This window comes from Crocodylus siamensis, chromosome 11, assembly GCF_052110815.1.
Source record: "Crocodylus siamensis isolate JL-2025a chromosome 11, ASM5211081v1, whole genome shotgun sequence".
NCBI lineage: Eukaryota > Metazoa > Chordata > Crocodylia > Crocodylidae > Crocodylus > Crocodylus siamensis.
Window position 1 is genome coordinate 2580199 of NC_143405.1, and position 121896 is coordinate 2702094.

The 121896-nt window shown below is 44.1% G+C and overlaps 1 protein-coding gene and 1 long non-coding RNA gene across 5 annotated transcripts; one reads left to right on the plus strand and one right to left on the minus strand.

Moving 5' to 3' along the window:
* The first annotated feature begins 33637 nt into the window (after nt 1-33637).
* On the plus strand, nt 33638-102865 carry STRBP (spermatid perinuclear RNA binding protein). 4 transcript variants are annotated; one of them, XM_090023051.1, is made up of 18 exons: nt 33638-33753; nt 66161-66340; nt 69287-69504; nt 74960-75125; nt 78234-78378; nt 84119-84213; nt 84636-84731; nt 85286-85397; nt 85865-85962; nt 86350-86461; nt 88531-88623; nt 89419-89618; nt 91336-91494; nt 93645-93782; nt 94756-94896; nt 97328-97451; nt 99600-99644; nt 102426-102865. In XM_090023051.1, the coding sequence occupies exons 2-18, from the start codon at nt 66338-66340 to the stop codon at nt 102500-102502; spliced, it is 2022 nt and encodes a 673-aa protein (XP_089879177.1). In that variant the 5' UTR covers nt 33638-33753; nt 66161-66337; the 3' UTR covers nt 102503-102865. The 4 variants fall into 4 exon arrangements, with proteins under 4 accessions (XP_089879177.1, XP_089879178.1, XP_089879179.1 ...); XM_090023052.1 differs by having other exon boundaries at nt 93648-93782; XM_090023053.1 differs by having other exon boundaries at nt 84122-84213.
* Nucleotides 102866-102958: 93 nt separating this feature from the next.
* Nucleotides 102959-116835, minus strand: LOC149855249 (uncharacterized). Its single transcript, XR_016438593.1, has 2 exons — nt 105356-116835; nt 102959-103236 (listed from the first exon to the last, which is right to left on the minus strand). It is a non-coding gene; the product is annotated as an uncharacterized LOC149855249 (long non-coding RNA).
* Nucleotides 116836-121896: the final 5061 nt, after the last annotated feature.

Sequence of the window (121896 nt, forward strand, 5' to 3'; positions counted from 1 at the left end):
CAAAGCTGGAAGCAGGAAATTACTTCTTTAAAGTCTGTGTGAGCAGGCTTTTGCTCAGGGTAACAGCTGTTCTGTGCTGAAGAAACTTCTTTCTGAAGAGAATCCTTCTACATTCATCCTTTCCTGGGTGCAGTCACCTTCTTTCCCTGACACCATGGCATTGTCTGTCTCCTGATTAATGCTGCAGACTTCTTCAGGCAGGGGCCAAGCTGATGGGCAATGATATCAAACTGCCACTTGGTGGCAGAGGTTAGATACCATAATTACATTCTGATTCCCAAGCATGCATCATGCATGGTTATTTTCTGCTCAAGGTGACTCTCAAGAACATCTCCTTCCTCCTTGTTAATTACTAAACATATTTATAGGCAAATTAAAGATTCAGACTTAAACATTTATTCAATTAACTCACTTTGAGTTCTAGCAGAATAAACAGTATCAAATCAATTCATTATCTCCAAGGTTCATGATAATTTAACACGCTTGTTTTCTGTTTGCTTTTCTCTGGTATAATCTGTCTCACACAGGGGTTAAATCATTGTACACCCCTGGGTGTCTTTTCAACAGGAAAAGCACAATAAGAACCTTTGAACCATCAAAAACAGATTGCTTCAGCTCACAGTCCACTAGGAATAGTCCCATTGCAATTACAAATTAGATGTTATTTTTAAGCCCCCAGTCTACACACAGTGGGTCAAGTCCTGAGGTCTCTCCTGGGTCGTTCAAATTACCATTCACTTTAGTGTGTGCAAGTATAGATGCAGTAAGTATCACAGGATTTGGCTCATTGTAAATGAACAATGCTCTGCTCACTGAAGCTTCAGTACGTCTATTTCAGCAGGGTCCAATTCATTTCAGATCACTCCACACTTTGAGAAGCAGCACTTTCGGTCCTTAGCAGAGGTGCAATAGCTCTGCTCCTATGGCCAAATCCTATTGTTTTGTCACAAACAAAACCCCCACTGACTTCAACAGCTTTGCCTGAGCAAAGGTTGCAGTGTCTGGCCAAAGGTAAAGCTGTCCAACATGCACCCAAGGATATATTTGTCCCTTTCTCCTGTCTATCTTGTTTCAGCTCCTTTTTAAAACCTTAAAGGCACAGGGAAGAGTGTACATTCATATAAAAGGCCATTGTTTTACCCAGAAAATAATGCATAGGCACTGATAAGTCTTTACATCTTCAGGACTTCCATAGACTGAACTAATTAAACTTAGCAAGCTTGTTTTTATCCCAAATCCTGAGGTCACAACATCAACTTGTGGAAGAAGACAGTTGCTCTGCTTGGAGACAAACAGAACTCATCAGATCAGGCAGAAAGCAGTGAGGAAGGCAGTGAAGCAGTATGTAGAGGAAGACCACACACACACACACACACACACACACACACACACACACACACACACACACACACACACACACACACACACCACCCCCCCCGCTTCAGAAAAGAATCTCCGGTCAGGTTGCATGCAGTGCAATTCAGGGCAGCATATATAAACAATAGGCATGTTGCACCCCAGGAACCATCAATTTAACCCCTGAATCATAAGAATTCCCCCCAACAATTAATGTTTTATTTACTCCATGCTCTGGGTCAGTAAAAATCCTAATCTAGCAATGCTGACATAAGACATATATCCAAAAGTATTCTTAGCATCCTTTCCATAAAACTTAAATTAAGAACATAAAAATGTAAGAAGCACAAGACTGTGTCAGACCAATGATCCATCCAGACCAGTATCCTGTCTCTGCCAGTGGCAGGAGTGGATGCTTGAGAGAGACAGCATTGAACTGGATATATCTGGAGTGATCTGTCCCCTATTCATTACCTGCCCTGGCATCCACCATTATGGGTTTAGAGATGCCAGAGGAAACTTCGCCAATCATTCTGTTCAACAGCTATTAATAGATCTGTCATCCATGAATCTGTCTAGTCCCTTTCTGAACCTAGCTATGCTACCTGCCTCTATCACCTCCTGTGGCAATGAATTGCATAAAAAAGTACTTTCTTTTGTTAGTTTTAGACCCGTCTCCTACTGATTTCAGTCAGTACTCCTTCAGTCTAGTGTTCTGGGGCTTGGTGATTAACAATTCCCTGTTCACTTTATCCACACCGTACATGATTATTATATAGACCTCTATCATAACTCCCATCCCCCCCGCCTTCTATTCTCCAGTAAAAAGAGTCTGAGCCTCTTTAGTCTCTCCTAGTAAGGGAACTGCTCCATACCCCAGATCACATTTGCCCTTCTCCACACTTTTTCCAAGTCTACTACATGCATATTGAGATGTGAAGACAAGACCCGTGGACAATATTCCAGGTGTGGGAGCATTGTAAGTTCCTCATGCCAGCCTTCCAGGATGCCCAGGCTCACTCACTGTGTACCAGCTGTATTTCTCAGATAGAATTACCCTGTTTACAGAAAGCCTACTGGTATTTTTCAAGATAGTTTGGGCCTTTTCAGGCACACACATTTAACAACAAATCAAGAGAGGCAGATAGAGGATATATTGTAATGGAGCTGCCTTTCTCTCCTATTAAGGATAAGTGCTGGTACCTATGACCAGAGGACCACTCACTGTGACTCTCCTGACCAGCACTGTTGCCAGGAGGCAGGCTGATTATCAGCATAAACAGCTGGCCCTAGGCTAGCAGTCAAGTGCTCCCTTCTGATGCTGGACAGCTCCCATCAGGCAGAAGGCCAGAGAGGTTAGATGAGGGTAGACCAGAGACTACCTGAGGGACTGTGGAGCAGTAGGCCGAAGTGGTGAGCCCAGACTGCTGAAACACTGAAATGGAGGGATCAAAGCCAGGATGGAATGGAGAGCCAGGAAGGTGTTCTGTCACAACGGTGACAACATCTCCAAGACAAAGCAGGAGGTACCAATGCTGAAGAGAGGCAGCTGTGGAAATTACTTGGGGAACTTGTATTAACTTGTAGCAAAGCAAACTTGAGCAGAAGAATTGTATGGCCAGCCTGGGTGCTGGGTCCAGGGTGGGTGGGTCTGAAGAGTGAAGAAGCAAAGCAGCCATAGAGCAAGAGTAGATAACCCACCCTTGGTGAAATTTCCATTCACATCTGTTTGACCAAGGCAGAGGGACACCACAACTGGTTTAGTGATGCTTTTAACACCCAGCCCCCTCACATTCCAAATTCCTATTCCAAACTATTCCCCTCCATTGCAATAAAATGTTACAATTGTAGATCTACAATTGTAGATCAGAAGATAAATACACAGGCCTCTAGAAATGCTTTGTAGATGGGAAGGAAACAGCAACTCTCTTTCCCTTAGCAAGAAGTAAACTAGTATTTTAAAAATGTGCATCTTAGCTCCTGCCAAGACATGCAGGACACACCATACAAAACCTATTCTGAAATGTAATCCAAATCCTTACCTTGGAGCAATGTAGGCAAAGCGAACAGAGTTGCACCGAGTTTGACTGGGAAGAAATCATCTATCAGAAATTCTGATATTTCCAGTCTCCATGGGCACGTCTACATGTGTGCTTTAATATGTAGTAGCTTATTCTATTGTGCACTAAATTGACACATAAAAAGTGCTAATATGCTAATGCGCAGTACAATAGGCTACTGCACATTAAGCACCACCTAAAAAGTATGCACTTGCACTACTCCACATTAGCACAGCCAAATGTGCAATTATTTAGTGCCTCTTATTGAAGGTACTAAATGTAATGCGCATCAGGAAAAGTGCATTAATGAACAGGAGAGGCACATTAATTTACACCTGGGAATTTTAGGGCAGGAATGGACTATGACAGATCTTCATGCCCATTCCCCAGGGATTAAATCACTTTCAGATTTCAGCTCCCAACACAGACACTCAACAGCATGAAGCTTGTGGAGAAGAAAGCTATGGTAGTTGTAAACCCCTTCTTGGTTCTAAAATCCTCAGACCATCACAGAAAAAAGAAACTACAGAGAAGCCCGGCTTCTATGACCTTCTCTTTCAGGATGGTGATCTGCTCCAAGGAGACCCAGGGGTAGGGAGGTGGCAGTTTCTTTCCTCCCATCTTCTGAATTCCCTGCCCACAGGGTCTTTGAGAGCCAGTACTTGACTAAGGCCTGGCATCTTCTTCCTGAAAGCTCTCTGGGAAATCCAGCTGCTACAACTTGCTTCATACCATTGACTGATTTATCAATATTTTGGGTGGAAAGGAGCAAACAGTGGCACCTCTGACTCTTACTCTGCTTGAGTTTTGCCATGCCATTCTCTCTGCATTCCCCCTACCCCAACATCTTGGGTTTGGATGGGTAGGTATCTGGAAGTTGTTCCCCACCCCAGCCCTCCCTGCATCCCCCTCCCAAAGCTGCAGCAAACCTGTTACCTAGAGATCTTAACTGGCATCAGAGTATTTATTGGGGAATGTTACTTTAGTAGCTTAGGTTTATTCATTAAATGTTCTCTTTAAGCCTTCAAGATCGTAATGCCAAGAAATAAACATGGTGATTTAAAAGCAGTAATTCTCTTCCTAGAAGCTAATTACTGGTCAAATACGGTAAGCATGAGAGCTCATTTGTCACGTTCCTTTCACCTCTGCACTAAGCACAGAATGCTTTTGAAGTGCAAACTTGCATAAAAAGGCAATATTGTCACTTTAGGCTGCGTACATTTATGGGCAGAAGGGTGTGCATGACTGCCAGCAGTGTGTGGTAGGGATTTTTTTCCCTCCTTCTTCAAATGAAAAAAGGAAACTAATGTTGGAATTTGCAGAAGGGAAGGTATTACCTAAATCCCACGTGCTGTACATCTCACCTAAAGAATGTGTGTGCAGTGACTTGTGAGGCAGCTCTGAGAAGCTGGCAGAACCCAGCTCATGGTTAGGTAATGTGCAAGTCTGCATCTGTGAAGAAAATTATATGGTCTGGAACAGGTTGAAGACCCTCCCTCGCTGTGAGGAATGGATTCTTAACAGTTTAGTGATTTTATTTTTTATATGGCAGGCTGTAGTACAGCCTCTGATCTTAGTGATTTCCTCTTTGGTTCCTCCTCAAATCCTACAGGTACCCCCCATGTATAAAGTTATACCAAATGGTGATCACATGAGAAGTCAACTTGCAATCTTCTGCTTTAGCTGCAAGCTTCCCCTGCAGGTTTTCCGCAGGCTGAAATGGCTTGCTTTAATGAGCTCAGTGTAGACAGAACACAGAGCTTGGGAACAGCATTTCATTCCTCCCTCCCCCATATCTCCTTAGTGGCCCCTCATTTGTGCTGCACCTTGTACAACTTCTGCAAAGGGTGCAGCTGCTACTGAAAAGCTATTCTCATGAGCTCCCCAAGCTACATTTGCCTAATGTAATTTAGTTTTTTAAGTTCAAAGCACATGTGCCCTTTCTATAACTGTAGCTAGAAACAAACCAGAATTACAAAACTAATCCCCAGGCTGTATAAACCATAGGTGAAGATTCCAGTGGGAATGAACTGCCCAGAAGAAAGTGGACGGGGAGGGATTGCTAATTCTGTAGATAATAAGTGGACTGAAATCAGACATGGTATGTGGCAAACTGACATTAGTTAGCCTGCTGCTTGCACTCAAGGTAAATGCCTGGAGACGCCCATGAGGCGAGGATGCTCTATGTTCTCACACAAGTGTTGTTAAGTTTCTTAGGTTATGAAACTTGTTGGATGATATGCACTTTATGTGGTTTTCCTTTTCCTTGGCAAGTTAATTGTTTTTATTTTCCAGTATTCAGGATATGGCCTAGTAAGATATCCCTGGAAATTCAATGAGTGGGAGCAGATGGACTTCAGAATATGTAACTCAGTAGTGTTCAAGTGAGCGGGGTCTAGGGGCTAGCCCAAACAACTGGAATGGGACTGCTGGATCCTGTTCCTGGTGACTGCCTGTAGGCAAGCTGGCAAACCTCCCTGTTCCCTGTGTACTCAACAATACCACCTCTCTGCCCCAGATAATGCCAGGTGTAACTCAATAACAGTAAGGGCTTTGAGAACATGAAAGTCTAGTAAGCAATACAGGATCCCAGCCATATCACGCCTAGATAGCCCTTCTGCTTTCTGTCTTAATATGCACACTCTCAGAGTCCATAAGCATTTCTACTGGTCCATCTACTACATGCTGTTGCCCCTTCAACTTGAATACATTGTCCTGGGGCAGCAATAGGAGAGAAATGAGCCAATCTTTTCATCACTCATCTCTGCCCTTCCTCCAATCCCCCTCCTGGTCTCCTCTCTCCCACACTAATCAATAGTACAAATTCTCTTACAGTATTTCTTCTGCGTTTCCACACTCCCTAACTGTTAGTACAAACTGACCGAGTAGTCATGTGGTAGCTTCAATGTCTGAGACTGGTAGAAGCCTGAAAAAAACTGGAGAGGAACAAGAAACCTCCATCTGCTGACCAGCCCTCCTCCTCAAAGTCAGACAGATTTTGGTAGCCTCCAAATACATGTTGGATTGATTTCCAAAATATTTTTGTAAAGTCAAAGGACGACACTTCAACGCCTGTGTTTTCCAACATCATGTAACCAGGTTAAAATGTTGCTCTGTTGCAATTGTTTACAACCAATCCAACTGACCAACAGTCAAAAAAGTGACTGTAGATTCACAGCACAGCACCTTAAATCTAAATCAAAGCATAGCAAATCTCTCTCAGACTGGTCTTGCTAAAACTACTCAACATTAACTAGTATAGTGCTAGTTCCTTATCTGAAAGGCACTTTAGACCGTAATGATCTGAACATCATGCTCCTTGTAGTGAGTTGGACAAATACAAAAAAAAGATCCCAATAAATATCTATCCTAATTATTAAACAAAGTTTTTCTACATTCTTTCTCCCCTTCTATAATCACTCCCCATAGCTATTCTAATGAAGTTTACAGGTCAGAATGGTCCCAGAAACATTGTATGCTAAGCAAACATTCTAGGATAGTCACATAAAACAATCTGACATTAACAAGTGGCTATGACATGTGATTGCATTCCCTTTTTGGGAATTCACCCCGTGTAATCTGTATGTCAAATTAAAATGTCTTGAGTTGTTAGTACTGATTTCTTGCAATGAGCTGCTCATGAAGAAATTACAGGCCAAGAATTATTCATAGAAATATCTATAAATTCAAATACAAAAACATAAACACCACTCTAGTATACTCCCAGACAATTTGTGAACACAAAGAAATAATATTAGTTGAGAAAGCCAGGTATTTGTACCACTATTACTTTGACAGGGATACACTTAAAAGCTCTAACTGCAGTGTGTCCCTGCACCAAAATGCAGCACTGGGACCACATGTAGATCAGCACCATATACAGGCATCTTGTTTTTCCTCTTAAAAAAGCAAAGGAACACAATATGTGCAAATTTCCTAATCCTCACAGATCTCCCTAGGATTCGCCCACTCTCAAACCACAGGGGAGAGACTAGAGCTGTTGGCTTTTAATCCTAGCCAGTACACAGACAGGATGCAGAAGAAACTTCCTCCATTCCCCCACCTAAGAAGGCTCCTTAACAGGGTCCTAAAATCCCCTTAGCCTTTCTATTTATATTCAAAGGGATTTTTGCCTCCTGAAAACCTGTAAATATTTATGTATTGCTTTAATGAACAGTTCCAGTTTACTGGATTGTCCATGTTATTCTTAGGATGAAAATCAATACAATCAACTTCCCTATAAAAAAACCCAAACAAGCTCCTTTCAAATACAGCAGTCATTTGTCTAAAAAACAGTTTTCCTTAACAATAAAATGACCCATCAGGAGAAGATACCATTAGCCACCCAAGTCTGGATAACATCTTTGCTTCCAGCCTTCTTTAAATAAAAAAAATATATATATATAGATCAACTGCCTGGATTCGCTCAAGCCTGGTATCATGCATGGAATTAAGGATCAAAGCAGACCTGCCTTCTGCCAGCACCTGATATCCTAACGTGTTTGTCATCCTGATCTTTGGTGATCACTCTCCACAAGGAGTACAACATTCGGATCTTTGAAAACTCCTGGCGCTCTGGTGTAGTGCCCGAAGACTGGAAGAAGGCCAATGTGGTGCCGATCTTCAAGAAAGGGAGGAGAGTAGATCCGGCTAACTACAGGCCCATTAGCCTGACTTCTATCCTGGGGAAGATCTTAGAAAAGTTTATTAAGGAGGCCATCCTTGAGGGACTGGCCCAGGCTAACATCCTAAGGGACAGCCAGCATGGGTTTGTTGCGGGTAGGTCTTGTTTGACCAATCTCATTTCCTTCTATGACCAGGTGACCTATTACCTGGACGAGGGAGAAGAGATTGATGTCATATATCTTGACTTCAAAAAAGCTTTTGATCTGGTATCCCACGATCACCTCTTGGCCAAACTGGCCAGTTGTGGCCTTGGCTCCACCACGATCCGCTGGCTGGGAAATTGGCTTCGTGGTCGGACCCAGAGGGTTGTGATTGATGGCAGTCACTCATCGTGGTGCCCTGTGACCAGTGGGGTCCCTCAAGGCTCTGTCCTGGGACCCATACTGTTCAACATATTCATTAACGATGTGGACATTGGAGTCAGGAGTGGACTGGCCAAGTTCGCCGATGACACCAAACTTTGGGGCAAAGCATCCACGCCAGAAGATAGGCGGGTGATCCAGGCTGACCTGGACAAGCTCAGCAAATGGGCAGACGAGAACCTGATGGTGTTTAACACTGAAAAATGCAAGGTTTTCCACCTTGGGAGGAAAAACCTGCAGCACCCTTATAGGCTCGGCAGTGCTACGTTGGTTAGCACTACAGAAGAAAAAGACTTGGGGGTCATCATTGACCACAAGATGAACATGAGCCTCCAATGCGATGCTGTGGCTAGTAAAGCGACGAAAATGCTGGCGTGCATCCATAGATGCTTCTCGAGCAAATCCCGGGACGTCATTCTCCCCTTGTACTCGGCCTTAGTGAGGCCGCAGCTGGAGTACTGCGTCCAGTTTTGGGCTCCACAATTCAAAAAGGATGTGGAGAAGCTTGAGAGAGTCCAGAGGAGAGCCACGCGCATGATCAGAGGTCAGGAAAACAGATCTTACGATGACAGGCTGAGAGCCATGGGACTCTTTAGCCTGGAAAAGCGCAGGCTCAGGGGTGATCTGATGGCCACCTACAAGTTTATCAGGGGTGACCACCAGGATCTGGGGGAACATCTGTTCACCAGAGCGCCCCATGGGATGACGAGGTCGAACGGTCACAAACTCCTGCAAGAGCATTTCAGGCTGGACATAAGGAAGAATTTCTTTACTGTCCGAGCCCCCAAGGTCTGGAACAGTCTGCCAGCGGAGGTGGTTCAAGCGCCTACATTGAACACCTTCAAGAGTAAATTGGATGCTTATCTTGCTGGGATCCTATGACCCCAGCTGACTTCCTGCCCTTTGGGCAGGGGGCTGGACTCAATGATCTCCCGAGGTCCCTTCCAGCCCTAATGTCTATGAAATCTATGAAATCTGAGGTTCATTCACCTGCAGTGCTACCGTTATATACGCCACCACCTACTTCCAATGGCCATCTGCTGTCTATTCTGGACCGACAGGACAATCTCTATGTGCAAGAACAAATGAACACCAAGCTGACATCAACTGAAGAAAGACACAAAGGCCTGTGTCAGAACACTTTAACCTCTCTGGACACTCCACTGATGATCTCAGACAACAGCATTTCAAAAAACAGTTTGAACAGGAAATTGCAGAACAAAAAATCATCCACAGACTAGATTGTGGTAAGTATGGTTTAAATAGGAATTACGGATTCTTATCCTATTACCTGGATTAGTTCTTGTGACCCCTGTGTTCATATGGGTTCTTTGCTTGTTTGCTTATCTCAGCACTGTTCCTCTCCCCCTCTTCTCCCCTTCCACCACCTGAAAGTCACTCGAGTTCACAAAAGCTTACCCTCTCTATATATTTATTTAGTTGGTTTATAAAGTACATATCTACTTCACCTTCTGCCTGAATTCAGACTAACACAGCTGCCTACCTCTCCCTGATCACTCCCCAGTCACTTCTCTTGATACAAATTCCTTCAAGTGGTGTCCAAGTTGCTAGAAATTTTCATGCATTCCCTACAACATATTTAGATTCTGCATACTCTGATTTTCATTTAAGAAAATAGTTTTAAGCTTCCTAGTTTTAAACATAACCAAGAGTAAACTGCTGTAGCAGTCTCTGCCTGAATCTGCAGACGGCCTGAAGAATAGCAAGGGTGTAAATAATTCTCCTACTTTTTATGCATCTTATTGGGATGTTAAGTTTCAAATCTAATCTTGATGCTTTACAGTGTCAGCATTAACCACTACAGCCATGATCATTTCACATGTAATAGAGAAAAGGCTGGAAGTGAAGGTCCCAGGAAGGGAATGTTGCAGGGTTTGACATATGGAAAGATTACAGGAGATGCTCAAAGGCAGAGGGAATGAAACTAAGAAGGAAGGATAGAAAAGGCAACAAAAATTCACCTGAAAAAGCAGAGAGACTGGGCCTATAGGATAAAACTTGGATTCTACCAAAGGCCATGCAAGTTTTGTCACTGGCTTCAAGTGGGCTAGAATTTCATCTAGTGTTCTGCTGCATCCTGGCCCCTCTTCTGCCACTCTTAAAGGGTTCTGGGAAATCTCTCCTATTGCAAAGGAGAGAGACTTTCTGGAGTCTCTCACCAATTCAGAACTCCAGACTTAAGCAACTCCAGGACGTAGGTCTTTAGACCACAACTTTTGAGCACTAAATGTAGATTGTGAAAGTGGCCTATTTCTTTGGTTTAACCATTTCATCACTTGACAGACCCAGCTATGCTTTAAAGCAATCACACAAATGTAAGGGATCATTTTATCTCATTTATCAGTTGTACACAGCCTTATCAAACACCACAGTCTCTGGCTCATCCCCTGTGCGTGCCTGTCCTGTCCACAGCAACACTTAACACATGCTCGTTCCCTCTGTATGCTCTGCAGGTCCTGCATGTTTGACTAACTACTGAGCTGACGGTCCATGGGAACACAAGTTGGCAGGAGACCTCCTGCTGCCGCTGCAGAAATACCATGGCTAAGCCAAGGCATTTATTGGAACTAAACACTGCTGTAAAGTGGGAGGCAGTAATTTGGTGACAACATTCCAGCCCAGTGACTTTATTTTCCTGATAGGACATGACATGGCAGTAATCAGTGTTTTGCCTGACAGACTTTGGGCACCACAGAGACGCTTGCCTTGGACCTCCATCAGATTGCTGTGGTCTCTTTATTATTTATCCGAGGCTTCAGCCAATAATAGAAAAACCTATTCAGAGAAGTACTGAAGCAATGCTATTGTCACGGTAGTCTAGGGACATGTGTGAGGGGCAAGAATTCTGCTGAGTGTTCTCTCTTCTTGGACCAACTGCTTGGATGGGATAGACAAAGATACCATGCAGCTGGTCCAATAAGAGATATAACCCAGAATACCCAGATATAACCCAAGAACCTTTGCCTCTTGCATATTCAGAAAAGTACTCTTTTAGCCTACTCCTCGGATCAGGCTAGGATCAGATAAATCACTCAGAGCACCTCAGAACTTACTTATACCATCCCCTGCTATTCCAATCCTAGACCCCTTACATGGTTCTTGCAGTGCAGCTTAAATTGACTCTCTCCTTACACAGCTTGCTCAGCTTACTCCATTCATGACCTATGTTACTTTCTTATTTTCAAGCCCTTGGTGTCCAGTATAGCTCTGTCAATGAACCTCATTCCTGCAGTTCTCTCCTATTATTCCAGACTGGGCAGATGCAGCATGCTAATGCCACTCAGACACCCTATGCAAAAAGACACAGTTTCTTCCTTTGAGAAATTAACAATTTAAGATAATAAATTATACACATAAGGTGGCAGAGAGGGGGTAATACAATCCAATATCTATTATTATAAAAATAAATATTTAAAAAATATATAAATAGATTGAATGTCTACTAAACCCACAAGACATAATTAACATGTTGATTTATTCTAGGCATCAGAGCACAGGTGGATTTTGAAGGGAAGTTTAAAGAAGGCAAGAAACAGTAGCCAATATTTGTTAATATTTTAATGAGTTCACAGCAGCTGCATTTAAACACCTTCTGTGTTAATTTTTTAGAAACAGCTGACTGATGGAATTTTATAGACACAAATATGCAGAAAGCAAATATCTAAGTCACATATGTAAGAATCCACAGAACGCAAATCTTTAATTGGCAGTGGAAGTACCTGTATGCTCATTCAATCACAGATCAGAAACTATACCATACAATTCATCCAAGTGATCATCACTTGGCAAACAATCCACTTCCACTTTTAGTACTCACATTTTTTTTATAGAAAAAGTCAAGATCTAATCATGGATAAGGATGTTCTTCATATAGAAAATGAAACTAGACTCATTAAGCTATTACTCATTTTGACAGTACCAAATATTTACAGCAGGCTTGAAGTGCAGGATGTTAACTAAATTAAAACCCACCAACTTATTTTTATCTGTACCTGTTCCCAGGAGGGGAAGATCTTGAGATGTGAAAGCACAGCACATTCACCCAGTATGCTGTCTTATCCCTTTTAATGTTTATACCAGTTAACAGTAGCATAACTAAGAGGAGAGAGGCTGGAGCAACAGTCTTGATAACCACCTCTGTGCAGGGGGGCACAAAAATAGCTGTGACTGCAATGGCAGCTAATCTCACTGCTGCATTGGCACCGTGGCAGCCAGCACTGCCCTGGGCATCTCACCGCTGCCTGGGGCACAGAGGTGCCCAGCTACGTCTCTGCCAGTTCAGGGGTTTTTTTAGAGTTCTGTACCCCTATTTGCCAATAACACATGCACTTTTTTCAGTGATGACTCCTAGATTGCTCAGAAGCAAGGTGCAAGATCTCTGGGAGTTCAAGCACTCATTATAAAGCCAGATTCCACCCCTCTGGGGATCCTCAAAGTGACAGCCAAAGACAAAACATGCTCTGATGTTTGATAAGGAAGAGACCAGCAGTATGCAATTAATGGGGTCATATAAATTACCATAACACCACCTCAGGGTGACCTCACATGCCAAGAGAACCAGTGCAGGTCAAGGAAGAATACCTGAAGTACCAGAAACACAGGCTTTGCCCTTCTTGAAGTTCAGATGCTTCCCAGAGGAAATGCTGGTATCAGCAGTTTGGCCTGAATAGCCCCAGGCAGGAAGGGCAATGCTATGCTAATTGTCACAGCTGTTCATTTACTGTATGGGAAAAGGATTTTACTTTTAACAGGCAACTATAAGCATTTCTTTAGATTCCTTAAGACAGACATTGCATATGTACAAGCACAAAAGAACATATGCAGGTATGTGTAAGAAGGCATAGCAGTTGCTGCTGTGTAGAAAATGATGCATGTTCATGAAAGGCATCTAGGAAATCAAGGTAAAGTTTGCTCCTGAATTTAAGCTCTGGGTGAAGTGATCCCACTTTCTGGAACCTACAAAGCCTTTTGCAATAAAAAGTGTAGAGGAGTATCAGGAATCATTATCAATCACAGTATCTTTCACCTGGCACTGAACACTTAGCTATAACTAGTATTCACATCACATTTAAAATGGCTAAGCGCATTTATGTAGCACTCTCTCTTTATCAAGGAAAAAGCTAATATCTTGCCTCCATATTTAAGGCATGCCCTGTTTAGACTATCATCTTGTGCACATAGCAAGCAATCCCTAATACTTTACTTGTGACATTGAAAGTTGTACCATCATCTGTGTTCTGTATGGTTGATTCCTCAATTTCATTCTAATTCTTTTAGGACACATGAGGACCAAGAACTGTTATGCAGTTGTCTAAGAATACTATAATGTAATAATGATCAGTGAGGTAAAGTGACTGTATATCTGTGGAGGGTTATTAGAATTTCCTGTACAAACATATTGATCTAACTTAATAGGAAGAACAGCAGGAAAGAAACAAAACAGTTATAAACAAGCCAACCTTCCAGCATGGAGATGTGGGGGTGGATGACTTCTATACAATGATGTGTTTGCAGGAGAAAAAGGTAGTTAGCTGTATTAGTCTGAAGTCAGGCAGAAGGTAGGGTAGACTGGCACCTTATAGACTGATGATATCAGACATGTATATGCTTTCATAAGCAGCTGCTTACTTCATCCGATCCTAATCCTTTCAGGATCCAGGATGAAGTGAAACAGCTGTTTGCTCAGCTGGGAAATAGCAGATCAAAGGGTGATAACAATTAGAAATCCCTTCTCAAGAAAGGCAAAGGGAACAAGCTGACAGAGAGGCTGCTGGAATTGGGCCTTTGCAAATCCAAGGACTGGTGAGCCTTAGTGAAAGGCAGGCATGCTCATAGACTAGTTTACTGCTTTCAGATTTATCTTTGCTGAAACATTTTGGTCCTAATGCAGTCCTTCCCTTTAAGAAAGCCAGTTGGTCACTGGCTATTACTTTTGTAGCTCCTGAAGGGAATTCAAATGCAGGCCCTTAGCCAAACTAAGGCCTGCTGAATCACAGGGGACCACAAGGCTTATACTCAAAAGGGGATAATCATATCAGTACACCCCAAGATAGATGATAGCTAGAAGCTTGAAACCTGGCAGAAGGTGTGCTGCAAGAGACCAGGAAACAGTAAGAGGTACAGTGAGCCCAACAACTGGGACAGATATGTTTCTAATTATACGCTTTACAACAGTATCAGTTCATGGGTAATGATGGGCATAGTTCCTGAAGATGATAACTACAGGAGAAAATTAATTAAAACTGCATTTGCATGCATTAGAAACTTTAAAAATATATTTACATCACTTAACATGACCACCTCTCCAAACAGCTTTCAAAAAATAGAAAAATGTTGTTTTCCCTGTATGAGATACACGCTGGGCATTTGAGACTTTCTAGGCTTCGACTAACTATAAAGCTGAAAGACCACCATGGGCTCTTGCTCTTCATCTATATCAAATGTTATTGTGAAGAGTAAGGGAAATAACTGTATTGTTTTGTATTATTGTATATACTTCAGTTTATCTGCTTGATATTAATCTGTCTGACTGCACAGAATTAAATCAAAAGAAGCTGGCAAGAAAAGCCAAACAAAAAAACAAAACAATGACAACGATAGATCTCTCTAGGGAAAACAGCAAGGGGTCCTAAGGGAACAATGGGGGACCTGTTAATTGGCAGATGCCCACCTGCTTTGCTCCAGCCAGGCTAACAGGTTTATTTTCCCATACCAGAGCCTAAGATGAAAAGAAGACGAAGCTGTTCAAAACCCCTGGCTAGGGAGTAAGGGGAGCATGAGTGGGCAGCAGCTGCTCAGGAGAGACACTGAGAGACAGGAAGAGAGTACTTCACAGCTGTCTCCCCCCTGCCCAGAAGTAGGGATGTTTGAGCTGCATGGAGCTTACAGGAAGTTGCAGGGAAAGGATAGAGTTTAGGGAGGTCCCTGCATATACTATTCTGCATGCCAGAAACTGAAAGAACCGTGTGGCTCCACCCAGGCAGGGGTAAAGGAAGGGAAATGCATCAATGCAGAGGTGCACAAGGGGGTTGCCCTGTAAATTTGACTGCCATGAACAGGCTGTGATAAGAGAGTCCACACATGTTCCACATTGCAACCCAGCTATCAATGGTAAGCTGCCCAGAGCATCCACACAACTGAAGTCTCTAAAATTACCTCTACCGGAGAAGGGGAACTTCTTTCCTTGGAGACTGTCCAGTTCCCCACAGTAGACATGGAGTTCAAACAATGGATTTGCATTATTTACCAAGGGATCATAGAGTAAACTATGCACCCCCCTTCCAGGAGATTAAGTTAAAGGCTTGGATTTTGTTAATAAGCAAACCCACCTGTGTACTGGGATGGCTCTATTCAAACCCACAGCAGGACATCCCATTGGCAGCTAGGCCTGGTATTCAAGTCTGCCAGTTTGCCCACAAAGAGTAACACAGTTTTGGTCTAGATTAGTTCTACAGTACCCTGGTCACCCTCATTCAAAAAACAGAATGCGTTTATACCAACGCACTGAGAATCGTTCCATATAAAGTCACTCTTTAGCCTTTGAAGTGATAACAACTAATTTCAGGATTTTCATAAAATCCTCGTGATTAGTACATTCAGAGTGGAACCTATGGTGAGGGGGCTTAGGACTGAGTACCTGTGAGTGGGAGAGAGCAGTGCAGAAGGACTTAGGGAGCAGTGACTTGGGTGTGACAAGACCTCAGGTTTCGCCTTTGTTAACTAGAAGGAATTTATAGGAGGAAAAATCTAGTGCTTCCTGGGTAGAGCAGCCAGAAGGGAGGTTAGATTGCCATTGTGGTGGGGGGACATCACCTGAGAAATATTTATCTATGCTTCAGTGCCAAAATGGAAGGCCACAATGGAAGGCAACCTGACATCCCACCTCACTCCTTCCTCCTGATATCCTCTTCAGGCATTTTCCATATGCTCTTAATGCCAAACCTAGTGATGAATACCTCCCACAACCCTGACCTGATCTACATCAGAGCCCCCGAATCCATCTGCTAGCTGTTGCTGCAATACTGAATCCTTCTGTAGCTCACCTATTCAGCATCTTCATTGCCCCTCCCTCCTACCATTTCCACCCCAGAAGCATTAGATCCTTCTTCAGCCTCAGAACTCTGTGCTAAATGAAGCACATGTTGCCTAGAAAGTGTGGAGATGGCTCCCTTATGAAATCTGAGCATACAGCTTTTTCTTCTTGTTCATAAAAAATTAAAGCCAGCATCCTATGCTGCTCCAGGGGAAAGACTTTTAGCTTTTCTTATATTCACTGTAGTAGGATTGCTGCTCTAGTAACAGCCTCCATTTCATAGGTCTAGTCCTGAAAGTGCAAGGCTGAAGATACCTATCAGAGGAGCATGCAGTCCTTCATGCTTAGCAGTCCTTACACAAGACAGATTCCTCTCAGCTCAAGATGAAGACGTCGCCTCCACCTACCACTGCATTTCTAAGGAACAAATGTCCCTCCAACCTCGTATCCCATGAAGGTTCCCATTCTCTGTTCCTGACAGGATGAATCCTGTCCAAGTTTGTGATGGCTCAGCAGAGCAGAGAGGACTTTGGTTTTCTAAGATTTCAGCTGAGAGCTCCCCAACCAAAGAGGGGAGTTTTCACAAGTGGGAACTGGGTGCATAAATATTAGCTGTGCTTCTCGAAATATCCCTTCAACTTGCATGTTACTCGGGTACCCAAGAGCATTTCAGATCTGAAGGTTAGACTGCTAATGCCATCCCCCGATCTTCCACACTGAAAATAATTAATACCTAGCAAAAACATATAAATATCCTTATAATGACTAAGTCTGGCATCACGATAATACATGGAGCTGGAATACAGTCCACTTTTGTTGCCTTCCTACCACCTGGGTTCTATTGTCAGGCTTCAGAGTCTTAAAAAAGGGGCTGTTGTTATAACAGTAGCAAAGACAGTGAGCACTATTTGCATACTGCTTAATAAGTGACATATTTGCAATATTTCTTGTAATATAGGCTGTGGCATTTGGAGATTGACAGTTTAGTTTTTCATGAATTTCCATCAACTTCCAGATAATAAAGTGCCTGAATTAATCACAGTGTCAGCTCTGAAAAGTAAGAATGTACATTTTGCTGCCCTCTCACAAAGACATACTCCAAGTGCCTTTCAATGCCAGCATGGGGAAAAGTCATCTGTAAAGAAACAACCTTGAAAAGGTCAAATTACACTTGCTTAAAAATCATTTCACCTTTATGAGATTTGAACTAAAATGAGAAATGTTGACACCCTATTAAAATGGAGGAGAGGAAACAATATGGAGAATATATGGAGAATACAGTACTGCAAAATAGTGGATTCCACATAAACCCAGAGGGGAAGACTCTGACAGGCAGACAAACTTCTGTATTCTTGCTAACATCAGGATGGTTTCTAAATCATGGGTTACTGCAGAAGTAAAAAGGGAGACCTTACAGCTAAACATACTGGCAGATTTTTTAAAGGAAAAAAATTAGCATGACACAATTTAAAATGTCCCTGCTGTTTCCCTTTAAATTTTCAGTAGGACATTTTCTTTTTGGAGCTGCCAGCTCTGTGACCTTGCTGGAAGTCACCAAGTCAGACATCAATTAGTGACTGCAGAAAAGAGAAGTAGTGTTGACTGCATTCTGCATATCCCATGGGAAGAGCAGCTGTGCTTCAGGGTACAGGCAACAGAAGAAGCCTGGAAGATCGTCATCCTGTGGGAGTGCTGGTGTGCAGGTTGGTTACTGACTGCAAGATGCAAAATGCAGCAGAGCTGGAATCGGGAGAAAATCTCTCTCGTTCTTGTTCCATATTTGAAATTTTAGTCATTTAGTAACAGCATCATTTTGTGTAACATCAAGCTCCAATTCCATGAGTATTTTCTGCTATGAATGCATTGCCCTGGTTTCAGTCATACCTGCTATGGAACCCTTACACAGTAGCCCCCACCCCTCGACAAACCAAGAAAAATTCTGAATAGGAAGCTAGCCTTTGAAAATAGTACTTGTTCTTTTCAAGTCCCAATTTACTGTTTATTGGACCTTGGGGGAAAATATTCAACTTAAAGTTAAATGTCAATTTGTGAAAAGGAACCTTTGCTGAATATCAGAAGAAATATCCTGGATCTTTATTAACAAAGGAGGATGAAACACAATGTCACTCTCATGTGGGTGCTATCAAGACACCAGGCATTTCCAACCTGTGCTTGACTAAGCAAATACTTTTGCCTGACAGGAAAACACTCCTGAAGAAAGGAAGGAAGACCGAGTTTTTAAACACAGAAACACAGGTTTGATATAGAGCATGGTTTGCTTTAATAGCACTGAAATCCTAGAGCTATTATTACTCTGCCCTAATGATAATTTGGACAGCTCTGGCATCTCTTAGCAAAGAAGCTTTACAAACATCAATTGATGATCTGTACAAATGCTCTGTGTATTCAGTAGTATTCCTGTTTTACAGAGAGGGGAAACCCAAGACCATATACCAAAAATCAGTGACAGAGCTGTGACTAGGACCCTGTAACCTTGGTTTCCAGTGACCTGTTCCACAAGCAAACATGCCAATACATTGTCTTCTTGACACTTCAAAGAGGGATGGTCTAGTTTACCAATACTGTGCGACTCCTACTGATATACTGAAAATGGACTCAGGCAGTGTACAGGTATTCCCATAATTTCCTGTGTGTGGAAGATCACTCTCTACTGTAGAGCCTTTTAGGCAATTGGGAATAACATAATTTAGATTCTGCATTTTTGGATCTTGTTGAAGCCCACTGTTGCCTGGGACTGTCTGCCCAGCACCTTTCATACACAAAAAAGAATGGAATTGTCAAGAAAAAAGTGAAGAAACTTGCAAAGTTTAAGGCAGGGGAGGGAAGGTACCTTGCTTTTTGGAAGCCTATGGACACAGCTTTCTTCTTCTGGACAAGATTTTGAAGACATAACACCTGACTATATTAAGCTATTAGGTTTATCTGCCCCTGTCATACACACAGTTGTAAAGATTACATTGACCTAGAAGTGCTAGCTTGACTAATACAGGCCCTAGTAGAAGTCTGCAAGTTGTAACTTCATCCATCTTTCCAGACAGAATTTGGAAGCACACGTTCCATATCTCCCCAAAAGGGGCAGCGTGAGCTCTTTTTCATTTCAGCTACCCACAGTCCCTACTTAACCAAATGAGTTTCACTGTTCTATGGAAAGGCACAATTAACCACTCACCTCTGGTGTCCAGAAAGGCTCTTAATAATAGTTCTTGGCTCCTCAGCAGTGAAAATGCTTTAACACTCAGCCTGAGTAACGTTGCCCTAAGAAGCACTTTATTGAGATTTCCCAAGGCCCATGTAAGGTTCTCTGTATCTGGTGACTGACATTGCAATCGAACTCAGCTCTTCTACAGAGAAGTGGCATATGCTGAAGCTGATCGAGGACCAAACCACAGCACTTGAGACGTACAGCAGAGCTATGACTGTAGCAGGACAGATCATGAAGAAACAAAACAACATCCAACATTATGACTTTTCTTTCACTTCTTTCATTGGGACAGGGACATATGCTCCTTAATACAGCACGCTAATGCTCACGCTGCCAAGCTGAAAGCCTGTACAAAATCTGTGTAGAAACACCAGGAGATGTTCCAGGTTTAAGATGCAGCTGCTGGATGCTGCGTGAATACTAGCTCTTTAGTATTTAAATCAGTACATAAATATTGCACATGAAGTCAGGCTAAAATAAGCCTTCTGCCTGGTTATTGCAATGTTACAGCATTCTGTCTGCTTGCCTTAATTCGTAGGCAGCTATAATGCTATTTGTGTGACATACTAATCCGTAAGGCCTCCCAGAAGAAACCTGAGAAATCAATAGGCCTTAAATAAGTAATTAGAAGAGCTGAAAACATTTAGGTCATCAAATAGCAAAATGAGATAAATAAAAAGTCGTAACTCTCTCATCATCCGTATTTAATATGCTTTTTACATGTATTAGTTGAGTTAAATGAGAGGAAAGCTGCATATCAAGGCACAGGCACAGGCACAGGAGGCAGAAGTGCAAAAGCACCGCTATGATCATGCAGGCAAGAAAGGATAACAATGCAGCTCAACAGGAGTTATTCAGCTGGTTAATAAAAACCATTCAACCTCCTGCAGAAGAAAGGGGAGTCCTGCAGCCTCCAAAGCACACAGGAAAGAACACGATAGAGAACAAAGCATTTCTAGCTATGCACACATGTGCACATTTTACTAATAACATGACCAAATATGCATACGATATGTATGCATGGTAAAAAATGGTGCAAGATTTAATTTCTGTGTGTACCCTTGAGGTTTCATACATACATTTCGTTAAAAATCACAATAGTTCATATATACTGTCAAAAGTGTTCGGACTAGTCCCACAAGGGGTTGAATCTCATTGATGCCAACAGAAGAGGATTTTGGAGGAAAAAAACAGTAATCTTCTGTTATTTTATTCCCTACTTGGATTTTTAATTGGTATCCTCTCTCTCCGAAAAACTCAAAGAGCCCACCAATGTCATTTATTCTGACTATATGGGAGAAACTAGTTACAACACAGTTTTTCCAAAAAAAATTAAATTAAATTAAATTAAATTAAAAATGGCTATAACAGTACTGCAATGTTCACAGGTGAAGTCAGGACTGTATTTTATTAACTCAATTGCAAACAATAGATTCAGAATCAGCAGCAGTATTATACATATGCAATCCTGGTTCCTTTGAAGTCAGTGACAAAAATCTCATTGACTTCAACAGAGCTGGCTTTTCACCCCAAGTTTATGATCTGAGAACATTTTTTCAAGCACTAGTCAGTTGTGCGTGCACTGCTGGGTGACAGTGTCAAGATGCTTCCGAGTTGAAAGCAGGTTTCTCAACATGGCAAGACTGTTACACCCGATGAGACCTACAACGAAGAAAGAAATTTGCTCCCCGTGGTTCAAGGTATTTTTAAAAAATATTTACCCTAATAACTGTCCACCTTCCATTGACCAAAAGGATCCAAGCAAAAGAACTTCTTTCCTCTGACTTGACTGTGAGTTGCCCCTCCCAAGCCCTGGCTCAAATTCCAGGTACCAGGGTCACTGATAAACACTCAGCTCTTGCTTCTATTGAAAAAGGCTGTGGACTGGAAAGGGACATGAGGACGTAAGGGACACGCAGTTAAAACAAATAAATCAGTGAAAACAAAAACTTCTTGTACCAGAAACAGATTGAAAACAGAGAAAATGAACATTTAGGGATGAAAAAGCCTATTCACTGTTGATGTTACATGCAACACCCGCAGGGAGGGAAGCTGGGTTTATTTTTGAAAGCAGCATAAACATTAGAGATGAGCCAAAAGCATTTAGAAAAATGTGGGTGCAGTACAGAGGCACATGTGAACAGGGATATTTTGTTTTCAGTCTTGACCAGGAAGCCCCCTTCTCTATTCCAGGGACGCTTTTTCAGCAAATCATACTCCTGTGTAGTTATGCTGTGGGTTACCAATAAAGAGACCACCCAAGTTGTTTTCATTTTGGAAAAGGAGAGGAGAAAAGCTAATACATCACTCCACAGCATGTACTAATACCTCTACCAACCACCCATTTCACTTTCTGTGACCTACTCACATCCCTCCCTAGAAGAATGAATAATCAGTTCTTCAATAAGGACACAACTATTCCCAAATAACTTCCACTACTTGTCCCATGCACATGCAAGTCTTCCCACCTCCCCACATAAACTTTCTTGTTCCCAAGATGGACATGATAGACAGGTTTCTGGTTAGTTCACCAGCAGCCTTGCCTTGCTAGTCTGGTAAACACTGACCATTTTTATTTACACTCCTGTTGAGACAAAGTGGTCAGCTGCCAACCCCAAGTGTAAATTATTCAAGGTCCCCATGATTGCAAAAATGAAATCATTTACTTTAAGCTGCACTACAATATAAAACACTTACAGAAACCAGGAAGCAGGCCCTTCACAGGCACTTCTGTACCACCCAGCCTCTATTCAAGTGCTATCCATTCAGTCCAGCCTTTCTCTGGATGTTTATAGACAGTTATACAGCAGTTTCTGTCACCATCATCTTACTTAGAAAGGGCCTCAGACACGAGAGACTTGTAAACTGGGAGTCAGTTTTGAGCATGATACAAAACTTAAATAGAGTTAAAAGAAAAAAAAGCAATGGTCCACCCAAGCCTAGAGGTCCATGAGACCCATGTGAGAAGGCACTCCAGGTTGTGAAGCCAACAGCACACCAGTGAGAGCAGTGGCAGCATCACACCTGGTCAGCTTAGACTCTGCAACCCAAATGATGAGCTGCCCAATTTACAGCTGGGTCAACCAAGGACAGTCTTTAGCAAAAACCTAAAGGGAGACTCAAATTCACACCTCTGGAACCAGAACAAGATGCTCATCTGTTAACTGAGGGATGGTGGCAGAGCAGTAACCATCTACAAGATATTGCCAAAGGCTTTGAATGGCCTCAGGCTAAGCAGACTTGCCTTCCAATTTGGCATCTTCTCTCTGTTGCTTTTCCCTATGCAGACAGCTTGAGGAGAGATGCCTATGATTCCCAAGTCACTCCTCAAATACCCCCAGAGTGATATCAACACAGCAAATTTCCAGTTTCCACTGACAGGAAGAGGGAAACATTAATGGACAGATGGTACATCAATGCCCCGTTTCCCCAGATTGGAAAGGAGATGTGGTAAGGATCTGGAGATCCCAGATGGTCTGTCAGGGCCTAGCTACTATTACTCATTTCCACCCAATTTTCACTGAAGGTTAATAGTTTAATAATATCCTCAGTTCTCTAGCTCTTTTAGTTGGAAGAGTTGAACTCTCTGCTTCATGTTATTCTGCAGATCCCCTTGGCAGAAACAAAACAAGGACTGACAAAACTTGTATAAAGAGAGGAAAGAGGCAGCTTGGCACACCCAAGAAAGCTCTGCTAATAAAACCAGTAACTTGTGAACAAGCTCTCCCATTTCCCTAATCATGCTTGTTGATTAGGGAAGAAAGACACTAAACAGTAGTTCAGAGAATCCTTCTGATCTCAGGCTTTGAAGGAATAAGGTTTAATGGTGCAGGCATCCCCATTAATAAGCATGTTTACAGTGCTCAGTGCACCCCTATCAAAATACTTCACTTCTAAAAATAAGGACAATACACAATGAAACAGTCAAACTTTAAAAATGTATCTGTATGATTAAAGTAACCCAGGACACAGGCCCTGAAAAATGAGGCATCCAAATAACCAATTGTTCAGCAAAGACACTTCTCTCCTCCACGTGCTCAGCAACTCACATTTCTTTTTGACAGAGGCAAACAGGTGGCAGAGTGGGATGAAATTGGGTTATATCAGAGACAAGCCTGGCAGCACAGCTGTAATTAAGGGTATCTTAGATTTTCCATATTGAATCCAGATTGCTTTTTTAGAAGAACAGTTTGTAACTTAAATATTTTTGCTTTGTGCTTGTTCTCTAAAGCACTCGTAGTTGCAAACTTTTTAGTGCTTTATAAATAATAAGGTGTAAACCACCTAATCTAACTGTCCCTCCCCAAAGCAAGAATCTTGAGTGGACCAGTCATAGTACAAAGCCCTGAAGTCCAGAGTGTTCAAACAACTTTGGAAAATGAGATCCAGGATGTCATTCTCTTGCTGCCAACACCCAGACCCTCAAATCTAGGGTCTGACCACAGAACACATCGACTGATTTTCCCACCAGAAAAGCCTTGTAGTTGAGTTCATGGAGCAAAACAAGACAGCATGACCTGACGCTAGCTCTCAGAAGCAGGAAGTACCACATTCCTAAATGCTAAGTTTGCCTCTATATACTACATCTAACTTACAAGAGGTTAATGCTTACTGGTTTCACTTGTACCAGGTGAGGATCTGATCTTCAATGCAGAAAAGGATGCCTCATCCATCCAAGTTAATCACAAACAGCTAACATGACGTTAACATGACAGTCCTAGTTTACATTCACAGCAAATGCAAAATTGCAATTATTAGTTGAACATTCCACTACATTAAGAGATTGCTGTGTGACTCAAGGCAAGCCAATCCACTTCTGTGCCTCATTTTGCCATTTTTAAAACACAGGTAAAAGGGCAGCAGCACTCCCATGTGCAGAAGAGCTGCACTTCAGACTTGGAGAAGTATCTGCTTGGAAGACAGTCCGTCCAGCACAGGTTCTTGGGAATAACAAATAAGGATGGGAACAGACCCTCAGAATAAATATCACTCAAGTTTCACTGGCTGAGGAATCTTAATGGAAGGGTCCTCATTTTAGGAAACATGACCCAACAAAACAGCCTGATCACAGAAGAGTCCTTGGGCAAGACAGCAGTACAAAGTGAACTTGGGTTCAGGCACTGGACTTGCAAAACTTGCCTGCAAAGCCTACACTAGCAAGCTAAACATAACTCATGCCTTGTGCTGATGTCAGCACTGGTGCTCCAGTTACCTGGGGTCTGTTCTAGCATTTCTGGGATTGTATCTGAGGTCTCTTGGCAAACTAGCAACACTTAGCTATCTGCTAACTCAAGCAAGTCTAGGAATTGATCTGCATTAAGTTATGATCCAAATTGTCTGTGCAGAATGGTTCTTAGATCATTGACATAACCAAGGCATGTGCAGCACTGCAAACTCCTTGCTTCTGTCCATTCTTCATGGTGCCTCCAGAAGCACTAGATGAGCTATTTCTGCCTGTGGGTGAGTTGTTACTTAAGCAGGACATGGTTAAAAGATGTAGAAGACTGTGAAAGGAATATCAGCATGAGTTTGACCCTCTGAAGACATCAAAAGGTCTCAAAGTTCTTTCATGCTGGATGTTGACTTGACAAAATGGGGCTACAATGACTTCAGATTCCTCATACGCAGACCAATACTTCTGGGGCAGAATAAATAATATAGAGTGGAGCCATCATGTCATCATGCAGACCAGGAACAACCAGCAGTGGCTCTAGAATTTAGAATACAGGCCTCCATGAAGTTGTATAAATAACTTACCTTAGCCTTCACTGAAAGGACACATGGTATAAGGGACATCACTGGTCCAAATTTGGGTTGGCATTACCATTTGAAAGCTGGCTACCCAAAAATGTTACAGGTCTGTGCCTAAGCCATTCATTGTTGTCCAGTTCATTGTGCTGTATTAATGGCAATGTGCAAGGAAATTAACACTGTGGTCTGTGCATGGGGGCAGATGCAACTATTACGCTTGGAAAAGCAGCTGCATTTAACAGGGCTTCCCAAACAGTTCTGGGGCCATTGGTTGCACCCGTGTGTTCATAGAATCCTGCACCAGGGAGCACAAGACTAGGTAAACCAAAGAGGAAGCCACTCCACTGTTCTGCAGGCTGACCACAAAGGCAGCTCATGAAAATTCACTTGGGGTTAGTAGCAAGGTACACAACAACATGTGCAGAGAAGATTGGGCAAATATCTGTTTACACATGCAGGGACCTTACCACTTTATTGATGGGGGATGTAGGTCCATTCTTATTTTAGGCCAGGGATCCTACTTACCGCTATGACTTGTAATAAGACCACCTGGCAGAGGAAGACTTTATTACATACTTAGCAACCGTAGGACTATGGTACAGTGTATGTTTGATAGGCTGAGAAGACCATTTGGAAGCTGACGGGGACATTGCCATCTGCATCATTGATCCCTGCTGCATCCTGCATGACATCTGCAAGGATAAGGTCGAGATTTTGCCTGGAGTGGGTTTGGGAAACTGCTAGTCCAGTGAGGCAACCAGACAATGCAGCTGTCATTACTGGGACTGGGACCACAAGGGATTCTTTCTGCATCACTATTCTTGCATCACAAGGTGAGATGCAGAAGGGCAATGTGATATGTGTACTATTGCCATTCATATACCACTTTATTTGCAAATTTGCAATTATAAGGCCTTGTCTACCTAGAGTCACTTAGGGGAGTTATGACAAGGTGTGAAACTGATACAGTAAGTTAACGTGTTAAAACCCTATGTGGAAATTCTCATTTATGTGTGAATTGACCTTATACTGCACCCTAAGGGTTTTAGGGTATTAAACATACTCTCACATACATGCATTGCATTTACATTTTCAGCTAACTTGCCTTAACTTTTCATGGGCTCCCAGTGTAGACAAGCCTTTAGAGACTTCTCTGTTTGATTGAGACTTTTGGCTACAACTTCCTGACTTTGCCTCCTTTTTCCAAAGACTTCATGGCAAGATATTTTGTGACCAAACCAATTTATTAACAAATAAAAAACCCCAAACTCATTGTGAAATCCACTGCAGGCATCCCAGCTGCATATACCACCATTAAACCGCACCCTGCATAGACAGAGACACTAACTCTCCCTGGCAGAAATGCGCTGGCTGTCTTTATTTCCAGCTGTATGGGATGCACAGGGCAGAATACATGGGAAAGATCTGCCTATTCTAGTTCATAGAGTGATTCACAGTCCACCCAAACCCTAATGTACACAATGGCTGCAGGACATGATGGTGTGGAGGAGAGGCTATAAATGCTGGAACTGAACACTGCAGTCTGGTGGCCATCAGGATGAGCAGTTATTCAAAGTGCTCTTGGTTTTGCTCCCTCCCCAACTTAGTTGTGCTCAAGATACTACTTGATAATCATCTCCTCCCTTTCAGCATTTATCATCCTTCCTGTCCTGGCAGTCCAGGTGTTCTGACCAAAGTTGCTATGCATTTCACACAGCAACTCATCCCTGAACATCATCCTTTTACCTCAACGGTTCCAAATTTCTCACCAAGAGTCTTGCAAGGCTGTCTTGTCACAGGAGTTGGAAGGTTCTGCCATAGAAATAAAAGAGCGCATTATTTTTCACCCACAGAAAGAAAAAAGAAATCCCTCATTTTACAGTCTGCATTATGTTAATGCCACAGCTTGATAACATCATTGGTTTAGTGTACCTTTATTCTACTTTTATATACATGCCTGTTTAAGAGCCTCTGCCAGGCATGTTGCCAGCTCACAGGCTGATAACATCTCATGGTAAACATTGTATATTTAAACCGAACAACCTACTTTCATACCTAGTTTGGGGGAGGGGGTAGGGAAGGGCTCATGCAATTAGTCCTAACTCAAACAATTTCAGATTAGGGAGGCCTTAGAGACTGTTACTGCTGGAGAGGCCATCTATGTACACAGGGTATCAAAGCATAGAGATGTCTTGTAAACTACAGGGGCGACAGCTGGAAAGTCAGTGTTGCCCAGGAGCGTCACCGATTTCTCCTACATGAGAATCTGTAGCCAAGTAGAACCAAGAAGGAGTGGGAGAAAGTGTGAGGTAACATTAACAGGATTCAGAACTAGGAAGAGTCTTGCTAACAGCAGAACTATTTTTCTACTTGTCCTCATCCACCTGAATAACGTCATGAACAAACAGGACCAGAAGGCTATGTACTGCCATATATTAGGGATTTTTCCCACTTAATACAGACACTGAGGCTTAGAATCCAGGCTGTCTGGGAAAACATTTTAATACCAGTAACGATATAACTCTGTATCAGCCTGCCAGCATTAGAAAGAGCTCACCATATGCTGAAATATGCACTCATATTTGCTAACCTTGTAAAGAATTCTTCACTAATCACTGCAAACGTGGTAAGAATGACTCACTACTTACATGCTTAAGTTCCCCCATGTTAGAACCTATTCTTGGTCACACACAGCAGTGGAAGAAAAGGTGTGTGACGGGGAGGAGACTGGGGAGAGAAGATGGCATTAACGTCTGCCTTCAAAGGCAGCTCAAGCCATTTCACTGCAGGTAACAGCCTCCATAATAACTGCATTATTAAAATGACCTGAAAATCCCTCCTACTTACCTGGCCATACCAGTGGCTGTAGAGTTGCTTCTTTTCCAGTCCAGCCCTGAAGAGATTGCTGGAATACGGCCCATGCCGCCTGCTCCGGGGCCTGTTCCAGCACTGTGATCTGCTCTCGTGATTCCATCCCCTCCGTCTCTTTTGACTTTTATCAGTCTATTATTGTAGCTCAGTCTGTCATGCAGGACTGAGAGTCCTGCCTGCAAGGTGGTGGCAAACATCCAGAAGCCACTTGTAGTAGAGGCAGGTGCACAGGGTGCTGCCAGATGTATGAGTGCTCTCCTTTGCCTTGCAGAAGGTGCCCTAGGCAGTTGTCTGTTTGGTCTCCAAGCCCCTGCCTCTCCAGCCTCTGCAAGATACTTTCATACCAGCGCAGATTTGGGATGCTTCTCCCAAAGTCATGACCCCTGCTGCAGTCACACGATAGGTCATCCAGCTAGCAGCTCTAGGCTGAATGAAAATGGAGCACACTCAGAATGACACAAAGGGTTAAAGCTGACCAGCAAACTACCCTCTGATGCAGAGAAGGCAAATGGGAAGCAAGCAGGTAGGAGGGCTGGGACATACAAGCCCAGACCACTGTGAGATGGCAATGAAGCTCCCTGCCTAAGCTCTAACATCCACACTACAAAATACACTGGTCACAAGTCGCCTTAAAAAATAAGCAAGTAAAAAACCCAAACAAACAACCCTTCACTTGGATGGTGTGAGAGCGTAAGAGTTTTATGTGAGGATACATGGGTGGATCTGAATTTGGCCTAAGACATAGGTAAGACCCATGAGTGGGCCCACAATTCAGTGGATAGTAACATTCATAAAAGACAAGAAAGGATTTAAACAGAGCAGTATTTTAACTGTGAGAGAGGATTTAAACAAGGCAGTATTTTAGCTCTGAGAAATTCAAAACATTCCTCACCTGTTTCCCATTTTCCTGGTCTCCCCTCTCCACACCCTCTAGAAAAGATACAACCAAAGATACAGAGCTCAGGCCCAATCTTTTTGCCAAATCCCAGCTGCTCTCTCTCTCCCCATCAGTAGCAATGACAAATGGTCAAATATTTCTCTTTTTATTTAAATAGTCTTGCAGTTGTATTTTAGTTCCTTTCATTTCTACTGCTCTGTGGGGTGACTGTTCTCAGGTTGTTGTTTTTTTATATTCTCCCTTTCTGGGTGCAGCTTTCATCCACTGCCCACCTACTTTCCTGTTCTGACTGCTTATATTATAATCCTTTATTTCAAAACTTACAGTTATTGACTTTTTCACATCCTGCTCCCTATGGGGTTTTTTTTCCTATGTAAATCAGATGACATCTGACTCATGTACTTTCCACATTTTTCTCTTTCCATCTGCACTTGCTTTCTTCCTCCCCTCTCCTTACCTGGTGACGTTTTTTCCTATAAACTAATTTTGCTGTACTATAACTTAAAAAAATCAAAACCTAGAAAAGCTGTTTCAGACACTGTTTTCTAGATTGTGTCCCTCCTATCAACTTTTAATGACCGAAACTACATACTTTGACATTTCCTTCAAAGCGCTTTGTATTTGTGTAGCAGCACTCAGGCTTATCATCTAAATGCAGACCCCCATTAAGGAAGTTACTTAATCAGACTGCCAACTAAACACACAGGTAGTCCCAGTGAAGTTACATTAATTGCAGTGACACTATTAGCATGCTTCAGTATTTTTTTTTAAATTAGAGCCTGGATTTAAGAAGATGACAAGCCGAAAGCTCCTTTTCCTGTCCTTTGACTTTCTGCTATTTTCCGGTCTTCGTGAATGACCTGGCAGTGCTTACATGCTTTATAATTTTTCTGAAAGGGTCCCTGTCCGCAATTTTACTTCTAGCACTTTAATCCAAATTCTGGACAAGACTGTGCCTGCAGATACATACGGATAAACCCCATTAACTCTAGTAGGAAATGTGTTCATGTGTCTGAAGGCACAATTTAGAATCTGTGAAGAACTGGGTCACCAGACAATGGATCAGTTTAATAAATAAGGTTTTTCTTTTTTAGCTAGAAAAAGGAAAAAAAATGCCTCTTTCCCCAAGCTCTGTTTGAACATTCCCAATTGTCTGTACACAATGCCGAGAACTTGATATTTGATGGGTTACAATTCATCCTTGCACACTATTTGCCCCCCCTTTTATTACAGCTAATAGCTATTTAGTCTTCACTGTAGTATTTGTAGTTGTTGGTGTATCATTGAAGTACACGATCCCTTAGGGCTGCCTCACTGCAAATTTCACTGTCTGGTTCATCACCTCCAAACATAAAATCAGTGACAATCGACAATTCTTTATAAAACCTCTTTTCACCCACCTCTCCTTTTTTGTTGTTATCTTGTCCTCATGAAAATTGCTTTCACATATTGGTCACATACACCAGCTGCTGCCTTGTCTCTACCTTTTACTTAATATTGCAATATATTAAGTACATGCAATATATAGAATAATTTTTCTGTATCGCACTACTAAAACCAGCTCCTTGCACTGAACCCCACAGATTGTCTTGCTCGTGTGAACAGTCACACTAACTTCCAAATAGATACATTAAGACGCGCGTAGGATTTGAGCATAGCTAGTCTTTCTGATGCATTCTGTTACACTAATGAAATAAGCAAAATCACAAAAACTGCAGACTCTCAACAAAGTTGTATGTATCGTTTCTAGACAGACAATTTTTTTTCCCTACTAGATAGTGACTGGTTCTTTGTTCAGCTGAAGAAAAATGAAGAGAAACCAATCTTGTTTGGATATTTGCATTGTTAAGGACTTATAGGGTCTCTCGCCCCGCTGCCAAATGTACCAAACTTTTTATTTCTCCAACCTCATTTAAAAGAGCATTATCGGAGCACAAAGCCAGGAGCCAGAAAATCCTGAGTGCCCATCTTAGCTAAAAGTGAACTCCTTCCAAGGTCTCCTTTTTATTCCTATTTCCACAACTGTAAAACACGGACGGTAATCTTTATCTACTTTACAGGAGTACCACAAGAATAAGTTAATGTCTATATAGGACTCAAATATTATGAAACACTACACACAGGCTAATACTACTTCCTAATTATTTGTCTAACATTCCCAAATTTTTCTGATTTTTACAAGCCACCTCCCGCCCCCTATTTACATTCTTGGATCTTCTGGCTCTCGCTGTCATTCTGGTCCTAACTTCCTCCTGTTCCTCTCAATGTATTCACCAGAAGACAGTCAATTCCAATGAAACAGAAGAAACGCATTTAATTTTTTTTTAAATAAAATTGCTACTTTGGAACCCTATTTTTAAATCATCATTGAATGTGTTCATCAATGTGTTAGGGTCACTGAACACATTCAGCTATGTCTTATTTGCGATATTTGGCTTTTTCCAAGGACTTCTCCCAAACAATGTTTGAGTTTGTTTACTTCTAAGAACCACGTAGCAAACAATCTTCTTGTACTGCTGTAAATTTTGGGCACGTACATTTTTACAGAATAATTCTGCATTTGTTGCCTTAATAAACATCTGTGTAAGCAACCAAAATCTCCCGGAAGTATTTCACTGGTCCTCTCTGTCTGCATGACCACCATAGATTTGTGCGCTGCTTTTATGTATAATTGGTTAGATTCCAACGATGTGATCATCACCATATAAAACCTATGAAATACTTAAAAATAGACCGTCCTGACCCTGAGGATCTAACCATCCAGGAGACAGAAACAGACAAGACAGGCCACATTGGTATACTTAGAAGTTAACTTATGGTTCCCCCCGCCCCAACACATACACATTTATCTTCTTTGAAAGCAGAAGTTTCCAGGAACGTGTCTGAGTCTCATTCTTCTTTCCAATTCAGTTTAGAAGTTGAAACTAAAACGGGTACACCCTTATTTCCCATCCCCGCAAGGCAACACTGACCCATTAGATTTGACTGTGTTCGTATGGCAGCTTCTGATTTAGTTCCAGGTGCTCCCGTGACAGCGCTTTGTCCAGCTGGTCTCCAGCTTGTCTAGGAGTTTTGGAAGATACTATCCATAACGTTTTAGAAGGTCCTTTATACAATGACATAAGAAGAAAGTATCTATCACTCTTCTTACAGAAACTGACATATTTCTCAAGCACAGAAAAATTAATACAGCTTCTCCAGCAAACGGATTAATATTTAGTAAACCATCTTGCAGGTTTTGCTTATAATGCTGAAGCAATTAGAGACAAATACCCCTTACTATTGATATAACTGATAAATCTCATTGCGATATTTTTCATCGCGTCAATGATAGACCTACATACAACCTTTTCACAGGTTGATGACTTGATCGATCACTGTATTTGATCGCGTTCATTTTAGGAGTAGGAACAATGCTTTTACAAGGGTTGGCCCTCACTGTATTTATATTTGATCATGTTCATTTTAGGAGTAGGAATAATGCTTTGACAAGGGTTGCCCCTATTTTTACCACGACCTATGCCTGTTTGTTATTTTGGCTTGGATTCGTTTCGGCGTCCACCATCAATTGTCCCAGATCACGGTGCTTGCGCGACACCTTTGGTGCACAGGCCCAGGCAGGATTTTTCGGAGGAGTGGAGAAATCGAGGCGAGGGCGTCACGTCTGTCGCGCTGTACCCAGGAGTGTGGCTTCAACCCAGCACAGTTCGGATGCTGGACAGGTTTGCCCAGTTGTCCGGCGCAACCTTGGCTTACCACACGGACAAGCCCATGGGCCGTGCTTGCCACCACGCGTGACCATCCCTCCATCTGCAGCACACGACACTTACCGTGTGGGCTGGCAGCACTGTATGAGGTTTGGGGTTGGCATCCCAGGTAACCAGGCCTGGAAATGGGGGGGGGGGCAGCCATGCGTAAGGCCACCCCCCCGGGGTGCCACAGGCCTGCCCTGGGACCCTTTCCCTGTAAGATACCCAGCCCCAGCCCTCGCACCCGGCGGGACCCGTACCCGTGCGGCTGCTCTTCAAGGCCCCGGCTCCAGGAGTCGCGGGAAGGCCGCACGGAGGCCACGGAGATGGCGTACAAAAGGCTCCCTCAGGTACGGAAAGGGCGTACGTGAGAGCGGGGGGGGGGGGAAAGCAGCCGCTACGCACTCTACGTAAGAAGGCAGGTGCGGGGACTCCGTAAGCCCTCGCGCAGGTAGCGTGCGCAATTACGCACTTTGCGTCGGGAGCTACAGTGTCAGGTAGGGAAAAGCGGCGGGGTTTTTTTTTTTTTTCCTTTTTACGCCAGCTGCGCAGAGTGGGGCGGCCGTTACGCAATTTGCGGGCTAGCGCGCTCAGGTGCGGGGGGGCGGGCCCGCGTTGCCCGGCAGCCGCAGCCTATGGGGGCGCGGGGCGCGGTCACGTGCCGCCGCCCCGCTCGCCGCTGCGGAGCCCGAGGAGCCGCGCGCGGGGGCACGGAGTCGGGCCGGGGGCGGCGGCGGCCGGCGGGTAAGCGCGGGGGCCCCACCCCCACCCCATCCCCATCCCCATCCTGCGGCGGGGGGGGCGATGACCTCCCCACCCCACTTCATCCCGGGTCTGGGCAGCCGCACGGGCCCCAGGGCCTAGTGCGGGGGGCGTCACTCTGGGGGGTTCCCCCCCTCCGCTGAGGCCTGAGGGGAGGCCGGAGGAGACGGCTGGCAGGTCACCTGCGGGGGGTTTGCGCCCACGGAGGGCATCTGACCCCCCCCCCCCCGGGTCCCCGACACACAACACGAAGCCATTTCGGGTCGGAGCCCCTCGTCCAGGCTTTTCCCCTGCTGCGAAGAAGCAAAATGAAATAAAAGCCCGCCGCGCCTGAACTTGGACCTGGCGAGGGAGAGCCCGTTTTGTGAGTTAGCGTGGCCCCGAGCTGCATTTCTGGATTCACTCCGGTACCTGATGTACCTTCTCGCTGCGTGCTGCATCCCACGAGCTGGGGGGTGAAAGCGGGCTGCACGAAGGTTGAGGGGGGATTGCCCAGTTAAATGCTGGGGGCAAACGTGCTCTTCGAGGCGCCTGTTAAGAAATGGAGCTGAGCTTCGCCGGGTTGCGTCTCCTCCTCTCTGCTGTGCTGGTCCGAGCGGGGCCCGGCAGGCAGGTGGAGGGCTATCGCTCTCGGGTCGTTTCGGGGACAGCTCGTGTCTTCCAAAAATAAAATGTCCCTTGCCTTAGCAGTGACCTCTCTTCTCTCCCCTTTTCAGGCTAAGTAAAGAGGGTTAAACGGAAGTGAGTGAGGTTCTCAGAATCTCTTTGGCTGGGAAAAATATAGGAAACCTCACGTAGTACAGAAGGCTTTGTGAAAACAGCTGTGGGTGAAGTGCGGGAAAGATCGGGGGGGGGGGATTAGGAACAACTCTATCGCTGGCTTCTTACTGGATGATTACGAAGACTAGAGAAGATCAAATAAGCTGACCTGTGGAGTGGGAAATAAAGGACTTGCCATCCTTGAGGTTACAGGCTATCCACATCAAAATAGCAGTGCTAGCACCGAAGGAAGAACGGACAATTGGCAGGAGAGGCGTCTGGAGATGAATTTGGCTGTTCCTAGAGTTGCAGAAGTAGGACCCCGTTGTGTTGGGAAAGGAAGTCTTTGCTAGAGGGTGTAAAGCTGGGAAGTCAGCACAGGGACCCAGGCAGGCCACGCTTCTCCTGCCTGCATTCGCGTGCCCCTTTCTTTGGGGTTGTTTTGAAACTGACAGATGTCAGGCTGATGTCCCTTTAACACCAGGGCAGGGGGACTCCTGACCTATGACATAGCTGAGCTAGAGCGGCTCTGAACTGCTCAACCTTTGCATGTCTGGATATAATTTTGTTCCCGATCTACCTTATTGTTGTGTACTGTGTCCCAAGAGCCAGGGAATGAAAACTGGCTGCAAGAAGGCTGGATCTTTCTCAGTCATGCTGGATTAGCTTACGTTCTGTTTTTGCTCCGTGTACCATCAATGCCAGCCTTTCTGTAACTTCCTGCTGGAGGCAGTAACAATTGGAATGGAAATATCAGCACGGTGCTGGTGTTTTTACCTTGCCTAGGACAGCCATCTACACTAGCACTGCTACCAGCTGTAATACGTGTGTGAGGGGTTGGAAGAAAGTGTGTTGCATTCCTGCCACTGGGAGGTACATAAAGTGCAGGGCCAAGTGATTCTGATTGTCCTTCCTGAGCTTCAGCTGTGACCCTCTTGGCCTCTGGCTCTGCTAGTCTGAAAGCAGGAATTCTGTGTCTGCCTTTCCTAGTCTTTGTGACAAGGTATTTAGCAGGATTTGCAGGTGTGCTGGAATCTGACAGGACTGCACCATGAACACTTATGCTATGGCCTGTTCTGCGCCTGATCCCGTACGTGGGTTCCACTCATGACACCCAGGGGCTGCCAAGGCACTGGCCTCTTTTTCATCTTCTGATTGATTTTTTTGCAGTGTAATAAAGAACGTGGACTCCTGCATCTTGTGACTTAATCTTTCACTTCATTGATGTTCTCTAATGACGCAAAACTTGACGTTGTATTTTCTGTAGTTTGGTGAGTAACTTGGGCAGTAAAGTGATACCAAAGAGGGTTAATTCTAGGAGACTTTGTGAAAAATCTAGTTGGCTGTTTGTTTAAGAAGATTACTGGAATTGTTGAGAATTAACTATTCCCTCTGCAGGGGATGATTTAGAAGTTTCTTGTTTTGTTTTGGTTTTTTTACATTGTGGTTTGGCATACTAGTCTTAAAGAGCCTCAAGATGCTGCTTGTGATTGACATAACAAAATGCAAATGATATGCTGTTTTACTAGGCTCTAATTTATCTGGCATGATGTTTGTGTACCAGTAGTACAAAGCTTTTCTTACAGGGGCTTTCTCCACCATGTGTAATGTACATAGGGGAAAACTACTCTAAATAGTATGCTTACAAATAATTAGAATTGTGTATCCCAATAATTAGCTACCACAGTAAATTAAGATTTAATGTTGCAAGTTTTGTATTCCACATTTACTTAATTTTTCAATAAAATCAATTCTAAGTGGATTTAAAAATCTTTGTGGGAGGAAGATTAAGTTGCTGTTGGGTAATTGTGAGAGGGCACTGAATTCTGTGAAATTTTAGAAAACAAAATCCATTAAATGTTAGACTTGGAACTTCCTGAAGGTTAGTACAGAAAGGAATAATGGCTCAAGCTCAACTTGACATTTGACTTAACAGTAAATGAGCTCATAGAGTGAGAAACTGCCAATGCACTATTAGGAATAGTCCTGTATGGCAGAAGAAATGGGCAATTTGGGTTGAAAAGATTTTTCCCTTCTCATCCTTAGGGTTTCTGGGGAGGACTCTTTTCCAGGAGGAGCATCTTTGGTCTTGTTTTTACATACATACATATATCAACCTAATGCTTTGTGATCATCCTTATCTGACACTGGGATATGCCAGTGCTCACAGAGGTGGTGTTCACTGTAGCTAATTCTCCAGTTAAGACGACCCAAATTGGTACGATTGATTACACCAGTAATAAAATCGCATCCCCTGCAACTCTAATGTTCCACAGTCTGTTTCCACTCGGAGAGCAAGAGCACTCTGCGGCAGGTTGCAATAAATCCCAGGGTGTTTCTAGGTCAGTGAGGCGGTGTAAGAGGTCTGCCCCTGCAGAGTTTATATTGCTGGCTGTAGGATTTGGGGTTGTTCTGTTTTTCTTATTCCTAAAACAGCCAACGTGTTGCCTGTGTAAATTATTTAACCGGTTCAGCAAACTTAACCTTTTGCTTGGATGTTGTCTCCTCTGTTATGTAAGAAGGAGGATGAGATGTATAAAACCCAGCAGAGGACTGCAGGCCAGGATGTTACATTCAGGTGCTTCTTCCTGGTGTCAGTGAAGGAGATTGCAGGCAAATTTGCATGTGCAAAATAGCATTAAACCTCGACTTAGAGTTCTTTTTCCATTTGCTGTGCATGACACTGGACTGCTGTACTAAATATGTTGCTGGGCCAGGGAGGTGCTGCCTCTCGGGGTGGAAGAACACAAAGCAGTTCTTGTGTATCAGGGAGGACAGGGTTCACTTCAGTTTACAAGAAAATTGTGCAGCTCTTAACTCTAGCAAAGCGTTCTGTGGGGGCTCCCTCCCTGGAACAAAGCCGAGGTTGTGTTCATGTTGCAGTCTGCGGAGCAGGGCTTGGGGACCCAACTCTGTAACCCTTCTGTAGTCCAAGTGAGCAGCACTGGGTCTTTGAATGTGTGCACATCAGCCTTCGAAGCTAATGGTGATGCCTGGCTCCTGTGTTCTGGTCTTTATCAGTCTCAAAGTACTGAACAATGTGTGTTCATGTTTAACTGGCCCTTGGACTCAGACTTAAACAGCAGTGGCTTATGTGCAGCTAATAGCCCAGGCCTAGCCAGGGTATTGATAATGGGGAGTGCTTCTCTAGCTTCCTTGTGATCGGGTTGGGGACAGGGAGTGGAGAGACCTATGAGACACAACCTGCACATCTAGTTTTTCCAGTTGTGGCATGAGGCAGATCTACCAGGCTTCAATATTTGTGCAGTGGATGCAGAATTTTGAGTGGGGACATCTGTCCTGCAGTGTTTGCTCAGTACGGAGACGGCAGAAAGGCAAGTTGGCTGTTCACCCATTCATGAGCAGGTGCAGGTATCTTCCTTGGGTTACAGGATCTTGCTTTTTCTTTTGACATGCAACACGGCTGTCAGCTGAGCTAGGGAAAGTGTATGTTTGCCTGGAAGGGATCTTTCTGCTGGCCTCTTTGTAATACGGTAAGTTTTAAACTCCTAGTTTGGGGTGGGGGGAGGGAGACCCTGGTATGAGAGGAGGGCTCTGGGAGACACCTGGCTGGAGGGGATGGGGCCAAGGGAGGTTTGTGGAAGTTGCAGGGGACCTCTGAAATAGTGGGGTGGAAGGGAGACCCATGGAGGCCTATAGGGGAATGGAGGGATGCTTGGGACCCCAAAATTGAGCAGCGTGTAATTCCTTAGGGTAGTAAATTCTGTGGCTATTATGCAGTGTGAAGCTAGGGAGGGCTGGCTTTAGAGAGGCATCAGACATCAAGTTTTTCCACCTTGGGTTGGATTGCCAGCCGCTCCTCTTCCCTCATGCCAAAGCAGCATCAGCTCAAATGGCAAGACAGCTAGGGAGTGAAGTGGGATCTCCATTAGGAAGGACCCTAGCAATTTTCTCACTATTGTCATCATCTTCAATTTCTACTGAAGTAATTTCATAAAGACACAAGGTATGAAGATTGAATGAAAAATTACTGCTTTTGTTTTCATCCTCCACCTCTGCTCCCAGATCCTTTGCTCTTACCCAATAGGGTAAATCGAGCAAAAGAGAAGAGGAAAAATTCTTCCTGATGGATGCTTGTTTTTCAGTAGTCCATGCTTAGCCTGCATTGGGACAGCTAAGAGTGCCTGACTGCACAGATATGCTGTGTTGTAATACCTCATGATCTCCTGTCTTGGCACCAAGGTAATTGGACTTAACAAATGGGCTGGCTGTGTTTTGTTTCTTCAGCTGTGCTGTCCACACCTGAGCAGACAGCTGTTTAGCTTGTTTTTCTAGCCAGATGTCATGGCTGACTGCTTTTAGGAGACTCAGGTGAGTCTGCACGCACAGGTGTAGCACAACTTGAAAGGCAGCATTGCTTCTGCGTGATAACCGGATCTCCAGGTTATGGCACTCTGCTCATCTAGGTAGTAATGTTTACTTCATGTGACTGTCAAGCTAGGTTATGACCACTGCTTCAAAAATCAGGAATAAGGACAAAGACAGCTTTAGTAGGGTAGCTTCACCTCCCTGTTAAGGTTAAAAAAAAAACAACCAGAAGCAAAAGCCTGCGATTTTGTGAAAAAGGAAGAGCTTTATCCATTTTGGACTGGTCTCATGGTGAAGCTGTAAAAGGGGCTAAACAGATTTAGATCCTACTCCAACTTTGCTGCGTGTCGTAATTTTTTTCAGACCTCAGTTTCCCCTGTACAACACGGAATGCCATTGTTGCGGTCTGCCTGTCATGTAAGTGTAAGTTTTAAGTATCAGTAGTACTTGTGAGTAGGTAAATATGGCAAAAGCCACAAAACAAATGCAGGAAGAAGGCCAGATTGCTTGCGGCTTTATTTTTGGGGTGAAGTTAGTCATTTCCAAAAATAAAGTAGCTTGATTTGCTTTGAACCCCCATCTGTACACAACTCTGCAGCTTCTGCAGGTGCATGAGACATAAGGGTGAGAACACAGTTGTCAAAATTAGTGTAAGGAAAGGGCTCCTGATACCCAGCCCAAAGGCAAAGTAGAAGACTTCTGGCACTCTGGTACTGTCAGCAGTAAAAGCAGCAGTTTTACCTTTGGCTAGAATCAAATTCTGGAAAACCTGGGACTGCTCTCTGTAGCTCAATAAATGCATAAATAAATAAATTCCCACAAAAGAAGCAAGTGTTACCATCTCCTTTTGAAGACGGGACGTTTTGAGTCTGTGGAAGCCGGAACAAGAAACATGCTGATGTTTCCCTGCCTTCTTTTCCTTGTCAGTCACGCCTGTGCAAGTTGGCTGTCCTCCTGCAGCCTGTTCTCCCTGACATCCTAGTCCTTTGGGACACTGGTTATTTCCCAGTCCCTACATCACCCTGGAGTAGGGTTTGTGAAGCAGAAGAAGCTGTAACCCTGATCTGCTTGTGTGGAGGTAGCCTTCAGTATTTTGCCTCCTTTTCTTTGTTTAATACAGAACTATTTTTAAACAAACCAGTTTGCAGAGTGCAGCTTTGGAAGGTTCCTGATATATTAGATTTCAGATGGTGATTGATGCATTGGATTATGTGTGCTCAATATTATGCTTCTGGAACTCTAGGACCGCTCTGCAGTTCTGAGCGTTCCCAAAGGTCAGCAATCTATATCGCTAATCTTTTATTTTTCTAGACCATTGAAGAATGTGAAACTGGAGACTTTCTGTCTCTTCCAGAAAGAAAAGGAAGAAGGAAAAAAAAACAAACCCCAAAACAAACAAGCAAAATGATTTTAACTTCTTGGTCCCAGCCAGGAGCTTGTACTTATTGCCAAGTTTCAGCAAGAACACAGTAGGATAGCAGAGTTATTAAAACCCCCTTGCAAAGGGGATTTATAACAACCACTCCTGTGGCCTGAGTGCTTTGCTGATGTGTATTTCAAGAAGAAACTCCCTTATATATCATGCAGCAGTTTAAAATACCTGGTTCAAAACCTGGCTGTGTATGTGCACGGTAACATATACCATTGGATGTGGATTCTGACGTGAATGCTTCCATGCTGTGGATGGGTCTGTTGCTTCCCTAGAGTTGTGCTGTAGGATGCCTGCATTTTGGTCCTTGTTCAGAAGCTTCCAAGCATTTTTTTTAGTGGTCTGACACTAGCCGTGTCATGACAGCAGTCCACCCGTAACAGGAAGCTGCAATAGCGACATCTGCCAGCGCAGCCCAGAGTACCTGTTTCAGCTCAGAAGGGACCCCCTCTCAACTGTGCATTCACAGAACTGCTGTGCCATTCTGGAGGCCAGGCATAAGTCTTGGTGATGCTGAATCTTTTGTCAAGGAAGTGTTATATGATGAAACTCCCATAGCCCGTTTGTGTGTTCAGTGACTTCAGCTGCAGTGGGTAGGTGGAGGTGCTGCTAAGGAGAACGTCAGGGGAGCAGGGAATAATTGGCACCATTGTGCAGTTAGCAGGATCTCCCAGCTGACTTGAGGCTTTCCCAAGACAAAAAATGAGTTGATGTCAAGCCATTGTGAAGGGGCCAGGATGTAAAATAACTTTCTTTGCTGAGAATTTCTCTGCTTGCCTTAAAAGTACAACTGCAGATGCCCTGCAAAATAGACTGAAAGGTCACTGGGCTTGGCTGTATCTTGCATATTATTAATAATCATGTTTATTATGGCAGTGGCAGCCAAGCCTGGGGCACCACTGTATGAACTCAGCAGCAGGTGGTCCTTGCCCTGAAGAGCTTGGAGCCTAAGGAAGCAGGGGGTGAAAGGGCAGAACGTGCCAGCAGAGTGAAGTGTGATGGTAGCAAATATGTTAGTTAGCCTGCCAGAACAGTGGTAGTGGAGCTGACAGGTGTAATAAGGAAGGGAATAGCCAAATGGAAGGAGAAGTGAAGGTGGAGGGGACGGAGGAGGGTGGGAACAAGGTGAGAAGGGGCAAGAGGAGGAGGAGTTGAATATTGACTGAAGCAGAGGTGAGGAGGGGAAGCAGCGGAGTGGGCCAACAGCCTGCCAACACACAGCAAGGGAAATCTACTTTCTTGCAATGACTGGAAGTCTCTGCCTTTGCTCCTGGAGCTGCTTTCTTCCAAGTAGAGCTTCTGCCTGCCTCCTGCCTGCAAAATTCGAAGGAAAATTGCTGGAGGAGAGCTCATTTGCCTGTAGACATGACACACTATGGCATTCTGGGAAGAGGGGCTGGACCCTCTCCCAGTTTTTTTTTTTTTTAAATTGGACTGTTTTTAATCACAAAGATTCATCAGCTCCTTCCTTTTGGCCTTGTATGTCATGCATGGTTCCCTCTCCTATCTGATCCTAATGCCAATGACTTGAAATAGTTAACCCCTTTTATTGCTGGCTTCAGCAGGTGCACTTCAGCTTCAAGCATTGTTCCTCCTACCCCTCCCCCCAGCCTAATACAAAGTACAGGAGCAAGCCTCATGCATAGTACAGAACTGATTGCATGTTGGCTGAGAGGAGAGGAGTGCTGGATTTGCTCTGATCTCTTTTCCTCTCCCCCTCCATTTGTGTTCCTCTTGTGTAGAGGCTGTTTGGACTACCTCCTTGGTTAAGAGATGGTGGTTTTCTTGGGCAGACTTTGCATTAAGATCAGAACAGTAATCAGAGAACCCACAAAGCAAAAAGCCATTAGTTCCCTTCGCAGTTTACAGTCTTGGGGGTTTTTGTACCATGAATTTGCTTCAAAAAGACTCCTCTCTGCTTCTGAGCAGGCGCAGCTGAAGCCCCTTTGTTCAGTTTCTTTCCCACAAGAACTGACCTTAATGCAAGGGTGGGTTGCAGGATCCTGGTGCGAAGAACGCAGCCAAGGCAGGTGGGGGTGTACTTGATCTGGCGCTCTGAGCTATGCTCCTGCATTGCATTTCTTCCAGTCTGCAGGGGGGTTTTCACTGTCAGCATCTCTGCTGCAGCTGGTGAGCACTGCAGCACAGGAGCAAAGCTTGCGGATCCCTGCTCCAGCACAAAGGCACAGAGATGGGGCAGCTGGAAAGCTGGCACTACAGGGGGAAGGGAAAGCGCCATTGGCTTTTGGAGCCTGGGTTAGGTTCTGCAAAGGAGAATGAATGAGTGTTCCCTGGCCTGGGAGCCTGGGCTCTGAGCCCCAGGCAGAGAAGTAGAGGGGATGAGTGGGCAAGCAGTAGCAGGGTGCTGAACTGCTTGCTTATCTTTTGCTTGTGGAAGGAGACCCTGTAGAGGGGGCTTGGGGGCTCCATAGGGGAGTGGGAGGGGCAAGCTGCGCAAATTAAGCAAGGGGAGATGGGTACAAGAGGAGGTGCAGTCATTCTTTGTATGGCAGCAGCAGGTGGACAGCTGTGTTCGAGTGCTGCACAGAACCAGACCAAGAACGGACAGGTTCACCCTACCAAGAACCAGCCATCTGAGTAGGCAGCACTCCCAGATGGGCAAAGCAGGCATGCGTGCACAGGAGTGGGGGCACGTTCTTCATTCCTCCTCCCTTATTTGTACTGTGGTTGTCTGAGGACCCTGTTCCCTGCCGCATGTGCACAGCACGTAACGCAAACTAGAAAGCTATTCCTGCCCTCGAGCACTTATTTTGCCAGCTGATACTGTGCACATTCCTGTCTCTGTCTCCCTTCCTTTCTGTGTATGACTGCTAAAAATGAAAGAGCCGGTCACAAAGGCTTCTTTGACAGCTTGCTGGAGGAGGGACGCGCTCATCCTGTCCTAGAAGCTGCTCAGCATCAAGCGAATGACCAGTGTTCAGTCCATCTGGGCTGGACTCTGTTTCCCTCTTTATCCTCTCAGTCCTGTTCCTGTCGAGAACTTTCAGCTGCTTGTCACTGTGTTTTTGTGTTTTGGCTTTTAGATGGACCCTGAACGTGGCAATGGAGCAGGGGCAGTGGTGGCAGTATTGCTTGCTTCAGTAAAAGCTGGCTTTCCCATCAGAAAGTTATAAGCAGATGTAGACCTTCCTTGCAGCCCCAGATTTCTGTCAGGGAATTGGGTTAAACAGTTCTTAAGAGATCAAAATCTTCTGACACAAAGGTGATATTGGTTCTTCCCAGGAAGATACAATGGTAACCGCCAAACCAATTTCAGGAGAAGACTCTGCTGCAACTCAAGTGGAGAGGCTTCTGTATATCTGATACTACTGGTTTTGTTTCCAGTGCTGGGGGAATGAGGATCATGGACTGTGACACACTGGGGGAGCTGATGGAGTGTGTTTCAGGGTCATATGGGTAGCAGTCATCCTATTTGCGCAAGTTGAAGAGGCGGCAGCAAAAAGCTCATTCCTGCCCACCTTCCTGTATTGCTGCAGGATTGGACCAGAAGGCACTGGAGATTGGTTTTAAATGGCTCGAGACTATTAAATATGAAATGGCTTTATGCAGTTTTATTACAAAAGAAAGGCTAGTTTGATCACAATAATGTTTGCTTTGACTTGTGGCATCTTATTTTTGCTACTAAATTGGTAAGTGTTTGCTTTTCTCTGGAATCAGACTGAAGACTTGAGTGTTCTTAATCTTGGACAGCTTCCTAGCCCTAACCACAATGATGGCACTTGTTTTCTTGGATTATTGCTATCAGGTGTTGGGCCTGGTTTGGTTTCACTCTTCGAGAGAGTTTGTCATAAACCCACTGAAATATGGTTCCCAAAATGCAAACTGCAGGTCACACCTGCAAGTGAAGGTTTGGCAAGATCACATGGGGGGCCCAAGGGTGGAGAAATTTTGAGGGCTGACGATAACCCATGGATCTGTAAAGTCTGGCGATTCCAAAACATGCTGCTTCTCTTCCCCTGCCCCTGCCCCCACCCCTACCAACACAATTCCATCTTTGTGCTGTAGTTCTCTACATCTCACCCTGGATTGCTAATGCACATGTTTTAGGACTTAGACTTGTCATGGTCCCCATGAGTATTTGGTCTTTCATTTATGGCTTCATAGGTACTTTGGGTGTGTTCCCCTTGCACAGTCTACTGTAGGGCAAAATGAGGCTTTCACCCCGTGCATTTGGAAGACTTGCTCTGTTTTGCTATCATCTGATTCTATTGAAGGCTTTCCAAAATGCCGTGTGCTGCTAAGGCCAGTCACACATACACCCATACTGTCCATTCCCAAAGGTTGCATAAATGCAATGCTGCACATTAGTCAAGAAATAACTGGCTGGCCTGGTTGGCTGTCAATCATGTCTGCATTTCTGGATGCAGTGGATGGCTAAGGCAGATGCATATATTTTAAAGACCCATTGCAGTGTATGAGGTATCCTTGGAAAAAATACTTATTTCCGCTGGCTGCCGGGCAGCATTTTGTAAGCTACAATTTTTATATTGACTAGCTGGTGGTTTTGTAGCTCTGTAATTGTGATTTTTCTGAGTGTGTAAAACAACTGCATGCATGTTAAAAAAAACAACCTTTTTTGCTTTCCCTTTCTAGAAGCAGACAGCTATCCACCTTTTATGTCATTCTTCTTGCTTTGGGTCTGGAATCTCAGTGCTTTCAGTTTTATGAATCTTTCTAAAGAAAGTGACCTCCCACTGGATGGCTAGAACAAAGCCTAGTTTTATGCAAGATGGTGCATGTTTCCCTGTACAACCCACAGCAAGTATCTTTGCCATTTCATTTCAAAACAGAGGCTGCCACAGAAATGCACATTAATTGTCAGACTGTTAGGTGTGAAAGGAACAAATATCTATTAGGCACTGAAGGTGTCCTACTTACTTCATGTGTGATTTTTTCGCCTAAGCTAGGTGTCCAGATGGGAGTCTTTAAATACATCCAGCTTTCTCTTGCTCTCTGCTGTGTTTTAAATGCAGCTCATGGTGTCTGAAGACAGCTTCCTCTGAGAAACACTTTGGAAGAAAAACAAATACAAATTTTGGTTCCTCTTTGCATTGGGGGGGGGAACCGCAGTATCTTTGTTCCTGGAAACTCCCTCTTTTTGGGCAACTTCCAAATAGCTTAGTTTTATAATATTCATAACTGTATCTAGTGGATCAGACTGGGAGGATCACAGCTGCTCGGACACACGTGATAGGCACTGTTGGAGAATGGGAATAGAACAGAAAACTCAGTTTCTGACTTTTCCCTCCATAAAATGGTTGTCAGGAGTATGTTGGTTCCCTAATATGATGAACTTGCTTTGGTTTACGGAGGGCAGGGTCAGGCTTCCTTTTCCCAAGGTGTTCATGTGTTAGTAGGCGGCTCCTTGTTTTCTCAGTTGTGTGCATTAAAACTCAGATGGTTTAGCAGGGTAACTCGTAACCATTGTTTTTGCAGTTTTCCTCTCTGAGCAGTCTGGCAGGCACCATGGAGGCTGAAAAATGTATCTTTGATCTCTGCACATTATAATCTGATTGCCATTCTAAATATTTGATTATGATCTTTTGAATAGGCATGGTTGTGGTCACTAAACATGGGTTGTGGAAGTGCATTGTAGCTTTGCTGCTTCTGCTGTTACCTGGTGCACATGGAAATGCAGGGCCTGCACTTGTTTTTGCAATGTTGTGAAGTCCTAACTTTCCAGGAGCCCCTATGTATGGCTGTGCCAGTGCCTGTCCTCCTGCGGAGCTGCCCTCTACCAGCTTTGATGAAGAAGCCATATTTACTTCTGCCAAAACTTGAGAAGGAAATATGAAACACAATGGTAGATACACGCTTTGCAGCTTCTAGTTTCTGAGAACCAGTGAAATAATTTATTGTTTCTCCTGGCATTCCCCACTTCAGCATCTTCTGATGCTACAGTGTGTTGGTATAGCTTCTTAATCTGAGGGTTTCTTGAAATCCTGGCTGCTGCCTATCACTGGGGAGTTTTAAGCGAAGCCCCAAATTTGTTCTGTCCCTGTGCATGGGGGGTTGTGTGAGTGGGGGGGTTTTCTTTTGACCTTTTACATGGAAATTTCTTGCCCTTTTGCTGTCGGAAAATAGGCTGCAGGTTTTGTCACGGGGGCTCAGAGAAATGATGGTCGATGGAGTTGGGCCATGGATGTTGACTTAAGGAGAGGAAGTCCTCTAAACTACAGCTTCCACAAGGCAAAGCATGGAAAACCACTCAGCTTGGTTATTGCTGAGCTGTGCTAAGTATGCAGTGGGCAGGGTGGTAACGTTTCCCTGAGTGGGGTGTGTGTGTTTGTGGTCTCCTACTGCTTCCCACACACACCCGTGAAATTTTACTAAATTCAGGGTGCCAAAATCCTAGTCATAGTTATGAAACATGATTGCCATTTTAAAAAAAAAAAGGCAGCTAGAAACCAGTAATTTCTCCTTGCTTCTCATCAAATACTAAAGATCTGGCTTGGCCTCTGAACACCATTCAGTGGCAACGCTCATCTTCTCTTCCTGAGCTGTTCTGGGGCAGAAGAGCCTTTGCAGTGCCTGAAAGCTTTCCATCTGTTGAGGAGCAGCCTTGTAATGCCTCAACACTGTGGGATTAAAACAACAAATGAAACAAAACCTGGCAGATCGCAGCAGAAGCGGTAATTGCTGTACCTCCCCCCCAACCTGGAAAAGGGGAGTTGAGGGCTCTGAACAGTGCTGGTTGAAAGTATTAAAGGTGAACTAAAATGCTGCTAAAATAGCCGCATGGGCAGAGACCTCCCATCATTGATTGCAAATGGCCTGGTCCTGTGGACAGGTGGTGTGGCTGTTACACCATCCCAGGGCTTGAAGGGCAATGCCCGGACTGTGTAGCCTTAATTGCAAGGCGACTGTACTTAGAAAAGTAAACCGAAAGCTTTATAAGCTCTATATGCCGGAGTTGGGTGGGGGGAGGACTTTCTATCTTAAACATATTGTGGTGTTGGCAGCTACAGAAAAAAAGAAACCTTGACCATGATTCGTGCGGGTGAGCGGAAATGGTTCTTGACTCATCAGGAGCTGTGTCTGTGACGTTTCCCAGGCCACCTGTTACTGGCTGAGACTCTCAGCGCCATTCTGATGTGTGCCTGAAAACCACTGCAGTTGCCCTGAAAAGAGGAAGAGCCTGTTAAACCTGGAGTCGTCAGTGAGTGCCCAGAGTTGGGGCAAGAGCTGTTTGCCTTGGAAAACTGGCACCGTCATGGGGCCATGCTGATGTCTGGGATGCTGCTTAGCTCCCACAGCTGCTTCCTGTAGCTTTCTAACTGCTTGCAAGCATCCTTCCTGAGGACCAGTTTGGAGCGTCTCGCTGCCTACCCAAGCGAGAGACTGTCCTGTCATCAGTATCAGGCTCCAAAGTCCATATGTGTCTGATTTTAGGGAAATTTAAAAAAAGTGAGATCCAGCAGCTCCTCCTGAGCTCCGGAACTGCAACAGGCCCTGAACTCAGTCCCATGGAGTCCAGTTGTTGGGCGTTTCATTTGAATCCCTTTGAAGGATTAGTTATAGGTCTACAGGATTCATTATGAGCATGTGTGCGGCTGTCCCTGTTATATGTTAGAGTTGTCTATTTTGCTAGAGCTTTTATTGAGTGTGTGATTCAGAGGCAAAGGCAGCTGGCTGTTTCAAAAATATATAAACAAAGTGGAGTCCACTTCACAGTGAATTGTGGCAGCCTGCCTGAAGCACTGAAAGATTTGAATGAAGAGCATAACCTACAGTCCGTTTGGGAGAGGCAGCAAGGAAAAACTGGCTTCTCTTCCCTGCGCTGCCACTGACTGACAGCTGCTTTAAACAGATCCTGTCTCTCTGTTCCTCCTTGATTGCAAGTAGGAATTACCCCTTCCGTGGAGATGGAGGACCTGTATGGTGCTTCAGTGCCTGTCAGAGTGGGGGAAATTCCCCCTCTTAAAACACCAGGCCTTCCTTTTGTTGCCCGCACTGGGTCTTTGTTCCAAGACATTGCTCTTTCAAAGCAGGAATGCTGCTTCCCAAAAGAGAAGAGCTTTCCCGTGCCATGGCAGAGTGAGTAGGCGCGTTACGTTGGATACTCCGTGGAGTCTGCTCGTCCTGTAAACATTAGAGAAAGTAAGTGTCAGTCCGTCACGTCCGCTCTTGTAACAAAAGCTGGACTGTGTATTTCTAGCAGCATCTGGTCAAAATGAAAACGATATTCCAAGAGGTGCGTTTTGGAGTATGCCCCAAATATCCCTCTTTTCGCTAGTCAGCCTGGAAAAGACATTGTCCCGGTGTTTGCATGTGAAACGCTGAGTAATGCTGTCTCTTCTCCGGTAGATGGAGGAGTAGTTTCCCAGCTGCTCTCATCAGTGTGTAACCTTTCACTCTCTAGGATGCATCATTCCAGTGTTTAAAAAAAATATTCTTCTCTAGCCTGGCTGCAAAGGCAGCTCTAGTGAGGTTTGGAGGAATGCTGATTATTTCTACAGACCCACTCTGACACCCGCCTACTCCACAAAGCATTTGGTTGCAGCATTTTCCTGAATCTCTGGCCCTGTCCTCGTTGTCCTGTGTTCATCTCCTTTTACCAGAGAAGGGCACTCCCCCACAACTGCTGGTGGAAATTAACTGGCTTTGGATTAATATAGCCGTGTGGTGGCTGTTGGCAGGAGAAATGTGCAGCTCCTGCCACAGAGGCAACATAAAGATGCTCTTTTTCCCTCCCCAGCAAAGTTTTCTTCCTCTGCTTGTCTCTGATTCCAGTGGAGCGCTTCCAAGAAGAAAGAGTTTGTGATCAGTCTTCAATACACAGATACGTGGGATAACTGCATCCTGTCTTATGCCATATGGTAAATCTTTTTTTTTAAGTTTTTCTGCCGGCTAATAAGCAATGATATACCTAGAATTACTTCAGATGTACAGCAAGTCAATTTAAAACTCTCCAACTCCTAATTTGCAGTCTTTAGAAAACCTAAAACAATAACATCCTAGTGCTTTTAGGAATCTATTATCCTGAATTACTGGGTAGCCTTAGGCACATCAGAGTGTTCAAGTGTCTGATACCCTGCAAATCCCTTAACTTTCAGGGGCAGTGACTTCTTGGAAAATGTCTCTCTTCTGGATTAAGGTGAACCGAGCATCTTTACTGTTAATATTAATTTCAGCCTTTACAGCTCTGTTACAATGGTGCTTTTCTCAAAAGAAGAAAATTCCTCCTACTCAAGATCATGCTCTGATAATAAATGTTAAATATTCTATTTACTCTTTAAAGAAACAGTACTCATTTTTTTCTTTTAAATGTCAATTCCTTGCCTGTGCTGCAAGTAATAACACAGATCAACTGAAGAACATTTTAAAAATCAAAATGCCTCCTCATCATTTTGGTTGTTGTGCTTCACTTGGTGTGGGAGACTAGTTTCACTCTCTGGATCTGTGCACTAACCCTTGTGCAGCAAAGCTAAATGTTTCATGGAAGAGCTCCATGCTGAAAATTATTCATGGGCTTCCTTTTCTCCTGTTTCCCCTTTTTTTTCCCTGTTCCTCTTTTTTCCTTGAAGAAACCTTGCTAAGGGTTTCCTAGCCTAACCTTTTTCCTTCTTGTCCTTTAAAGATGCCAGGGAAGATGCATAAAAAAGCTGGGATATAAAGAAAGCAGGTGACCTTTCAGTGCACAAAAAACACCTGCAATTCCACTGAGAGGGCCAAAGTAATAACAAGAGTTATTAAGATTAAAAAAACCCCCAAAAACCCAAACCCTACAGAGATGCCTTGTTGCTCATTAGTGCTCAGGTGTTTATTTCTGGTAGTCGGTCATGGGGCTGTAGTGCTGCTGGAAGGGGCTAAGTTGACAGCCCCAGAAAAGGACATCCTTTTCCCACAGAATAAGGTATGGCTTAGGGTAGTCAAGTATGCACGTTGTTCAGTGTCCATGTCCTATTCAGTCCCTGCCCTCTGTACTGTGATTGCCAAGAGCAGCGGTGGTTTTGTGACATGGGCGTTGACTCAGAGATAGCTGAACAGACGGTAGCACAGTTAAGTCCCAAATCTAGGTTGATCATATCATTTGATCTAGCACTTCATATCTTATTGCCAACTGCTGGACCTATCAAAGGAAGCATCAGCTTCAAATTATTATTTTTATTTTGTTTTTTGCCCAAGTTGTTTTAAGTTTTACACCTGTGCCTTGCCAATATTTTGTGATTTTTTCCAGTTGCATCATCCTACTTTAAAAACAAAGTTGCTCTCCCGCCTTGCTGGAAAACCCATGTTCCTCAAGGGAATCTGTGAAACTGAATACATGTGACGGCTATCCGGGGCCCAAAGTAAACCAAGATTTCCCCCTCCTTCCCCTTTAATAGCCATCTTGAGCCTTATTTCTAACAATAGGAGGCTTGGGGCAGGGAGGAAGGGTTGTAAATTAAATTATTGTCCCTTTTTAACATGTTTCAGAGAACTCTTAACAATACTGTTGCAAACTGCCAAGTGATTTCCCCTCCCCCCCCACTTGTGTTGCAGATAATTAAGGCATGTTTCCTTTACATGTTGGTACTATGCACCTGAGTTCTCAGACATAAGCAAGCATTACCATGAATGCACTAATGAATAAACAGAAAAGAAAAAAGGAAATGTCTGTTTGTATATGTTTGACATAATAGGGAAAAACACCCTTGCCACAAGAGAGGAAGGGAATTTATGTGCAAAAAAAAACCCTGCAAAAAAAAAAAGGTGAAAAGGCTGCATCTAGTTTCTTGAGATGATATGGAAGCACCACAGTGAACTTGCATTGCTGGAAAGTTTGACAACAAGAGGCCAGTTGTTTGGGGATTTAAAAGAAAAGGATTTGATTGACCCTGTACTCAAGAAGAGAAATTATGTCCAATTATACAACTGAAAAATCTGATCAGGAAGGCATGAAAATATCTCTTGTCAGCCTGTGGCTAAAAGGCCAAGCAGTGCCCCCAGTAATACTCCTGCAAAAGGAATGTAATCAATTGTTTGGCTCCTTTTTCCCTGAGCTGAGCTGGGCTACTTGGGGAGAGAAGAAATGGCTCAGGTTTGCCACTGAAGTCAGCAGATCTGACTGAGCACACAGAGGGGGTAGGTCTGAAGTAAGATGCTGGACTCAGGCAATTTAATGTATTTTTAAAGGCTTGTCAAGGGCACCCTGAAAACTGTAAGGGCACTCTCATTAGGGCTTGCAAACAACCCTATACACTACTACTTGTCTGACCGTAATCACACTTCAACATGTTTTCAGAGTCTTATACCGTAAAGACCTCACTGATGGATTTTGAGTGCTTAATGTAGTCAGCCTGGCCTTTCCTCAGCGCTGCAGTGTTGGCAAGCTGTAGCCTTTCAGGTTTACTGAGGACATCACTGCTGCTCTCCGTATGAAAATACCCAAATTTAAATTAAAGCTGGTGTTGGGTTAGCTCACGTGCATCCTACCCAAACTATAATATCGTGAATGAGTGGAACAGCAGGGGTTGGCAGGGAGGACTCCCTAAGGAAAAATTATCCATTGCTGCTTGCTTCACAGGTCTCTTGCCCCTGAGATGTTTGGTGGCAGCTGCTGTCAGACAGGAGGCTGGAGGAGATGGGTCCCTGGGCTCAGCCACTGTCATGGGGAACTGGAGTGGGGGTTGATGCTGTTGTTTTAGAAACACCAGTATGGTAAATTAACACCCACTCTTTGCATTCTTCCATGACTAGTTCATTAGAACCAGTTTTGGGTCAGCCCATTAGAAGAAAAACACAAATTAAATTGCACCTGTACTTACAATGGGGGAGTAAAAACCTGTTCTGTCCTGTGACTTGAAGTGCTGTGCCTTGTGAGAGTGGTAGCTTGCTGCCATAGGGACCTTGCAGGGTAGAGAATTAGGGTGATCCGAAGTTGGTGGTAGTGCTGTGAAGGGTTGGGGAAACCCGTGTCGCTGCTGTATGCTGTAGATCCGACTGCAGCAATCTGGGGGAGTAATGTGCTGACAGGCAGCATCGTGTTCCTCCGTGCTCATGAGACTGGCTGTGCCAGCTGCAGTGCTGCAGAGGAAGGGCATGTGAAACACAGGCAGCTTTTAGCTTCCACTGCAGGTCTGAGAGCAGTGTTTCAGCAGTGGCCAGTTTCAGATGCTTCGGTTGCAGCTTGATATGACGAGAGGCTGAGCTCCAGATGTGCTGGAGAGGAGAGCGCAAAGGAAGAGTGGCGAGCAAAAGAGAAATGTTCTAAAGATGACAGGATTGAACTGATGGGAAGAAATGGGGAAAAGGCTGCAGACAACCTGTGGAAAGAAAGGGAATGAGAGTCTAAGAATGGTGGAAAAATGTAAAGGGGACAGAATATGATGACAAGGCTGAAGAACAGGAGATGCTTTTGAAATCGTACATGATCCTGCTCTTGTCCTATATTTGCACTTGCTTAGCAGGCAGCTCCTATTCTGAAGAGGACTAGTATTTGGGGTTGGGGGGGCAGAGCCTGTTCCTTCCTTGAATGGTTGTCTCTGCTAAGAGCACTTTAACAAATCAAAGGGGCTACACATGTGCTCCAGGGCTTCTAGAGTGTCTTCACTGGCTGGTCCTGGTAGCCCATGTGGGTTTTTTTCCATATCTTTCTGGTGGGTCATTCTAATCGCAGTGAACCCTGCCCTCCTTTGCTTGGTATCCTCCTTTTTGTCATAGTGTGGATGCCATTCAGCTGCTGTTCTGTCATGCATCATGGTGTTGTACTCTTCTAAAAGAGTGCTGGAGATCAGACAGCAAATTCCCATCAATTTTGTTGGTCTTCAGCAGTGATATGGGGAGCACAGAGAGAAGCAAATGCCTGAATGTGCCAGCACACTAGAGAGCAACTCCAGGCTCTCCCTAAACAAGAATCACATGGATGCATCCAGACAAGGAGGCAGCAGAGGGATGGGAAAAGGAAAAATTAGGTACTCAAGCTGAAAGTGAATTCCTAATCAGTGCATCTCTATTTGCAGGCAAGCTGCCTGGGCTTGTATTTCATCCAAGGAAGTGCCGTTTTCTCATCAAACAGTTAGGACTGGGTAGAGCTCCTTCCAAAGCCCCCTAGCGTCAAACGCAAGACCAAGATTGCCTCTCTGGTTCTTGGCTCTTAAGCCTGCCCTTGCACAGATTTAGTTTCTCCAACGAGCTGGAGCTTGGTTGCTGGTCAGAATATCTTGGAAGTATCCTAATGCCCAGGAAAAAGCTCAGGTGCTGCTTGAAGTGGCCCATAGATAGCAAAGCTGAACTGTATTTAATGGTTGGACTTAATAGTCTCTCAATCCCCTTTTGAACAGGGCCTGTGTGTTTAGATCCAGTACTGAGCTGGTAACGGGGCTGAGGCAGGCTGCCTCTGAATCCAGCTCTTGCTTTGGCACAATCATTAATTTGGCTTGTGCGTTGAGTCTCCAAGCCAAATGGTTCTCTTCTGCTTTCTTTTCGAGCCGAAGCAGGTTTGGCCAGACGGGCTGAACCTTTTCAAAGCACAAGAGAGACCTGGACGCCCAATTCCCATTAAGGCAAGTGCAAACTGGGACACCCAGCTTCCTGAGGCAGCGTTGCTGGTTGACGCCTCGGTTAGTCATTGTTCTTAATGTTGTAACCATCCATTGTCTGTTTTTAAAAGAGAGGTGGCTGAACCAGGCCTATTGTGGCCCAGTAGAAAGCGCCCCAAATACTCTTGGGATCTCAGTTTGATGATGGTTTCGCTGGCTGGTTGTGTTGTTTTAGTGTCGTGGTTTGTCCAGCCTTAAACAATCAGCTGGAGCATGGACAGACTAGCACTCACTGTGATTTGGTGGGATGAAGGTAGAGGTCCTTGTACTGTTGGTGGGATGCTGCTGATGAAAAGCTGATGGACTGGCTGTGAGAGGGGAAGGAGCAGCACAAAGGGTCTTGCAAATATAAAATCTAAATGTTAATGGTGGTAGGAGTGACTCTGGGACAGGGACCACAGTTCTGCTCTCTTGCCATCCTGTGTAGACCCTGTATGTGGCTTTGTCTTTTCTGCAAATCAAAACTGAAGGCTTCATAGAGCACTTGCCAGGCATTGTCTCTTGGCATGTGGACAAGTGCTGACAAGCAAAGTCACTGAGAGCCTGATCTGGGCTTGATTGGGGGTGGCCAGGTTGCAAATGAGATGTTAGCCAAATGCTCCCTCATCTGCCTAACCGAATGAATGGCAGGAAGGGGATGAACCCCGGTGGCTGTTAACCTGTTCCAGTTCATAAATACAACTTTCCAGCAGCATGCTGCGTTCCCAAGGGTGGCTGGCGTTTTATCTTTTGTGTTTTCCAAATGGGTCAGGAGCCACAGAGGCCTTATTTGTACAAGCACCTTTTACCACCTGGGCTCCCTAGTTTGTGTGCAGAACACCCAAGTGCTTGCAAATTTTTGGGAGCATCTGCAAGCCTCTGGTAGCAGCTGTGAAATGAATTAATATGTTCTTCTCGGGAGCCGCTTACTTCCTGTCTCCCATGTGCTCCTCTTCCTCTCGCTCAGCCATGTCCCCCTGCAAGGCAGGATTGAGTAGCAGTCCCTGTAGTATGCTCTGCCAAGCCTTGATTAGTTTTAAAAGTTCCAAACAATGGGATGCCTGCCCCTTTTGGGGTGCTGTTCCCGAGCCAAAATAGTTCAATCATGAAAGCCCCAGTTGTAATCTTTGTGCCACCTTAAATTTGTTTCCTTCCCTCAACATTTTACTTTAAGATCCCTGGACCATTGCTGCCTTGTTCCCCATCCCATTAGTCATAGCTTAACCAGACTATTATGTTGAGCATTTATGTGTTTTTTCCAGTCATCCATCCCGCTACTCAGTAATTCTTGTTTCTTCCCTCCTCTGAATTCCCTTCACTTCGTCAGCTTCTTTCCAATATTTAGGCAGACATAAACGAGTCCATTTTCCCACGTGTGCTGGTGGTGATCATAACTAGCTTTTGCATGGTGCTAATGAGGGCCCTTCTCTCCCTACAATGTGATGTGAAACTTTGGACTGTGTGCGTGTTTCAGAACTGCAGTGGCTTCACTGCCTGGGTTGCATTGCAATCTCCTAGTGGGTTGCATTTGTGTAGCAAAGCATCTTGGTGGTTTACGCATGGCAGGTAGGAAAATATCACCATTTTATAAATGGGAAATGGAGCCATTCAATGACTTGTCCAAGACTGCCAGTGGCTGGGAATCGAATCCAGGCAACTGGAGTGCAGTTCCCACCTAAGACTACCAGCTGCTGCTGCCCTTCCATGTGCTTACTGTACTTGGTTATGGCTTTTCTGATATCAGTTTTCTAGGGGGGTGGGCAGACCCCACATTTGTAGGTCTGCCCACATTTGTAGGTCTGCACACCTCAAACATACCAAGGCATGTGCTACAGAAATGCCACATCTGCCCCAAAAAGAGTTCCTCTTTCTAAGAGGAACACTTTTTTTGGTAGGAGGATGCTTCATAGTGTCATGTGGAACGTCTGTCCTGTCTAGTTACAGGAGGGCTCTCGGACCCCCAGCATCCCACAGCCCCCTGCTCTCACTCCCCCCTGCAGTGGGGAAGCTGCTGACAGAACCCTTGCTGCCCCACTCCAACAAACAGCTGGTCAGCGACCAGTCAGCTGTTTGGGGCAGCAGAGGCTCTCAAGCCAGCCCTCTGCCCTTCTTCCTGCAGGCAGCTGCTGCATCACATTGGGACCTGGGCTGCAGCAGCAGCTGTCAAGCACAGCCCCTGGCTGCCTGCTGGGGTGGTAGGGGGAGGAGAGCATTCCCAGCTACTTCTCTGCCAAAAGTGGCATCAGCTGGAGACATGGGGAGAGCAAAAGGAACAGCTCCTGTTGCCCCTTGGCTGGAGGGTGCCCTTTGAGACAACTTTGTCTTTCTCTAGTCAGGGTGCTGGCTGTATAGCTACACCCGTGTAGCACTTTTTTAATATGCTGAAGCACTTTGCAATGCTCCAAATGCATGTCTGTCTGGAGGCAATGTCCCTTGCTCTCCCACATCCCCTCTGTGTGCTCTCCCTCCTTCCCCAGAGTGCACACATTTTATTGCCTGACAAGCTCCTTTTGTGTCACTCTCTTCCATCCTTCCTTGGTATTACCTCTGTGTTTTGATAACTTCAGGAAAAGGCTAACTCTGCCGCATCTATTCAAGGGCATCCAGAGCACCAAGAGTAATCTCCAGCACCTGCTTTGGACTCGGACCCTATCTTAGATGCTGCTGCACCTGCCACACTTCTGTCCTTCAATAAATTGTTTCCTGTATCTGTGTGTTAGGCTAGGGAGTGTGTTCTGGCCTCCTACAAGGTCACGCAGGTAACAGTTGCAGGGATGGCTCCACAATTTTCTGCCTAAATTGAGGCTCTTCCTTCATTAACTGAAGCATGCCAGCTTGATCACCCCAAGCCAGAAACACAGGCAAGGATTTATGGTATGCAGGTGGTACTTGCAGGACATAGGGGACATGACAAGTTTCTTGGGGCTCTGGGTTACCCAGCCAACAGCACGAGACTTTTAATCTCCTCATGTTCTCATCAAGTGGCTCTTTAATAAACTAGATAATTAAACAGGAAGGAAGCAGGAAGGTTAACTCACATTGAGTAGTCAAGTTGAAGCTGATCCATTGGGTCTGATGGAAGACCTGTCTTAATGGTGAGTAAAGGAGAAAGGGGAGCATTCTCTGCCATGCTTTCAGGTTTCTGCCAAATGGCAGCAGATTCATAGATTTCATCTTATTTCTTAAAAAAAAATGCATAAAGCCACTGAGGTGGAGAGACTGACATGCTAGAGAATGCATTTAAGTGAAGGCTCATTAATGTTTAAACCAGCTGAAAGGCAAAGATGTGCAAAGTAACCAATGTGGATTTCCAATATTAAAAATGCCAACTTCTTCAAATATTGTCAGCGGGGAGAGCTGGGAGGTAATTTTAGAGGAGAAACAGCTGCTTAGGTTTCTGTTTTGAAGGTCACTCACAAAAACACTGTTTTAAAAAAACCTTTTACATGTAAAGGTACATTTGTAACGCAAAGCATGGCTTCCTTTGGAAGTAGTGCGTAAAAACAGTTCCCCAGTTGCGGGTGAAGCGGCGTATTTGCTGCTTGTTTATAGCAGGGGAGTATTAGCACGGTTCGCTAGAGCACAGAGCTGGAGTATACCTGCTGCCTGCTGCTTCCCTGTTGCACTTCACTGACCTTATTGGTGGCTGGAGCATTACTGTGGCCGAGACTGTTTGACGCACAAGTTCAGCTTGTGAACTCTCCAATTAAACAGACATTCCTTTTCCCTCCCCTCCCACAAGGGTCATGGCTTGACAATAGCAGCGTACAAGCCCAGTTTCCTTTTCCATTGTAACTGGCCACACCATCTCATTCCCCAGGCTCAGTTTGCTCTTCTGGAGTCATTTTATTTTTCTTTCTCTACACCTGAGAGGCATAACATTCACCTTTCTTACCGCGCTTAATGTAATGATTGAAGTGAGACCTATAGCCTGGGGATAGCTGGTAAGGAAGCTTATTTTGCTGCTGAACTATCTTACTGGGATCCCTGAAGAGTTGATGTGCTAGGAAGAGCATACAATAGACCCAGCTCTATATACAACTTCAGTAAGAACTTTATTTAGTAGCATGATCCAATGCCCTTTAGAGCCTCTGGGAGTCTGCTGCGGTCAGTATGGGGCTGCTCTGAAGCCCGGCTTCTAGCGGTGAGGTGTAAATAAAGAACCCCTCTTCTGTCCTGGTGAGTTTGTGGCAGTTTCCTTTGCTCCTATCCATTTCCATCCATCTCATGCACCCTGGGATTTAGCCTTTGAAGTTGCTTAATTTCTCCCTGAGGTTAGAACTGCTTCTGCTCCGTGATCCAACCCATCTTGTTGTGTGGCTCGCAGGGTAGCAGTTTAACAGCTCAGTGTTAGTGCTGAAGAGGACAGGTGCCTTCCGTTCTGTGCTAAATATACTGCTAGGTGCGAGTATAAGTAGCTTGGAGCAGCCGTGTTTCCGTTTCTATAGTAATTGCTGCAGCAGGTTGGACTTGTGGTGCTTCTAGCCTTGGACTTGTCACAGCCTGAAGCTTCAGAGGAAGGTGCAAAAAAAAAAAAATTAAAACTCAACCTGTCCTAGGATAACCTGCCTGTTTGGAGGACTTGTCATGCCCCCTGATTGATGCCTAGGGGAGGAAGGCTGCATCCTTTACAAAAGATTTCTAAAAAAAAAAATCCTTTCTTGGGTGACTGCCAGTGGTCAGTCCCAAAAGTCTAATGGTTGGGTGAGGATGGATGACTCTTCAGTGCTTGACCTAAGTGATAGCCACGTTCATTGTTACCTAAAGAGCCTATACCCTCAGGATCACAACTCAATAGCCACTTTCTGATTTGAGAGGGTTTTTTTCTTTCTCTCTTCTTTTTTTTCTGGTAAAGCAGGAGGAGATATAAAACAAGTGAGATGTTAAACACAAGTTCACACGAGGTGCTTTTATAGGGATTTCAGCATGCCCCCTTTCTCCCTCTACAAGCATGGCTCAATAATGTTTTTGATCACTAAGGAAACCCTTGAAGTTTTATTATGAATTGTTTTATCCTCTCCAAGATGCCCACATCCAAACATGCATGTTGTGATTTAGCTTGGAACGTGGCGATGGTGCTGTAAATGGACCTCAGTAAGGGAAGGTTACTGCGCCTTTGACTTTGTAGCGTATGATCTGTAAAGCCACCACCCGAGTAATCCAAGAGAAGATTTTTTGGAATTAAAATGAAAGAGTTGTCTGTCAGCCAACATCTTTCTACTATATTTTTGTCTTACTCGCTTGTAAATTTTTGCCTGATGGGTTGTTGAAAAGTGTGAAAACTATAAATAAAAGCCGATCTTGCTTCTACTGAGTCACTAAATTCATTACAGATCTCCAGTGTCACTTAAATATAATGTAATGCTTGCACTCACCAATCTTCTGCAGTAAATCCTGCAGTCGAATAAGCCTGTGGATCTTGGAACAGATCACTTTGCCTCTTTGTGGTTTCATAATTAATGCATCACTTCTTGGGGCCACAAACAGCTGTGTAGTCTGAAATGACTCCAGGCTTCCCTTGTCTGTGCAGGCCAGAAGAACAGGAATCTAGGCTTTGGGGTGTAGGATGCTGAAATTACATTTTGATACTTGATAAAAACATGCAGAATTTAGTATATTCTACTAGGTCTGTTGTTTACTTCTAATTCACAAAGTGCTTCACGTGTGCTTTAAAGGCATATAGTTCCTTTTGGAAATGTTCAGTTTTTCTCTTGTGTTTAGCAGCCCAGAGAATTTGGTACGCAAACTCCTTTATTTATCAATTTATCACCGGTGTGTCAGCAGTTTGGCTGGAGTTCCTTTGCCCTACTGGGTCTGTCTTCAGTTTCACACCCAGGTGTCCACACCAAGAGAGATGCATTTTCAAGGCCGTTTTGTTGCAGAACCTCTGAAGCACTAGGTCACAAGAGCATTGGTGCCAGATACCACCCTGGTGGGGGCCATATAACGGTCTCGGTAGGGTTTGGGACACTGAAACCGGACTGTTCCACATACTGCTCTGAGCATCCGCGGCTGCACTCACCAGTCTTTTACGCTGTCTTCAGTAATGAATTGAGCACTTGAGTTTTTGATAAATGAAACTGGAGCATAAACTGGCCTTTTCTAATTAATTAATCAAATACTCTGAATAATTCATTGTAACCTTCATCCTGAATTCTCCTGGTCTTTAGGGTTTGTGGCAGATGTAGAGAGCAGTTGCTCTCTGAGCAACTTTCTGTTAGTGGTTTAAAACACCTGAAGCAAGAGGATCCATACTGCTTCCAAAATTACACCTCAGTTTGGTATCTAGCAGCAGATAGCAATCCCTTCCTTGGCTGGATGGGACAATATGAGAGGAATTGATCCCATACATCTCATAAGTTGTTGTTCTGCTGCAACACTAATGCTTCCACACCTACAAGTTTCAGGTGAGTTTTTTCCACCTGCCCCAACACATAGTGAGCCTCACCCAATATATGGACCAGGGATGGGCAGTGAATGGCAGCAAAGCTGGTTTCTGCCTTGGAAGCCGGGTAGTCCTGCTTGGGCAGCACGAAGCAGTTCCCTGTAAGAGGTAGATGGTTTGGTAACAGCCAGCTTTGATCCCGTGGAGGTGTGCATGGCCGTCTGCGTATCTGATTCATTGTGCACTGCTACAGATTTCACAAATGCCCTGCCCTTTCCTCCACTGAAAGATGAATTGGAGCATGTGCTCTAAGTGCGCTCCGTGAAGCTTTTACAAGCGTCTAACTTGAGATTAGTCTGCACAGGATACAGGTCCACGCAGGGGGGCTGGGATTGAGAAAGGACCAGTTTCTTACTTAGCAGAATTCGCATGCACGAACAGAGCTGTGGGAAGGTAAACTGAATTCAACCTCTTCCCATAAATTCTCCATTGAGCTAAAAATAAGAGGGAAAAGTCAGACTTGGGTATTAAATTTCAGAATTTGAATGGAAAGTAAGTTTCCAGCTGAGTATCGCTACACTATAGTTAGTCACTTAGCTGGAAAATACCAGGTTTCTAAGGGTTAACGGAGACAGTTCTCCAAGGGATTGCCTCCTCTGGAAAATAGTAATGAAACTAGTCTGACTATGAACTTCAAGTGAAATCAGATGCTGGACAAGAGGTTAGGAGCACTAAGAGCTTTACCAGGCCATGCGCAGCCTAGTGCTTCAATTCCCCCGGATGCTGAGGGGTCCAGAAGGCTGGCAGCGATGTTTTCCTTTGCGTGGTTGTGCAGAAGAGAGAGAAGCCAAGTGTTGCACTGTTCTGCAGGGATCTGGGCTTCAAAATATTAAGCCTCTGTACAAGTTGTGGGTTAGAACCAGTACAGAGACTTGCTTCCTGCATGCCGAAGCCTTGTGAACTGTGGTCCTCGCCGGGCCCCCCATCTCACTGAAAGCGTCTCCTGGTTTTAAAAGTATTTTGCTGTTTCTCAGTCAGTTATTTTGACACTAATCAACGCTGTGGATCTTGTTTTGTTTGGTGTCTGGGAGCATCATAAAAAGAGTTGCTGAAAGAGTTCAATTATAATATCAGCATTTCTGCCAAATGTATTGAGCTGTTCTGAAAAGCTACTTGTCTTTTCTGACCTAGATACACAGTTTCCAACTGTGGTAGATGCTGCCAGAAAGACTCTTGGCAGAAGGCCAGAAATAAAATTATACTGCAGAAAAACACAAAACGTTTTCAGCAGCATTGTGTGTGGTGTGGCAAAAAATTACCTGTCTTTTGAATGTAAAGCAGAAATTAAAATCAACTTGCAATTAAAGCTGTAGGCCTTTTTATTGTGGCGGTGGTGATGCTAACATTGAGTTTCATTGAGCGTAACTCATTCCTCCGCTGGTGTGCGAACAGCATTGCTGCACGTGACCCTGCCTCGTCTGGAGGTCTCCTGTGCCATCGGCCACTTCCGTTCTCTCTGCGGCGGCTGGGCTTTGCTTACGTCTCCTTGAATGGTCTTGGGTCATTTGCATTGTCCTCCAGCCTGGTGTTGCCGGCAGATGTTGGACTGAGCCGGGGAAGATTAGAAAGGCAGAAGGAGCTTTGGTGTTTTGACTAAGCATGGCTGGTGTGTCGCTGATGCGGTACTCAGACAGTTGTCATGTCCCCTGATCCCTTCAGCCAGCCTGGCTGGACGCCCGAGCACCAGTCCAGTGAGAAGTAGGGATTTAGAGGACTACAGTCCAGTGTGCTGTGACCCTGCTTTCGCTTTTCTGTTACCCCAGCAGCATTTGTCTGTACAAAGCTCGGCTCCATGCTGCTGGAGGGTGTCAGGACCCTGAAGGTATTTCAAGTCTCCCCTCTACTAGTGTGCAGTGCGATTGCAGCTCTGGTGTGGATACCAGTGTCTGTAGAGTGTGCAGACCTGTGGTTGTGTGCTGCTTTCCCCATCACCTGCCCCCAAGGACAGCTAAGGGGCTGCACGAGCTATTGAAGTGATGGTCCCGAAGTCTAGGAAGCACAGCTGAGAGCTCTAGCAATGAGCCTTGATGCAAAGACCTCCTATTAAATTCTTTCCCTTGTTTGTCTCCTGCCACATCCAGAGCTGCCTCTTGTGAAGGATGGGGTGTTGAATGAAAACATTTCTGGGCCCTTAGCCATGGCCATTAGGTTGGCTGTGTTCAGGTGGCTGGAGAGCCTGTGTCTTTGTGAGAGGCTGTGTCTGATGCCCTCACCTCTCCAGTAGCCTGGAGAGAGTGAGTGTTGTCTCCTCTTCAGGTCTGTCCGTTCGCACCTCTGTAGCATCTAGTGCCTGGGGATTTTGAGCAAGGCTGGAGGGGCTGATCATCCTGGTCACGCCCCTGTCTGTGAAGGTACCCTCAACATTTCTTATGCGAGGGGTGGGAACGAGTGACTTGGCCACGGTCACCCATGGCCTGGTGCTACCCTAAGGGATCTTCCTAGAAGTTGCTTTCCAGCCTCTGGTGAAGGTAGTCAGGTCCAAGTGGCTCTTCTCCCCCTTGTCCTCCATGCCACCCCACTGGGACACTGGCTGTCTGCTCGCCACAGGGAGCTGCACTGATGGGGTGGAAGGCCAGCCTAGATGGCCTCTGGGCTCAGTAGCAGAAAGACATGGTGGGTTAAATGAATGGCAGCCAGCCTCACTGACTCCAGTCTGCAGAGCCTGGCAGCAAGTGAAGCCCTGAGCACTTCCATCCGGAGGGCTGGGGCTACTCTAATCTTGGTTTATTTTTCTGCTCTGTCAAATATGCTTTGTTCTGAGTGTTGTGTATGAATGTTGGGGGGTTTTTTTAAAGCCAGCTGCATTCTGTTGGGTGGTTTTATTAAATATCTGCTCCCAAAGAGTGAGGCTTTATCAGGTTTTTCTTTCTGCCGACACTTCACTGAAGTGTTGTTGGGAAATTAATGACTTGGAGGAACATCGCGGGACAGCTCTGTTCAGGCTTGCAGACGTTTTCAGGCTTTGTTGTTGTTCTTTCCGAATAATTTTAACAATCAATGAGGAACTCCCTCCCTGATCCCAGCCCAATAAAGCACTGGTGGAGCTCAGTCACTTGCTGCTTCAGAAAGGGCAAATAGAAACAGATGTTGATGCTTCCCTTTAATGCTGGTTTGGGTTTTCAAAGCACGGCAAAACGGATCAGGACATCCCTGAGGTACATTCACTCTCCGCGTGCAAGAGAGGGGTTGTCAAAGGGCCAAGCCTGCATTTCCGCTTGCCCGGCAATTTACTGCAGCACCAGAATTTGCTCAGCCAGCCGTCTGCATCCATCTGCTTTCCATGCACTGTCATCGAGGAGCAGCAGCTTGCAGCAGTCCTGGGAGGGAGTCCAGGCTTGAGCAAGGCTTGGTGTCTAGAGAGTGTGGTGCTGGGCAGGCACTAAAACCCAGAGACAGTCTGTTGTGCGGTGGGCATGGCCAGGCTGTTTGGAAGAGAATGTGTTCAGAGCGGCTTGATGGGCTGGGGCATGTACTGAGTATGCGTTCACGCTAGTGAACTTGCTAGTTTGAACACCCTTGGTACACTGAGAATATAAGTAGTCGTGACACTCTTTGAAGGTGAAGGAGATATTCATCCGGCTCAGCTGAAACAGTGGCACAGCTGGGGAGTCGGAGGCCTCCTGGAGCCTGGTCCCATGTTTTTAAGGCACTGGGCTGCTCCCATGGAGAACATCTGACTGTGTGACCTGGTGAAATGCCGCACACTGAGCCTTGTGTTGGCATCTCTTCTGAGCTGAAGGGGAGGGGTCGAGTGCTCGGCTGCAAGGCTGAAGAAGGTGGTGTGTGCATGTTGGATGCAGAAAAGGCATTTCTTTTTCAGAAAGCAGCACCAACCAACCCTGGCTCCCATAGGCTCTGCTTTCATGCCTGGGGCGCTGCTTTGGCCAGCTCTTCTCCAGCTGCAGAGGCATGTGGCTGTCTGGGAGTGCGAGGGCTTTCACAAGGCCTGGCAGCTGGCTGGCGTGGGTCTGGGCCTGCAATCCTGCACAACTGTAGGGATACACGCATGTGACTTTAATCGAGCAAGGGGACTCTTGACATCCCTGTTGCTGGGCATGCAAATGTGAGCATCTGTGTGCTGAGCATTGGCTTGACAGGGCCCTAGCAGGGTAAGGCTGAGACTTGTCATGGGTTTTAAGGTGCTTGGCAAATCTCTGCTGAGAACAGGAGCGTTGGATCTGAAGGCTTGTTTCCCTGGGATTGGAGATCCTAGCAGGCGCGTGGGTGTGTGATCCGCACAGCTCTGCTCAAAGGAAATCACGAGATGGATGGGAGATGCTTCCTCCTAGCCCCAGTGTGAAAACAGGGCAAGCTGTCTGGTTGGAAGGCAGACATATCTTGGCTTCTTGTTCTCCAAGCTACCCACATTGCCTTCCGGGCCCCATTTATGACAGAGGCACTGGCTCTGTAAGAAGAGCCCCTTCCCTGAGCCTGCTCCAGGTGCCAGTCTGTGCTTGGTAGTCCTGACTGCATAAAAATGACAACTTGTCACAAAGGCCCCTCCAGCTGCTAAGGCCTGCAGACCTGGATCGTATGGGTTCATGTTGGTGCATCTTCCGCTCCACTTACACATGTCCCCTATCCCTCTTGCCCTAAAAGCATTTTGTAAAACTGTGGTAGACCTTCTCGGTACAAGGTTTCCCCCACCCTGCTCCCTAGCCCAGCACTGTTTAGGCTGCAAGGCTGACTGGCTCCTTCCTCTTGCACTGTCCTACCTCCCAGGTGTTGTGGTGTGGAGCAGGGGAGATGACAGGTACAATCTAGCTGCCAGAGCTATTAGTCTTGTATATCTGCTTCATTTCTTCTTAATTGGGAGAACGGTGAAGTGGAATCTGTTGCTGCTTCTCTCTTGGCATGCTCGAGTCTCCGTGGGACGTGGCATTTTAATTATTGTCTGTCACACCCCTGAGGTTAAGGCACCTACTCCGCTTTCAAGGCAGTTCACCGGTTCCTGTGCTGTTGCCAAACATGCTTCTGCTCTTCAACAATGTCAGGATTGTTTGATCGACAATATGCAGCGTATCGTGAAGAGGGGCGGGATCCAGGCAGGCAAGGAAAACAAACTCGTGCCTGAGTGCACGTGTCAGCCACCAGGATTTTACTGACGACTGCGTTTCAGCTTGCTGCAAATGTCTCTGAAAAGCCCATGCAGCGGTGAGATGAAGAAGGCAGGCATTCCCTGTGCAAGCTGGGGCACGCAGCGGGCAGTGAGCCCGTGCTCTCCCCTCTCACGCGTTGCCTTTCCCCTGGCCCAGGTCTCTTCTCTCACAAGCCATCTATTCACAGTTGCATCGTGCTACCTCTCCCTCTCCCACTCAAGCCTGTTTCCTGGTTTGGCGCAGAAAGCCACAGCTGCTGCTCACAGAGTCTAGGGATTGCCGGGGTGTGAGAAGCAGCACAGAAACACAGCATCAGTGTTGGGACCTCGAGTCCGGGGGTTGACGTTTCGGAGTGGTGCAAGCGGGATTAGTCCCGCATTTCTCCCAGCAGCTGGCCCATCTATTTGAATGGTGGATTTGGAAGTCTGCATCGCCTGCCAGGCGCTGGGGAGATCTGGACTGCTGGCTGCTGCTTGGCTGACAAGCCTAGATGAGGATGAGCTCTAACTGGCAGGGGGAAACGGCTCCCACACATGTGGGCATGTCACAGAAAGTTGCTTTCTATAGAGACATCTGCTTTTCGTTCAGGCATAAATGATTTGGTGATTTCCTCCCCACTCCTACCCCCCCTTGAAGCCTGCTGCTTTTAATCAGTGGCTTGGCTTAATGTGCGGCTTTGAAAAGCCATTGGAATTAGCGTGTGGTTTCTTCTTTTTCAAGTGTGTTCTCCCCCTCTCCCTCCCCCTCTCTCTCTCCCCCTCTCCCTCTCTGTCTCCACCCCCCCCCCTTTTCTCTGCCTTTGCAGGTGTATTGCAGAAAGTGACTCCCGGATCATCTCGGCTGCATGAACTCTTGAGCTGTCAGGGGACTGAGAGGCTTATGAGGAGGTTCTGTCAGGCAAAACAGTGCCTAGCAAAGACACCAAGGAGGAGGGAAAAGGAGAAAGGGGAGGGGGAGCAGAGCTGAAACACTCAAGCAAACCATGGTAGGTATCTGTCTTGATTCATAGGGCAGCATTGAAAATAACTCCCCTCTCTCAGCTTGCTAAAGGAAGAGTGGGGGTTATTTTCTGACCCTCTGCCAAGTTCAAGATGGCATTGCATAGTTAAGCAAAGAAAATGGGGTTTGATTTATTGTTGGGTCTTTTTAAACCAGAGTGGAGCATTGTGAGCCTGCAGCACATGAATTATTAAATACAAATGAAGGGGTTGCTCATAACATTTTCTAATAAAACTGGCATTGGCAAGCTGTTGCGAATGGCGTGGGTGACCTTGAACTGTGGATTGCATAACCAAATGCTGATCTTCCCTGCCCAGTCCCTTCTCTACAAGGTCAAGTGTTCATTTTATATATAAATATATATATATTTACGTGCTAAAAATTAAAAGCCTTGGCTCTGTGCACACCTATTAATAGCTTAGATATGATACATAGCAATACTCACCAGGGCATATTTGATGACTAAGTGGGGAGTTGTTTCCAATCTGTCTAGTTGTATTTGTTGCAAATTGTAAAAGGCTGAGACATATTGAATGTGTAAGGCTGACATGGAAAGTCTCTCTCAAATGCATTCTGAAAAGGGGCTAAATCCCACCACCGGTTCCTGTGGACCAGTTGTTTGCAGGAACAATTTTAGTCTGTTGACTTTTTTTAAAATTTTTTTTTTTTTAAAGTCTCCTAAATGTGACTGCTCTGAGATGATGAAAGCAGAACAAATGCAACACTCTACTGGAAGTAAAGTACAGAAATAAGGCTTGATTGCTAATGAAATCTAAAACACAAACATGGACTTTACCCTCTGCAGTATGTAGGAGCGTAGGAGGGGAAGGCAGCAAAGTGCAACTCTGGGCAGTAGCTGGGTCTTGTATAGGAAGCGTTCTGGTTCCTGTAAATTCTTGATGCAAATTTTCACTTAATAGTCACCTTGCCAGGGACTGCAGCTTGCAAAATAACCAGATGCCTTCTAATACATGAGTTCTAGGCTTATCACCATGGGAATACTTCTTCCAATCGCTGTTTGCTTGACGGGAATGGGTGGGTATGCAGGAGTGAACAAGAAAAAGCGGTCTTGCTGCTGAGCCACAGCAGCCTCAGCTAGCCTCTTACCTTTGCTAGCTGAGGTGGCACAGGTGGCAGGTCCTCCTGGAATGGAGCTCCAGTCCTGCTGGTCTGGGACATACTGGGAGGGGACAGGGGCAGCACACTCGCACCTTTGAGCAGGTGAGCCTCTCCCTGAGACCTGCAGCGTGGGGTAGGAGCACTTAAGGTCAAGATGGGGACTGTGTGACATGGCTGCCTGCGATAGCATGGAACTGGATGTAACCGCTCAAGAGCTGCCTTCCCCTCCCGTGCTCCTAACCCCTGCTTCAGCAGGGATATGGCCTAGGGTCTCTGCAGGCAGTACTACTGTGCAAGTGGGCATCATTACAAGCTCATGAGGTTGAAGGAAGGATCTGTCTTTGCTGCAGGGTAAATGCAGCTTACAAAATTAAGCTTAGAGCAGGAACAAAGCAGTTGCCTGGGGAGGATGAGACAGCAGGCTGCTGTCAGCAGTATTGCTGGGAGTAATGTAGAAAGCTCTCCTCCTTGCACCAAGCATGGGGGATGAACAGGGATAAGGAGAAAGCTTGACATCTGCTCTGCCAGAGGTTGGCATTACTCACCATTCAGATCATCTGGGTCCCGTGGCAAACCATAAAGCTCCAGTCAGGTCACAGGTCTCCATCCAGTATCACTTGGATTGCGGAGCTCTGTGAGCCTGCCTCCAGACCCTTCAGTCGCCGCATTTGTATCTCATTTCTCGTGCTGCTGTTTTAATGTTTCTGCACAGGCAGGCTACTAGTCGCTTCTCAGTGCTGTTTACTGAGCTCCCTCCAGTCTGGGGTAGAGCCCCAGACTGGGGTGCCACATCCCAGGCATAGCACAAAAAGCTGTTGAGGGCTTCCCCCCCCCGGCAAGAGGCTGTCTTTGCATCAAGCCCAAAACGAGGAGGGACAGCCGCCCCCAACGTTTGTTCTTGGAGATTAGCACAGTCTCTGCTCAGCATAAGTCATCTCCCAGCTCTCCCTTTTTTCACCCAGGCCCCCTGGGTTGCCTCCACTGTGAACATCCTTACCCTTGTGTTTTGCCATTTCCTAGTGGAGCACAGAACTCTTGAATTTCCTCTCAGAACCAGATCAGTAGGCCCCTGTGAGCCACCCAGCTATTCCACATGTGAGCTGGAACAAGGGGCAGAGCTTAGCAGGGCACAGAGCTCACTGTGTTCTGCAACCGCCCCAGGGAACATCTCCTCTCCTGCCCTGTTACTATTATCTGTCCTTATTTCACACATGCTAGAGCCCTTGTCACAAAGAGCTTAGCTGAAGCAGACAAGGCAGACAAAAGGTTGGGAGGAGAGGTGTGGGACTCCTGCCTCCCTGGTAGACCTCTCTAGTCCTTCCTGCTCCACCCAAATCCATAAGAGGTGCTGCAAGGCCAAGCCCCTGAAATGTTTTTGCAGACCAGTGCAGGTCAGATCAGCTATGGCTGGAGGGATGGATGCTAGCAGCAGGGAGGGCAAGGCAACCGTTTGTGTATAGGAGACGTTCTCCTTTCATTTTTCACATTCTGAACTTGGGGGTTTTCCTGTTTCTGGTTTGAAACCAGGATCACGAAAGCCACAGCCTGCACTCACGACATGCAAGGAGCAAGCACAAGGTTCTTTTGTACTGTGCTGCCAGTTCAAGCCATTCTGGCTTTTCCAGAGCTGCACCTCTAGTCTGCTGAGTCTCTATTTCAGACAGAGGAAAAATAGTTCTTGCCATGATTTTAGGTTTTGTGTTCCTAACACTGTCCTGTATAATTTGGGGAGGATTCCCTCTCAAATAATGTCCTTCTCTGGATAAGCCAATAACGCTTCTTTTTCCCTCGCTCTTTCTCACCTCTGTAACAGAGATCTATCCGATCTTTTGCTAATGATGACCGCCATGTTATGGTGAAACACTCAACCATTTATCCATCTCCAGAGGAACTTGAAGCTGTCCAGAACATGGTATCAACAGTCGAATGTGCCCTTAAACATGTCTCTGACTGGCTGGATGAAAAGAACAAGGCAATGAAAAGTGAAGGAGATGTGGAAGCGAAGGAGGAAGCTGCAGAGAGCAATGCCAAGTGAGTGAGTTCAGCTCAGAATGCATTACTGTGCTGCTCTGAATGGATTCCTTTCCATCTAAACAAGGGCCATAGTGTCAATCCTTCGGCTTTATTGGGGACAAAAATTCAAAACAGGAAGTACAAGTGTCTGGAATCGTTCTGAGATGAGAGTATATTAGGTGAGCGGAGGGAATGAGAAATGACTGGCATCCTGGGCAGGGCTTCATTTTCTCAGATGAGCTGTCTGGAAGGTATGGGTAGTAGGTGGGCTTTTTCAAGAGGTGAACGTGTTTCCCTTGAGCTCCCAAATCCAAACCCGTAACTTTTCAGCTTCAGGGCAGTTTCAGTATAATAGGCAAAAATGGATTTATAAATGTGTGTTGTTTATCCAGCAGACTAACTGCTCCAAAGGAGCCATTACTGTATATCGTGTAATTCCATATTGCATGAAACATCTGTCACTGCACATCTCTGTTTATACCCTGATCTGGTGCCAGCTTTGCTCTCCTAGTTTAACTCCAGCAGCTCAAAAAGCAGCTGGAACAACTGGTCCCTCTTCAGGTTTTTGCAGATAAAGCTCTTCAAGTTCAGGCATTTGGGGCTCTTGAGTGATGTACAGCACTGACTTTAGCTTCACCCACTCTCTGAACCATAGAAGTAGGGACCTACCGAAATTGCAGCAGAAGTGTGCTGTGCAGCACTCCTTTAATCTTGGTTGCTTTGCCATGAACCTCTCCCTCCCCCTCCTGATTGGCAGAGGGGCCCTGGTGGCACTGCCGCTTGCTGCTGACCCGCTGGGAGGCAAAAACCACAGCATGGTTAAAACCATGGTTTTTGCTTCCTGGCCAATCAGCAGCAAGTGGCAGGGCTGCCAGGGCCTCTCTGCCAATCAGGTGTGGGGGGGATGCACAGCAAAACAAGCAAGATTAAAGTTGCTGCTGGGCAGTGCACTTCTACTGCAATTTCGATAGGTCCCTACATATAAATATTATGCCCAATTTAGAGACTAGGAATTGAGGCACTGAAAAACTGACTTATCAGAAGACCCCCAGCAAATCCATGCCAGGACCAGAGGGATATGATGACTTTTAGTCCTGTGCTGTCCTCATTAGACAAAACTTTGTCTTCTAATGTAATGGCCTTCTCAGGACCTGATCTGATTGCATCCCTTCACTAACACAGTCTGAGAGACCGTTTCTGGGTTTTACTTCTAGCTTTCCTTGTTCTGAGCTCTAAAGTGCTAAAAAGGGTTGCTTGAACGGTAGGTGTGTGTAGGTCTGTTTTTATAATCGATGTGAGAAGGTCTGCTTTGTTCCATATGGATCTGCTTCATTTCCTGATATCTTCTATAGTAATAGTAAGGTTTCTTCTGAGTTTTCCAAAGTGTAGGTAAGCATGTTAGGTAGAGCTGACAGGATGAAGAACCTAGTACTCCAGCTTGGTAATATATTGTGCCTGAAAGCCAAAGCCTGCCTCCTCCCCATGTTCTGAGAATTACCCTATCCTGCCAGCAATCCCTTTGAGATCCCATAAGGACTGGTTCTGGAATGAGGCACTGTCAGTGGCAAGGAAAAGAAGCAAAATCTAGTCCTGAATCAGCAAGATTATACCCAGTCAAGTGCTGCTGTTTTCACTTACCTGGGCTCAAGATACAGTTCAATATGAAAGAGGCAGTGATTTAATATGAAAGAGGCAGTGATTATAATTCTTTTTATAAAATCTTAAAAGCAGCGGTTCTCAACCTTTTTAGATTCAAGGCCCCCCTGCCTGGATGACTCATGGCACCTCTTGGAAAATGCCAGCTCTTAGTTTTCATTTTTTTGCTTACAGAAAAAAAGGGAGTGGTCTTTCTGTTGCAAAGAAGTCAGACAGACCACATCTGTGGATTTCTATCTGAAATCTCTGGATTTATCTTGTGAATCATATTTGTAAACTTAACAGTGCTAACATTGTGTGGCACCCTTGAAAGGATCTGTATGTTACTGTCCTTGGCAAGTCCCAGATTTCAGTGGGAAATGGGACATGAAACTGCTGTGTCTGAGCAGCTAGACATGTTCTACTTTACAAGTGAGAAGTGGGCTTGTTGAAGAAAGCTGTGAAAAGAGGTGGGGAAGCAGAGAGCCTCCACAATTGGAATAAATATCCCACCAGATACGGTGACCCTGTAGAAAGTCCCTCAAGCGCTGACAGCGCTGGCTGAAAGTTAGTTTTCCTCCCTTGGCTCTTATCTAATACATGTGACAGTTTTGGGAGCTCTTGAGAAGCAACCTGCTTGTTCCATGCGAAGTCTCGTGGGGGGAGGCTGTCTCTGCGAACAGGAACACCCACTACGTGAGCCATCGTGGGCTCGATGACGCATTCAGCAGCATCTGATCCAGCGGGTGATCTTAGCAAAGCAGATTCCAAGGCTTCATAAATGAGCCTGAATGTTGGCCTCCCGATCCCCATGTTTTCCGAGTCCCTCCCTTTAACTAATAAATATTTATCAGATGCATCGCTCATCTTCTCAACGTTCTTGCACTAGGCCAAGTGGTGAGGTGTCACTTTTTGGTGCGAAATGTATGCAAACAGAAATTGCAAAAGCATTTGAATGCATGAATATTTTTCCATAAATTAACTGATAAATTGGTTTGAGAAAGGGTGATCGTGTGGACTCCTGGGAATAACGGTGGATTGATAGGCTGCTTCTCCACAGATGGACATTTAAGCTTTGTCATGTTCAGTGGAAGATAATTAATGTCAGTTTTCTGCTGAGGAACGGTCTTTCTTGACTTCTCGAACTCCTTATGTGGGATGCGGTGTGTGTTGTGTCAGTAATTTTCAAGCGCTATTGGCAGCATTTTCCTTTTTCTGACATGGGTAGATTGAGCACAAAATGGCTTTTTAAAATGGTTTTGGTGAAGAATCCTGGGCTTGTATTAAGTGCTGTTGAGATAATCAAACAGCCTGACTTCACTTTCATGGTTTTGTGTGCAGGATGTTTTATGATCATGCTGTGCTCTAAATTTAGAGTGCATTTTTGTAAGTATCTGTGTCTTCTCTATAATAAATCTCATGTCTGCAGAGGCTCTCACAAAAAGCCAGCAGGCAGAAGAATAGCCTTTAAGCCAGGTGTTGCCTGTCAAAGCAGTGACACAGAGTCTTTTTTTGGTCTCCCACTCCTTCCCGGGATACTTTTGAAAAAGAAAAGCGGCTTGAACATTTTGTTGGATTTTGTAATGCAGCTAGATCTGTGAATAGATCAGTAAGTGTTGCCTGCTGTCCTTAAAGGGATGGAGAATTTACATGTCTGTTCCTGCAGGGAAAGGAATGTGGTACGATTGGAAAAAGTTCTTACAGGGAACAGTGCAGGACAAAATGTATTTTGCCTGTAATAGGAGCTAGTGTGTAGACTAATCCGAGATTCAAAGTGAGTGAACCTCCCATTATTTCTCCAGGGTAGGGACTCTGCGTTTTTGTGTTGGTTTTGTACAGTGCCTTGCACAAGCAGGCTCTGGTCCTTGACTACGGCTCTTAGGAGCTATGCAATACGAAGACCGGACAGGTGCAAGTGATGGTATTTCTTCTGTGCGCTGTCTGCTTCCAGATGAGCAGACACAGCAAACAGCAGTACTCACTGCTACTGCGAAGGCATCACTAGTGAGACAGCAGTGGGGCCATGCCGCTCTTTCATAATGAGGGATCCCATGTCCCAGGAGGCCTCTCTTGCCAGTACTCTTGAGCAGAGGAATCCTGGAATAACTCTGAAATCTTTCCTTTAGCCAAGTTTTAACCAAGCATGACATAATGTGGCTCTGGTATTCTTGGCCCACCCCACCAGGGACTAGATTAGCAAGGAAGTAACATAAAACTAAAACAAAGAACTTGCTTATTCATTGTAAAGCACCTGCCTGGCAGCTGGTATCTTCAGTATGCTGTGCAAAGTGTTAGCAAATGAATCCTCCCCACAGGCTTGCAGAGAGCAGAGTAATATGCCTACCTGCTGTGTACGAAAAGTATATTGTCCTGTCAGCTGTGGCTTTGCAAGTTCTTGTTTGCAAAGCTTTGCAGGTACACAAATGCTTCTGTGAACTTCAAAAAAGAAAAAGTCCACTGCTAAATTTGGGGGTGGGTTTTTGTGAAAAAGCCCCTCGCAGGTTATCCAGGATAGTGAAAATGATTCAAGTGAAACCCATTGCACTCAGTGAAATAACAGATCAGCTTGGAGCTGTTTCTTAAGAGAATTGCATTTCCCTGCCAGATTTGTGTCCGCATGTCGCAGTATCGGGCTAGCTTGCTAAAAATAGGATGTGAAACCCTGCAGCCTGGTGGAGGGGGACAGGCCCCCTTGTTGAGAGCTGGGAGACCTGGCTTCCCTCTGTGAGTCCACTCCTGCTTTGACCATGGTGGTGTCCCTTCCTCTTCTCGGACTGCTTGCTGCATTTTAGACAAAAAGAGACCACTTCTATGCATCCATTTAAAGTCTACACAGCTGTGCCCATGTAGATGAGCTATCGCAGATGGAGGCTGTGGGCAAGGCTGGTTTCACAGTACCCTGCCCCTAACACTTGCACCCCTTTTCTCTGGGTTTTGGAATACAGTGAGATGCTGTTTAATTAGCACAAGCACATCTAAGAAATGTCATGGGTGTGATTGTTCAGGCTCTTCCCTGTAAGCGCCCTCTGTTTTTGTGTGCATCTGGGCAGCTAAATTGATCTCGTCTGTGGGTCTGTCTGTTCTCAGTGCTCAAAGCTGAAGTTGTGTTTATTTTACTTTGAAATGCTGACATTTACTGTGGCTCTTAAAAGTTCTCTGAGCTTTCACAGGAGAGCCCAGACCGACCCTCTAATGGCTCATTCGCTGCAGCAGTGGTGAACTGTTGAGGGGCTTCTGTAAGGAAGGCTCTTTGAACTGAGGAGCCTTCCTGAGGAGGCTGATTGGTGTTTGTAGCATTCAAGGAAACATCAGAAATGAGTTATACAACATTTTACAGGGGCAAGCTACAGAAAATGCACAAAAAAGAGCTGGAATAAAGCTTCCCAAAGAGACTTAGGCACATCAGCACCTAAATCTTGTTGACAGCCACTGGGACATGGGGCCACAAGGGTCCCAGTCACTTCTGCAAGTTAGACTTCGGCTTCCTACTTGCAAGCTCCTTTGAAATACCTGCTCCAGGCTTGGGTGTACCTTTCCTTTTCTGCAGCCGGAGGTGAAGTTTGAGTTTGATAATTAGACTTTTTTCTCTGCGTCTGAATTGCAAAGCACCGTTTCATGCACTTCACCATTTGTGCCCCCTTTTATTTTTTTTCTTCCCCCTCCTGTTGCCCACTTACATAAAGGCAGCCCATGCTTTTCATTGCCCTGTCAGTACTGAATTGCAGAAATGCTGAAATCAGTCCCCCTGGTCTTTGTCCCTTTACTGTGAGAGGATGATACAAATATTTCCTATGTGTGATATTACCATTTTAATTATTCAGAATTGTTTCATTTCCAGGGATCAAGGTGGTCGGACCTTGTGTGGTGTAATGAGAATTGGCTTGGTTGCAAAGGGCTTGCTGATAAAAGATGATATGGATTTGGAGCTGGTTCTCATGTGCAAAGAAAAACCCACAAAGACCTTGTTATATATAGTCAAAGACAATCTCCCAATCCAAATTCAGGTGAGTTTAATTTAGGGCAGTCCTACAGCAGTGATTGATAGCACTGCAAAGAATATTTGGCTACAAGCTACACTGGGTAAAGGCTGAAAAGGAATTTGGTATTGAAAAAATGCAAGTAGTAAAGGTACAGAGAACAAAGAACTTACTTTCAGTCTAGGAGAACAGCTAGAGCATGTGACACTTAGCATGATGGGTAAAAACAGCTAACCACAAAGCTTACCATCCTCCTCAATCCCTTTTCCTGATGTCAACCCTGCTGTGCCCTGCAACTAACCCTTTGATTTGGGAATTTGCCCAGCGGATTGTGTTTTCTGCTCTCACTTCTAACGCACGCACAACATGGTGATCTCGCAAATCTCCCTCTTGAGCATGCCGTCATGCCCCCTTGCCCTGAGTCTTTCCAGGAACTTTAACTTCTGCCTGGCAGAAGCATTACCTGTTGGGTATTCCACCTCCTGCCTCTGCCCCACTCCTCCTCCTCCTCCTCCCCCCTTCTCCCCCCCAGATCTCAACTCCTCTGTGATTCAGAAGAGAAGGCATGCTGGGTGGTGAGCAACCCTAAATTTTAATCATGATCATGAGCTCAGTTCTTTGTACCCCTGTGGTTTTGTTGCATAAAAGAGTATTGTATAGAGAAATGTATGCTGCTCCCTTTAAACCCAGGAGAATGGCTCTTTGACAGCTCCGTGAGCCTGAAGGATACGTCCATCCTGACACTTGTGGCCTGTGTCATGGCCAAGAGACTATACCCATCAAATACCCCATTGAACCCCTCCCTCCTAGCTTGCTGCCTTGTTGTGTGTTTTGTTTTGTTTTTTTTCCCAAAGAGGGTGTACACATTTCCATCCTTCTTCCCAGCTGTTTGTCCCTGCTGTTCATTTGCTCACAAAATGAGTCTGGATTTTAAAGAGAGAATATCTTACCCTGCAGACACAAATTTCTCCATACATGAGACTCCTGGAAGCGTGCAGGGAAGTGGAGAGGGTAGATGAGTTGCTTGCAGCAGGTCTCTGGAAGAAGCAAGCTGTACGGTTCCATCTCCCTTGAGGAGCAGTGGTGGTTTGACAGGGGATATTTTATGTGCTGTCTCTGGTTTCAATCCTCAAAGCTGATCCATGTAAACAGACCCCTGTTTCTAGTTAAAGAAGAATTAGAGGTTAGAAGAGTTTAGAGGTATTAAATAAAGTCTTCAGGATGTGAGAGAAACCTACTTTTTAATACTAAAATATTAACATAAAGCAACCTCTGAACTATTAGCAATTGGCTCTGGGAACTCATGGAGGTTGGGTGAGGTCTTAGATGAGCAGGGAAGGGCAGACAGTATCTTTACAAATGAGGTGGTGGGGAGGACCCAAGGACATAGCTCAGTCAGCTTAACTTTCACTGGAAAAAAATATTAAATAGTATGTAAATATCTGCAAGATGTGGTGTTAAGACGGCCTGAATCTGTTGGGAACAAATCGTGTCAAACAAATCTAATTTCCTTCTTTGACAGGATAACTGCCTTAGTGGATAAGGGGAAAACACTTGCCTGGATATCTTGAATAATGTTTTTGGCACAGTTTACATGATCTGCTCATAAGAAGACTAGGAAATGAGGCCTAGATGAAAATACAATAACGTGGATGCACAACCATGCTGAAAAACCATGCTAACAGTAGCTACTAGTGGTTTTTGTTAAGCTAGGGGGACATTTCAAGTGGGGTCTCGCATAGGCTTTGTTCTGGGACCTCCTCATTAAGATCATGGATAATGGAAAAGAGAGCACTTGTGTCTTTCACAAATGAAGCTAAGCTAGGAGGAGTTGCAAGGACTTGAGAAGAAAATTAGAACTGAAAATGATGCTATGCTGGGAAGCGAGCTGAAATTATTAAGACAGAAATCAGTAACATCAATTGCATAGCACTGGACTTAGGAAGGGAAAATTAAACCATGACTAGCTAGCTACAAAGCAGTACTGCCAAAAAGGATCTGCAGGGTACACAGAGGATCACAAACAGTGAAGGCCAACAATACAGTGCTGTTGCAAATAAACGGAAAAAAAGTTGAGGTGGAGGAAGAAGGATGGCGAGTAGGAGAAGTATCATAATCAGGGTTGTATTGATAGGAGAGCTCAGTTGCTTTTATACCCACTTTTGGGCACTGCACTTCAAGGAATATCTAAGCAAGTTGAAGAGAGTCCAGAAGAGAGCAACAAGAATGATGAAAAGTATAGAAAATGGCCTACTGAAAGGTTGAAAGAATTGCCTTAGACCAGTTAGCTTAACTTTCATTGGATTTTTTTTCCTAAAAAACAAAATACAGTTGGGAGTTGCAGGTTTTCAGATGTGTGTTCTAAAAGGTGGCTATGCAAAGGGTGGTTCTCCACTGAGGTTAGGACAAAAAGGAACTGGAGTCATTTGCAGCAAAGGACAAGCTGATTGTATGTTAAGAAAAACTTCCCAAATGCAGGGGTGGTAAAACACTAGAACAGGCTGCCTTTGGAGTTTGAGAACAAGTTACGTAGATGCATGTCAGGGATGGTCTAGATATACATCCTCTGTTTCAAACCAGGGGGATGGGCTGTATGATCTCTCAAAGTCTATTTGAGCCCCATATATGTGTGACTTCATTTGATGGGGCTCCAGGCAAGTACAGGGGTCTGCCCATGCAAAATGTTTTGTGAGGCTGAAGCCAATTACCCACTAGGATCTGCCACTAATTGTCAAGATGGCAGCAGCCTACCCAGGGCTTACTAGTCAAAGGCGCTCTCACCTGGGAATGTAGATACTTCCCGAGACCAACAGTTGCAGGTACATGGTTCACATTATGGAAGCCCCAGAAAATTGGTCACCGTCCATAGAATGTGTGGTACCATAGTGCGTCGATGCTGCAGCTACGTAGCTTTATTCGGGATAGGTTTGGTTGCCAGAATAGTTTTTAAGTTCTTTCAGCTTTAGCCACCCTCCACGCAAGGGAAGCAAAGAAGCTTTTGGTAGGACGTGTCCGGCTTTGTATCTACTAGTTCCAGGAGTAGTACCAAGTCTAGGGGCAAACACTGTGTTAGGAGATTCTGCCTTTTTCACGATTGACTTGTGGGTTCTTGAAACCTTTCTTGGTGACTTTCAGAAACTCACAGAGGAGAAGTACCTCGTGGAGGAGCGTGTAAATGAGGCAGCTATTATAATTCGTAACACAAAGGAGCCCAAGCTAACGCTGAAGGTGGTTCTCACGTCCCCTCTCATTCGAGATGAAGCCGAGAAGAAGTATGGAGGTACATGGAGAGCTTTCACTTCTTCTCTTTCAGGATGGTTTTCTGAGATACTCCAACTGTGCAGCTCAGGGCTAGTTAGGAGCTGAAGTTCTTATTGTATCCCATGCATCATCAGTAGACTGGCTGTAGTCTCAACAGGTTACAGCATTTGTCCCTTGAACAGTCAGCCACCATTTAATTTCCACACAGAGGTGTAATTCTAATTGCCTCATGAAGACAGAATCTTTGTTGCACCAACTTAAACACACAATTAGATCCTTATGTTCTGCTTTCTTTTAAACTTGTCATCAGTTAATAATTAAGCAACCCCAGTGCTGCTCAGTCCTGTGCCTAAATTAAATCAAGTCAGACAATCAGACCAGTTCATAATACTTTGACAATTCATAAAATAATTCTTGTTATGTAAAACGATGCTTCTAAAAGGTAGCTCCTGCGGAGCTGGCAGGTATGTCTGTCTGGCATGGAAATGGTGTTAATTATTGATGCGTACATGCGTTTCTTTCCTTAAGTTAGGAACTCCTAACCAGGGTGCAGCTGAAGTGTCCTGTACTTCAGTTCTGAAGTGGATTTTGTAGCTAATGTCTTTAGAACAAAAGATTTTTGGAGAACTCTTTACTCCTAGTTCCTCCCAATCCTGTTTCCCCTCTCTGCTGGTGACTTCCAGTTTAGTTATGAGCCAGTCTTAGGAAACGTTAACTCCTAGCATCCACGAGTCTGGAAACCAACCAAGAGATGCACGCAGAGCAAACGTAGCGGTGTCTTGTTTTAATTTTCCCTGCCAGTAGTTTCTGCTTTTGCTTCCCAAACCTATCCTTAGAAACTTTTGTCACTGGATGATGTCAGACCTTTGACCAACTGGCCACTCTCTGTCATGACAACTGAGGCAGCTGGGCCCGTATGGGCTAGGGAACTCCCTGTTGCTCTTTTCCCATTTCTAGACTTGCCACAAGTCCCTTTGCTTCCTCCCCTTCCCCACATAAATACCGATACAGTGAGAAATGTTGGTCAGTTTCTCATCGCTTTGTCCGGGGAGGGGAGGGCAGGAAGCTTCATTCCCAAATGGGATGCAGCACTTGGGCAGCAGCTTGAAAAGGAAGAATCTTGAGATACAGATGGATGGCAAACATTTGTTAGTTTAAAAAGGAAAGGGAAAAAAAATCCTGGCATTCCTAACTCGCTAATGGGACACTTGTGTGGCATCACTATCTAAAAGAAAAGTTACTGCAGATTTTCTTTTCTGGCAAGTGCTGAGATCAAGTCTGTTTCCACTGCAGCAGAAATGCACATGTAAAATGGTACAACTGCAGGAGGAAGAAATCTTGATGGGAAAGTGTTTTCATATCCTTGTGTGCATGCAGCTATGCACAAAGATTTCTTCCTGTATGATGCTTCCCAGAGAGGGTGGTGCCATCACCTGTTGGGATAGAAACGTTGAATTTGCCAGCTAAATGAAATGAGGATGTGAATTCTTTGCATTTCTCCACTAAGTATGGAAGTAATCTTTGCAAATTTTTAATAGTGCTGGGGAATAAATAGTGCTGATGGATGCACCTCTTCTGTAGAACTGGAGAGTAACACAAATGGTGTAACACCTCACTCTGACATCCAGATTTTTTGTAAGTGGCTTCAGCTGCTTTTTTGCTTACTCCCTGGTTCTGAACAGAGGAAACTGGTCATATTCCCCTTTGTAAGTTAAGCAAACATTTTTGTACAAGGTCCTAAGGAACCAAATCTTTTTACCCCAGGGAAGAATTCAACTTTTTCAAGCGCTGTACAATGACATTTAGTGACTTTTTTCAATGAGCATATCCAAAAACTGAAAGTTTAATATATTCCAATGATGATGATAATAGTGAGTGGAATTATTCAGGAATACTCTCCAGGAAAAGTAATTTAGCCTCCAGGGGAAAATAGTACAACCTCCTTTTGATACCCTTGCACAGTGCCAGTAAAACCAGGTGCATTTAATGTGCCATCTGAAGGACAACCTCAGCCATTCCCATTAACTCTTCCTGGTAGAAAAGCATCTTGAGCGCTTCACATTTTGCTTTTCATCTTCTTGGTAAGATGAAGCGTTCCATATTGGCTGCTGCTTCTCATTGCTCCTTATTTGGGAGCCGAAGTAGCAAGAAGTGTGGGGGGACAAGGGGAGATGTGCTGGGTAAAACTGACCAAGATTTCCAGTATGGTTTGATTACAGTCACTAATCTATCCTCTAACCAATAAGCAAGGTTAGGTGCAATGGACTTCTTTATCAGTGCTTCCATTTGTTCTGTAGGAATGCCGTGTGTGCCTTCATGCCCTGAGGTCAGAATGTATAGAAAAAACATTCCTGGGTTTCTCTCTGTCTCTCTCCCCCACCACGCTCTCCCTTTGGCTAAAGTGTTAATGTTTAAAATGTGGTGTTTGGTCCTATTTGTTTTTGTTGCGCATTAACTAAAACAAATACTGGACCAGTATGTGTGCACGTTTTGGTATTCCTATGAACACCCAAAAAGCTCTGCTTCCCCTCTCCCCATCCGTTAAATCACAAGGTCAAATGTTTGGAATGGGTGTATTCTGCAAGAGAGCTAACGTCCACCTCCTTGGGCAGTTTAGTGTATCACTTGTGTCATTCAGATACAATATAGGTATCAAGCAGACTTTTTCAGCTAGCAAATCTACAAAGAGTTGCTGGTACTGAAGGTGTGTTTAAAACAAAAAAAGCTTCAGTCGCACACAGCGGTGCTGAAACAGTAACTGAGCAAGTGCTGCATAAACACTCTGAATCCACGACCTTGGTGGGCAGAGAGAGAATCACCGATGCTCTTGATCTCCAAAGGTGCCAGATGCCCTTGAAGGAGCTGCAGAGCATGCCACAGATTTGCCTTTCCTCCAGAGAGCAGCCACTCTCCTGCTACAGCTGGCTATAAAACTAATGGTGTTGGCAGCTGCTCTCCAGAGAGAAGGATTACAGCAAGGGGGAGAGGATTTTTGAAGGATGGGCTCTGTTGCATGTTGCAGGCTCTGAATTAATGTCCGACTTTCTATTTTTATTACTTTGTCATATGGCCTTAAAATGGAGAAGATGCGGGGGAAGGGGGAAGCTCTTCATATATATTTGGAAAGTTTGGGTCTCACTCTCCTGACTGGCAGAGCATGAAGAAACATGCCATTCTCATGAGGATGTTCAAGGGAGTCTGCTGCAAGTTGCTTGCCCCTCTTCACTGCCTGTTCTCTTCATCATTCTGTTTAATAGAATCTTGCACCCCAAAGTTGACTGTCTGCAAAAGGTGCTAGTACAATGCATCTCTAGTATTTCCAAAGGCATCAGTGACACCTGTAATTTTGGCCTCTCCTAAATTACTTAAAAAATGGCGGTAGAAAGTAGACTGTATTTAATGCCAGTCGTTTTCATCAGGTTAACAAGGTACAAGATCTGTTTTCTCATCTGAAGAGTAGCCTGCAGACACCATATTCATGGTTTGTAAATGAATGGCAAAATAGCTTTTCATCAACAGATGTATTCAAGCAAAATGTCTACCATTTTGTTTAGAAGTAAGCCTTTTACAGACTTGCAGCTCAGCTTTATTGCTAAAACTGAATGATTTTGCAGTCAGTCAACCTTTGCCATTTCTAACTTTTTAAGAAGATTCTAATCACTCATTGAGAGTAGCTGTTACACAGTATGTGAGCTTTAAGCAGATGTTTATATTGTCCACAGTAAAGTCTTTTTTTTTACCAAAGCATTTAAAATGGGTGTATATTGGTAACAAATTGTGTTTATTTGGGAACCATAAAACACAAAATGTTCCTCCTGAAAATAAACAAGATTGCAGGGGAGAAGTTCCAAAATGTAATGCAAAGTGACCTTTTTTGCTTGTAAACAAACCAGCTAATCCCTTTGAGGACTTTGCAGCTTTTATTTGGAGGATAGGGAGAAGTGAGGATTAATCCTGGTGTTGTAATTGTATCAAAGAAGGTAACTAATAACAATGCAAATATCTGCTGCGAAGTTCATTGGGGTCAGAAAATAAGCATATAGCACTTCAGTCCTTTTGAGGTTCTGCGTTGAATCTCCATTGGTTCTGTTCTCGGCAAACTGCTATACAAGGTGCCTCTTTCTGTTCAGCTGTACGCTGTTTTTTGTTTTCCTGACCTTTTATCCATCATAATGGGATATGGCTTTACTGAAGCAGTCTCCCTACCCGGTAGCATAGGTGGGGCAATTTTAACATTGAAGTAGCAATTACATTTTGTAAGAAATACCATCCAGAATAATCTATGAAAATTCATGTCAACTGGGAGACTACCTAGTGATTGAACTGTGTGCTGAACGTGAGGTGAGGGGGGTTGAGTAGTTGGTTTTTCCCCTCCTCTTGCTAATTCTAAGTGAAACTTAAAATATTTTACTCGATCCTGAACTTTGCTTACCTGGCCTACATCTTTCAATATGGTTTGGGCTGTGCATTTCAGTTAGACACTTGGGGTTATTCCTGCCTACACAAGCCCATAAGGAGTGTCTTTTTATGATGAAAAATATCTTTTCTTTCAAGAAGGAACTAGGGAGCATATTTCTAAATTGGTTTCATACATTTATTCAAGGTTTGGTTTGGAATCATGGGTCTGCTCAATTCCCAGTACGTGTTCTCATGTCACCTAATGCTAGGTACTTGGACTAAGAAAGAATCAGGCCATGGTCCTGCAGATGTTTTACATATCCATAACCTAATCACATGAATGAAGTTAGGTACGTGTTGTATTTGGAGAACTGAACTCCTTGTGATTTGCTCCTTTTAAACAAAAATTTTCAAAAATGGGATTGGGGGAGTTATTTATGTTAAAATGTTCTTTCAAAATAGAATTCAGTGAGATTCCTAGAAGCAGTTTGTACTATGATGGATTAAAAGGAGGACAAAAAAGTGTAAGCCTGAATAGAAAACGTCAGTATCCTGTCTCTCGGATCCTTGTTTGAGTGCATTTAGCCAATTTCTATCGCTGCTGGGAAATGAAGATTTCTGTGAAGGAAAAAGAATCTTGAGTGTTTTAATGGAATCTAGAAGTTTTAAAACAACTTTTGTTGCTTTAATTTGTTACCATGGTTATATAAAATGCCACAGTCTGCAGGAAAGAACTCGTTTATCAAGACAGAAATTGTATGTTAACACTAGTCATATTTTTTTTTTCCAATTTGCTTGTTGGGTTAATAATGTTGAAGAAATTCCTTCATTCTTATTGCTCTTACTTTTAAATATGAACTTGAAGTTTGTTCATATTCTTTGAAACCACTTGCAAATAATTCTTGAACAGCTCCTGTGTCTGTGTCAGAAAAAAAAATCTTTTTCCCTCAAGAAAATCTTCTCCTTGTAGAGAAAGTGCTGTCACTTTGTAATTCTGTGCCATTTTTATGCACCTGGAATAAAAACCATGAAAGGGAAGGAGAGAGAGAAGGAAAAGTGCTACATAGCTATTTTCTGCCCTGAAATGTGTCCTACATTTTTAATAAGATCCCAGATTGTCTGTAGCAGTGGCCATTGATTTTTGTATAAGGAGTGAATGCCTTTTGCTTCTCTTGCATATGTGCACTTTTACTACTTTTTTAATGCCTTGTTTGAATTAAATAACACAGTGCACTTAAAAAAAAGTTAAAAATTTTCTGGGAGTCTTATTAGCTCATTGAGATGCTGCCGCTCTTTTATGTACTGTGACAGAAACCCCTTGGTCAAATTGTATCTGTCTCTTTTTATCCCATTTTTACCAGTAGATAATGTTGCGATGAAAGATCCTCCGGACTTATTGGACAGGCAGAAATGCCTGGAGGCCTTGGCGTCTCTGCGGCACGCCAAATGGTTTCAGGTTGGCTATTTGTTCTTACCTTATTGTTATTGTAGCCTTATGAAGTTTAATTTGAGACGCTTTTAATTTTAATGCCTCCTTTAATTTCTCATTAGCCCCTCTAGAACAAAGGTCTAGAACTCCGAATTCTAAATGCTATACTGTAAAAGTGAGACTAGTAGGTAGATAGCCAACTGGTACAGTGTTGTCATGAGGCTACAAAAGCAATTTTAGCATTATGCTTTCCCTTACTATTAAGGCTGCCTTTCTAGAAAATGAAATATTTTGCTTTTCTGTAACTTTTGTTTTATTTTGCATGAAAACTGATTAAGTGCTAATTAGTAATCATATTAAAGAACCTACCCCAGGACTGTGTGCATTTAAAAAGCAAAGTTGAAGGCTAGCTGTCTGTGGGTGTACTGGAACCATTTTGTTTGTTTTAGGCCAGGGCAAATGGACTAAAATCATGTGTAATTGTCCTACGTATTCTGCGTGATTTATGCAACAGAGTCCCCACGTGGGCACCACTGAAAGGATGGGTAAGTACAGAAAGAGGGCGAAGCAGCAACAGGGTCTAACTTTCTAAGACTTCGCTATGTGGCCGTAAGACTAAGGAATTTAGAGGGCTCAAATGCAGCAGCATGCCCTGCCCTTCCCTTCCCTTCCCTTGCTGCATCTGTTAGAGCCATCCTTGGTTTGCTTAGAAAAGTGCTGGATTGCAGAAGTGAGGATAGAGAGGGGTGCTTACATTGGTTTTGGTAATTTTGTGGTGTGGGCATACCACACAGCTGTGTCTGCAGCATGCTGCATGTTCTTTGGGACTCACTCCCTGCCACAGACTTAGGATCTTTTGGTGTCTGGCTGTAGTGGCTGGTCTGGATAACCTTGGAATTATAGACTGAGGGCAAACAGCTGCAGCAGAGATGTTGGTCCCATTCCACAGGGAACAACCCTGCTGTGGGGTAGTCCAAAGAAGAAGACTCCGAGGGTGTATGGGGGCAGCACCTCTCCTTGGGTAGAACTGACCTCTCGTGTTGAACTGGAACTGTGTTCATCCTGGCACCCATACTAACTGTAACTTAATATCTTGCAGCCACTAGAGCTTATATGTGAAAAATCTATAGGTACTTGCAATAGACCCTTGGGTGCTGGAGAGGCCTTGCGACGAGTGATGGAATGCTTGGCGTCTGGAATCCTGCTCCCCGGTAAGGGCCCACAATAACTTCCATGGCTCAAAAGTCTGATCTGCTTGTTTTTTTGGAGGCCTGATTCAATCTGGTAGGCACAGACATGCCTGTGCTTCGTTGCGCCTAGAGGGTGGCTTAGTGTAGGGATCAGTAGAAATTGGAATGCTCCATGGTTTTAAAGGTACTAGCTGTCACCTACACATGATGAGCAGGAACTAGCAGGGGATGGTGGGCTGTGTGCCCCAGAACTGCTGCTTGTGGACTGGAGGGCCTGCTAGCACAGTTCCACATATTGCAGTCAGTCCACTACCCTGTTGTACTCCCCCAAAGTCTTAACCTTTAAACTCTTAGAAACCTGGGTTATCTTGTTCCCCAAGATGGACAAGTCTGGGGCTCTGCACATTTTTCATGCACTTATGCCTTCTTGACTCAGCAGTCTTCCCATTCATTGCATTCCTCCTAAACAGTGTGCTTTCCCCTTGTAGGGGGCCCTGGTCTATATGATCCCTGTGAGCGGGAGCCAACAGATGCCATGTCCTATATGACAGTTCAGCAAAAAGAAGCCATTACACACAGCGCTCAGGTAGAAATCTTCTTTCAGGGACCTGGCTGTTCCTGGTGAGACTTTATGATCCTCGCCCCTTTTCTTCAGGATGGCGGCTGCTTTTGGCAGGCTTGTGAGAGCTGTTCTCAAGCCCTGCCTTGTCTCGAAAATGGCAGAAAAGGCAGCTCTGTGTCTGTGGGCTGTCTGATATCCACTTATAGCCCATGTGGGCTCCCCGCCTAGGGCTGAACAACATGTAGTGCATCCCAGAAATAGTTGTTTCTAACTTGGGTTTTGTGAAACTATTGCCTTTTGTAAAGATCAGAGTCCTTTCTCACATTGTGCCTATACGTATCATGAGAAGCACAGATGCCCATGGGAAAGCACTGCTGTGAAGTAAGTCTCATTTCTATTCTCACTTTCCAGCACGCGCTCAGATTATCAGCCTTTGGTCAGATCTATAAGGTGCTGGAAATGGACCCCCTCCCATCAAACAAATCATTTCAGAAATACTCCTGGTCAGTAGCTGACAAAGAAGGTAAGTGCTGGTTGACTCCTGGGGGACCTGGTGAAAAACACAGGCTGGAAAGCAAACTGTGTGCTTGACTTCTCTTGGCCAGAGTGAAATTTCTCTGCGCTATATGCTCTGTGCATCAGAAGAAGGTTTCTCTAAAAATTATTACACTGTTAAAGGAAAATCTAACATCTCTCTCTGCTTATTACAAGAACATTCAGCACGCCAAGGGAAACAGAGTTTTACTGTGGTATATCTGGTGTCTTTTCTTTCCAACACAAGCCCTCCTTGGGGCATGCAGAGTAAAAGTAATGTTTAAGTCTCCTTTATGCTGTGGAAAGAGAGCCTTTAGATGAGCCAAATAAGCATTACTAGATCAGTGTCCTTGAAAAGATTCACTGCAAAGAAGCCCTTAGGGGTGGAAAGAAAAATAAAACATGAATTTCCTGATATTCCGTCTAAACGCAGCACTAGTCCAATTGTCACCGTAGATCAAACATCAAAGATGAAGTAGATTTTGGCAATCTCAGCTGTAGGTTCACAATACCTGTGTTTGTATGGGAACCTCTGGAGTTTGATCTTAATCGGTACCTGTAGGAATGGACAAAATGGATCCTGTATTAGACATCTGATCAGTGCTGTAACTGTTTAGTCTCCCCTGCTGCTTCTTGATATGATTCCATTTCTTTTTGTCAAGTAACCTAACCTGAAGAGCTTATTTTTTGTAAGCTTCCAGTTTTTGAATAACATTTTCCAAAAATACACCAGAGGCATTGTTTTGAATTCAAAACATGCAAAAATATATGCAAGTGGATCCTGGTCGCTGTTACCCCCGCTCCCCCAAATTTACACTCATGCCCCCTTAAACCTTGGGATTAATGCGAAATGTTTTCTACCCAGAACTAAGATAGTGGAGACGGTTAGAGGTCTATATAGCAGAGATGTCAGGCAGGTGCTGCAGACCAAGGTAAATGAAATACGCTGAGGGATGAGCGCTCTGTCATGAAGATGCCAAAGTACATATGTAGCTAAGCTCTAAGCATTAAAAAAAATCCTTTTCTACCTATTAGCTTTTTCCCTTCATTGGTTAGGAGAGCATAGTCTGGGTAATAGGGTCTGATGAATGCATCCTATTAGCCTCTTTGCTCCATTCTGGCCCTCTTATAATTAAGAGATCATGTCTTTTGGTGTTGGAACTGTCACAGAAATAATGGCTTGTGCCATGTGATAATGGGGAGGCCAGTCCCCACCATTTATTTTTAAAGTGAGAACATTGATCCAGTGACACTGTGTATTACAGGGACTTTATTTCTCTTATAGTAAATGATGGATGGAGATATTTTTTTTCCACCTGGTGGATGCTGAGCTCAGGAGTGTTCCTGACCTGCTCCATTATAATTGGCTTAAAGAATAGACCTGTTGTGTGCTGCAGCGGAAGTTGGCTTACTGGTAAAAGTACAATGGGATCAAATGAGGAAGGTGGGGGTTTTGTCCAGCTAACTTTTATCTGCGTCAGCAGCCTGGTGGCTGGCACATGCTAGATATGGAATAATGCAAATTAAATACAGTACTGAGGAGATGGTGACGGAAGCTAAGACGTATTTACTTCAGACTGTCCTGCCTCCAATTACAGTAAATCTTAATGTCTGCAGAAATGCAATATTTGAATTTTTTTTCTTGCATCTTTGAATTCATCTCCCCTGCAGAATGCTATTTTAAAATAACCAGCTGTTTCATTTGTGAAAATTATTGGATTTAAAGTGGAGATTTCCAGATAATGTCTGGTGTGGATCAGAACGTATCTAATGATACTTGTCCTTGCTGTCTGAGGCTTGCATATGTGAGCTGACTGGCTGACATTGCAAACAAGTGGGGGTAACAACGGAAATGAATAGATTTATCGTTTGACCCTTTATGGCGAGTGAAAAGCCCGAGTTCTCTGCTATCATATGTAGACCTCCAGATGGGTGGTTCTTAGTTGAAAGGTTGACACTGAAGCAGAGAGTAATCCAGGGCTAATCAGACTGAAGTTATGGGATTGTTGCTTTGTTTTGGTGGACTAGCAAGTCCATGTGATAAGAATTATCTTTCAGGTGCAGGCTCCTCTGCTCTGAAGAGGCCATTTGAAGATGGAGTAGGGGATGATAAAGATCCAAATAAAAAGATGAAGCGCAACTTGAGAAAAAGTAAGTGCAGCTATTATCTGTTCCTGCTTCAAGGGGGCATTGTTGGTTACAATAGGAGCTGATTCAAAGGCTGCTTAGTGTTAGTGGGAATGGCATGTGAAAGAGCTTCAGTAATGAAATGTTTGTGCGTTTTCCATGCTGCTGTGCTCAGAGCTTCAAACACATTTGCTCTTATGGTGGGTTGAATTCCTTTGTCCAGACTTAGTACTAACTGAAGGGCTCAAGTTACTGATGAGGTTACTGTAGCAGCTGGCATTAAGACTAGAGTAATCTAACAAATTGAGGTATTTTTATTTGTAACGTCTGAAAATTGTCTTTCAAGAAACTACAGCACAGTCTCACAGTCTATCAGCTATTCATACACGGGCACTCTTGGGACAGGTGTCTGATAGCACACGTCATCCCAAGAGAAAGTAGGTGCTTATTCCACAAGCAGATGAAGAGTGAGATGTGCACAGAGAGCTTTCTTTGGATTACTGTGATAAGAGTGAACCTGGGGATTCTTCATCTGAAACCTAGCTGCAGGCATTTCCAGGTTCTTCATCACCTGTGAAGTTTTGCTTTCATTTGTGGCAGCCAGGAAAATCCCAGTTTTAATTTCAACAGAGTTCTGAGCTTGCAGCAGCACCAGAGGCTGGGTAGCTGTGGTTAAACCAGCCAGCAAAGTGGACCACTAGAAGTTCACACTTAGCTCCTCAAGTGGAAGGTGCTTTAAAAATGAAAAATGTTTTTATTTCTCCCTCCATTTCATTTATTAATCTCCCTCTCTTTCTTCTCCCTGCCCTCCTGTAACAGTCCTAGACAGTAAAGCAATAGATCTCATGAATGCTTTGATGAGGCTGAACCAAATCAGGCCAGGTCTTCAGTATAAGCTTCTGTCACAGTCTGGTCCAGTCCATGCCCCGGTCTTCACCATGTCTGTAGATGTTGATGGTACAACATATGAAGCATCAGGACCTTCTAAGAAAACAGCCAAACTCCATGTGGCAGTAAAGGTAAGGCAGAGATGGACCTGAATCTGAGTTCAGCTGGCTATTTCAAATTCCAGACCTTGGAAAAGAGTGCAGGATTTGGTTAGAACTAGCAAGGGCAAACTCCCAAAAGGGTGGGCTGTCTGCATCAACTATTAGCAGCTTGTTCAAAGCTTAGCTGGGCCTTTTTCAAAGAGTGCTGGTCAGATGCCAGAATGACAACTTGTTCTGTTGTCTCCTCCACCCAGTTCTGTGTGAGGTTCTGTCCCTGGGTCGTGAGCTCCTTGGTGCAGGGAATGTGTCCATCTCGAGCATTTGGAGAGTACCTAGTGCATCACAGGGGTTAGTTAAAATAAGACAGTGATGAGTCATAACTGGTCTCAGCTTAATCCATCCTGACAAGGTTGCTTGAGGCATTCTTGTGTTGCCCCTTGCAGGAGCTCTGTAGGAGGGAGCTGGAGTTGGTACAGCATCAAGAGATTTGAGTTGTTGGGTGGTAAATAGGAACTACCACTAGGGTTACCCCTGTGCTAATACATGCAAACAGTTCACACTTTGCAGTACTGGATCTGGCCTAGTGCACTGCTGAGAAGGGAGGGAAGAGTTATCTGCAAACTGCAAACAAAACAAAAAGAAAAAAAGAGTTTGCCAAGCTGCAGTGGCAAGAGAAATGAGCCCATCTGTCATACTCCACAATTTACTTTGTGTTTTGAATAAAAGCTTTCTTTTTAGAAGGTTCTTCCTGCAAGTTTGTTTTCCTTTGATCTAAGAGTCAAAAATCCCATTGTCCCATGAGCTTTCATGTTCAAAGTACCCCAAATTATTTGATAAAATGTATCATTCTGCAGGAAAAGTAGCTCTGTGTGTCTGTGCATCTGCCCTGCATCAGTATTTTTTTAAACCATTAAACACTAAAGAATGTTGACTTATCTTGGCCCTTCTCCCCAAGGGCTGTTCTGGGCCTCCCAGGTCCTGGAGGAGACCATTTTCTCCCAGCTGCCATGTGCATATGAAGTGACCAGTAACTTCATTAGCCTAGATTTCCTTTTTCATGTGTTCTCTGCCACACAGCTTGCTCCTTGTACCAATAATTTGGAAAAATGTGTTTGCTGGCATTAATAAAGCAGCTACAGAGGTGGGGAAGATTTTCTCAGAGCTGGATTCCAGTAGTGCTGCGTTCTGGGTAGGATCAGGTATCACTGGGCTGCACTTGAACCTTCACTGCTTCCTTCAGAATAGAACCACTTGCGCCATTCCCATTGAGCAGATGTGCTGTGTTTCAGTTCTCCAGATGGGTCAGGTGTCCTCTTTGTTCTGCAGACTTGTGTGCTGATCTCAAAGGAGTTTGGGTACAAATAGTACTTCTTGGCCCCACTATCAAGTAATGTCACGCAATGATTGTGGTCTGACCAGCATAGTGTACAGCTTATCTGCTTTGTACCCAGCTTCCCCATCCTGTAGTTTTTACTCTTCTGTGGTAGCCTTAGTTGGGAGAACAGCATTCATGACCAGCTTCTCCACTTCAGACTAAAATATCCGCACTATATTTGAAGTTGGAGGGCCCCTAGAACCACTCTTTCCCATTGGCTCTGGACTTTTCTGTAGGTTAACTCTGTGAAAAAACACACTTCAAAGAGATGTCTTCTGATGTGAGATCTTTTACGCTGCCTTATAGTTGGTCTTGCATTCATTTTCAACCCCCTAAATGGTTTTACCTTTCACTTAACATTATTCTGTATAGGTGTTACAAGCAATGGGCTACCCCACTGGCTTTGATGCAGACATTGAATGTATGAGCTCTGATGAAAAGTCAGATAATGAAGGTAAAAATGAGACGGTGTCTTCAATCTCAAGCAATAATACTGGAAATCCTACTGTCGACACCTCCACTACCTTAGAGGTGGGTATTCCCCTGAGAAGTCGATAAGAGTGGGGGTTTTACTTGAGGAAAATGGCCTTACAGTAAAGGCAGCGGACTTCAGATTGGGAAAATCTGGTTTCCAAGTCCTAGATCTGCCATAGGCTTCTTGTTTGATCACAAATCACTTAATTCTTATGCACCTCATCCTAAAATGTGAAGTTAGGACAAGTCAGAGAAAATCATCCTGTTTACACTGCAGGGTCTTTGTGGCAAGGCCTGCATCTGTTTTGCCCACATGTGGCACCTGTGACAAGGAAGACCTATTTTGGTTGTGGATTTTAGACTCTTACAAGACGAATAAATTGGTGCCTTCCTATTTTGTCGTAAAGCACTATTTTAGAGCTGTTTTATGTTAAAAGTATCTAGAGATTGATCAAAGTACAGAAAATAGCAGTCTAAGTCTGTTTAAACATATCCCAGTTCATTTTTAAAGTCATAGCAGCTTTGTGTGTACTTGTAACAGCTGAACGGACTAAGAAAGGACTACACGGAAAATGTTACAATCTGTACACACATTCACTGAGTTTTCTAGTTGCTTGGCTAAGGAGTTGTAAAGAGCACATTGTCCATCTGAATATTCTGCATTTAAAAATATGAGTGACTAAATTTGTAAGTACAAAAGTGTGAGGAGTCTACAGTCTGTTATACACTGATCATTTTCTTAATAATATGTCCCGTTATTTAACGGTTATCATTAACTGATGAATCAGGAGATTCAAAGGTAATACACTTGGTTGTCTTCAAGGTTTTCCTGATCTCCACAACTGTCCTTTAACATCCCCAGGGATTCCAGAAAAGTGTTTGTGCTTAAACACGAAGCGATGGCTTTTATATTTATATAATTGCTTTGCCTGGTATCTTTGAGGTTTTCAGGGGATTGTACAGATAAACAGATATAGATTCTTGCCTTATTTTTAGATGTAATGCTTCTTTCAAATAAGTGCTTTTCATGCTATAAATATAAACATAAGTAATCTTTCTGTTCTGTAGATATTTTTCCAGTATGTTGAAATGTGGATTTCCTTCTGCTTGAAAACACATTATTTAAATGTGTTAAAACTAGGAGTCAGACAATGTGCAATCACTAACATCACAATTTCACATATTAGTCCTGTAAAACCTTTTTAGAAAAAGAAATAGAATATTCTAAATTTACCATCTTTGCCTGTTCATTTTTAGCTACAGAAATGTTATCTGCTTCTTCAGTAAAACATGAAAATAGGTCTACAAGAGCCAAGATTTTCAAAAGTGACTCATGTCTTTGAGTGACCAAAGTCTGACACCCTCATGGGACCTGAATTTTGGAGGATAGCTGCCTTTGGGGGGGGGCAGGCGGAGGTGAAACGGGACACGCGCACAAAATTGAGTCTGAAAATCTTGTCCTGGACCCCTTCGTGTCTCTCTCTCTCCTTTTTTTGTGTAGCTGCTATGCTTCCAACTGAGTGGGTTAAAATGCAGTTTAATGAGGGCACTGGCTGCTTGTCTCTGCATTTCTCCCCCAAAATAGTTACAGCTGAAGCTACTGTAACACGTGACCCAAGTTCTGCAGTTTCTTCAGTCAGCTCAAAAATGCCAAGCCGGATAGGTGGCTGAAGCAACAGAGATGTGCAGGGTTAGGAAAGGCAATCTCTCCTTAGTTGTGTAGCAGTTGCTTTCCAGAAATTTGACACGCTGGCATCAGCTTCAGCTTGGATGCCCTTTGGGTTGAACCTCACAGGGCAGCCAATGGCCTGACACTACATATTGCAAAGATAATCATGACTAACGATGAAGACGGCAGCTACCTAGCTCACTGCTTGCTGGAGCCCGAGATGAATGGGCAGTGATATCTCTGATTTTGAAGACGAGAAGGCTGGGGCAGGAACCCCTATGGAGCAGAGTACTTGTTGCCTACTGCTCAGTTGCAGCATGTTGTGCAGAAGCTCTGGCAATGCTCTCCATTGCAAGTCTGTCCTTAGAGAGCCTGTTAAGGTCCTTGTATTGAGAAGAACAAACTGTTTGAGAAGGAAGGTGGTAAACTCTGGTGTCTTCCAGAGAGGTAGGCGTGAGGTGGTTTTATGTTGACTTAATGTAGATATGCATCTGCCATTCAGGGAAGTTCAGCTTCTAAAATGTTGCACGTGCCTCAGCAGGTAAGAACTCAGGGCCCTATTCTCACGGCGAGTGGCAAAAACCCAGTAATGGAGCTCAACGAAAAAAGAAGAGGTCTTAAGTATGAGCTCATCTCCGAGACAGGTGGGAGCCATGATAAGCGCTTTGTAATGGAGGTGAGTGAAGCAGGGCTCTGCAGGCGGCTTTGTTAATAATTCTCTGGTTCTCTGCAGTTTGGAGCTGTCCGATGTTCACGGTGCACAGCAGGGATGAAAATCTTTTCAGTTTTCGATCTCTCCTAAAGCCACGCTGTTTGTGGGATGTTGTGGGGGAGAAGGCGGGTAATACAGTGGGAGTGGAGATTGGGTTATGAAAGCTGCTAAGCACATCCCTGTCCAGATGGGGAGAGCGCAGAATATGCAGTTTATACAACATGGCCCACCAAGCTGCAGGTTTCACTAACAGTCCTGGCAGCCCTGGGTCTGACCTGGTTTGACCCTCTTGTTTTCAGTTCAACAGTGCGTAGGAATGATACAGCAGAGTCCATTTAGCCTCTGTCTCAATATTGCTTTACAACAACAATATTGCTCACTCAGCACAGTACTGATGGGCTGCTCTAAGGCAAATTACAAGGCAGATCTCCATCACCAAGAAGCACCCATCATATAGGCGCTTGAAAATGCAAGGGGGGTGCAAGGTATTGATTGAGGTGGCAGGCACAAGGATGCGTTCAAATCCAGCAATATTTCCTAGGAGCATATATTGCATGGGGCCTAAACCGAAGGTCCGGGCTGATAAAAGACCTCATGGCAGCCTTCCTAAGTGCAATGATTCTGACTCCAGTGTGAGGGCCAGAGTCTACCCCAAGTAAATACATGTCACTCATTAAATTCCTCTTGAGGAAATGGGGTTCTGCATCCTTGTTGAAGTAATCACTGACATGTCCTTTTACCTGCTGTGCAGAGCTGCTGGTCTTAATCTCAACCATATAGTGCTCTGTGCTCCCTGAAGGAAATACAAGCTTATTTTATTTGTAACAGTGAATTTCCCTGTTTAAATTCTTTGCAAATGGGTTTTGGTTTCAGCTGAGAACAGCTTGCCTTTCCCAGCAGGAGACATGCTGGGTATAAATTCATGTCTCCATTCCAGGTAGAAGTAGATGGGCAGAAGTTCAGAGGTGCAGGCCCAAATAAGAAGGTAGCAAAAGCTAGTGCCGCTTTAGCAGCGCTTGAGAAGCTGTTTTCTGGGCCAAATGCAGCAAACAACAAGAAAAAGAAGATTCTCCCTCAGGTAAGGACCCCAGCTAGTCTCTGTATGTAAAACCAGTCCAGCTTTAGGGGTAGCATTCACAGCTGCTGCAAGGAGACGGGTTGCTTCAGTGTACTGATTTCATGCATCCTTGTGTCAGTGCTTGTTTTCATTTTTAATACTCTGTCATGGTAGTACTGAGAGGCCCCACTGACATGGGGAGTCTGTTATCTCAGGTCTAACCATCTAGTTAAAAACGGTTCCTGTCCCAAAAAGCTTAGCGCAATGTGGGAGGAAAGGGGCAGGGAAAAAGAAGGGATATGGCCTGTGGCCATGCAGCCGGTCAGTGGCTGAATCAGTGGCAGAGGCAAGGTCTCCAGAGCTCCGGTCTGATCCCTAGCCCAGTGGGCTATACTCCTTGTCTTTGAGGGTTCCCCTTCTTGAACACAAGGCTTTCCTGGATGAGGGAAGACTTGTGTAGTGAAAGTTTCACTGCAAGCTCCTTTCTCCATGAGATTTTTTTAACTATCTGAATCAGGAAAATTGTTCCTGAGAGCTACAATCAATGCCTGCTCATTTCTGCGAGATTCATGTTGAGCAGAGTGAAAGCTGATCACCAGCATGCTTCCTCCAGAGAGCTGCACTCAGAAATAAGCCCTGACAATTACAGCTTTGATCTCCTTTGTGCAGATTAATTGGAATTAGGATTTTTCCAGTCTTTGGAAAAATGCATTTTACACTACGTCCTGCCATAGAGTCAGATATGCTCAGAGAAATTACCGACTGATTGTATTTCCTCCGTAAATTCTGTATGTGATGCTTACGGTTATAGCAGTTCTCCCAGGCTTACTCACTGAGACCTCCAGTTGCTACATCCCATTCAGCTTCCATTATTGCCTTATAATCCAATGCATGAAGATTGTTCTTCTCTATCAAGACAGCAGCTAAGAAATGAAAACAAGCTCAGATCCCCGGCTCCTTCATGCTTTGATGGGTTTTTTGCCACTTCTCGCGCTCAGCTTCTTGAAAGAAGCCGTGCTCGCTTTATGAAGTGCTCTGATCTGCCACACAAGGTGGTCTGTCTGCCTGCTAGGGCAGAGCAGGCCTCTGCAATTACGTGGAGCAAAGCATGCACGCAGACTCTGGGCTAGAAAAGTGGAGGCCTGGTGATTGAGAGACCCGGCCAGCTCAGCCTGTGGTTACAATGAGGCATTTACGCTGCTCTGTCTATCGTGCATTTTAAAAACAGAAGGGAAAATTGAGAAAAGGTGTTTACCAAGTAGGCTAAGCAGATGGAGCCAGAAGGTAATTAAGGAATAAGATACTTGTACCAAAATGGTGAGAAGGCAAGGGATTCATTCAGCCGTGTCTGAAGGGAACAGGCTCTGGTGGCATACAAATAAAAGTGAACATTTTTAACCTTTAGACTCCACATTCGGTAACAATGATAGAATGGTAGTAGGCTGGTGAGTCTTTGATACAAAATCTCTTTTTTTGGGGGGCAGTGAAGGGAAAGATCTGTCCAATTTATAAACTGATATTTGGCATGCTAGTCCGGGGGGGTAGCAAATGTGTTTCACGTTTAAATCTTATTTTAACAAATCTAAATATACCAGCCTAGATGTCTAAAGTACAGGAACCAAAATAAATGGCCCTGCTTTCAAATGTGTAGACTGCTTGACAGCTGCTGTCAGCACCTACTCTCGGTGCTGAGCACTCAACAATTCAAAAAAATCTGGCCACCAGAAAGGCTTAGAGGCATAGCATTAGGAGCCTAATGGTAGGTTTGCATCTTTTTTTAAAATCTCATCCAGTGCTTGTGTGTGTTGATTTTCCATTTATGAGAGCTGTAAGATTGGGGGGAAATCCTTGCTCCAGTGTAGTAACCCTGGATGTTACAGGGGAATCTTTATATACATATAAAAACACATCATTTTGGTCTTTCTCTGCTGACCTAATTGGTCCTGGCTCTGAGTTTAGTATCTCAGGAGGTAAAGCCAAGGCAGACCACACTGATGCTTTAAATTCAGGAGAGGTTTGGAGTCAGAAGTAGGGCTGACAGTTTCCCTTCCTCCAGCGCTTGACTTTCTCAACAGTGTCAAGGATTTTTGATGATGTAATGTGCAAATCAAGCCTTGTTGCAGTGACTGTCTATGCTTCCAACTCCTAGCTGAGTCAAGTGAAGATGGTTTATTATTTTGTAAGTGGTAGCACTCGGGCATTCTGTAAACTGGTAAGTTTGGTTACTTGTGTATATACGTTACCTAGTCTGTACTAGAGCCCAAACTCTCCAGAGATTGACTGCCGAATGGAGCAAGTGGGTGGGTATTGTCCTTAACAAGCCTGGCCTGATGAGTACAGTTTAGGGGAAATACTGATGATGTTGCTGTTATTAAAATGGATTGCTTGGTGTGTGCAAGAGCTCGCGCTCTCTCGGGTTCTAAGTCCTCCCCATTTTTATTATTCTGCACAGACTAAAGGAGTTGTAAATACAGCTGTTTCTGCAGCGGTCCAGGCTGCTCGAGGCAGAGGACGGGGTGCTTTAACACGAGGGGCATTTGTTGGGGCAGCCGCTGCTACTGGATACTTAGCACCAGGTATGTCACAACACTAATAGCTAAGGGTTTCTCGATCCTGGCTGTCCTTGTACAAACTGTGGGTGCCGGCCTAGTCCTCTCTGTATCATAGAAATGTAAGGCTGGAACAGACCTTAGGAGGTTGTCTAGTCTAGCCCCCTGGGCCAGGCTCCACCACCCTGGTGATTTATTGGGTTTTGTAGCATGGAAGAGGCAGAGGAAGAGCAGTAGCGTGTGTTTTAAATATAAGGAAGAAAACTCAGATTCTGTATAGAGCTGGTAACATACTTCACTTGTAGGCAAAGAGCTTGTGGCTGCTTACACACAGAAAATGAGCAAATAACTCACCAAGGGTCCTCACCAAGCCCTCTTCCCGGGCTCTGTAATTCTCATCTCTGCCTTTCTGAGAGCTCCTGCCGGGGACGCCGATTCCGAGAGCTCCCTGCCCAGTCAGGAAGCCTCCTGCACAAATGCACCTGCTAGTGTTAGGACTGGCTTTACAAAAAATACTTCATACTAAATGCACTACACGATCACCCTTGGCAGAGAGGGAGAAGAGCGTTATTTGTGCATCTAAAAATCAAAACACTGTCTTGTGTGAGTTGCTTCCTGGTGAGCAGAAGAGCCTTGCCTCCTGATGGTTTTCCTCCACAGCCCTCCTCTAGCTCCCCTGATAAAAGGGTGTTGACTGGGATGTGCTCCTGTGCCAGCATGTATTCCAGGTACTGGGCTGTAAGGAGTCTCCTGGCAGGCTCGGGAGTGATCATGCTCTTGAGAACAGGCCACATAGGTTGGAAGTGACATCTCTTGACAGCTGCTATATTTGGGAAGACTTCAGTCGGGGAGTTCATGTTCTGGCTGATGTCGCTCTACATTTTCCGGCATGTTGCCTTAAGCGGACGAAGCACAGGTCCAAGCTGACGGGTGTTTTGTGTGTGGACGGTCCATTTAAATTCATATTGCTGGTTACGAGAGACAGGTAAGTCGCTCATCAGGTGGTTCCACAGCTCACTCCCAAAGGCAAGTGAGAAACCACCAGGAGTAGACCTGTTGCTACCAGATCTGAGGTGCACAGTAAAATGTTTCTCACCATTTCTGCAACAGTTTAGGTGCAGCATAATCACCTAAGCGCACCCTCCAGTGGTTCCTAATGTTAAAAGCGCAGCCCTGTTGTTCAATATATTTGCTTCCTGGTGCCATCCACAGCTTGATGTTTTTATTGTTTCTGTAGGTTGATGTAATTATAAATATTAAAAACCAGTAATTCATTTTTAATGGACTTTAACATTGTTTGTGGAACTGCTTTTCTGCCTGAGGAGTCATTTATGAGACATTTAACCTGCTAGAGGCATGATCCTTGCCAGCATGGAGTTTTTCCAGAAACAGGTTTAATTACCCAGTCATTGTACTTGTTAAGTATTTATTTCTCTTGGCCTTCCTAAGTACTTTCTCTTTATCCCTAATCCTTCCCAAAAAGGCATTTTTAGAGGCAGATAAAAAGTCTCCTTCCAGTAGTGAAGGTGTTAAGTCCTGAATGTACTAGCAAGCAGTAGTGACCAAGATCAATGCTATTGCCTGTCTTTTTATTCAGCAACTAAATGTACCCTTTCACTTCACGTACTTCTCCCTCGTCCTGCTGGTTTGAGAGATTCCCAGACGTGCTCTCCGGAGTACCATGGGATGGTGGATTCTTGTTTGCAAAATCCTTACTGATGAGGATCTTGGCATTTACTTTAGGCCTTCAGTGTTGTCGTCTTTCTAAAATGGGGAACTGAGGGAAGTGGCTGTTTTCCACGTGAAGTCGTATCAATATTTGTAGGGGGAGATGGTGTTTGTAAACTGAGCCTGGCTAGCTTTTGCTGTGTACTCTTGTTAATTAGAAAGAAAGTGTTAAGAGGAACTGAAAGAGGGAGCTGCACTCTTCTACTCTGAGGTTTTTTTAAAAACAGCAGTAGTGTTGGGCAGCTTCAGGGCTTGCTTGTGAGCTTCTGTTCTCCAGGCAGCCACCTGGAAGAACTACTCCTGAATTGTGCTAAGTGTTTTTGAATGCCCTGTTTTGCACATGCCCAGGTTGGTTCCCCTGAAGGGTCCATGCGTGTTCATTTGCAAACTCTGATTCTGAGTGCAGCAGGGAATGAACCCCGTCTCGCTCTGTTTTTTTTTTTTCAGGCTATGGGGCACCATATGGGTATAGCACAGCTGCACCAGCCTACGGTACGTACGTCTATTAATTGCTTGAGCTAGAAGGGGTATCAGAACTACCTTGGCAGTCCTCTCAAAACCAAAATATTTGTCTAGGGTTTGCAAGAGAGAGACAGATACAGAAACCAGCGTTTTCTTTGAACACAATGATGACATTTAACTCTGTGCCATAACCTTGTGGTTCTTTTTTGGTTGGAGCAGCTTTTTGCCTATGCTTTGCCTGATTGTGGAAGGACTGCTTGTTCTAACTGCCTGTTCCCTTTCATACTGAAACTGAATATTTAAGTAGTTCTATTACCTTTTACAGCCAACTTGTGCTCCATTCAAAGAATACCTAAGGGCCAAACCCAGCATCTCTGAGCAGTAATTCTTTAATGCCCCTTGGCAAAATATTGGTAAAAGGATGGAAACTAAGTTTTAGAGAACTTGTGGATAAATCCCCTTACTGCAGTCAGATGTGTAAAATGTCCAGTAAATCAAAGATCATCAATCCAGACGCATCTATAGGGTTGCAGGCTAAATGTTGCCTCTTGGGACAAGTTAAATGACTCTCTTTTTGTAGGTTATGTTCTTAGAGATCAGACTAAAAGGATGATAGGGCACCATAACTTGTCATTGCTCTTTGAGCTAAGAAACCCAGGGAAAATGAGGCTGGCAGTTCTATGCATTTCCTGCAGATTAAAATCCTCCAGAGCCAGGATGAAACACTTTCCCCCGACTAATTGCCACACGCACCACTTTTTTCCTACTAGACTTACAAAGCTCTTTTTTTTTTTTTTCCCTAACTGGCCCTTTTGGTTACTTTGAATGAGGTTTATGTGGCAATGGGGGCAAAATAGTTTGGAGTCAGTGATATGTTGCAACACAGAGTTAAATGAGGTGCTGTCTATTGGAGCCAGTTCCAGTGTTCCCCTTAGCGTGTCATATACAACTGGGTAGGGACCCATCTCTCTCAAATAGCAAATGTGCCCAAGTGTTCTCCAGCAGCCTCACCTTTTCATACGGCAAACTGAACTCGCCCTGCACGGCTCGTGCACTGTGCTCTCACAATGTTGCCTTATTCTTCTAACGCTTGCTTCTGCCTCTAATTTGAAATCAAACTGGTACCAGACAGTAGCTTCCCCTAGCCACATTACAAGAGTGAAAACTGAATCTGATCTGGGGAAATATTATGGAACTGGATCATTTGATTTCCATACCCAGGAAGGAATGTCTTTCATTTTAATGGTATGTGCTAGACTCTTGTGCACACCTCCCTGACATAAATGCTGCTGTTCTCTCATTGGGGCTGTCTAAAATACCCTCTTTGTTGGATCAAAATGAGCTGTTCCCAATCTATACTTCTTGGTGCGGAGTAGAGTAAGGGACTATGCCAAGGAGCTGCATGAATTCAGTTAAGGAATTTCCTTTGACTGAAGCAGATCCCTCCTCCTAGAAATCTGTCCCCATTGATTGGCCATATTTTTCACACTGTACTAGCTGACAGCAGCGTTCCCTATCAGTCGTATACTGTGTTGTATCTTTCCTGCGCTGTTACTTAAAATAAAGGGAATCTCTATCATTCACACAACAAGAAAACAAATATTTATGGAGGGACCTACTCATCAGTGGGTGTTTTAAGTAATTCCTTTGAAGCCTTCATCCTTGGATGAAACATCAAGAAGACATGGTCCAAGGTGGCTAGTACTTGCACAGCCATGTCTTTCATAGGCAGATAAATTGCATATTGGGAACATGAAGGCCAACTTTCGGCCCAGCTGAAGTCGAGGGCAAAGCTCTCATTGATTTCAGTGGGACTGGGGGTTTCACTTCCAGTGCTTCTCCTATCCCCTTTGTTGGTTTCTTTCCTCTCCTTCCATGTTTTTTTCACTGACATCTGTATTGGAGCCTGGATTTTAGTCACTTCTCTGTGTATGTGTGACGTATCACTGACTTCAAAGTCTTGTGAAATCTGAAAGCCCCCGTTTTTCACATAAAGAGTTTTTCTGTTTAATGTCTTATAACTGTGATGCAAAGTACTGAGATAATGCTTTTTTGGCTGTAAGGTAAACATGTCTTTTTGCCTTTGTAAGCTGTTGCATGTTGGGAAACTTCACTTTGATCATCTGGTGCTCTGGAATACCTGCTGTTGCTGCTTTGTGATTTCTAAATGGATACATAGGTTAAACAATATAACTTAAATAGAAACCATTTTTTTAAAAAGCATTTAAGTATGCAGAAGTTTGTGAGGCCACAAGAACGCTATAATAATCATGAAATTAGGCAAATATTAATCTTTCCAGATTTGTCACTTCAATATATGAACAAAAACCAAACGGCTAAACAGATGCAGAATTTAACAGATCTCAAGGATGTCAAAACTCTGCTGTTTCAATAAGAATTCCCTTGTACACACAGCAGCTTTTATTATCTAGAATCTCTGGTTTTAACTAACCTGTGAAACTGCTTCAGGGTGCTGAACAAGATGGCCCTGATCATTTATCTTCATGAGAACGTGAATTAACTTTTCAAATCTAGTCTGTTTCAGCCTACCATGGTACTTTCTACTTCTGAAATACATTGCTCATTCTAAATTAAGAGACATTAGGATGATGATGAAAGCCAATGGCATGTTAAACTCCTGTCTGAAGTAGTACAAAATGAGGAGGTGATTTTTGCTTATAAGATTCAGTGCCCTCAAAAACGCATTGACTCATCTGGAAAGGGTTAATGAGAACATTACTGTAAGCTTTTCTCTGACTTTACTGGATCATTGAACTTATTTGGAGTCCTCTCCGTTTCTTCTCTCTGTAGGTTTACCCAAGAGAATGGTTCTGTTACCAGTTATGAAATTCCCAACATATCCTGTTCCCCACTACTCATTCTTTTAGCAAATGGCAGAAGCTAATTCCTATTGATTGAACAACACAGTACAGTACAGAATGTTAGAAGAGAAAAAGCCTTTTTATCCTGTTTTCTTTGAACACATACTTGAGCAAAGTCATTTGTAAAGAAACATCTTTTCCTACTTTTTGATTTTAACAAAATGCAAATTTAGTTCTCTAAAACTTGAAAAAAATGTTCTGTGAAATGTTACCTCATTTTCAAATAACTTATACCAGCCTTCTGTTATAGGGAAGAACTAGAAGCTTAAACCTTACATTTTAAATGAAGTATTCGATTATGTAAAATTAAATTTGTGAAGGATGTATAGAATATAAAACACTGATCACAAATAAACTGTTTTGTCGTAACACAGAGTACTGCCTGTTTCCTAATGCAGTCACACAGGATCTCAGTTAATAACCTGTATTTGTTGTAGGGCTACTTAATACAGGGTGTAGTTATTTAAAAAAAAAAAAAAAAAGGAAAGAAAGAAAGTCATACAATAGAAATGTTTCAGTTAAAATTTAACTTTGTAAATATTAAGGTGTACAATAAAGCTAGAAAAATATGGGTTTAAATATTGTCTTAGCTTATTATTTTTTATATATTTCCAAGCATCAATACCTTGAAAGGGTTCCCTTAGCATCTTTAAAATCAAGGAAGTCAGCATACTGCAAGGCTTAGTCAGTTGGACACTGTCTTAGTTATCTAAGAAGGCTTATCATTTGTATACAAAATGCTGAAAAAGAAAACAAAGGGAATTATTAACATTAGGTGGTCTCTTTGTATTCAGTTATACTGTGTGAAGCTTGTATTAAAGAAGGGAAATTCCCATACAAAGACTTTTGTTATGTACACAGAATACGTAGTTAAGTCTGTATTGCCCAGAGAAAGGACAATAATAATGTTATAAGTTCTTTAGAGTTCAAAAGTTGGTTTCTTTTTTTTACAAAAAAAATAAATGAATAAGTTGCACTTGTTCTTGTGGCCTTCTTCACTCTGTAAGATTTTGTCTACTCACCTTTGATTTTTTTCCATGTAGCATTCTTACAGATAGTATTTTAGTTGTCAATCTCATTAAAACAAAGAGTTCTCCTTTTTCCCCTTACATTTATAAGAATCTAAAGCAGCAACAAGGTCCCCATAAAAACTTGCTATTTAATTGTCCCAGTTCTTGTTGAGTGCTGCTGTGAAAAGTGACACATTTCAGCCATAGGCCAGTATCTTCTGATACGAGTTGGGGCCCAAACCAAAGGAAAAGTCTGTTATGTAAGGAGTGTGTGCACCTGTCTGAAGTGACAGAGCACCCACTCCCTACTGCCTCTGTGGTATTTCCAGGCTTATGTACAAAAGCTACTGTGCTTTGGGCTCTAACAAGAAAATAAAGTTCTTTTTATTAAGGTATCACCCCCACAAAATAAACAGCATTGTTGGTTGTACTTCTGTATTCAGAGGCCAGCAGTTGCTTTTTCGCTAGTTTGTTATAATATTTTGTGCTGTCTTGAAGATGCCTTTATACACTCTGCTCTCCTTTTAAACTTTGTGATAGGGGCAAGGCGGGCTTTTCAAAAGGGGCAGGGGTGTATGGTACTTAAAGCACCAGCTGTCTTCATAGGAGGGAGAATGATCACTGAACAGCCTAATAAGGGGTGGAGTGTATAACACGCTGCTTCCCTTGGAATTAACTACAGCACCTGTTTTAAACCAAGTATTTGTGCGTAGGAATGTGCTCCTATCTTAAACATTTCTCCTCTTGCTCCACCTCTTGCTTTCATTTAGTGTTGGTGGTACTTTAATAAAATATGTAGCTGTTATTGACAGTAGCAGAGAGTCTACCATTAGTACCTTTTACATTAGCGCTGAAAGAAACGGTGGGGCTTGGGGTGGGGGGAACCTTCAAATTGAGTGGTGTTGATAAATCATTGACTTGTTTTGCTGGCCTATGGATGAAAGGAAGCCATCACGGAGCAGAAAAAGCATGGCTGATAAGAGCCCATTTTTCAGTAATCAAATATTCATTAAAAGATCCCTGCTTTTTTGGAGTTCTCTTGATTGGCTGTTGTTAAAGTTGTTTGTTTTTCATTTTTGCTTTTGTTTTTTTAATCCATGAATTTTGGACACACAAATTTCTAACCAAATCTTTTCTGCATCAATTCTGTACAGTCTGAAAATTTGCTTGCCAAGCAACCTGTTCCCCCACTCGTTGAATAGGTGGAGGGCGCTATGCTCTTTTCCAACATGATGGCCGTCATTTCCGATGATTTATATGAAGTCATTTTTTATTTTTTTTTGTCATTTGTTGGGAGTTACTAACCACATTGTAAACCTGCCCCGTTGCTGCATATTTTACATTTCTCTGCTTTACTGAAAATATGAATGAGCTGTCAGTTCTTTGTTTAAAAAAAACACAGTGGTAACCTTGGAAGTGTTAGATGTTTCAATACCTTCAAAGGATTAAAAGTGCCCATTTTACAATGAAAATTCCACTTACAGCTGAAAGAGCAGAGAAATTTAAATGGAGCTTTAGCTTCAGTGAATCTCTGAAATTAACATCGAGTTTTTTGCTTCTCTGCTCTCTCCCCCACTGTAGGTGGTTTTTTCATTGACACTCCCTATTGCCAGCCTCTCAGCATCGCACCTTTTATTATTCACTTGGGCCCTCAAGATTTCTTCTCTGACTTCTAGAACCATCAGGTTGTGTGGCTCCAAATGACTATTTATAGAGGTCTTAAAAGCAAGAGCAAACGTGATTCGCTTTGAGGGGGTCTCAGCTTCAGATATGGAACTCTGAACTTTTCGTTTTTGAAAAGATTTTTTTTTCCTGAACTCAGATCCTTTTAATGAAAAGCAATACTTACACCAAGGCACAACAGTTCTTTCTTTGGAATCAAAACAATAGATGTGCATATACTTCTCTTGGTTATTTCTTCAATCCAGGAAGAAGAGACCAAGGTGCGAAACCTGTACTTTTGTATAAAAAAAAAAATAATAATTAAAAAAAAAAAATGGTGGGGCGCTCAATTTAGTTAGTTAACTCTGCTTTTAGCTTTCACCATTCAAATAATTCAGGATTTTAACTGACCAATTGTACCCGCATGTTTACTATCAGTGTTAACTTAAAAATTGCTACCAAGGCTTGCAGTGGCCATTCTTGAACCAATAGGTGCTGCATGACTTTGCACATGTCCTAAGGCATGAAATGTAGCAGATAGGTGGGAAAAAGATGTAATGTTTTTCCTCCAAAGCATAAGTCAATGTCTTGCTACCATGTCTTGCATTAATAATAAGCTGGAGAGGTTAGGCCTGAGACCACCTCTGAAATGGAGCGCTTAAGAATCTTACAAAACCTTCACCAAATAGTATGAAAACCTAGAACTTGCTGAACCTCAGTTCAGAACAACTTTTGCTTTTCTAAGTTTACTGGGATTTTTCCCTAAACCTTTTATGTTCATGTCTGAAATTGTGAATTGGTGATCAGCAATAATTAAGGATCGGAGTCTGTGTGAATGTCTTTTGTTTGTTTAAATGCTGTTGGAACATCTGTATATTGCAGGTTATGACTTTTGAGCAGTTTTCAGCAGGTTAATGTCACTTTATTCTCATTCTCTCCGGACCTTCATAGCCATATGCACTTGTATAAAATAGGCTGAAATGTAATGACTGTAAGCTGAGATCGTGGTATAAAAGGTAAGAGATTTTATTTTTAGCTTAAAGAAAACTTTTATTGATGTTTTTAAACTCCCACAATCATCTGACAATGGCATAAGTTTTTATTACATATTTATTTTATTTCAGAATTTAAATTCTTAAAAAAAAATCCACAGGTCTGAATTCAGATCTGTCTTTCTGTTTTTCTTGCTGCTAAAATTAGTCTCAGATTAAGAAATTGCTGCTATTAAAATATCTCTGTATAAATGAAAGAATCTTAGTCTTATTGACGTTATTTTGCTTGCTCCAAACATTTAGCTATCTTGATACTTTTGAGTATCAAGCACTGTTTGTTTTTCCTTTCCAGTGGAAAAGTATAAAATGTGTAGCAATCAAAAGCAAAAAGTGGGCAAATAACCCTGGTTTGTAATGAAAGCCATAACATAGTTGTAGGTGAACAGAATCAAAATGTAAAGATAAATAGCTGATATTGTCTAATTAATAAGAAAATAATCATTTCCCTAAGCTATTAAAATTAATCTAATGAAGAAGGAGAAGCTTTGATATTTCAGATAAAGTAAAATCTACAGAGGCCAAATTTATTTTAGTTTAAATTAATTCATATAGCCAATTTTGCTTTGGTGTGGCGGAGAGGAGGGTGATTAACTCAGCATGAATAAATAGCTTAGCAGCAGTTTCATGAAGCTAAGAATTAGGATACAGCCATTAATCAATTATTCTGTATTAAAATATATCTTCAAGCATTTTACTTGGATTAAATTGGTTCTGGATTAGGATGTGATATGCATTGATTTTTTTAAAATCGTGTTTTCATATTTGTTTTTACATAAACTTGCATTGTATATTGCATATTACTGGACTTCATATATAATTTTCTGTCGTATAGTATAAAGTTTCTGCGGACAACTGTTCATGCAGAAATTGTATTTAGAATATAGCGTTTAAATGCAAAGTTATCATCTCAGTTCCTCTTAGTACCCAGTGCACAAAAAAACCCCACTTTTGTACTGGTGATGCAGCTGAAATGCACCACTGCATAACTTAATGGTAACTCATGCTCAGAATATGCTGCTTTACATCAGAGGGTAACAGTGGTAAATGCTTTTTTTATTTAACCATTTAAATGCACTGTAAATGTATCTTACCCTGAATGCAATTCAGGATGGACCTGGATGGAATTTATACCCTGCCCCTAAAAACATAGCTCTCAATATTTTAACTGCTTTGGTATTGATGGCAGCCTCTCTTGCTTATGAGAGCGCTTCAACATCATTTGTGGGCACAATCCATGGGCCATCAAAATACTATACAATGCTCAAAGTGTCTTGGTGCAGACTTGCATCCACTGTTATCTCCAGGGCACAAGCTTTGGCTCAGCTGAGCCTTCCTTAACACCCAAGGGTCTGAGTCTTGCGACTGCTGATCATTGTATTAGGAATGGACTGCAATAGTGGCTTGCTCTGTTACATTTAAAAAGATATCATATTTATCTAAATTCAAAACAACTTGGAATGTAAAATAATTCCAAATAATTCTATACATGGAAAACTTACAACTTTGTTATAATTTCCTGTGTATAGAATCTAATTATTGGCCACTTGTCTTAAGTTCATCCCCCACAACACTGCAGAGGGGAAAGCAGTGGCAGGGGGCAGGTGGCTAGGACCCAAGCAGCCTAATTGCCGCTGCTGCTTGCCCGCTCCCATCTTGTACTCGAATTTAAGACGTGGGATTTTTTTTCCACATGTTGCAAAACACTTGTCTTGGATTTGAGTAAACATGGGACTTCTAATCTGAGTTAAGCCGTGTGGTGTGTAACTGCTCCTGTGCCAGGATCAGGTTATGACAATCTGCTGAGTGCAAGCACTGACCAACAGAATGCAGTGCTCCTCCTCAGGCTCACTTTATATATAGTTTGCTTTTGTGGCCTTTACTTTGGCACCTTTAATCTACTGCTCTCACATCTTATAGTTTTAGCCTGAATTGTTCTTATTCTCTGGTTCGCCTTTTGCCACTTTTCCTTCTGTTGCACTGATGATGCTCCTTTGGCACATTCACTACGCCTGTCAAGGAAGCTGTGAAGTCATCCTCTTCCCTTCTTCATTCAGCACATGCCTACTTTTCCTTGGGCCTTTTTTGCTCATCCTGTTCACTTTGTGGAGTCTCCTCTTAGCAGGAGCTCCTCTCCTGATGTAGGTTTGGCTCTTGGCATTAAGTCGATTTAAAGATTTTGGTTCCTAATTCCTGTTTTCAAAACTAACTTAAAGCAATGGGAGTGAGGCTCTTAAATCAGCTCAGTGCCCAGTGGGAGTTAAGTGCCTAATCTGCATCCATAGGTGCCTGTATGCCTTTGAAACTCTGGCTCTTTGGAGCCTTTCTTTTATTGAGAGTCAATGAGATTTTAGGCATTTCTGAAAATGTTGCTTATTGGCCAAAGAGCCCAAATACCAGCCCAAGGCTCCAAAGTGCCTTTGTCGCTTGAAAATGGGATTTGGGATCCCACAGACATGTCTGCATCATGCTGAGAAGCCTGTCCTGCCCACTCACTCCTGCTCAATTCACGCCAAACTCCACGAATGAAGCAGTGCAGTCATCATAAAGTGGCCCAGGGCACGTGCCAAGCAGCGTATTTGATGGAGTGCCTGCGCTGCCGGGGTAAGAGTGGGCAGTGCCCCTTGGGGATGGCCCTAGGTACAGCAGGGAGGTGGTATAGGTGAGACTTAAGTCATGGATGCACTTTGGCCATCCATGCCAAAACACTAACACTCCTTGGACTATCGAGCACCTTCTTGCTAGCCAGAAGCTTGGGTTGTACCAGGAGAGTCAGTCTGTCTGCTAGGAGAAAATGCCTTCTTGTGCCTCCACACATGCCGGCTTGTTTTCATCAGCAGGGCATTTCAAAACCCAGGTAAGCAAGCAGAGGAGGATAGTACAATGTGCCTTTGTCTTTAGAATGGAGGCCTGTAACTTTTAGGCTGCTGAATTTTGTACCTTTTGAATTCAGCTGAACAGTCCTGTATGCAGACTGGGTTTCCACAGCTCCAGCTGGCTGCTGTGGAGCTATTCCTGTGCCCTGGCTGAGGAGGCTTGCTCTCCCAAATTTCTCCCTTTAGGGATCTGGTGACTCTTCCTTACCACTGGTTTCCTTCATGGCTGTGGCACCAGTCCAGGAGGGGAGCTGCTGTTGAACATGTGCTGTGACAGTAGTCTGTTTAATAAAAAGGAAAAGAATGACGGGATTTAGGAAAATCCTCCAGCCTTGAGCACCTAATTTTGGAAACAGAGGTCTGTGTTATGTTGTCTAGATGAATCATGTCAGTTTGCAGACTTTGCCCAAGCAACCAGCAAAATACTTACTCCTGCAAGCAGTTTTTGCCTTTGCTGCTATCGGCTCTGGCTGCCCAAGAAGCTGGGGACTGCAGAGAAGCAAATGCCCTAAATTGGTACTGCCCGCTGGTAAAAGTTCCTGGGAAAAGAGAACATTTATTACCCATGCCTTCACCTCCTGATGGAGTTACTGCAACGTGCTTGGAAGCCACTGAGGAGCCAAAGAGCATGCCAGGTAGATGCTGAACAGGCTGTTCTAGCTTCTGCTTTGTCTACAGGTATAATTCTTGGCAGCATTAGTCGATGTAGTCTGGAACTACCAACGGCCGGTATAGTTTAGTTGATGGATCTGCCTTTCTTATCTTGCTCCCTCATGGTTGACACCAGTTTGTGAATGGGTGAAGGTTGAAAAGGCATTTGCTGAGGGAGCCTGAGACTTTTCTACCCCACCGTTAGGTTTGTTCAGTCAAGGGTCTGGTTTGTTGGGAGACTTGCCTGTCAATTGTCTTGGGTTTAATAGTGTTTCTACATGACCAGATGGCATAACAGGAATATGATATAGAGGCTGTCCAGGTTTTTCAGCACAGTGGTGTTGAACCGCATTTCAGGTGCCTCAGTGGCCAGCAGTGGGATACTGGGTTGCAAAGGGCTTGGCTAGGAGAGAGCCTGTTAAGTCATGTCTCCTGCCCACGGGGTCCATTCTGTGCCAATGTCCATCATTTTCCTTAAACATGCCTCAGTATTTGGTACACAGTGACTCTTATTCCTGGGCTCCACACATGGAGCAAGCATGTAACACGCAGCCTCTATTGTCCTAGTGATTCCTGTTGGACAGAGTACATGATCGAGCTCGCGCGAAGGCAGCTTAGTGCCCGTGTAGGTGGTTTCTAATTTGTCTAATTTGCTGTCGCACAGCCAACAGGAGTTAATTAGATGATTCCAGCCACCGTCACAGCTCCCACTTACGGTCCTGTCAGCCTTGCTGCCAAGAGCTGCACTGGATTTTTAATACCTGGTGCATTCCTTCTATCCCCCCTCTTTCATGATCTACTCCAACATCCCAGTGAATAACTGCCTGGCTGTATTCTCCATGGCATCCTTGCAGCAGAACAAGCTTGCAGACCCTTCCAGGCATTGAATTCTTGATGGCCTTGAACTAACCTCTGGAAAGGCTTTAATCCAATAGCAGATTTTGACCATAAAGGCTTTTAAACGTGTCAGGCACATGGTGAGGTCTATTCTTTCTTATATGCACCTCAACCAGCTGGTGCTCATCTCTGTAGTGGGTATCTAGCTCTCTACTTGCTGGGGAAGAGAGAGACGTTGTCTCTTGTATTGCTCTTGCCTCCTAACTGAAGAGTGATCTTCGTAGTGCCTTATTCAGAAGTTCTCTAACTACAGGAAGTCTTAATTAGCAAGGTATGTAACACCAAAATCCTCTCAAGCTGTGGCTTTCCCAACAACCACTGAGTGAAATACCCCAACTACAAGAACTCCTTTGGGCAGGACAGTCAACAGGCACTGGCCCATCTAGATTCCTAGGCAGTGAGGAGGAAACACTCCTTTATGGGCTGGCTGTTGCAAAGTCCTGCATGAGCCGCCGGCACCAGGAACAATCTGAAACTAGATGGCACAGCCTTCTTACCCAGTCTAGCAGTTCCCATGGACTGGGAGAACCCATAATAGAGACAAGTCCTAGAGGTCTTATCCCTCTTTCTCAGTTGTGGCTCAAGAAATGTAGGTGATGACATCAGAGGAACATGCACACACCCTCCAAATATTAAAGCTGCATTTGCTGGACTTTTTCCTGGAGGGGTTGGAGGAGATGGAGCAGATGCTCTCCCCTTTCATTATATAGATTTCTAGATTGATGCTTTATGGGTCCCAACAGGGCTGAGCCTAAAGAATGTTTTCTGTACATTTCTCCAGATTGCCTGCTTATTAACAGGCTGTGCTGGGATATCCCACAGGATTCAGTCCGAGTCCTCAAGAGACGGGGCATTTCTGGTGATCGTTCTCCAAGCAATGACGGGTGAATTCCCCTCTGCTACATTTTGTGCCCATAAGGGTCGGATGCAATTTGCTTTATGTTGCAGCTCTTGTCTTACATCCTTGTCTTACATTTAGTTATTCAGCTAAATGGCTGGCTAGCTCCTGCACTACATTTAAGATGCATCTGCCCTCTTCTGTTGACAGCATCTTTCCTCAAACTTCAGCCTGGCTCCAAAGAAGTCAGTGGCGGCTGGCACACAATCCCTCTGCTTATGGCTGAATTTGGGGGCACAAGATCTCTGTCACTGAGAAACAGATAACACTGACTCTTAAAGATGTGATGAAATACAAACACGGTTTGGCATTTTTAAGTACCAGATCTGCCTGGCCTAGTTTCAGGATATCCAAAACTACCTTGCTTGAAGACTTGCTGAGGAGAGGTGATATACAAGTCATAGCATCCTTAAAACAATTCTAGCAAGCCCAGCTTTAATATTTAAAGGGTGGTTGATGTGTATGTCCCTCTACTGTTATCAGTGAAGAAACCTCTTGAAAAATAAGAGACTTGATTGACTAGTTGAAGTAAAGAAAGTGAATGTTTTGGTCATGTTTGCTATCTATCCTGTGTGCAGACAGCTTGTCTATTAACTGCCATTGATTTCATTTTTCTGCTGTGTTTGAGCAGATCTAGTTTGTGGTGAAACTGATCTTTATAATAAAGTGGAAATTCTATTATAGTCACTTCAGAGTAACTCACTGGAGAAACTCTTGCTGTTTCTGGCATCAAAGTCCCATGCCAAGGATTGTGGTAGCTGTGTTCAGCTGTATTTTCTTTGTAGAACACATTTTGGACATTTAACCACGATCTCGGGTAAATTGATCCTGTGTGTTAGCAAAGAAGCCGTCTGATCAGAAATGTCTTATTGCTGTCTTGCGTATGAGGCACTGGCACTTAAGGATAACTCTGGTGTATCCTCTCAATGCACAGATATTTATGCACGCAGCTTTATTCATGCCTATGAAATTTCTCCTTTTCTCAACCCTGAAACAGGAGCCCCTCAGAATACAGGTAAGTGGTTCATCTGTAACTAATCCTTAATGCAAAGGAAAAACAAAGGACAAGAGTGCCTATCCCCACATCTGGGGTCTTTTTGCTCGGAGGGTGGGTGCTCTTCTGGTCTGCCTGTTATCACGTGTCACTGCAAAGTGTCTTGCAAAAGTAAGCTGGCCTCTTGCAGAGCTGATGCAGCTAAACTCAGCATGAGTTTAAATTCAGTAACATAGTTTTCTTTATCTCACTGACTGCATGAAATATTCAGATCAAATCTTTAGCTTGGAGTTTTACTGGACTTGAATGATCAGAGATAACTGGGAATCTCCATTCCTTGGATCTAATTTTGATTTTTAGATTCTGTTTTATCCCACTCTTTGGTGTCTTTCTCTTTCCATCTCAGTGCCATATACTGCGAGGCATAGGGGGTAACTTAAACTTAATAGTCAAAAGCAATCGGCAGAAAAAATGATGGCACAGCTGGTTAGGGAATTCTGTGCCATGTTAATGTAAAGTCCAACTTATGAATAAGACTTGCGAGAAATTTAAACAAGGTATCTTGGAATTCAGCTGCAGATTCAAATTACATCATGTAATCTCTGACCTGAAGGCTTGTGTCAACTGGATAGTTAAAGGCACAGTCCCTTTTGATTTGTCATGTAATATAAGAATATCAAAATGTTTTATAACCGTGGAAGCGGATGTCTTTGAAAACATCTGGACTGACATCTCTTCGGGTGCAGGCTGGTGACCCTACCTCCAGGCACAAGAGGGGTACGACACGCTATTTTAAATGCCTACACTGATTATCCTACAGAGGAACCTCAGTTCCAACCTTGTTCAGACCCTGCTGTGCTAATGTAGCTCTTACTGCATCCTGTGGATAGTTTCAAGCTGCATTCATTTGCTTCCTGACTGTATTTGGTTCCTTGTTCAGTACTTGAATTAAATGAGTTCAGGGAAAAAGAGGCCCAGCACAGACATTGTCACTGAACTCCCTTCTCTGCACTTGACGGCTGAGGCAAGGATTTCTTAAGGTGGTATCTTTTATTGGACCAACTATCGTTGGGGTAGAGTTTAAACAAACTTTCAAATGAAAGACATTCTTCATCAGGTCACTTGATGGTTGAAGCATCTTGGAGTGAAGCTTGAAGTGCTTCTCCTTATGCACAAATATTTGTTTTAACCAAATGTTGAGACGCCAAGGTTGTGACCCTGGTACTCTTCACTAGCACTAACTACACCGAGGGGCTAGGGTAAGATGGGGACAGTGTAATTACTGTTAGTATTTGAGCGACCCAGCTCAAGGCTTTACACTACCCAGGGAGCAAGGCTTCTGGGCATGTCTGTGCAGTAGATTAGATGACACTGTTGGAGACAGACTTTCTGGTTCAGTGAACAGGGACAGGATGGAAAGATTTCAAAAGCGAGTGAGGTGAGGATGAAGAATGCAGGAAAGTCAATAAGCAGATTAAATTCCCCAATGCAATCCTATTCTATCAGAAGTCTGCTCTTGGCAGTGCAGGACTGTGCAGCTGAATTTGGATGAAGGAAAGAAGAGGGCTGCTGTTAACTCATTTGCCTGGTGCTCGGCGTGCTTGCCCTTTTACACTTAAGCAGAGAACGCCATGGTGGTGAAGAGGAGCCACTGCCCTCAATTGCACAGGAGGATACACTCCTCTCACTCCATTAAACAGGTTTAGATGCAACAAACAACAGCAAACACAAAACAGCTTCCTCCTCGCAGAACTGAACAGGTTGTCAAAATAGTCCCAGCTAATCCTTTTCTAAGATAGCAAGAGGTTAAAGTGCCAGAATGGAGCACAAGGTGAGTCTCTTGAGAACTGCTGTGAATTAGTTGGCTAAACAATAAAGGGAAATGTCACTTGGAAACTGCCTGACTTTCCTTTATTGCTGATTTTTTTCTGTTCTCAGAAAAGCACAAGCTTGTGTAAGCATAAGCAATACAGACTTACTCAGGGCACCGTGTTAGCTCAGCAGTGGACACTAACAACAGAGGCACATCTCAATGGGGCTTAATTAAGAGAAGCAGAGCAGCTGGTCAGACCTGCATTACTGCTGTATGAACAAAGGGCTACTAATACTATTGCAGTGTAGACAGAAGGTTGACAGGCCTACTTACCATCGTTAACCTAATGATGTATGAAAGTAGGCATATGCAAAATTCCATGTTAAAAAAGTGTCCTGTATTCTAACAAAGTCCAGCGTAACAAGAGAACAAATGCTGCTTATTCAACATTTTGGCAAATACATTTTCCAACCACAGAGAGGCTTTGCCACATTTGACACAAAGCAGAATGGGGATTCAAAGCTTTACAGTTCTTCATAGTGTCACTAATTCCACTGTTGCTGTTTGCTACAAATCTTTTACTCAAGACCAGACTAATGTAGACTTCTAATCGCACCTGTTACCTTGGGAAAATATTGAAAAGTAGTTGAACGCACTGCCTGTAATACCACTTCTCTTGCTTTCAACTACACAGAGCCATTCTCTGGGCAATGCTGCATATTTAAATCTGCTCTCAAAGCCAAAATGATGCAAAACAGCTGCAAAATCCCACCACCCACACAGTCTAGTTACACACTTATTACCAATTCTAGTGAGGACACGCACATCCCTAACTACCTTGCTAGACAGCTAAATACCAGAAATCATCAAGGCCTTTAAGGATAAATAGTTTAAACTACTCCCTTGGTGAAAAGGGAAGGAGGGAACTGACTCACTCTCTTCTGCTTTGAAAAGTTCAGTGTCAAGTCTGTGATCCTGTCCCTAATCAATATGTATTGATCAAACGGGCTACTGACCAAAGATGATGGCCACCTCCCAAGCCAACCCAACAATACGCACCTCCGTTACTTGCTCTTGACCTAGCCTGGGGCCAGGAGCACTCTGGGAGACTTGCTTTCTAGAAGGACGTTTCCTTTCAAGATTGCATTGTGCAAGAGTTCAAAAGTACTGGAAAAGCTTAGGAGAATAGTTCTCTACAGACTACATGCTTTTAAAAATCCTACCCGGTATGGGTAGTAACAGGTGTAGCAACACAGCCCCTTATCTCTCATATCTCTCCCTTACCTTAATAAGACATTTGTGGGAGAGAGATGGGAGATTTTCAGAAGTAGCCAGTGTTCTGGATACCCAGGTTGACACCTGCTCTATGGGAAGAACTGTGAACCCACCCTGTGGAAAATCACATCTTTCTAAGATGTCCTATTAAAGAGCTAACATGACTAGCTTCTTCTGAGCACCTGGACAGATGGGTCCACACATGCAGCCAGCACACCCCCTTTTTCCTTCCGTTTTACTTTGGAAACTTATCAGGTTGTGTTGAGTCCTGCAACTCTGTATTGATTAGCAAATGAGCTTAAATCCTCAAAAATGCAAGCTCGCTGCTCCCAGCTCCTAAAGAATGTGCAGAAATGGGAACTTGTTGTTTCAGGCTTGTCAGCCATTTCACAATAAAGAAACTCAAGTTTTTTGGCCCTGCTGAGTCTCAGAGCAGAGCCACATGCCAATCTTTGCAAGCTTCCTTAAAGTAAAAATGGCAAAATGACTAAACTCCTCCCCAAACTTACTGCCTCTGAACTACTCCAACTTTAAATGCTTTCATTAATGCCTTCAACACCAAATATAACACTAAACAATCCCATATTTTGCATATGAAAATTATTGAAAAGAATAGTCTAGAGAGAATTTCTCAATGAAATAGGAGATCCTTATGGTTTTAAGTAGAGATTGAATTACAAAAAGGTCCCTTCCTTGTCTGCAGCCTGTCAAGAAGACCCTGATGTTTATTTTTCCCTGAATATACTGTAAACAATGCAATTTGAAATACGAAGTTGGCAATAATCTTAGTTGTGTATATTGTAAAAAGTGTACTCAACATATTCCAAGTGGTGTTTTAATTTAGGAGCAGGGGAAAAGCAACTGATGCCAAATTGAAAGCAGATTAAATTTGCTCAGTATTAAAACCAGCCTGCAGATGTGAGATGTACAGACTGCTCTTTGTACACTGAATGTCCTTATCTCAGTGATGCTGTACCTGTATACTTGATCTCATCTTGCTTCTGTGTTGTGGTTAGTATGTCCGCCACTATTGTGAAATGTGCAGAGCACAGATATTTGCACTGTAATCTTGGTGCAGCTGCCACTGAATGTAACCCAGCACTGCTGCCTTCTCTGTACTTAAATCCCTGACCTGTTTCACTTGCTCCAAACAAGGCACAATAAAAGCTTTTCTCTGCAAACAGGATCTATGTCCCTGTGACTGATCTGAGTGTCCAACTCTGTTAATAAACCTTGCTGAACTGCAGTGTTGGTCTAATTTCTAATAGGAAACTATCTTTGCTTTTTAGAGCATGAAGCCTTGGAGACTAAATGAAGGGAGACCTGTTTCTCTTGAATAGTTGGGGCATTGTCTAGGTGGACAGGTGCCATGGCTTTCTTTAGGCTATTCGGCTCTGACAGAGGTTACAGACAGGAACATAATGAGGACTTGCATTGCATGGAATGAGGCTGGAATACAATCCTTTTGCAAGGGCAGCACTGAAGACAGTGTTGTATGTGTCCACATGAAAAAGGGTTCTGCAGCGATTCCTGAGAGTCATGATAGAGGAATGACCTTAACAGAAGCAGTAGGATTGTTTGTATCTGCAGCCCGAGAAAGGAATTGCTGCAATGGGATCTTAAACCTTAAGCTGGAATTTCCCACTACACCTATACCTTCAAAACCTCTTTACTACTTGATAAAAACCTAAGGTCAAGCACTGTGCTCTACAACAGATGAGAAGCATACACTTGCTTTTCTACAGGTGGGAAGCCAGTTTGTGACTTGATTTTTCATTTGACCAGGAAGGTAGCTTCCAGCACACATGCCTGACTCCTCTCTCCTTGTTTTTACCTATAGTTTCATTGTGCAATTTTAAACTTCCCACAAATGAGCTTTCCACTGGAGAGGTTAAGTGAAAACACTGACCTGCCTGCCATTTTGAGTTGGGGCTCACATTAAGTATTGCAGTTGAAAGACTGGCAGGCACATGCACAGTATCTAGGGTGGCCGTCACAGAGGACAGTCAGGTTATCCTGTGTCCTCTATTGATGTGAAACCAGACACCTTTTATTTTTCTTGAAGAGAAAAATAGAGGACAAAGGGGCGTTGGGTTTTGTATCGCTAGAGGACAGAGGAGCAGAAAGCCGGCATGTCCTCTACAGTGGCCACCCTAACAGTATCGGTTGCAGAACTCTATGCACTAATGGTTTCTAGGTGACTAATTTTCATGCTAAAAGAGCACTGTTCTTTCCAGTGGGGAGCCCTGTATTTGGCATATAGTTAGGAAAGTAGAATGAAATTGGATTCTTTTATAATTAGATTTATCAGAGGATAAGGCAACACTTCAATGTTTGTGTGTGGAAAGAAGGTAAGTTCCTCCCCTCCCCCAGCTCCCCAGTAATTCAAACCCTTTCCCTGTGTTGGAGCATGATTCCCTTGTTACACTGCTACCATTTGGGTCCATCCCTGATTGCCAAGGTCCTGACCAAATGCAGTCTACTTCAGCATCCAGAGAAAACAGGCAAAAAATGATGTCCCATGCTCTGTCACCTTTGCTTTGGGTTATTCTCTCATAGAATGGTTTTTATTTTAAGGTGACAATACATGCAAATGTAGTATTAATATGGTCATTCAAAAGGTGAAACATGGTCTGTGTCAGATGCATTCAGTCCCTGCCCTTGGCTCTTGCTGTGCCTGTATTATTCAAGATTCCCCTTCCAGGAACCGATGCTGAAAAGCTGCAGCCCCCATACGCTTACCTTTTCATGGAAGTGTTTTTCTGATCCTGTTGTTCAGTCTTTTCATTTCGGAAGGCTTGAGTGGAGTTTGCTAGTCAAATTCAGAAGACACCAAGCTGGAAGAGAGGATTAAAATGCAGTATAGATGACTACATTTGAGAGTCTGCTCTCAATAAATTTGCTTCCCTGGGAGCCTAGGGCTTAGTATATATGACAAATTGCGTAAAACACAGTGGCAAAAAGGCCAAGTGTGTTATATTGGGTTGAATATGCACAAAAAGCCCACTAATCTCTTGCTAATGAGGAAGGGTGCTGTTCAGTTGCTTTTAAATACCAGATATTTAATTAAAACTGCAAAGCAGATTCTTCAAAAGGCTTAGCAAGTTAAGATCTACAGCCATGGTCAGCTGAGAAACGATGATTAATGCTTCAAGTTCATAATGTTGTTAAAGGGATGAACTTCCTATCATTAACCAGTCAGTGCCAGAGGCTGTCCAATACCATCTTCTCAAGTCACAGTCTGCCAGGATGTGCCTATAAATACTGCCTTTGGGGTAACACAGCAGAGAAAGTTCAGGTTTAATACTAAATAAAGTTGTTTATCTAATGCTTTGCCAGTGCAATAACCGTGTGAACTGGGCAAAAACCTCCAGCATGGCATATACCAGTGATTCTCAGCCAAGGTCCCCTTGAGATCCTTTTAAGGGTGATGTAGGTATGCACACACGATTCACAAGAAAAACCCAGAGAGTTTGGGTAGGAATCCATAATGTCAAAAACATTCTGCCCTGCTGTTTTTTTTTCTGAGTTCCTTGCAATAGAAAAACTGCTCTATTATTTTTCTGCAGTCAAAAAGTGAACGAAAACTAAGAGCTGGCATTTTCCAAAGGGTGCCTTGACTCTTAAAAAAAAAAAAGCTTGAGAAACACCAACTTCCTAAAGGAAATCAAGGCTGTTACAATGTGGGAGGAAGGGCTGTGCGTGCAGTCACCCCAAGAGCATGCATTTAAAGTGCTTTGCGACTCTCCTCCGTCCTTCCCTCAAAGCTGGCATCTAAAGTGCCCTGAATAATGACTGCTATCACCGTGTTACATAATTTGACCCTATAATTACATCTGATGAGAACTACAGGTCCCACACATTCAACTAGTCACTGAGCTGTAATCTGTGCCTTTGTAGTGAGACTAGCTTCCAGCAGCAGCTAAGCCCATTTCTTGGCACTCAGGATGCCGTTATGAAATGCAGTCAGTTTGACGCAGGTGCCACCTGGTTCCCACCTTCAAAACTAAAGGCAGTGAAGGAGGCCAGCACAGGCCACTTCACTCAGGTAAGTGGCTGCACCTACTAGAAACAGGTTTGACCCTCAAGTCGTGAGGCTGGAATTTGTAGGAGCAGAAAAGGGCAGATAAAGCAGCCTGCAACTGCAGAGCTGGTGAAGATGTGCTCACCAGGCACATCTACACATGCACTTTCATGCGCATTAGTTTATTTTAATGCACATTAAAGTGTCACTAAAAAAAGTGCTATTTAGTCAATGCGCAGTAAAATAAGTAATGCGCGCTAAGCACCACTAAAAACCGTGGGTGCCTGTATGTGAGCGCAGAGGCTGCTCCAACATGCTGTAATTACAGTGCATTGGAGCAGAATCAACTCAGTCTGGTGGGCCATGGCAATTGCCATGCTCCAGCAGCCTCCTGCATTTCGTGTATCAGTGATCCTGTGCTTCAAAATGGCGGCTGGGATACTTTATTTAAAGCGTATTCATTGAGCTTTATCTAAAGTGTCCCCGCATTAAGAGGAGCTAAGATACATTTTCCTAGTACTTCACAGGGAGTTACTAGATTTAATGGGCATTAACTAAAGCATGTTCATGCATGTGTAGATGCACCCTCATCACTCTGAACTGAAGCATCCCAGAGAGGGCTGTGAACTGTCTGCACATCAGACTTGTCATCTTTCACCTCAAGGCTGGCGGCACTAAGCAGAAGTCCTACCCAAGGCTCCTTCAGCAGGACAGGAGCCCTGCTCTCAAAGTCCTTGATGTGACCTGGGCAGCAGCTGAATGAACCTGCCTGTTTCTGGTCTCACCAGCAGGGATGTGTAGAGGAGATGCCTTTTGTGGGGAGGATCTCCAGCTTTTCTTCCACAGAGGTGCCAGCAGGGACAAGGAGAGACAACACTTGGTCTCTGCCTGGTGTGTGAAAGGAGCTGGGCTGCTCCAGATGCTGGTGGACACCATGTAGTCCCTCTGCCTCTACAGGCCTCTCAAGAGGGGCCAGCTGAAATAACTGTTCTGGTGGTTCGCTGAAGCACCTAATAGGAAGCAGAAGGGTTAACGAGCCAGAGGCACTCAAAGGGCAATCGAATGGATGTATGCACACTCCTCCGCTGTTTCTAAGGAGATGCCTAGTGAAAACCAATTACACCCTATTTACTATGAGCGGCTGGCCTGTTTCCTCTAAGAGGCCAAGCTCTCTAGACCTTGTTCACCATCCAGGTGCCTTCTCACAGGTTGCTTAGACAGCTGAAAGAGCAGCCATGTCTGGACCCGGGAGCCTACAGAAAAGCAATCAAAGCCACCTCTCTGGTTCTCGCCTCTTCCCCCGGGCACTTGGATGGTCTGGCTAATGCAGCAGCACCCAGTCAGACCGTTCGATCAAAAGACAGATGATGAGACCTGCAAGTAAAAGACACTTCTATTGCACACAGCTGCCCCTATTGTTGGCATGCCATGCACTCAGTTGGAGCTGCGATTAAAATCCCCAGCGCATGCAGGCTGAGGCACTTCCTCCCACAGGCAGGGAGCCCACTGCGAGAGCACTGTCACTGTGGAGAAGGTACATTTGAGTACAGAGAAAGAAGAAGAAATCAATTTATTGACTGAGATGCGCACAACTAACAAGCCAGCCCGGCTCTCCCGTGGGTGAGGAACTGCCACATCCACGGAGCAGGCTGAGACTATTCAGAGAGCTGACCTGCAGCCCCTGTGCTTCATAGCGCAGGGAAGGAGATGCACACGGCAAACCAGATGCAGTCTGCTTCCAGTCTTCCCTGAAGGTTTGCAGCCTGATTCACCATGGGCAACCTCCTCTTTCTCTGGCTCACAGAGCACATACCGAAGGAGCCGCTGTATCACTTCCTGACTGACGCACTTTCCCTGAAGGGACCCAGGGTGGGCACAGACCTTGGCTTATTCAGCAGCCCACATGCCGCCTACTCAATGCAGACGCCACCGCATTCCTCCCTGTGGTCTGCAGGAGAAGAAATCAGGGTGGGGAATCGGGCAAGGAGAAATTAATTCTCAGCATTGTTTGAAAAGTGAAGCTGTTTGTGCTCGCCAGCTTGGCAAGCCGGTAACTTTCCAAAGGCTGCCAGCCCACACGCTAGAATCTCAGCTTTCTATTAAAAAATGAATGGGCTCTAGCCCCATGCTGAAAGCTGCACATGAACTTGACATGTGTAAGAGAGCCTGAAAACAGCCCAGAGCAGGAGGCCTTAATGCAAGCCTCACAATGTCATAATGAGCAGGTATGCAAGAGTCAGTCCTTAACTAC

Bases quoted from the DNA above. Each gene is read 5' to 3' on its own strand.
- STRBP (XM_090023051.1), top strand. The intron at 84,732-85,285 runs GTAAGTACAGAA...AATATCTTGCAG, and splicing joins GGGCACCACTGAAAGGATGG to CCACTAGAGCTTATATGTGA. The intron at 97,452-99,599 runs GTATGTCACAAC...TTTTTTTTTCAG, and splicing joins TACTGGATACTTAGCACCAG to GCTATGGGGCACCATATGGG.